Consider the following 144,179-nt stretch of genomic DNA (forward strand, 5'->3'; position numbering starts at 1 on the left):
GATCTGACAGCAACAAATTCAGCTACACAAAAACTTGCTTCTTCATGGTTCAACTATTTTCTGCTTTTCCTTATTGTCACAAGTTGTATTTACATAGTTAAGATATATTAAAATAGATCTATGCTTCTGTCTCTTAAGCCTTAGAGAAGAATAAAAGGACTATTGCACTAAAATTACAGTAATGCGGGCTTCAGTATTTGCTGTTGTCAACTCCACATTTCTGGAAAATGTCTTCCTGTTGTTTCCCAGTTACTATCTAGTGTCCTTTGATTTCAACCAGAAGAGCTCCTAGGAGACCCAGTGGTGATGGGTCCCTTTACCATTTGTCTCTTGTTTAAGATGACAGGTAAACTTTATGCAAGGGGGAGAGGGAGGCATGGCAACAGCTATATAAACCACTGCAACAGTGACTTTCATTGGAATGTGAATTGGATTCAAGCCCTTCCCCATTTTAAGCCCTTTAAATACATGGTCCCACTGCATTCTGCCTTTGGGCGTTACATTAGAAACCTGGCAAGGGTGTCAGTGAGTGTCGAAAGCTGTTTTTTTCTTTTCCTGCTTCAAATGTACTGGTTCACAATTTCAGTTAATTATTTATTGCTACTGTGTAGATATACGATTGATTTTTGTAAGCTTATCTTATATCCTGTCACCTGTTAAAACCAGGCAAGTTTGTATAGTCCTTGGAATTGTTTGATACAGTTATAATCATTGTGAGCAGAAACAGCTTAATTGATTCCTTGTCAACATCTTTTTCTTCTTTTTTTTTTTTACTCATCTCTCTAAGACTTCTAGTACAGGATTAGAGTGGAGAGAGCTGCCCGTTTGCTCTTGATCCCAAAGGAAAAACGTCAAGTCTTGTTAGCAAGTGCCGTGCCGGCTCTGGCTTTGTGTAGGCGCCCTTTACAGGTGGGCAGAGTTTCCTTCAGTAAAGGATTGCTGAGAGCTGCCTAGGCGGGGAGGGAAGATGCTCGCCTTTAACCCTGGCATTTGAGAGGCAGAGGCCATTGTGAACTGCCTGACGCTGGCATTGGGGATCAGGGCTGAGTCATTTCTCCAGATAAAAAGCTGTTTGACTATTTTTGGATAGAATATTCTGTACATGTCAGTAAGGTCATATAGATTGCATGCGTGGATCAGGTCTTCTGTATTGTTACTGAGTAATTACTATCAATATTTCTGTTGATTACTGAGAGCAATGACAGTTGTGGACATATCTGTTTCTTTTACTTCCTTTAGTTATTTCTATTGTTGTTTTGTGCAGTTTAACTCAGGACTTTGGTACATAATAAGCTTGACTGTTACTCCTGAGCTACATCTCCAGCTGATTTTGGTTTGCATATTTTTGAAGTGATACTCATAGTATTGATACATGGATAAAACATAGGATTGCTGTTTTCTCCTTGAAAAGACTCTTTTATTGTTAGGTTATATTCTTACATAACTTTTGTAGTATTCCTTGTTTTGAGACTAATATCGCCATTTTAGTTTTACTTGGATTGGTATTTGCAAGGTACACGTTGTCCTTCCTTACTTAAATGCTTTCATATTTAAATTATTTGGTGTCTGTGTGTGATGTCGGTATGTGTCACAGCACACATATGGGGTCAGAGGACAACTTGCAGGAGTAGGTTCTCTCCTTCTACCATGTAGGTCCCAGGGATCAGTTTGTCAGGCTTGGCAGCAGGCCCCTTTACCGACTGAACCATCTCACCAGCCCTCACCTTACTCTTAGCCAATCTGTGCTACATACAAAGTGGTTTCTTATACAGGATCTCACTGGGTATTGCTAGCTTGGTCCAGCCTTGTGGCTTTGTAACTTGTGTGTCTAGACCATCTTTGCCTGGAGTAATTATTAAACTGCTTGTTGGTTGTTTCTGTGCTCTTTCTTCTCTTTTGTCTGTATTGATTGTACTGATGACTCCTTCAGATGGGATTTTTACTCCAATGCTTTATTTTTAGAGTTTCCACAAGACTCACATTTTCTGCATGTCCAAGGAAATTTCCATGCTAGGGTCATGTTTAATCATGTTGCCCACGTTTCCCACTGGATTGCCTAACATCGATCGTGGTCTGATTCTTTCTCTTGATTGGCTTTCATGCCTACAGTTGTCCTGCCTTGCTGTTTTGGTTTCTTGTTATTGATTTTGGTTGATGGCCAAGCATCTTGTATAGAAAAGGAGAGACCTGGGTACATAGTGTCTACACTTGGAGAGGCCATCGTGTTTTTCACAGAGAGATGTATTTATATGTTCCACACAACCAAGCTTTGTGTCTGTACAGTGTCCAGTGCCCAAGACAGATTTTAAAAAATGAAATCAAGCAAAGCTGTGATGTGATAGCTTGTTTGACTTCTGCTCTTTGATAGTGGGGCAGTGGTAATCTTTTTAGCATTTTTATCATAAGTGACAGTGGCCATGTTTTTGGTCCATGAATAAACATTATCTTGTTTCTATAATTTAGACTTATTTATATTTCAGTCACACCATAGTCATTCATTTCTGCATAAGTGATGTACCTTCATTCCATCTGTGAATGCAGTCTGTTTCCAATGTTGTAAAAGTTAATTGCGTGGAAACTAATTGCTTGTATGTTTATTAATGTTAAATCTTCTATGTAAGATTATTTTTAAAGAGTACTTTGTGGGGATTCATTGTAGAGAATATTTACAGGGATATGCATTCCAGAAACTTAACTATCCACTCAAAGGCAAATTGAGTATTTCCTATGTTAAAGTAGTATCTTAAAGTGATGCATTAACATGTATAATTGTGTTGCCTGTACCATCACAAACATAGGAGTACAAAGAAGGCATATTTGTTCAAACCACAACAAGGCTTCTTGGGCCTGCTGAGGAACCTTGTTAGCATCAGTGACCTTGAATATCCCACAGTTTCTCAGGCTCCTTGAGGTCTGATAGCCATGTTTTCGTGCCCTTGATCTGTACTTGTGCACCTAGCCCTGAGTGGCCCATGTCAGACACCGTGTGTCCACCTGTCCATCCGTCCTTCCATGAGCTTCTCAAACAGCCAGCATGTCCTTGTGCTACCTCACGGCATCTGGGGCTCATTTCCAAGTTTTCATTTTTGAGACAGTGGCCTTGAACTCATGTGATCCTCCTGCCTTAGCCTCCAGAGTGCTGGTAGTAGTGGCATGCAACACCAGATCTGGGCTTCCACAGTGTTTAAATTAATTTCATTTCTTTTTAGTCATTAAAATAAATGATTAAATCCACATAAGTCATTTTAATGAGAGAAAATGAATGTTTATGTTAATCATCTTCATGAAAGAGAGGAGTTTTGAAAAATCACTTAACCATGTACAACTCTGTTCATATCAAGCATAAATCTCTTAGAAACACGTTACATATTTAGAGAAAGACCTTGGCTGTGTGCATTAATCTGAAGTTTCATTTAATTTCCCCAATACTAATACAGGTTTTCCTATGCCTTTGAAACCATGCCCATAATATTCCCTTTTTATAACACACACACACACACACACACACACACACACACACACACACACACTCTGACTAGTTTTTTAAGGGACTGATTTTGTCAAAAAGGACAATAATTCTGCTGTAAATTCGGTGGCATTTATGATCACAGAAAGTACCTCTTTTGTAAAGCTTCGGGTGAGACGTAGCCCACCTGTGACAGACATGAAGCTTGGGGAGTTCCAGCCTATCCATGACAGATTTGAGGTTTTGGGGAACTTAGCCTACCCATGATAGACTTGAAGTTTGGGGGAGCTCTAGTCCACTGTGCATTGGAGGTGAGCCCTCTGAAATCAAGCGTGGGCTTTAATCCTGTCTCACTCTTTGCTGCCCTTGTGTTCTTGAAAACCATAGAGTCTCATCTTGATATGTTGCAATTAGATTTAAACTAGAAATGCATATAAAATATCTACCAGATGATTGTAAGCTGCATTTGAGAGAGAAAATGATAGAAGTAATAGCTATCATAGCCAGGGTTTAATGTTTAATTTACTTCCACTATCAACTATCCATTTCCAGAAGGTTTTATTTATCTCAAAGAGAAACATTAATGTTACCTGTGGTGGTTTCAATGAAAATGACCCCCATAGTGGCACTATTAGGAGCTGTGGCCTCATTGGAATAGGTGTGGCTTTGTTGGAGGAAGTGTGTCACCCAGGGTGGGCTTTGAGGTCTCAGATGCTCAGGCCAAGCCCAGTGACTGACTCTCTTCCTGCTGCCTGCTGGTTAGGATAGAGAACTCTCAAGCTACTTCTCCAGCCCATGCCTGCCACGATGATGATAACGAGTAAACCTCCGAACTGTGAGCCAGCCCCAATGCAATGTTTCCTTATGGTGGTCATGGTGTCTCTTCACAGCAGTGGAAACCTTAACTAAGACGGTCCCCCACTGCTCTTTTCCTCCCTCACCTTGGTAGTCTTTGTTTCTCTTCTGTCTCCACAGACATTTCTACAGCAAGCATCTCAGGTTAAATAAAATAGCTGTTCTGTATTGACTACTTTGAGCTATATAGTCTTTGGAACTTGCATTTACTTCTCGAGCCACTGTCCTTTCTACGTCATTCAGTTGCCATTTTAATCAAGTTAAAATTCAGTGAGTACATGTTATCTAAGGGGATATGTACAAAAGCTGGCACATATGTGAAAACAGTGAGCTCATTTGGTGCCAGCGTATACTAATGTGTTTACTGAACAATTGTTCTTGGTAGAAATGCCAAAGCTATCCCAGAATTCCAAGCTTAGAGACTGATCTTAGAAGGCAGAGATATGTTTAAACGGTCCCTTGTGCAGGATTTGCCACTCATTTTACTTAGCATTTGGATTCAGTATTTCAATGCCCCCCCCCCGACCTGAAGAACTCAACAGTGCCTCCTCCTCCTGCAGAGTTCTGCTTCCGAGAGGGACCTGAATATTCAGGTAGCTGACCATGACATTAACGAAATAATCCAGATAGATGGAACTGGCGACAACTCATCTACGGAAGAAGGGGGAAGCATAAGAGATGTGGACGAGAATGAATTCCCAGGGATCGCAGATGCCAGTGACCTCAAGGTGCTGGAGGAAGAGGCTGACAGTGTATCAAATGAAGACTCGACTGCTAACAGCAGTGACAATGAGGACCACCAGATAGACACCATGGAAGAGGTGAGGCGCTCACCTGAGCTGGGACTTGCTTTATTCACTAACGGGATTTGTGCTTTCTCGGACTTCACAACCAAATGCAATTCTAGTTAAGATTAACCTCGTCTTCAGTCTTTTAAACTCAGTTATTTATATGCAAGGCCTTAAGTATTTCCACCTTAAACTGTAATTTAACCTGCTGTTTCGAGATTAGGAATTGGTTTTATATTTGCTGCTTTTAAGTTTGGAGGCTTAGGAGATACAGGTTTTGTTCTTTCTCTAATAAATGTGATGCAGTTTGAGTGGAATGGGGTAGTTAAGTTGGTGAGGGCTGTTGGCTCTCACTTGTGGCTGCCTTCATCTATCTGCCTATGATAATTGCCTATCTGAGTTACTGTCCTTAACAGTCCTGGTATCCTCTGGGTCTCGAAGCACTTGCCGTTTCATAGATGAGAAAACTAAGATACAGGGAGTTTTGGTAATTTGTCCAAGGTCGATCATGTAATTATTAAGTGGTCAAGCTGGAATTCAAACCTAAGTTATTTGACTTTAAAGCAAAAAGTACTATTCTGTCTCTTCAGGTCCCTTTACTCCTATGTCTTTCTGTCTTTAAATAATTTGAGGCATCATGAAGTCCCTTAATGTGATCATCTTTCATCTTTAGGACCCTCTAAATTCCGGAGATGATGTCAGTGAGCAGGATGTGCCAGACCTGTTTGACACAGATAATGTAATTGTCTGTCAGTATGATAAGGTACCGTGCTCACCTTTTGGACTTGGGTTTCATTAATTGAACTTATACTGGAAGGTATATAAAATGGTATGAAATATGATGGTAAGTTCCAGTTTGCAGTCAAGTGACTCACAGAACAACGGTTTAATTCTCTCTCTCTCTCTCTCTCTCTCTCTCTCTCTCTCTCTCTCTCTCTCTCTCTCTCTCTGTATGTCTGTGTATACATTGCATGCACATTTGTGTGGGTGCCCCTGTGTGTATGGCTGTGTATGTGCATGGAGGCCAGAGGGTAGCCTCTGCTATTGTTCTTAGATGCTGCTTTCTACCTTGGTTTTTCATTAGCCTGGGGCTCGCCACATAGGCTAGGCTGACTGGCCAGCACTGGGATTACAGGTGTGCACCACTGCGCCCAGCTCCTTCTCGTGTGGACCTGGGTCTCAAACTCAGGCCTTTATATTTGTGCGACAAGCATGTTGCCTACTGAGTGATCTCTGCCACCCAGTTCTGTAGAGTTGTGGGTGTGTCTTGGGTCTGCCACTGTGCTATGTGTGATAGTGACACCTGACAGCGATAATCCTTGTTTTCCCCTGGTGGATGGAACCTATGATATCACATGCCAGGGAAGTGCGCTGCACTAAGCCATTAGGCTACACCCCAGCCCCTAAATGATAATCTCTATCTTAAGAAGGTGACAATCTTATTCAAACTCACTATTTCTTATAGGATTAAAAAAAATCGCACACAATAAGATGACAGCAAGTCAGATGTTAGAAGAGTGTGACAAGTAAAGCGAATGCTGGTGACATATGAATCAAACCTTAAGCTATGTGGTAGACAGCAAGACCCAAAAGTAGCAAGGAAATACAGGAAATTATTTGTTGTTGGAATTCTCCATGAGTGCCTCATGGGCGATGTAGGCCTTTGAAATGGGGCTTGAATGGTTAGTGGCTCAGAGAGAGGGATGGAAGGCAGACATGCAGGGTGCAGTCTGACACAAAGCAGACAAATAAAGGGATGAAGCGTGTGCCTGGTACAGACCTACAGCATGGTTTGCGATGCCCACATCCTTGCTACCTCTTGTCACATGACATTCAGATCCTCAACATCCTACTGTGTATGAAGTGGATATTAGCATCTTTATCTTTGATGTTTTTAAGTCATAATTTGATATACTTGAAGGAGACAATAGGATAATGCTTTTTATAAAAATAAACACTTTTTCTCTACAAAATCTCCTTCTAACGTGTGTGTGTGTGCATATATATGTATATATATATATATATATATATAATGATAACTTACTAGGTTTGATCTTCCTCTCCATGAAAATGTAAACTCTTCAAAGGCAGGATTTTTTTTACAAAAATAATATGTTAAAGTCTATAGTCAGCCGTTTCCTCTGCAGAGTCAACCAAAGCTATCAAAAACGTTTGAAAAAATTATGCATTTACTAAACACATGAAGACTCATTTTTGGTCAATATTTCCTGAACAATTCAGTATTACTATTATTTAAAGGCATTTGCATTGCATTAGGTGTTAACAAATAACCTAGAGGGTTGTAAATCTTCCAGGAGGACGTGTGTTTGTTGTATGAAATACATAAGGGATTCGAGCAATCCACAGACTTGTGTCTATGTAGCTGTGAAGCCCATCATTGATCCTTTGATACGGAGTGATGGTTCTCGTTGTGTGTGGATGACTTGACACATCTCCAATACTTGAGCTACTATTTGACATATAGGAACTCAAAGGTTTGCTAAAGAATGAATAAAGTATCTTAAGGTCTTACACTTCGGGTCAGAATAATCCCACTTGCTATTTGAAAGAATGTACGTGATCCCTTAGCTTCCAAACGTAGTCTAAATTATTTTTTCTCTCTCCAGATTCACCGAAGCAAGAACAGATGGAAATTCTACTTAAAAGATGGTGTCATGTGCTTTGGAGGGAGAGACTATGTATTTGCAAAAGCAATTGGTGAGGCCGAGTGGTAAATGCCAAAATCTCGGTACATCAGCTCTGTATACCTGGGACTAGTATATTGTATGTTGTGAACCACATTTTCATTTTATATGTAGTCCCCATCAAAGAGTTGGTTAACTTTTTTGTTCACTATATGGAATTAAATAAAATTGTAATTCAAATGCAGCTGTAAATATACAACTTTATGTTTCTTTTGCTTTTCATTTTGACTGGTGCCCTGCCCCCCAATCTCTATCATTGTAAAGCATAACTGCACTGGTTATGACAGCACCATGAGGTGTCACATTTAGTGATTAGGAAAGTCATTATAGCCCCGCCTACATTCCCTCATACCCCCTTTAAAAATGCAAACAAAATCCATTCCAAAACAAGCTACAAGATGAAGAGTAATATGCATTCTCCTTGAATTCTGCTCAAACTATTGGCAGGTTTGGGGTAACCACAGAGAGAAGTAAGAGTTCACCAAGTTATTTTGGATCTGGTACTCACTCACCAACCTCAGATGGTGCTGTTTAAAAACACAGGTCTTGTGGAGTTATCTGAGTCAGTGATTTTCAAGGTTTTGGCCAGGATCCACACTATAGAACACACTTAGACTGTGAAGTTTCTATTCGAATGTACATGGACACACATAACAGAATGACATAAAAGATGTCAGAAATTATATCTGCCTTTGGCATGGTGACCTTTTGCATTATCTGTGTGACTCTGTGCTTTTTAAATAAGTAATAATAATAAAAAACAGATAGTTTTGGCTTGCAAAGTTGATTTCACTTTGTGACAGCTTATACATTTTTAAAAATAAGATTTATTTATTTATTTTCAATTTTATATGTATGGATATTTTGCCTGAATGTATGTCTGTGTATCACATGCAGGCAGAACCCATAGAGGCTGGAAGACAGCATCAGATTCCTGAATCTGGAGCTATGGACAGTTGTTAGCTGTCATGGGCCCTCTAGAAGAACAGACAGCATGTTTAACTGCTGAGCTAGCCCTCCAATTTGGGTTAACATTATTTTTAACATGGAAACTGTCTTAGTTAGGGTTTCTGTTGCTGTGTTAAAAGAACCATGATGAAAAGCAGCTTGGGGAGAAAAGGGTTTATTTTGCATACACTTCCAAAATACAGTTCACCAAGGGAGGCAGGACAGGAAATTGGAGACAGGAGCTGATGCAGAGGTCACATTGGAGTGCTGCTTACTGGCTTGTTCCTCCTTACTGACTCAACCTGTATTCTTATAGAACCTGGAACCATCATCCCAGGGGTTTTCCCACCTATAACGGACAGGACTCGTCCCCCATCAATTACTTAGAAAAGATCCTATATGCTTGCATGCCTACAGCCCAATCCTAGGGAGGCATTTTCTCAATCGAGGTTGCCTCCTCTCAGATGACTCTTATCATGTATCAAGTTGACACAGAAACTAGCACACTGATGTCCATAATTTTATTGTTTATTTTAATATGGATGTGATATCCTCTTATTAGGACCTAGTTCTCAGCAAGTTTATTCATGATTTTTCTTTTCCATTGTATTTTTGATTGACATTCCATTCATTAATAATGTCAACAGGGTTTGGTAGGCTATTTTTATATAAATTTAATAGCATGCATCAATTAAATACAACTTCCCTTTTCCACCCTCTCTTGCTACCCTTCCCAATCTTCAGTTATCACTATTCTAGATTCAAGTCAACTTTCTTTTTTTTTTTTTTTTTTTTTTTTTTTTTGGTTTTTCGAGACAGGGTTTCTCTGTGGCTTTGGAGGCTGTCCTGGAACTAGCTCTTGTAGACTAGGCTGGCCTCGAACTCACAGAGATCCGCCTGCCTCTGCCTCCCAAATGCTGGGATTAAAGGCGTGTGCCACCAATGCCCGGCAAGTCAACTTTCTTTTTAATAAATTATTAAAACTTCATTGTAAGGATGAAATTATGAAATATGCAGGTAAATGGGTAGAATGGAAACAGTTGTCCTGAGTGAGGTAACTGAGATCCAGAAAGACAAATATTGCATGTTTTCCCTTATATGTGAACATTAAATCTAAAAGTTTTTATACAATGTATATAATTTCATTTTCACTAACAGCTGAGTAATATTCCACTGAGTAAATGTACTGTATTTTTCATTATCCATTCATCAGTTGATGGACATCTTAGCTATTTCAAGTTTCTGGCTATTATGAATAGAGCAATAATGAACATAGATGAGCAAGTGTCTTTTATTATAAGATGTGGGGCCCTTTGGATATTTTCCCAAGAGTGGCATAGTTAGATCTTGTTGGAAAAGTAATTATCAATATCACCCTGCTATAATAATGGCTTGCCTATAGGATATTATTGCAGCTTCAGGCAAGAGGCTTACAGCAGGCAGGTTGGGGTTTGCTGAAAAGCTATGATCTGGGGGCCAAAAGGAAATAAACTGGCTCACATACGCATTCCTCTCGTGGGTCTTTATTGTTGAAGAAATGTCCTTAAACGTTTTCTCTCAAAAGCTCTCTAAGATTTCTCCTTAGAGGTTCTGTCCAAATAAGTTTCCCTCTATAAGCTCCCTCCCTCTATAAGCTGTCTTAAAAGTTCTCGTTCAAAAGTTCTGCTTAAAAATTCTAGAGTTCTTTCTAAAACGTCTCTAAAAGTTCCTTCTTCTAAAAGTTCTCTTGAGGTCCTTCTACAAATTCTCTAAAAGATCCTTCTTCTAAAAGTTCTCTGGATCCCACAAGGCTTCTAGTTTTTATACCCACAGCACATTTAACAACTCTCTCACAATAGAGCATGCATATCTCTCAGAGCCAGGAAGGCTGATAAAATCTTGAGAAAAGCAGGCATCTCAAGGGGGGAAACATGACTTGCTAAACATGCTGTTAACTGATTAAAGGGGACTTCTTAGTACTATATCAAAGGGAAAAACTAAGGCTATGTAGTGTGAGATTCCAGGCTGCAGCTCTTACTGCTAATATCCTGCCCTTTCTCTGGGACCTATTGAGAATACAAAACACCCAGTGAGTATATATTCTACATGCTGCCAAATTCATAGTAACAAATATTCTGGAGTTGATACCTAGACTATTAATTGCTACTTCTGTAATAAGTGATAAAATCTCTCAGCAAGATATGGCCACCCAATTGTTATGATACTAACCAACAACCTTTAGAATTAGATTTAAGGCCCATTCTATAAGATTGAACCTATACCTGATATTGTTAACGAGGCCAAGAACCTCAGACTAGATTGGGCATGGGCCAAGGGGAAAACTAATACTATTATTCTGCTAAATAGATTTTTTTATCATACCTTTCCTCTCAAGGCTCAGGAGTCCAAGGAGAGACAGATCTTAAGGGTTGGGTGTAGAAGCCTCCCAGCTTTCTGGAGGCAGAGACAGGCAGATCTCTGTGAGTCTGAGGCTAAACTGGTCTTCAAAGTGGGTTTCAGGACAGCCAGCCAGGACTGTTAACAGAGAAACCCTGACTTGGACAACAGCAGCAGCAGCAGCAGCAGCAGCAGCAAGGGTTGTAGATGACTCCAAGGAGACAGTGTCTTCCAGACACAGCAGGAGTGAGGCACATATGAACTCACAGAGACTGTGACAGCATGAACAAGACCTGCGCAAGCTCAAACCAGACAAAAACCACTGAGAAGAGGAAGTGGACACCAAGCCCCACCCCTAACCAAGAAGCCATTTGCAATGGATACCTTCTGGGAGAGGGAAAATCTGTTCTCTTCAACTGAGAGACACTGGGTGTATCAACCACGTTCCAGGATAGGCCCCATGCTTAGGAGTGGTTGCCTAACACAAAATGGATGCCCATGAGTTTTAGTGGCTATTTTTCCCCCTTTGGTTTTGTTAAGAGAGAGAAAGAACCTAAAGTTGGATGAGTAGGAGGGAGGAGGTCCTGGGAAGGGCTTGGAGACAGGAAAGAGTATGATAAAAACATATGTGTGTGTGGAACACACACACACACACACACACACACACACACACACACACACACCATTAGAAATTCTAAAAATAAAAACTTTATTGTAAGGAACTTACAAATAAAAATTATCACAAAGTGAAATTCATCTGCTTTAAAATTTTTTCTATCAGGGTGGTGGTGACACATGTCTTTAAATCCAGCACTCAGGAGGCAGAGGCAGGTGGGTCTCTGAGTTCAAGACCAACCTTGCCTACAAAGTGAATTCCAGGGCAACCAGGCTTATGCAGTGAAACCCTGTCTTGAAAAACCAAAGCAAACATCTCCCCTCCAAACCAACTTTTCTATGTATATGAAATATTTCTGATGCCTGTATTTAAGATATCATGAGTCAAATCCTTATCTATTTTCAAAGAGATAGTTATTCATTAAGCCTTATACATTAAAGGAATTTACTTCAGACTTGACTGTGATATCTTGTTGCTTGCTATTTACTTCTTATTTTTATTTTTTGAGTGTGTTTGATCATATTCATCCTCCTCCTCCAATCCTCCAAACCTCCCTCCCTTCCCAGCCTGCCCAACTTTGTGTCCTCTTGTTATTGGGGCCTACGGAGTCACTTTGTATGTTCTTGGATGTATGGTCTCCCACTGCAGCATGCTGATGTCACTAGGAATCAGACTCTGAGAAAACTGACTCTCCCCGCCTCAGAAGCTGTCAGTTGCCAATGGTTCCTTGACCATGTGGGACTCATGCTGGTCTCCCCTCTCCATGTTTTGTCTTGGTCAGGCTTGCACAGGTCTTGTGTGCACTGTCACATCGACTGCATGTTCACCCGTGTTCTGCTGTGCCATGCCAGGAAAAGACCATTTCTTTGCAGCCATCCATCACTCCTGGCTCTTCCAGGCTTTCTGCCTCCTCATCCACACGATCCCTGATTCTTGGGAGGATGGGGTATCATCTAGATATCCCATTTATGACTAAAAATTTTGCAGTCTATTATTCTCTGCACCTTGACCCACCGCAGGTCTCTGTGCTAGTTGCTGCCTAGTGCAAATGGAAACTTCTCTGGTGAGGGTTGAGTAGTGGCCAGTCTGTGAGCAGAATGTTAAGTTGGTTTATGTAGTACTATGTCCTTTTAGCAAAACAATAGTAGTAGGTTCTCTCCTGGCACTGTCTCCTGTCTACCTATAGGTTCTTGGCTCTGGTAATGGTACCAGGTATGGGTTGCAACTTGTGGCAATGCCCTAAATCCAAGCAGAAGGTAGTTTGATCCTCACATGAGCATGCTTTAGCCAGGTTGTGTTGCTGTAGTTCTCAGGCTTCACACCTGGGTAAGACCGATGGTTACTTTTCTCCTCTAGCAGTGAGTGAGAATAACGCCTTCCATCACTGAAAGCTAGCCAGAAGTTGAAGCTTCCAGGTGAGTATCAGCTTGATAGCAATGTTCTAAGTCTCAGGTGTCTTTAGTTAAAAAGACTAGCTACAATGTTACAGCTACTCCTCTTGAGACTTTTGTTGCTCTAATTTTTTTCCCCTACAGGATCCCAAGGAGTTATCATCTTCCCATTTCAGCAGGAAGTAATCCTAAGAAAACATTGTCCCTTTTCCTTACTGTTGGCTTTAAGGGATAGTATTCACCTGCATAGGTTTGGTTTTAGTTGTTTAGGGTTGGGTGTGGATGGGATAGGTATGGTTAAGATGGGATATATGTTGTTAAAATGACTAGGTTTACCCAGTAAGAAGACACAAACTGTGACTCAACTATCCCACATGGAGTTTTATTGGTGGACAGGGAAGGAAAGGGGGGGTGAGGGGTAACCAACCCGTGCAGAGCTGAGAGAGAGAGAGAGAGAGAGAGAGAGAGAGAGAGAGAGAGAGAGAAAGTTAGAGAGGAAGATGAGAGTAAGAGAGAGTGAGATGATGAGAGTAAGAGAGGAGTAAGAGAGAGCATAAAGGGGCAGGGGTCAGTCCTTTAAAGGGGTCCTTTGCACCTGTGTGGTTCTCACAGAACTCTGGGCTTGTCAGAGTGCTGCCTGAGTGCATTCTGCCAGGTAACAGGGCAGGCCAGTGTAATGCCTGAACCTTTCAATGTAGGTAGATTAATATATTTTCTAGTGAACTAACTTTAGCAACTGTTAGCTATAGATAACTTAAATTGTTAGATTATTGTATGTTGACTGTTTAGGTTCTTCTTTCTGTTTGCAATGTTTTGCACACAAATATAAAACTATCTTGATGTATATACATTTTGTATATTGATACAACTTAGGATATTTTATCATATTGTACTTTATAGTTCTACCTCTAGTCAAGACATTTCAGTTCTGTCTCTGTTATTGGGAATTATATATATATATATATGTATATATATATATATTGACATTTTTTGAAGTCATTGTCCTGGTTAAATTATTTTGGGAAACTTCAGTCATTGTACAAATATGTTTCTGAGAATTACAGACTATTACCACCCATGTTTCTCATCTATGAGATTAGTCAGACATAGATATCTGATCTTCAAACACTTCATAGACCTGCAGAATATTGCGGCGCCCATGCCACAAGCAACTCCGAGGTATCAGGAAAAGAAAGATCAGATGTCCAGCTGTTTGTACTAAGAAGTGTCTTTATTTTGCAAGTGCTAAGAGGTCTCTCTCTTGTAGGAGGGAGCAGTCTTATAGTCTTACAACACAGTAGAAAAACCCCAGGTGGAAGAGAGCATGTTTTCCTCCTGCTAGATGTTGATGTCAGTGGGGGCAATGCGGGGGCAGTAAGCCAGGACTAGAAAACAGGATGCACCTGTGGCTATCAGCTGACAAACAACTCAGAGACCCTGTGGGCTAGGTCTCAATATATCCCCCTTTTTATTTTTTGAAATTTTGTTTGAACTGTTTGCTACTCTATAGAATCTTTGGCTCTCAGGATATGTATAACGATACTGGAGGCTATATAGGGAAAAACAATATATTTATTTATCAGGGAGAGAGAGAGTCGCACATACCAGGAGTTAGAAGCGTGGCTGGCTTCCAGGAGAAAAGAGGGAGGCCCCTTTTCCTTTCACTACCTTTTATCTCTACCTTGACCCCGCCCTGTTGGGCGGGTAGCTTTGTGGGGTTCACTCCTACAGATATGTTGTAGGCTTTTGTTATTTTTCTCAGGGGCTACAGCCATACCCACTCCCTGTAAAAAGTTTTTAGAGATGACTCACAAAATTGACCTTGAATTTGTAGCAATAACCAACCCTGTATAAATGTAAACAAACATTTATAAACAATATTTGGGAATGTGGGCGTCATTCTTTCTAAACTACTTCCTGCTGGTAAGGGGCGTTGAAATACTATGGGGTTCATGACAAAACTCAGAAACCTGTGTAAGTCCTTATTTTCGGGGTCTGTAAGGATGTATCATCTTAGCTGTTTTAGATGTTGAATCATTTGGGCCATTCAGAGGTCTTGCTTCATCAAACCATACTAGTCTGGAAGGAACCCACAGCTTTTTGTTTTTTGTGGAAACAAAATCAGAAATTCTTTCCCAAGTAACCTGTCCTTATATTTAAATTTAGAAGTCAAAGCATTTTCAAAATATGTAAGCTGGATTATTTCAGCAGCATTGATAATCAAATATCTTTTAGTAGTTTTTGTTTCTTTCTTAGCAATTAAACAGTTTAAAGACAACACAACAGCACACAGTATCCAGACTCTCCATGTATTTTCCATTCTATATACTTTTACTTTTTTCTTTTCTTTCACTTAATTTTTGAGAAAAGAGCTCTCATTGAACCTGGAGCTCACTGGTTCTGCTAAGCTGGCTGACCAATGAGCTCTAGAAATCTGTGTCCGTCCACATCTCCTGATCAGATCCTGCCCCAACAGAATATGGCATTTAAATTTTTTAATATTAGTACTCTTTTAACATGACATACAATTGCTCCTGACAGCACCAAGCTTCCCGAGAAAATGTTGGGCACTGATGTCACTTCTTCTGGAATCTGTTCTCTCCTCAGCTAATGGCCTCTTGGGCAAAGATCTGCCCCCACCTTGACAGCTGATTTTGGACATGCTGTCCTACTGTGCTTGCAGGAGACAAACATAAAAGACTGCTGAACCTTGTCAAAACAGGGTAAGACAGCCTTTCTACCTCCCTGCTGCTGTGTTGGTCAGTCAGATACTCTAGGCCTTAGCCAGAGCTGGTTGCTCCTATGCTGCTGTGAGACTTTGGGTGACTGTCCAGGTGTCCTGCTGTTTCTGTTTGCACTGCACCTTTAGAAGTTGCTCGCCTGCTCTTCCTGCCTACCATAGTATTGTTATCCTCCTTCTCGGTTCTTTGATGAGGTTGAAGATTAGACTGTCACGATTATTGTTCTCTTTTCCTAGATATAAACATTAGGTTGTTATGTCTTTACCTTAGGACTGGATATATAGTTCTTGCCTTTGCTCTAGTTGCTTCACTGGTGATAGGTCGTAAGTGTGTGTGTTCTTACTTTTCCTTCCCCTAGAGCATACTTGATATTTGCTACCGTTGTTTTTGTTTGTTTGCTTTTTTTTTCTTGGTTTTTCGAGACAGGATTTCTCTATATTGCTATGGAGCCTGTCCTCTCTGTAGACCAGGCTGGCCTCGAACTCACAGAGATCCACCTGCTTCTGCTGGGATTAAAGGTGTGTGCCACCAATGCCCAGCCGATATTTGCTATCTTTGTATATAGTTTTGTATCAAGCCTAAATCTCTTTCTTTAGACTAAAAGGGAAATTGTAGTGAGAGATCCACCCTGCGTGCACCTGTAGCACTGACCCAAACGGGCATGGTCACAGGGGAGGACGTGACTGGGAGTGAGTTTAGATCTGGGGTCCAGGCAGGTGTCTCTCTCTTGCATTCAGTCGGGTCACAGGGCAGACTGTGGGAATCCTTGGAGCGGGAACCTGCGGTGGCCATCTGCTTCTTGTGTAAGTGGCTTCTCCCCGAAATAAATTATATTTAACCTATATTTGAACCTAGTCCCGTGGATCATTATCTGTGTCTCTGCATCCCCATTCCATTATTTCCCTTTAACTCTCTATACCAAGGTAAATATTTCTTACTGCACGTTGCATCAGAGTATCATAGTATAAGTTTTTAAGTCCATAGATAATCCCTTAGTAAATGTCATGTGCCATTTTATTGGTGGAGGAAATGTCTCTTGTGAGGCTGGAGTTCTCTGTGTTGGATACCTGTGAGAGCAGCATGTATCCTAATTCTGTGCCGGCATACTTTGAGGACTTCACAAACCTTCCTCCTACTCCTGTCTGACAGAGCTCTTTAAATGCTCTTCCTGTTTCCCTGCAAGCCAAGATCTTGTTGAAATCTCACAGAATTAGTCTCTTAGGGACCGAGCACCTGACCTTCCCTGGTCCTCCTCTTTTGCTTGCTTTATTCAATGTGCAGAACACCCCAGCAGGTGCTGACGATGTGCAAACATCCCTTGCACAGCAGACTTCACAGAGCACCGGGTTTCTCATCTCAACTGACATCCTGGTGTTATTTAAGTTCTATGGGGGAGCTAGTCAGTTCGGAGAAAATAGTAACAGCTAGTTAGAGTAAAAATCAGGGAATTTAGCTGGGGACTTTATTTTAATTCATACCCTAGTAGGTTAATGTTACACTGTTTTCCACATAAATATTCTCTATGTCAGCTGGGAACATTGTGATTTATAACTTGAAACCTAAATTTAAGCAGGAAGCCCATAGTGTAACTCATAGGGGAAAATATTAATTGAAAAGGCAGTAACCCCTCTTGATTCAGGGAGAGACCCCAGTGCATGCTTGAAATCTCAGACATTACCAAAGCCTGCATGTACCAGGCCTGAGTCTTGTGCTACGTATCACAAGGGTTAATTTATTCTGTGTCAGAGTCTTCTTTGCATCGCCACTGCTGCCCTTTCCCTGACATTAAATAAAACAAAGGTTATTTGAACGTGACATTGTGACAGGGACACCGATAACCAAGGTGGCTGCTAAATGACTCACAGCACAGTGTGACTCTGCTGGATAAAACCATGATCCAGCCTCCTGTGCCTGAGTGTGATGGCATGAGATTTTATAATACCATGCATGAAAGTGATCGGTCAGAAATGTGTCAGTTGCTTGTTTCTGGAGTTTTCCACCTAATATTTTTCAGGCTGGTTGAAAATAGCCCCCATTTTGAAGGGGACATCATTTTTGTGTATATAAATATGTTTGTGTATCCCGTACAGATGTGTGTGCATACAAGTGCCCGAAGTCAGAGGTCAGAACTGGGTACCTTCCTTGATCACTCTCATCTTAATTTTTGAGAAAAGAGCTCTCATTGAACCTGGAGCTCACTGGTTCTGCTAAGCTGGCTGACCAATGAGCTCTAGAAATCTGTGTCCGTCCACATCTCCTGATCAGTGCTGGATTACAGATACATATGACTGCTCCCTGTCTTAATGTGGGGCTGGGGATCTGAACTCAGGTCCTTATGCTTATGCGGCAAGTACTTTACCAACTGAGCCGTCCCCTCAGCCCTGGAAGGACTATTTCTTCTATGGGCCCATTTATTTGAAACACTTTGTAAGAAAGATTCTTCATTTATATTTAGACTTAATCTGTTAAGTAAAACCAAGCCCTTTATAACCAGTGTGGTATGCCAAGAACAAAATACCAGTCTTTTAAAGTTATTTTTATAAGTTTAGATGATTTATTCCAGGTTGATTAATCCTTTTAAGTCATTTTGCAGCCCACTCATAACAATATCTAACATAGTAAAAAAAAATAAGAGTTATAAAATCATTGAGTGTCTGACTGTTTATGATTTAGTCATGAGGGATTATACAGACAGTAATACACATTGTAGACATGTCATGCATAAATACTTAACAGAGGAAGTTTTATATTTTAGTTATGAAAACAAACCAGTTTGAAAACTGGGCATGCTAAAAGAAAGTAGTTTATCTGAACACTCCTCCACTGCTGGTGGGAGTGCCAACTCGTACAGCCACTTTGGAAATCAGTATGGAGATTCCTCGGGAAAATGGGAATCATTCTTCCACAAGATCCAGCAGTTCCACTCTTAGGCATGTACCCAAAAGATGCACATTCATACAACAAGGACGTCTCTTCCCCTATGTTCATAGCAGCATTATTTGTAATAGCCAAAACCTGGAAACAATCTAAATGCCCCTCAAATGAAGAGTGGATAGAGAAAATGTGGTATATTTACACAATGGAGTACTACTTAGTGGGGAAAAAAAACAACAGAATCTTGAAATTTTCAGGCAAATGTATGGCACTAGAAGAAACCATCCTGAGTGAAGTAACCCAGTCACAAAAGACAAACATGGTATGTACTCACTCATATATGGATTTTAGACATGGAGCAGGGGATTGCCAGCCCACAGTCCCATTGCCAGAGAGTCTGGGAAACAGGGAGAAACCTAAGAGAGATATGCATGGTACCACAGAGAAGGGGAATGGGGCAAGATCTTCTGAGTAGATTGGGAGCAAGGGGGAAGCGGAGAGGGAGCTGGGAAAAAGAGAGGGGGAGAAGAGGAGGGGAGAGGAGGACATGGTGGAGCAGGAAGGTTGAGTTGGGAGAAGAATAGAGGAGAGCAGGATGAGAGAGACCATAATAGAGGGAGCCATTATAAGTTTGAGAAGAGATCTGGCACTAGTGAGATTTCCAGAGATCTACAAGGATGACACCACTTGGCAATCTAAGCAATAGTGGAAAGGCTACCTAAAATGCCCTTCCCCAATAATGAGATTGACGACTACCTTATATGCCATCCTAGAACCTCCATCCAGTGGCTGTTACGGAAGCAGAGGCAGACACCCACAACTAAACACTGAACTGAACCCCTGGAACCCAGTGGCAGAGAGGGAGGAGTGATGAACAAAGGGGTCAAGATCAGGCTGGAGAAACCCACAGAGACAGCTGACCTGAACAAGGGGTAGCTCTTGGACCCCAGACTGATGGCTGAGAGGCCAGCACGGGATTGATCCAGATCCCCTGAATGTGGGTATCGGTGAGGAGGCCGAGGCAATCTATGGGGCCCTGGGTAGTAGATCAGTATTTATCTTTGGCGTACAAATAGACTTTGGGTGCCCATCCCACATTGAGGGATGCTCTCTCAGCCCTAGATGAAATGACAGAATCTGGAGATCTGGGCAGGTTTGAGGGTGGAGTCCGTACTCTCCAAGTGTTAGCCCAGGAGTGTGCACTTACATTCTCCAGGTGTTGATGAGTTGCCTGGGAATTCTGTGCAGGCACGCAATGAGATGGAATAAGGTTTTGGGAAGGTTCACTGCTGGTGTGTGTGAGGACTTGGGAAAGACTGGGTATGAATACAAGTTAGGTAGCTATGGCACAGTTCAGGAGTAGTAGGCGGATGTCCTGAGATAGACACATGGCTCTGCGGATATAAAGGACAGAACTGGGTTGGAAGATAACTCAAACATAGATCTACAGGTGGGAGGGTATGAGAATGAGGGAGACAGCAAACTGGGAATGAAACTGTAAGTCAGAGTGTAGAACATGAAGACCAACATCTGTGTGAGAGGCCATGAATGGCTTTCAGGGCACCTGTGAGTTCTTTAGGCTCAGACTGTTTGAGTGTGTGCTGGACTAAGAGCTTATTTACAAGGATGGGTTTGAGTCTTCTTATCTTACTTTTCTTACTGAGTTGTTTTGTTCCTGGGATTTATGAATCAGAGAGAATATCAAGTAGTCACATAGTAGCATGATGAGTTGATATTATGCTGTATTGCCGAGACAGACGAGAGAGAGAGAGAGAGAGAGAGAGAGAGAGAGAGAGAGAGAGAGAGAGGAGAGAGCGCTCCATCTGAACCAAATCGTTTGTTACAGAGTAGAAAAGTCATAAATGGGAAAACACACATTTTTTAAAAAGCTTACAATTGTCTCTGAATCATTTTGCATAATGACTTAAGAATTGAGATCAAGTGGAATGTGCAGAGTCTGGTGGTGGCTGGACATTTATTTAACAAAATGCTCACAGGGAGTTGAAAACTGGAAATAGCCGTGATAACCACAAGCAGGAGGACTCTGTGGTAGAATATTAGCTAGCAATGAAGAGGAATGAACAGCTTCAAGCAGTTAAAGGGATAAATAGCAAAAACATTATTCGGAGTCCCGAAGCCTTGTGAGAAAGCCCATGTCTTGCATAAGTGCACTTATACGGCGTCTAGGAGAGCAAACACTAAGCTGGAAAACAAAACTCTGGCCAACAGCACCTCTGCAGTAGGACTGAGCAACTCTCTGATGATAACAGTGCTGAACCTTGACAGAAGCTTGTGTTGCACAGGTACATGCAATTCTCAAAACTCAAGTGGCATGCTTAAGATGTGTCCATTCCTCCACATGTAAGTTATACCTAAGATGTAAATAAATATTAAATTGCATCTGATGTGTCAGAGTGCTAAGGTTCATTCATATACATGGGGTTGTATAGTATATACTTTTGTGTAAGGCTGATGTCTGCAGATTACTTGAAAAACTATCGAAATATGAGATGCATTAATGGACAGATAAATAACAGATAATTGCACAGTAATGTGTGGGAGTCATTATAGCAAATATTGCTGACTGTAAATAGTGGTTGTATATGGTGTTCACTGCATAGTTCCTTCAGCATTTCTATACATTTGAAAATGTTCATAATACAATATTGGGGAAAATTTAAGGAATGTATCTAAACTCTTATGTAACAAAACCTCTCTATCCAATTTTTATTTGTCTGTCCATCCATGAACGTATCTTATTTTCTGGTGTATTTCAAGCCCAAGTGACTCTTGGAAAACCATGATTACTGAAATGGGAATCATTAAGAGGCTAGGCTTTGGGAGAGCTTTGAGACTGAATCATCTTAGTGAATCTTTCACTAGATTCAGTACTTTCAAAAATGATAATCGGTTTTTCTCTCATAGAAGATTAATGGCATCTGCTCTGTAGGGTTTTATGAAGATTCAGTTGGTGAAATTACATAATAAAAAATAGAAAAAAAAACCCAAGGTGTTGAGTGTATAGTGAGCTTTTGATAAAAAAGTCGAAGCGACAAACAGAAGTGCTGCAATTAGACCCATAGTTTGGCTGTCCTTTAAGAGTTGATTATAATAAGTAAAGAGTTGATTGTAATAAGTAAAAGGTGCTTCTAACAAATATTAGATATATTTTTCAATAAACTGTAAAGGATGGAAATAATGTTAAGTTAATCGTTTTCAATATTTAAGTATTTATTTTGCATAAAAATGCAAAGGTTCTAGAAATACATTTCCTTGTAGATTTAGTCAGTTCAGCTGGGCTCATTTATTATGTGTCTTTCCCAAGATCCCAAGGTAGGAGATGAGGAAGCAAAATGGGCTGAGATGCATTCTTGCCTGCCAGGTGTCCAGTATCTGCAGGCCCGACAAGTGTGCAGAAATGTGCCTTCAGATGGGAAGTGAAGTAAATAGATTGTAAGTAGGAAACAGAAGTCTCTAGAACAGAGATGCCTAATAGAATTCCCTACACTGATGAAGACAGTTTGCATCTGTACCGCCTGCTACTAGTCAGATATGTGAAGCGCTTGGAGTGTGGCTAAGAAACTTTCATGTACCATGTAAGGCGAATGGCTACTACACTGTACACTGCATCTCTTGAATGTGTTTATCAGACATCTGAGGGCAAAGACCACTTAAAATTTCCAATCTGGTATGAACTAATGCTTTTTGGGGATTAAAGCAAAAATTACAAGATTGAAGTGAAAAAGACCTGAGACATACAAAAAAAAAAGACACCTTAGGTTCTCTTAATATTGGATTCAGCAAACAAAATTACCATTCAAATTATTACAAAAGTTTCTAAACACTCCTGAAATTTATGTCATCAAGTTCCAGAGGGCAGTTCTGGCTGCCCAGTTCCCATGACCACTGGTTAAGGGGCACCCTCTGAACCCAGTACAATTCTCCTAAAGTGTCTCAGAATAAATATTTTTCTAAAATGCATTACATTAAAGTGACCAATTCAGGTAGACTTTTCTTTTTACATATCTAAGTACAATTCAATAATGCAGTTAGTGAATTAGCATTCTTGTTGGCAAGTCTTACTTAGGACAGCAAGGTGCTGACAGTGCACTGTGGACAACTTCAGGGCAGGCTGGAAAGGCTTACTTGATCCTGAGAAACCATTTTTGCAGTTGGAGGTATAGGCAGAGAATTCCTTCCTTCTGTAAAGTTCAGCCCTGTGTTTACAGCAGCCAAATTTGCTCAGTAGCAGAAAGAAATCTCTTTGAAATGCCTTCGTGAAAATTGCATACAGAAATGGATTGGCACAAGAATTGACAGGATAAAAAAGGACCAGTAAAACTTTCGAGTTGGTGACAGTGATAAGGGGCACTTTGAAAGCAGCTGAGATGGCAAAAAATGAGATGGGTGCCATGCACATGAAGTCCGTGAAGATGAGAATGGCCATCTTCTTAGCAATCTTTGTATCCTTGTTAGTAGCCGTCAGCTCTGGATTTTGAACTGCAAAGTAAATCCTAACGTAGCAAGCACAGATGATGAGGAAGGCCACCACATTGAGGATCAAGATGGATAATATGTAGACTTGTGAGAGAGTGGATTCCACATCCATGGGGAGGCAGATGCTGACCTTCATGTAATTGCTGACACCTACAAGGGGCAATGTGGCGATCAGAGTAGAAAAGAGCCATCCTCCAAGCATAATTGGGACGGCATGTCTCAGCCGCAGCTTTTGGTCCAGCTGAACGGCATAGGTGATGGTGTGCCACCTCTCTAGAGTGATGACTGTGAGGGTGTAGACCGAGAGTTCACTAGCGAACACAGTGAAGAAGCCAGCTGCGCCACAGCCACTGCCGGTCTGCCATTCTATGGCATGGTTATAGTACTGGCCTTTCGTTTGGGAGTCCACGGAGGCAATGAGCAGCAGATAGAGCCCCATGCAAAAGTCTGCAAAGGAGAGGTTACACATGAGGAAACGGGGCACCGTCAGCTTGTAACGACTTGTCAGGAGAACCAAGAGGACTGTCAAGTTGCCAACAATGGCTAGGATGTTAATCAGCCAAATCAAGACCCTAAGGAAGGCGTAGCCCATAATATCTTCACAGGGATTAAAAGCATCTGGTTCCGGGACACATTGCAGTGTCTTGGGTGAGCAGAAGCCGTAATCGTAATCCCAGCCACTCAGTTCACTCTCCTCAAAAATAGCCGAATAACTGCAAGACAAATATTGGCTTGAGGGAAATGTAAGAGGTTTCCTACAATTCTGAGCATTAAAAGAAATTTTAAAAAATCATACTTGGTGGGCTTTTAGAGCCCAAGAAACAAAAGAAAACAAAGCTATCACAGCCTTAGCCTTATATTTACTTGTTAAATTATCTCATTTGATGGAATTCTTTCAAAAGAAAATGAAAAGCCATCTAGATGCTATAATACATATCTATTTAACACGCCGATATAAAGAGTTAATGAAGCTGTTTACAAGGGATGATTTTCTTTGGAAAAGAAGTTTGGAGACATAATATATATATGCTAAATTTAAAAGAATCCTTTCTTGGCATTTTCTTATCTATTTATCTCATTTAGTTGCTAACCAAATTGCTACCAAGCTGTTGGTAGTAGCACACAGTGGGATTGGAAGGCTTGCAGCATTAGGAGTCGTCAGCTAGTGGGGACCTGTTTGCACTGAAATCCCTGATTGATCCAATGTTCCAAGTGAGAACTAGAAAACAGCAGCAGTTTACTAGAAATGCAGGGGAAGAGGAAGGAGCTCATGGACAACAGCAAGGAAGATGAGACTCAGCGCTCCTCAGGGTGTGAGTCTGTTGCTGGCGAAGCACCCATCCCGTTGGGATCCCTGGGCTCACACGCTCTCTCAGGGTCACCTCTGTTGATTTTTTTCCTTGACAGCCTTTATCCAGTCTTAGTTTTGTCCATTCCAGTCCCCTGAAATGGCCTTTCCTAAACAGAAATCTGAATTCTTCTTATCCAGTTCAGCCCTTCTCCATGTTTCCATCCTCTGTGGGATAAAATCCACATTCCTTTTGATGAACCCAAGACTTTGCTTGGCCTGGCTTCTGCCCATTTCTGGAAATATTCTTTCTTTTCCTCATCTCTCTAAAACAATTCTCCCTAATCCCGAAAGAGAAATTCCTCAAGGAAGCCACTTTTGGTTGTATTTTCCAAAGAGTTTGTTATCCTTCCTTTCTGCTAGAGTTGCACTTAGTTATCAAAACATATCACCAATAAGTAATGGTGTGTGCTTATCTCATTTAATATTCTCTTAGTTTTTTGAGAAAGAATCCCATGTCACCGAGGCTGGCCTTAAACTTGTTACATAGCTAAGGCTGGCCTTAAACTCTTGATCTTACCTCCCAAGTTTTGCATTATAGGTATGCACCATCATTCTTGCTTGTCTCTAATTTTCACGTGTGTATGTTTGTGTGTAGGACAGAGGAAAGCCATGAATGCCATTCCTCTGGTAACAGTTCCACCTTTGTTTTCTGTGATGGAGTCTTTCATTGACCTGGATCTTACATTGTAGGCTAAGCTGGCTGTCCTGTCTTTGACTTTCCAGCCCCGGAACTACAATCTTACATGATCACATTTGACTGTTATTCTTCTTTCTCTGTTAAAATGTGGGTTCTGGGAATGAAGTCAGGCATTCATGCTTGCAAGACAAGAACTTTACCAAGATCAAGATCTTATTTCTAAAGTCATGGTGTCTAGCAGAGTTTTTCTTCCAGTCAATAAATTTTTGTGGAGTGAATAAATCTAGACTAGGAAACCCTGGTTCTGGAAGGAGTTAATAAGGCATGAAAACCTTGAGCATATATTTGATGTCGGATATGGGCTTAATGAGTTTTGACTTTATTCATAACCTGCTATTTTTGGGAGTTGGATAAATGGGTATCATTTCCTGTAAAGGCCATTGCAAGTATGTACTTGACCTTAGAATTTCTCTCATTAAAGGTATCTTGACCTTCCTAGGGAGGAGGAGACTAGCTTCCTCAGTATTGGCCAGCTTTCACAGTACTAGAAAGTGCTATGCAGGCTGATAGGGAAAAGCAAGTCATCAACAGTCTTACTCATCTGTGAATCCTGTGAAGTATAACACCACGTATGGAAAGATAAACCCATAGATTCAATAGTGATTCAAATGTTATAGGAGTAACAACCTCTGATTGATTTTAAGGTATACTTTACAAGAGGAAATGCACACCTGGTACTGTAAATCTGGCCAGGAACTTATGGTTGTGGAGCTTAGAGGCCACAGGGGTGAGCCTATTATTATTATTTTTCTAAGAGGACGAAGTACCAAGCTGCTCTTTAAGTTCAGTCTCTACGCCCAAAGATTAGTGTAGCTCTCAGCCTACATCAATGGAGTGGCTTTGTGCGGTGAATGGTGATTAATGCAGAAACCTACAATTGGCCAAAGGCAGGGAATCGGTGTCAGCTGAGTGCTTAGCCACAGAAGAGACATCAGTCTACCTCCCCCTCAAGACTCAGGAGCCACCATGGAAGAGGGTGTGGGAAGAATTTATGAGCCAGAGCTTGGAGAGGACCAGGATGAATTGTGTCTTCTGGGTATTGCAGGATGGCTGCCCTCATGAACTCACAACAGCTCTGGTTGCCTGCATAAGATCTGCACAAGATCAGGCTGGTTAACAATCCTGTATGCAGTGGATGAGACCCTCATGAGCCCGGACTCCTGAGGATCTATTGACAGTTGATGGCTTCTGGGAAAGGGAGAGTCAGTTTTCTTTGAGAGTGTGGCTCCTGGTAGGTCAATTATACCTCAAGCCTAACACCTATGAGTGTACAGGCTGCACTTACTGGACTCAGTAAGTTATTTAAAAAAAAGAAAAGAAAAGAACATGAAGGTAGAAGAGGTGGAGAGATGGGAAATATATGTAGGAAGAGTTTAGGGAAGGAGTGGGTATGAATATGACCAAAATGCATTACATGAAATTCCCAAAGAATTAATTAAAATGTGTTTAAAAAGTATCTTTCCCTACCCTCAAGATCTTTCATGTTCTATACTTGGAAGTTGTACCTAATTCACTGAGCTAATGAGAATATATCTGGGGCATTAAGTACTGAAGGGAATACACAGAGTTTTCTTTTAAAAGACGTGATAATAGTAGAGAAGGGGAAGGGCTGTGGCCACACAAAGGACAGCATAGAACCCTTACCTGTGTTGTTAGTAAGTTACTTTAAAGCAACACACTTAGTTCTCACGTCATAGACATCAACATAATTGCATACTGTTAGTTTTCCAGGAGAAGATGATTATAAAGAATTATTAAGGAAATGAATCCTTCTTAGCACTGGTGCTTGGAGATCATCTGATTGAATTCCTCATATTGTTAGAAAGGAAACCAAGATTAAAGGAGGTGGGGATACACCCAAGGTCCTTTGTGGGGACAGTGGCAGGATTTGGCCTTCACATCCAAGCTCAGAGATCTTTATCATCTGAGTGGGTGGTTTCCAAAGTGTGGTCGGATGGATCAGTGTCTATCTGAACCACCAGGGTGCTTGTTTAAAACGCAGATCAAAATCCAGAGGCAAGGAACCCAGGAATCTACACTTCAAGCAGGTTTCGAAGATGCCTTGTAATAAACAGTAGCGAAAAACTGGGTAAAAGCATTCCAACCATTGTTGTCTTGGCTTCTTTTACTCTTCTCCTTGCCGAATCATCACAGCTGTTTGAGGTGCTAATTTAGAACCTCTAAGCTGTCTGCCATGATTTCTGAACACGGTCCTTCTGTCTCACCCCTCCGTCTTTTTGCCCTGGCAGGTGTCCGTCTGGCAGATTTTCTCCTCCACCGACTCCCAAGGGCAGTGTCATGCCTGCTGACAAAGGCAGGTTCTGGTGGCTACGTTAGGGAGTGTGACTTAGGGATACTGGCTTAGGGAGTAGAAGGGGTGACTGTTCCAGTGACAGCTGAGAGACAAAGAGGACATGTTGGGCGGTTTTAGGAGAGCCCTGGGGTCAGCTACTGTGGTGAGAACACTGGGTTTTCTTGGGAAGCATGGCCGAGGCTCAGGGATGGCTTTAGAATGACTATCTGGTGGAGCTTTGCCTTTTTACAAAACAACAACACAAAGGTGCTTTGAGGACTAGGGACACGGCTTTCAGCGCAGGAGACACAGCTCAGTTGGTAAGTGCTCACCTAGCACGCTCAAGGCCCTGGATTTAGTCCTCAGCACTAAGTTGATGAGACACAAGAGTGCATACCTGGAGTCCCAGAATACAGGGGATCAGAGGGTCAAGGTAAGTTTTGACTACATAGTTTGAGGCCAGCCCAGGCTATGGGAATCCCTATGTTTAAAAAAAAATAACTTTCTGCTGGGTGGTGGCGGCGTATGCCTTTAGTCCCAGCACTCGGGAGGCAGAGGCAGGCAGATCTCTGTGAGTTCGAGACCAGCCTGGTCTATAAGAGCTACTTCCACGACAGCCTCCAAAGCCACAGAGAAACCCTCAAAAAACCAAAAAAAAATGTTCCATGGGAGCAATGCAACTTAAGTTGTGTATTAATTTCAGGTAGTTTGAAGGGCAGGAGCCTTGTCTCAAAACAGCATCACCATAGCAAACCCAAAGGCGATGCTCTCTTGGAATGGCTGTGGCGGGGTTGATGGAGGTGGTTGAGGGTGGATTAAAAGTCTCTCCCCATTAGCACCCTTGGTACCACTACCGAATGTAATTAGAAATGGTTTTCTGTTTCTAAGTATAAAGCCCCATGACTGCAGAGGAGCCCTACAGAAGGAGACTGAGACGCAACGAGGGACACCTGAGGAAAGGAATATTATAGAGAGGAGAGGCAGGGAGAGGAGACAGGCTGGCATCCATCCTGGGTGATGCTGTGACAGTGCCCTTCACTCTGGCTCTGAAAGCCAAGTCTCATTTCTGTAGCTCTCTATTGAGAAAGAAAGATGTGTGTAAGTGTGGTCCAGAACTATTGCTCCCCAAAAGGTACCTGTCAAGCTCTGTGATGCAAGAACATTACCGCCAAGGAGCACACCCAACTTTGAGGTCTCCCAGTCACAGCACACACTGCCTCCATCGTACTCTGATTGGTGAGGAGAGGACAAGAGGAAATTGAGATTTGCACTGCCTGAGAAGGACGTCTGGTTTTGTAATCCTCCGGGGCACATGGGAGGAATGATAATAAACGTGGCTTAGGGACATGGGGGCTTGTCTTCTGAGGCATACTCTTTCACAGTTGAAGGTAAGGGAAATGCCAGGGCAGTCAGCATTTAAAGCAGGAAAAATGTTAGAATCAGTCAGTAGAATAGGCATGTAGCTGCCATCTAGTGTATGGTAATGATGGCATTAAGATTAATGTTAGGGCCCGGGGAGATGGCGCCACCAGTAAAATGCTTGCTGTACAAGCATGAAGACTGAGTTGGATCCCTAGAATCCTTGTAAAAAAAATCCAATCTTGGGAAAGTGGAGACGAGAGGGTCCCTTACAGCTCTGGGCCAGTCAGCTTAGCCCAACTGGTGAGCTGGAGGTGGATGGCTCCTGAGAAATGACATCCAAGGTGCCCCCTGGTCTCCCGTGCAAGCACATGCATGTGCGTCTGCACATACAGAGACACACATGTGAAAGAGTAATACCACACTCAGGTGCACACTGGTCAAGTTGGTCCAAATGTCTTTAAAGGGAGCTACCTGCCTTTAGAAGCTATGTGTGCAGTCAGTTTGCCTTTGACAACTATGTGACTAGTGCCAGCTACTTCAGATGAAGTCCTCATTTACAGCATCTCTTAGTGACACCCAAATGTCTGAAAATAAAACTGCAGTTTTGTACACATTAATGCATACAGTAACAACTTCGTTATATTCTTGAAAGAGACCTTTTCATTTCCTCTTGCTTAAAAAAACAGCTAAGATAGCATGTACAACTAGCTGCCTCTTGCAAAGAAAAAACATTCCCATTTTTAAACTATAGAAAAACACCTTGCAAACATCCACTCACCAAGACGTTTTATCAAAAGAAAATCGTCGCAGCAAACAACAATAAGGTGCCCACCGAACAAGATGTGGCCTCCAGAGCGTCTGCATGTGAATACTTACAGCGTTTCATTATTTGGTTTTCTTACTGTGCCTTCACATTGTTTGGAAAAGTTTTCAAAAATGGAAAATGAAAAATTCTGTCTGAAAGAGAAGAGGCAGAAAAACAAGCCATTGAGCTTTTGATCCTTTGGCCTGATCTGGCTATTTATGCCTCACTCTTACCTCAGTGTGTTCTGCGCCATTGTCCTGACTGAAACGCTTCCTGACGAGAGGGTAAAGCCCCCTGCATTGTCCTTAGCCTGTCTCCAGCTTGGAGAAAATGCTTTGAATGCTGAGTGTTTTGTGTGGGTTCAGGGGGAGGGGACCCATGTAAAATTGGGGTATTGAATCATGGGTTTCTCGATGCTTATTAAAAGCTCCCTTTTGTGGTATGTTCAAGTTCGTTCCTCACCAACTCCTCTCCCTCACATTGGCCTTGATTAACCACTTGGCATCCTCATCTTTGAATCATAACTGGTAGTCTTTCTGTCAGGATTGATTCCATGGGGCTGGGTGTGTCCGTTGTGGATTTTAGGCCTTCAGCTTTTGCGTTGCGGGAATGTTCCCTTCTCTTCCCCTCTGGGGAGTCTGGGTTAGCAAAAGGGGGCTTGACACAGAGACGGACCAAACCTAAGGGGGGTTCAGGCATGAGGGGTGAGGGCATGGGAGTTACTGCCAGTGCCTCTGTCTTCCTTGAGGAGGAGGAGAGATGAGGAAGCCCAAAGTGGACATGCCTCTGTAATGTCATTACCCAGCAAACACGTCCTTGTAGCCATGGTTTTGTACAAAGGTAGAAATATGGGGCATGGTGCTGGGCCTTTCGAAGACTAACCGTCTTGTTATTTGAGGCAGTATTATAAGTTTATGCACTTGGACCGAGTCCCTCAAACCTGTGTAAGTATGGAGTGAGGGTACTTCTGGCTTGGCATTTGATGGAGATACTGGATGGAGGTTATGTAGGCAAGTCCACAGTTACCAGGAACTTGGCCTTCAAACGATAGCATGGCATGATAGCCATTCTGTCTTCACAGGAACGTCTTACATGGCTCTGCCCAGGCAGCCATGTACATTATCTCCAGGGAGCCCCAGTTTGCACCAAAATCTCACAAAGCCAACTTCAGGTCTCCATCTTCACTGACCTCTACGGCTTCGGGCTTTATAGTCACAGAAGTACCTGTGAATTAGTAGAGTTCCCAAGCCCAGTCAGGATAGCACCTTCACACCAAGCTCAGATAGTCATAATTCCATAACCCTCTTTCTACCTAGAGATCATCTTTTCCTGTCTTCTGGAACAAAAGGTCTTGAACTAAACATTCACATGTCAGTAATTTGAGGAGTGTGACCTCTTTGCCACAGACATGTAAGTAGGTGACCAGAACCAGCCTTATCCCAAGCAACATCCCTGTCTGGCCACCTCCAGGCCACTGGTCACTTGACCGCTGCCATCCTGAGATTTCCCAAAAGCAAATTCGCATATTCTCATTTTGGAGTCTTGAAGCTCCTCATCCTCTTGCTAACCTAGGGCTGGCACTCAAAGCCCACCACGCCCTGGGGCCTCTTCTCCTGACTCATCTCCCTCCGTGTGCCCACATCTTCCCATGCCTGATTTTGAGTAGCATTCATCTTCTAGTATCCCTTGCCCCACGCCTTCACACAAGTCTTTCCATCTTGACATGCTTCGTCCAAGCCTTCTCTGCAAGGCCCAGCACAAGTCATCTCCCCTAGGAAGTCTCCCACGAGCCGTAGACACTCCTCTACAGCCCTGGGACATTTTGCCCTATTCTCTGTTCTGTTACAACATCCACTGACACAGGTGTCTGCCTGTCTACTCTGTGAGGGCTGAGATAACATCTCATCTTCTTACAACATGGCTCGTACTCAATTTAAGTCCTCGGAAGCTCAGTTAATGGTGTAGAACTTGAGCTCGTCACGGTGGCATAGGCAAGTGGATCTCTGTGAGTCTGAGGCCAACCTGGTCTACATAATGAGATCCTCATCACCACCTATGCCTCCCTAAATGGTGTAAATCTTTAAACACGGCGAGTGTTTTGTAATCTCAGCTGTCTCAAATCTTTAGGTTGAACTGATTCTACTTATTCAAAACACACAGACACAGACACATACACATACACAGACACACACAGACATACACAAACACAGACAGACACAACTCTCTCTCTCTCTCTCTCTCTCTCTCTCTCTCTCTCTCTCTCTCTCTCTCTCTCTCTCTCTCTCTCTTCTCTCTCTCTCTCTCTCTCCAGGCTAGTTGACCAGCCATAAACAAGTTAATTCCAAACAAAGCCAGCAGCAGCCTGGTGTCCCTCTGCAGTGCCTTGTCTAATTAATTGATCGAGCAGTCTCTGCAGGCTGCAGCAATGACTCTGGAGAGCACTGCTTTTTCCCCACTGGGAGTTATGAAAACAATAGAGCACATAGAGGACAGCAGTGGCAACAAACAAGCCTGAGACAGAGGCGGAGAGCCAGGAAGTGTCACAAGCCTGCTTCACACACTTAAAAGTTAGCTGTCGCCTTTTCTTTCATTTATACATGTGACGCTTGCTGGGTCGCCATGCAGAGTGATGTAAGAAATTCTGCCCCTTGATCCTTCACCCCCCACCCCTAGCCTGGCGGTCAGGCGCCCTCTGCTGGACACAGAGCAGCCAGAGCTCATTAACCAATCTGTAGGAGCTAAATTTCTGTTCTGAAATGGACGTTGCTTTCCGTGGGGGACAAATAGTTAAGAAGCAAAACCAAACCCCAAACAGAACCATGTTTTAAGTTGACAATTTTAAATTAAGGATTAATTGGGTAAATGATGTTTCCTGCTAAGAATTAGAACAGGCTAGTTTTGTTTTGTTTTGTTTTGACACTGGCTTTTGCAAACGGCTGCAGAGGTGCCTCAACTCCTGGGCAGTTCCTCGGAACGAGGGCCTGCTGGTTTTCTTTTGGTCTACCTGAGAGCGGCCGGAAAAGGACAGGGCGCTATGGGCCACGGGACTAGGTCTAGATCCCGGTTTCCCCACAGCGGCCTGTGCTACCCACTTACTCTTTCTTGGGCAAATTCCTGAAAGCGCAGCAGTGGCTGGGGTAAGTCAGCGTGGCAACCAGGAGGCTGGTGAACTTTTCTCTGGAGGGCAGTGTTCTCAGGGAGTAGGACGACGCGGCGATGAGCGTCTGGATGGACTCCAGCCCGTGGCTCGGCAGGGCCTGCAATTTGGTGGAGGATATATCCCTAAACCGCAAAGGGGAGAAAGACCTTTTATTGGCTGGTTTTACACATTTTATTCAGCAGTCCTCCGCGAGGGGCTGAGAAATCTTCCCTCTGTTCTGTTTTCCCCTTTGAGCCTTCATTCCAGTTACTCTCATCATGATCTGGGTTCCAGAGAACTGTGCTGGGATTTCCGTCGCGTGGGCATCCCTCTGTTGTAGTCAAGGACGCATGGGTTTCCCGATTCCCCTCTATCTCTGACTGACTCCATCCACCTCTCCCTCCTTCTGTCCACCCTCTATCCCTCCCTCCCTCCTGCTCTCTCCCTATTTTACAAAAACCAACAGCTTGCTTTCTAAGATAGCAGGCACACAGGTAACATCAGCTTTTGTGTTTAGCCCTGGGGGCGGGCGGGGGGTGGGGCAGGGTGGGGGTGTCAGAGCTTTGATGCCCCAGTTTTGACTGATCAAACAAGGCCGCAGGGGAGGTTTTCATAAAGCGCAGGCGGACCACCCTGTGAAGAGCCGCGTGTGGCATTAGCCATCATCTACCCAGGAAACATTGCGCACACGCTCTAATAACCAATTGGATGTGTCCATTCACAGCAAGTAAGCGTGATACCAAGCCAGCACAATTGTGCACCAGGCCTGTCCATGCCTTTAAACAAAGCTCCTTGGCTTTCCTAGACTCAAGGCAGAAATCTAAGAAAACCCCCAGATGTACAAAACTTGGGGAGTAGGGAGTTGGTGGCAGTTTTTTTGTATTAGAATCCTGCTCCCTCGAATGCTAAGTGGCTAATGCCCTGACCTTTCCAGGCAGCTCTTCCTCTTCAACAGTCTGCCCCGTGTGAGGCTCGCTCAGGACTCAGCACATGGAGGGAAAGGTGTGAGTGAGTGGGACGGCACTGGGGACAAGGGTACAGGTTCCTGGGGACACAGTGGTCGCAGGAGGCTTCGCCCCAAGGGTCTCCCTCCTGCTTCTGTGTGCTTGCTGGTTTACTGTATTGTCCTATGGATAGTTAGTGATCAGGTTCCAGACTCTTCCTAGACGTGGAGGTTACTGTCGTTCAGTTTTTGAGTGGTGGCATTTGAAATCAGCACCTCACATAGCTGGGGAAGCCATCAGCCCCAAAATGGCACCTACTGTTGTGATTTTTACTAAACGGCCACGTTATTAAACTGCCTACCACGTGTTTGTGCTTCCACGCACAGTCCTGAGGGTCTCTCAGCTCTGCTTGGAGAAGCCTTTTCTCTGAACAAGCCCTTGCAGTGAGTGAACCCCCATTCACGGAGGGTTGAAGGCTCACTCCTTCCACTGATGTAGGAAGACCTAGGGCTAACCAAGGGCTGGGCTGGACCAGGTCAGAATGGGCACATGAAACCACACCCCAGTTTGTGTTACTGGTTGAATTATGGCCCCTGAAATTTACATGTTGTTATCTTTTTGGCTAGGACTTCAGAATACCTTATTTGGACACAGGCTCTTTACTGAAATCGAATGAGGCAGTGATGGTAAGGTAAGCCATAATCCACTATGCCTGTATCTTACTAAGATGGGGGAATTAAATTAATAAGAAGACAGACCCTAAAGCACAGACAACGATGGCAATAATACATAGAGACTGGGGTTATGCTGCACATCCAGAGCGGCCCTCAGTAGATGAGAGAGAGGTTGAACACCGTCTTCCCTCAGAGACACCAAACCTGCTGCAACCTACTACAAATACGGGGCTACCCCTAAAAATGTGGGGCTACCCCACACAAATGTGGGGCTACCCCTAAAATGTGGGGCTACCCCTAAAATGTGGGGCTACCCCTACAAACATGGGGCTACCCCCTACAAATGTGGGGCTATCCCTACAAACATGGGGCTACCCCCTACAAATGTGGGGCTACCCCTACAAACGTGGGGCTACCCCTACAAACGTGGGGCTACCCCCTACAAATACGGGGCTACCCCTACAAATACAGGGCTACCCCATACAAACGTGGGGCTACCCCCTACAAATACCGGGCTACCCCTACAAATACAGGGCTACCCCATACAAACGTGGGGCTACCCCCTACAAACATGGGACTACCCCCTACAAATGTGGGGCTACCCCTACAAATATGTGGCTTTGTCACAGGCAGTGTCTCATGTCAGCACAACAACACTAACACATTTGGTCTTTTTCAGCTATAGATGCTGGCAGCCTGCAAGCCAGGCTGCCAGTGATGTGTCTGGCCACCAGACAGGGCTGTTAGGGTGCACTGTGTCGGAGAGGAGGCTGCACCCCTGTACTCACAGGACGCTGGGCCCTGTGGCCCCCTGGAAGGCTCCACTGTGCATCTTCTTCAGGTGTATGTTTTCTTTTAGCTCCCTGTGTGGAAAGACAGTTGTGTTAGTCAGGTCTGCACCTCACATCAACCCCCATAGCCACATATACGCATGCTCAAACTAGGCTGTGTGCATGGTGTGGTGTGGCAGAGGGGGAACGGGAGGGGCAGGCAGACTGGAAGAAAGATGGGCGTCCTTGGTGAAATTGTGAAATTGTCCTATCCCATCACTTGGTGAAACCCTTTGTCCTGTGGCTTAATGGATTCGGTCCTTCCTGTTGGGTTTGCAAGAACTTGCTACCAGGCGGCTTGGGGGAGGATTAAAACACTCCTCCTTGGCAAGTCCAAGGCTACTGGGTTACAGTGCAGCCTGCGCCTTATCTGACTCTGAGTTGCTGTGACCTTGGAGGCCTCAGCCGTTGTCAAAAGCCACATACCAAACAAGAGCAAGGCTCCTTCCAAGCGGTTCTCTTCATAATCTCATCTGGTCCTCTGCGGTGTACAGTCTCAGCGGCTGTGCACCGGGACCGATCACAGCCCTCATCAGGGGGCTGAAGTCACAAAGGACTTCCGGCTCCGTCTCTCTTGGGAAGATCCCAGTATCTCTACCTCAGCCCTGTCCTGCTCCTCCAGTCTCGGTCCTTTCTGCTAATGGAAGAACATTCTTGTTTTGACCCTCACATTCCAGAAGTTCTGACATTTGCCAGTCTGAATGCATCCCATCTGCGCGCCATCCATCTCCCTGATCCCTGCCTGGGACACGTTTTCCTTCTACTTTTGCCTGTCCGCACTAGCCTGGCTCAAAGTCCACGCCCCCAATGTGCATACTCTGTAACACCTTCCCCTGCCTCTGAAATCCTGGAGGACTTGCTGGCACTCAGGGCAGGCGCACCGCCCTGCCTTCTGTTGGAGTCACGCATTAAGTAGAGTTCGCACACCATTTGGAGCTGCCGTTCCCCATGCTGTGAGCCCCCGTGGGTAAATCCTTCAGTTCATAGCTTATGCACTTTTCTCTCTTCTGGAATACAGTGCATGCCCTTCAGTAGAGTCTGATGAATAATGTTGAGTGGATAATGGAATGAGGCCTCTGGGAGTGGACCAGAGAGGCTGGGATGCTTCCGACCTAATCTTGGGCTTCTTATTAATGAACTCTTTATATATGCAACTGTCAAGTCAACAAGACAATGTGAAAATCCCCTCCATGAGGACAATGCTTTTACAACTCCCATTTCTTCAGTGCTTGGTAGGACCTAGACCCTGAGCTGAGTGCATAAAAATCTTCATTCATTCGTTCACATGAATCATGGGATAAACTTAATCAAGGAGCACTTAGTACCAGGCATTGAACCAAGTACTAAGGGTGCAAAGTAGACCCTTTCATTCTGTTGGGTCAATCCTCAACGTCAGTCTACTGGAAGCTTTGCCTTATGAACAAGGACACTGTGGCTTGGTCCTGACTCGTTCAAAAGGCGATGCAACTTGATAGTGAGTTGGAATCCAGACCCAGCTACAGCGATCCTTAGGCCTTGCCTAAAGTGTGCAACTGTACAGATGACATCAGCACAGCGGGCTCCTTGGTTTAAGAGTCATAGCTAAAAATTATTAGCATATTTTATCGACCTGAGCCTCTTAGCCTGAGACCTTGATGCATCAGGGTCTTCTGGGGGCTTGTCAAAAGTGCAAATTCTCAGTGCTTTTGAGGTTCCCCAAGGCAAAGCCAGCATAGGTGGGGCTCAGGAGACTGCCTTAACCATCCCCAGGTGATTCTTACATGTGTTAATGTTTGCAAATTATTGGTGCAAATCATGTGCCAAACAGTTTCATTAAGTGTTCTGTTACATTTAGTTATTCATTTATATATGTACCTATCATCTCACTGTCTCTCCATCCATCCATCCATCCATCCATCCATCCATCCATCCATCCACGTATCTGTGTGTGAGAGAAAACATGCCCGTGCCATGGCGCATGTGTGGAGATCAGAGGACAACTTCTGGGAGTCAATTCTCTCCCTCTATGAGGTAGTTAGGCTTGGGGGCAAAGCCTCTCCCCTCTCCATGCCACCTCACTGACTACTAACTCATTTATTTTAAAAGCCTTGTTGTTTGTCTTCATTAACTTTACCTGCGGTTTAGCTTTTCAGGTGCTTGCTGTTTGTGACTACTGAGTGGGCAGAGCCGCATCCTTTATTGTGAGTGATCACACATCCCCGCCCTGGACTGGAGTGCGGAAGAACCAGGAGGAGAGCAGGGGTGAGGTGGGTGAGTGAAGCTGAGGCGGCTGATCAGGCTGGTAAATGGTGTCACCTGATAAATGGTGTCACCCCATTTCCCTCCTCCCCCTCCCCCCGCAGTGGGGTCTGGGGAAGAGTCTCCCGAAATAGCCTTCCTCTAACACACCATCAGCCTCTCCGAGGGGGCTAGAGAAGGGAGCTGCAAGACGGAGGAGGCACAAAGTAGGGTGTTGAATATTTCAACAAACTGTCAACTTCAATGCATGGAGGCTGCTTCTGTCTTTGAAATCAGGGTGCTCTGGGGTTTCCAGCCAGCCGGTTGCCTAGTAACACTCGTGCAACTCGGAGGACTAGCCACTTGAAAGTTTATTTTTGCCCTGAGTTAGTTGCTGAAGATTGAATGTGATCTGGTAGCCAGAGCAATACTTCATCTTTATTCACAAGCAGGGGAAATAAGCATACACTTACAGCGAGATGAGCGTCGTCCCATTGAATGCGTGGCTTTGTACTTCTTCGAATCCGTTTCCGTACAGTTTGCTGGAGGAGGGGGGAGAGAGGGTTTAGGGATGGGAAGGAGCCGACAGAAGCACAGTTTGGAAGCAGACATTTGGCCTCCTGTGACATTTACTGCTAAGATAACCACTGGCATTCGGAACAGCTAGCTGTCTGTCTGGCATTCTGGACTCTGGAGGCGCATGGTGGGGGGAAGCTGTCCTTTTTGGCTTTCTTCTGCCTGCTCCATCACCGTCACCAACTTACGGAACGTTTACTTGACCGGCCCTGACATGCCTGTCTTCTGATTTGCTTCTCATGGTCATTGCTTCCATTATAGTGATAAGAAAGGCCGGCATCGGTGCAGTTGGGATTATGGTTACTGGATGCAGGAGCAGAGCTGGGATTCAAGGCTTAGCTGCCAGCCCAGCTCAGAATGCCCTGGGTGTTGTGGGCTTTCGTGGGCTGCTGAGCAAAGCTGCAGGGCTGAGTCACCTGCTCTGTATTTCTGTGTGTGTGCTCATGGTTTTTCTTTTCTTTTTTTAATGCCAAAACTGGCTCCATAGCCCCAAAGATCTAAATGTCTGCAAACAGTTCTTCAAGTCCCATTAGTGGACAGTGAAATCAACGTAGTTGAATACAACCAGCATTAAAAAGAGTGAATCGGAATAGAGCAAGGGAAAAGTGTTGGGAGAATATTGTCAGCTTTTAAGGTGTGACTGTTTACAAATTTTGTTCCACCATTATATAGGGTATCTATAAAACAACCCCCATACATAGAACACACAACACATACACAAACACACACATACACCCCTGCCTAGATTGAGAAATAAGAAACTGCAGTTTCCAGCCATGCTTGAGAAGTTCCAGCACCAAAAAGAAACCTAGCAAGGCTCACTTAGACCCCTTCGTCTTACGAGGAAGGAAACAGCCTCAGGCAGGGTGGGTGGCAAGGATAGTACCAGTGAACACTTTGTCTGAGGCTGCTTTCAGTACATCAGTGTTGCCCACTGTTTCTTTTCTACACTCCCCATACTTTAAGACATCCTCAGCCTTCTTCTAACAGGCTGGGTTCAATGCGGTCTTCCTGTTTAAAATTCTAACCCCTCATTCCCAATCCTTCATATTGGCCTTCCCCGACGTGTCTTTCTTTCCTAACTTTGTCACCATGTAACAAGAAACGCTTTACTCCTTGTCTCCCTCTTTCCGCAGAGCATAATGTCACAACAACTAGGATTTCAAACCATGGCATTCTTTGCAGACTCTCCTGAATCCTGATCAACTGCTGGAATTCAGAGCATTACAATAAATGTGTTACACAGAATGGGTCAGCGGAAGATGTCTTGCTATCAGTCATAACCAAGCACATTTGAGAGCCACCGTCCTACATGTCAATATCTGTGTCAGCTCTTGTGAGCCATGAAACAACGCCTGAGTGAGAAAAGGCCATGGTGTGATGTCGTTGAACTCAGCCTGTCTGCAAGACTACGATGTCCTTTCTAGTGTTGGCAGGTGTGGGAGCAGAGGACTTTAAGAATGGAACAGACACCTGCTCTGAGACACCCACTCCCACCACAGAGAACTGATACCCTCAGGGTTTCTCTAGTTTGATAATTCAGGCTAACACAGACGTCCCCCTCCCCCTGTATGTTCATGTATGTAGTGTGCGGATGTGTCATTTCTTTCCATCAACCACCCCAAGCTTTTGACCACAGAGAACTGATACCCTCAGGGTTTCTCTAGTTTGATAATTCAGGCTAACACAGACGTCCCCCTCCCCCTGTATGTTCATGTATGTAGTGTGTGGATGTGTCATTTCTTTCCATCAACCACCCCAAGCTTTTGACCACAGAGAACTGATACCCTCAGGGTTTCTCTAGTTTGATAATTCAGGCTAACACAGACGTCCCCTCCCCCTGTATGTTCATGTATGTAGTGTGCGGATGTGTCATTTCTTTCCATCAACCACCCCAAGCTTTTGACCACAGAGAACTGATACCCTCAGGGTTTCTCTAGTTTGATAATTCAGGCTAACACAGACGTCCCCCTCCCCCTGTATGTTCATGTATGTAGTGTGCGGATGTGTCATTTCTTTCCATCAACCACCCCAAGCTTTTGACAAAGAAGCAGAGGTGGCATTCATGCTGAAGTATGAAGCTTCAACTACAAAACTCAGGAAACCTAAATTACAGATTACAAAGTAGTCCCCAAGGCCTCCTCATTAGACTGAATTTAGAGAGAGAGAGAGAGAGAGAGAGAGAGAGAGAATCATTCTATCAAAATCAGAACTAGGAAGAAGGAACATAGAGGTTCTAAACACAGAGAAACAATGAAGAAATGACAATGCTAATTCCCCTGGCCTGATTGGTATATGTTGCTTATACTATTGAAATATCGCACAGTGTTCCGTAACCTGCACATTAAATATACAGTGGTTAGTCCCCACACCCCCACCAAACTTGGAGCCTTGAATGCTCAGGGCCCTATTAGGAGCCATCAGCTTTAGCATCCATGGTGAAGAGAGCCCTCTCTGACTTCTGGGTTTCTTTTCTGTATACAGATGTGATTTGTATAATTAGACTGTTGGATGCCATTTTCCAATTGTTTCCCCCACCTTTTTCTAGGGTAAAATATAAGGGGATAGGTCCTTTCAGACCTGTCATTTTGGGTGATCACATTCGGCTTTCTCGTCTTCTTGGCAGCTGAGTCCCACGGGACCTTTTGAAGACTGTAATACTTAGAATATTGTTCTCGTCCATCTCCTGTCATGGCAGGGGTTCTTTTATAGGTAACTGCTCAATGAAAGAGCCACACCCGTGCCTCCTCCGAGCAACTCTGCAATCTTAGTTTTCAGAGTCTAGGCCAGTATTTGTCGAAGCAGATGCCACTACCCACCTAAGCAGAATCACAGGACCTTGATTCTCAGAAATGGAGACTTGGTCCCCATGCATGTGCAACCCAACCCCACTGTACCGGGCTGGGAAACAGAGTCTATTGCAGTGTGATGGGTATTTTCTGTGGTGGCAATCACATCTAGTCTAGTCCACAGTCTAGTCTTTCTACCGCTTCCTCTACTCAAAGTGGTGGCGTTGCATCTCTGATGGGTCAAGACAAAGCATTCCTTCCTGGGCTTTTAGCTAAGCAAAGCTGTTTGTAGTTGCCTGGAAGCCCCTTCCCCTTTGCTGTGGTTTGCTATGTTTATTTTAGCTTAATTATTGTTTTTTACTATTATTTTGTATGTATGGTTGTTTCACCCATGTATGTCTGAGTACCTGTTGTCCACAGAGACCAGATGAAGGTATGAGATCCCCTGGAACTAGAGTTACAGACAGTTGTGAGCCACCATGTGTGTGCTGAGAAATGAACCCTGGTCTTCTGGAAGACCAGCCTTAACTGCTGAGCCATCTCTCCAACCTGTGATTTCAATCTTGATACGTGTTAGGATCTTGTCCCTCTTCACTGGACTCGTAGAGCCAGGGCTGGGAATGTGGCTTGTGATTAAGTCTGTAGGTATTGATCCCAACTGCCCAGGATTCAATCGCATTCTGCTTCTTACAAGCTGAATTACTTTGAGTAACTAATTTAAGCTCTTATGTCTCAATTTATTCATCCAAAACAAAATGAGATCATAATAATAGTGTCAACCCTCTAAAGCTGTTGTGGGCAAACATATGTCAATCATCTAGAAGTAGCCTCGAGCCCCCGATTGCAGCAGAGAGATCTCCCTTTACAAGATCCCAGTCTCCCCTCTCTGTCTGGGTTACTGTTACGTACTTCTTTCATGGCTTATTTATTTTTTAATCTTCTGGGTCATGCTTGTTGGAATTTTCTGGATTGTGGCTCCCTGCTTTCCTTGCAGTAGCAACTTGTCTCTGTCCTCACCAGCAGTGTACAATGGAAAATGCTGCCTTGGGTTGCAAAATTTGTGAATGTGAGTGGGAGGCCTCGTGCTGTCAGGCTCGCACAATGCCTTCAACGCCTTTGAAAACATCTGGAAAGTCACTGCAGACACTGTTTTCCCCAAATCTCCTGGTGTCAGAATGAAAGGAGCGGGGAGCTTCCTTGGCACAGAGATGAGACATAGGTCCCCCTTGCCTCTCTGTTGCAGTAGCATTGTCTGGGTTCTCTATTCAGATACCAGTAATTGCGAACCAAACAGAAAGAGCGGCGTCTTTTAATCCAAGAAAGATTCGGGAGTTAGAAATTAATCACAGGCGATACTGTACTTCTGAATGCTGCCTTCCCCTTTGAATAATCCCTGGGTGCCGCACAGACTTCTGGGCTTGTATTAACAGTGTTAGGCATTCTCTTGATCATGTGGCCACCTAGCTTTTGGCTGATTTCAAAGAAGAAAGATTATGTTTGCAGATCATCAGGATCTCAAAGAGTGGCCCTATTGTGGAAAGACAATGCATGGCAATTTAGGACTCTGCCTGCTGGTGGAATGCTTGTAAGCAACTTTTTTCTCTTTCTTCCCTCTCTCTCTCCCCTTCCCTCTCTGCTGTCTCTCTTTCTATTAGACCAAATGACCACAGGAAAGCACCCTGAAGAAGAGGAACCCGCACACTGACACGTTGTCTCCGGGGTGGCTGCAGGTTTGTTTGTTTGTTTTTATAATCTGGATAGGTCCTTGTGGACAAGCCCATTTTCCAGTGCATGTCCTGGCAGGGCTGTGTGGATAGCTGCTGTAAGCCTGCTTTGGGTCTGCAGGGACCTGCATTTCTGTGGCTCTCCCAGTCTCTGAGCTGCCTGAGCCTCCTGCCTTTCAGCAGAGCTGAGCTGTTTTCCCACCACCTCAGTCAAACAGATGTCAACTTAGGTTGACTTCACCGTATGCCGCACTCAAGAAGACGGAAGGCTTCAGAAAGGAAGATGACAGTAATGGATTCTAATGTGGCTGATATTTTAAGTATTCCAAGTAATACTTAAAAACACACAGACAGGGAGCCCAAGAGAGAGCATGCGGGAGAAATAATGGCAAAGGAACTCCCCTTTAAGGATAGAAACGTGGGGCGATCATTACAGAAGAGTGACGGAATGTACAAATAACCATTGTGGAATTCTCTTTGTAGTTCTAAAGGAACAACAGGTGCTGAAATGTGTGGCCAGTGGTGTGTCACAAGTCACAGAATCCCAATACAGGTGACTTGGAAGGCACAAGTGGAAAGTATCACACCTGAAGCGAGCGGCCAAGCCGCAAGACAGTATGACATGGAGTATTTGCTGGATTGGTGCAGCAAGAGAGACACAATATGGCCCTTGCCGCGCCACCCTGGCAATGTCTGGGCTGAATCCAGTCACAGCAATGCAATCAGATGGCCTGAGTTTCTAGAAAGATCCAGAGCCTAGCTGAACAGAAGAAAGCACTGAGACAGCTCTGTGAGTGCGTAAACTAGACTCGAAGCTTAAAGAAAATCTGTTCCTTCAAGGCTCCTGCCTCTGGGCCTGCTTGGCTTCCTTTCCCAACTTCCCTCATAGATTGACTGGGATGGGTAAGCCAAATAAACTCCTCCCTTCCCGAGTTACTTTTGGTTGCCGTGCTTGCAATAGAAAGCAAAGGGGAGGAGTACCTGGGAAGAGGAAGACTCCCCTGAGGAATTGCCTAGATCAGATAGGTCTGTGGGCATTAGGGGGCATGGTCTCAATTGATAGTTGAGTAGGAGGGCCAAGCCCCCTTGGGCAAGGCCATCTCTAGATAGGTGGGCCTGGGCTGTACACTGAGGCTATTGGAGCATAGGCCTGGGAATGAGCCAGAGAACAAGCTGACAAGCAGTATTGCTCCATGGCTTCTTTTCCAGGTTCCTGCTCTGACTTCCCTTAATAATGGATTGAGACCTGGAAGTGTAAGATAAAATAAACCCTTACTCCCCCAAATTGCTTTTGGTCAGAGTGTTTCATCACAGCAACAGAAAATCAAACTAGAACAACATCAACAAAATCCAAACATTTAAAACATGCCGAGCTATTGGAGACGGCCTCTTGACAACTGACTTTCTCTGGGTTGTTAGTTTTTAGCTGCTAACTGCGGTTAATTGTGGCACTCGTGGTGGCTGTGTAGTGGACACAGTGTGATTGGATCTGCACAAGGAGGCATTCATAATCCCGCTGAACGGAGATGGGGCCTGGCTTTCTAGGCCCAAACTGACTGAGGCTGCTTGCTTGGCTACACCTAGAGCTGGGGCTAACATTGAAACTCCACACTGAAAGGTTCAGGCATTATTCTGGCCTACCCTGTTACCTGGCAAGATGCACTCAGGCAGCACTCTGGCCAGCCCAGAATTCTGTGAGAACCATGCAGGTGCAAAGGACCCCTTTAAAGGACTGACCCCTGCCCTCTTATGCTCTCTCTTACTCTAGTCTTCCTCTCCGTCTCATCTTCTCTCTTCCTCTCATCTCTCTCTCTCTCTCTCTCTCTCTCTCTCTCTCTCTCTCTCTCTCTCTCTCTCTCATCTCTGCACGGGTTGGTTACCTCTCACCCCCTTTCCCTCCCTGTCTACCAATAAAACTCCACGTGGGATCATTGGGTCACGGTTTGTGTCTCGTTACAGGGTAAACCTAGACATTTTTACAACACACACCCAGTTGCCTTTGTATTGTGGCTTTGTCATAGGTGCAGCCAAGGATCCTGTCTCACTTTGCAAGGTCCTACTCCCAAGAGTCTTGGGAAAAGGAGTTGCCGTGGAGTTCAAGTGTAAATCAAGGTTGTTTGTTTTGTGAGTTTGGTTGGACCCATCCGTCATCCAGAATATTTTAAAGGCTATACAGCTAAGTGCAGGAGGGGTGGGCATATGTCAATGGCCCCTAGAGGGCATTTAATGAACAGTCACAGTGGCCCTGAAGGGACATATGAATACAAAGCACAGTTTTAGCCTTAGCCCCTCAGAGCTTTTCCTGCATGCCTTGAAGTGTTTTGTTTTTATTCAATGAGCTCACAGTTGGTGAAGATTTGGGGTAGCGGGAGGGCCAGACCAGTTCCACCAAGAGCAAACCTGCAAATCCTGCTAATAATGAAAAGAGAAGGCTTGCTTTCAGTGTTTTCTAATTAAGGAGTTGAACTTTATAGCTGGGGACAATAAGGCTTTCCTGGGCAAGTGTAACACCCTTTATTCAGCAGGGAGCTCCACACGGCCCTTCATCTACACAAGGGCCCATTCAACTGAGAGCAAGTGCCAAGCAAATGACTAGTCACAGCCCTGGGAGATGAAGGGCCAAGAACAGGGAGGGGGATAGAGCACAATGGTCCACAGGCGCTCTGGGAGGAATAGATCCCCAAGTCCCCATTAACTTCGGAGGTGCAAATCACTCCCGACTTGTGTGCTCTACCGCTCTCCGGATCACAAGCAAGGAAGTTAACAGCCCCGTGAAACCAATGCCAAGCAGCCCCTTTGCATTCATGCACTATCAAGCCTTATGGAATAGGGCTCGCTGGGAGCTCAGATCCCCAAGGATTGTCCCAACATGTCCTTTCCCTCCTGCTTGGCTCCATTCCCATCATACCCATATACCCGAAAGGAGTAACTCTCGGTTCCTGATTGAGTTTAGGTCAAAACTACCGGCAGTTTTATATTTTGATCTTTGAATAAAGGCCTGGCCTTAGAGACTTGCCCTTGTGCAGGGAAGACCTTCATCAATTGGAAGTCAACACCGCCAAACCCCAGGACCCATCTGTTCAAAGCTAAACCGAACTCTTGGTTTAGTAGTCATACGAGCACAAGACCCTGCGGCTATCCTATGCAACTTGTCCCACCGTTGGCAGTCTAGGTTAAGAAGAGCCTTGTCACCAGAGAGTAAAGAACGTGGTGAGGCCCCTCAAACAGGAAGTGAGAACTGCAGAGCAGACAGTGTGGCAGAGTAAGAAGCCAGGGTGTTACTTACAGTATGACGGACTCGTTAGTCATCCCTTGGAAAGCATTTCCTGGTATGGTGGTTATGTGTAAGTTATCGCAGATTTCCCTTGAGGAAAGAAATGAGAAATATTTACTTTCCAAATTTTAGCTGCAAATAGACAACGATTATGCGTAGCAATCAGCCTGATACTCACAGAATGAAATTAAATTCGGAGGAGGAGATCTTCGTAACATCTGGAAGGGTTCGGATGCCTGTGTTACAGATGCTCCTAGGATTCAGGGCAAGGTGGTGACGCGGGCAGAGAGGACAGGCGATTGTCATTAGGCCATGAATAGAAAGCACATTGCAGACACTACGTTCACATTAAATTTTAGAATACTGGGTTTGGCTTTATGAGGTACACTTTTAGCTGATGAAGACGGTCAGAATTTCAAAGGCTCCATTGCCAGCTGAAGTTTCTGTAATGGTTTCTGTTTTGAGCTTTAGGGGCTGAGACCCAGCAAGCTTGCAGGTGTTTTGTCTTTGTATTTCTAGCCCATCTTTCATTTAAAGGCATTGCATTTTCCTGTTGGGTTGCAGTCATTTCCTTCTGATGACTACTTTAGTCTATGCTGTTGATAACTCCAGAAAGGAACCTTCTCCTTTGAGGTGGGGTTTTAACTCAAACATTGCAGGAAAATCTTTTTTGTTAGTTTGTTTTGTTTTTCGAGACAGGGTTTTTCTGTGTAGCTCTGGTTGTCCTGGAATTCGCTCTGTAGACCAGGGTGGCCTCAAACTCACAGAGATCCGCCTGCCTCTGCCTCCCTGAATGCTGGGATGAAAGGTGTTTGTCACTACTGCCTGGCACAGGAAGACTTATTTTATGAGAAACCTATAACTTTCCTTATTAGAAACTCTATTTAGTTACTTTGTGGTTCAGGAAGTTCTTCCTTGTGTCTCATTGGAACCACTGAACGTTTGTTGTTTTTGTGTTTGGAGATAGTTAAGGCTCCTGCCTTCTATTTAACCTCTGAAAAAGAGATGGGCTTACATGACATTGACAAATATTTCATTGTAAGAATGAGACTCCAGGTGGTGGTGGCGCATGCCTTTAATCCTAGCACTCGGGAGGCAGAGGCAGGAGTATCTCTGTGAGTACGAGACCAACCTGGTCTACAAGAACTAGTTCCAGGATAGCCTCCAAAGCCACACAGAGAAACCCTGTCTCCAGAAACCAAAAGAAAAAAGAGAAAAAAAAGAATGAGTTTCCCTCAGAGGTGTGCAGGAGCCTGGACTAGCCCCAGTGAAGTTTAAGACACGGCAGACACAGGTTCTGGACAACTGAGAGGAGCTGTGTGGCACTCTGCTGACAATAAAACACAGCTGGGTTTCTCTCCACGTTACTGTTAAGTCATTTGAATGGATGTGCAAATGGGACAAAGGTGTTCACAGTGACTCCACACCTTGACTGCACAGAGGTTAGCAGGAGGCTCAGACTGCAGCGTGGACTTGGGTTGGGGACTTCCACTTTTTGTTATGAAAAACTGATAAAGACAACAGGCTAACAAGAGGCTCTGCTGGTCAAATTTTTGACTGGGTTATCCTTAATGCCTTCTAAAGTGGCGGACACTTATGCGCCCATGCTCCCCCGGAGGATGGGAAACACAGCGCTTGGGCTTACAATATTTATAATTATCCATGGAGGACAAACTACACCTCAGCCAGGTGCAGCTTCTGCATGGCATCTGGGATCAAGGCTGATGGTGTAGGGCATCACAGAGTACTCCCTTCCCTCATCCTCCGCCTTCTTTTTTCCTCCTCACTTAAGTGATGGTGGCAACTTTTCTGTGTGGTAGGGATGACTTGTTATGTGGGAAGATTCATTGTCATGTAGCTATAGACTTTGGGAAATTTTAGCAATTTCACATTACTGGTGGGGCTGGTTGCTGTTTGGGCTATGGTGGGACTCAGCTTGTCAGCCTAACCAGTAGACTTTGGTTGGATTTAGTGGGGTATGCAAAATGGTTGAGCTGATGTGGTACAGTGTCTGCCTCAGGCAATACTTAGAAAGTTTTCCCTTGATGAAAGAATGAACAAAGGGGAGCAAAGAGAGGAAATTCCCGTCATGCAATGGGAGAAATCAAACTGGAACCACTTCTCCCAGCTTTATTTGCAGTCACTCACCTTTGAAGCTCTGATTTGTCCTTTATGAAGTGTTGTGAATCACCCTCCACCCCATTCCCATTTCCAGCTTTGAAAACCACTGCACAGGGGTGATGTTCTCCTCAGGTGTGTGGGGCAGAGGGAATATTGGGAGTCACTTACATAGGTGTGAAAACTCCCAGCATGGCAACAAAGAAGAAACACCCATTATATTTAAATGAGAAGGCTAGTAAGGAGGGACATGCTAACAGTGTTGTCTGTAGGTTAAAAAAGTTCTTCAAGGGACTGGCTCAGGGGCTAAGTGGTTGAGAATGCTTGCTGCTCTTCCAGAAGACCAGAGTTCAATTCCCAGCACCCATGTCAGGCAGCTCACAACCTCCTGTAACTAAGCTCCAGGGGATTTGAAGTCCTCGTTGTGCCTCTGTGGACATTCCACTCATATGCAAACCCACACATATACACGTGATTTCAAAAACGAAACAAAATAAAAATCTTCAGCGTTTTGATCACTTCCAGTTTCACCAGCTACCCATCTTCCCCTCTACAAAGGCTTAAAAAGAAAGTTTCTCACAGGTATTTCAATCGAGGGAGGTTTGTAAAAGCACCGGGTTCGATGTTTACCAGGTTTTTGGTATTCTGTATCAGTCTGTAGGGAGAGAACGGAAAATGGGCAGTGGCTTAATAGATGTTGGAACCCATGGCACTGGTCACCAGGCATTCTTAACTAAAATCCTGCTGATGAAATCAACTACCATCATGTGCCTAAGACAAGCTCCTGGAACTAAAATCAACTACCACCATGTGTCCTGCAGGCCCGGCCAGCTATTTCCAAGAAGCTATGCCTACCCTTCCAAAGAGGGCAGGCATAGTCACCTTAGCTGGGCATTTATCTATTCATGGGTCTACTTCTGTGCCTTCTACCAGGTAACAGGGTCCAGGTTGTTAGAGGTCCTGGTCAAATAGAGCTTGGAGCATGCACACTGGGAATGATGGGAGGTGCTACTCTCAGGAGGATGAACGACTAATCATCGTCCCTTGGAGGCAAACTGGTTTCTCTTTGTACTGAGGTAAGCATGCTGAAAAGTTATCCACATGGGGATGCAGAACCGCACAGGGCAGAGGCCTTGGGGTTTAGATTTCTAGAATCTTATGCCCATTCTGTAGACACTTTGCTATGTAGGATTCCCACCCTCCTAGTTTGCCTGAGCTGGTGTGTTTTCTATAAACAATAATGCTAACACCCTCCCCTATTATTCTTAACCCCTCCCCCATCTGGTTCTTTCCCCACAGTTAGCACCCCCTTCTGCTTTTCTCTTACATGTGATCCATCATTAGCATGGGTTCTGAGAAGTAAATGTGGTTCATGCTAGAGTCTCTGCCAGTGTTGATGGTGGAAACTGATTTGTGTCTGAAGAGTAACAGGATGTGAATGGGATCTAGTTTTTCTGATTCCAACTCAGATGCTCCTTCTAGCACACCCTAGTGACTATTGAGGCTCGGAACATCGGTATAGGGTTTGGATGCTATAGACGGGAGTGGTATTCTAGGGTAGCTTTTCCAGTACCGAAGAAAGCAATCATCAGTCAGACGTGGGAGAGATAGGAACTGTTTCCTCCCTAAGGTCCTCTGAGGTCTAACCACACATCACTCACTCACGCAGTCATTCATTCTATCCGCATCCTTGAATGTCTAGTGATGGAGCACTACCCTAGCTACTCAAGGTACTACCGTAGACAGAGCACAAAGACTGCCTGAAGCTAGCATGTTGAGTCTCAGGGCCTCCTGTAGGAATCCACAGGCATCCCCTGCAGAATGCTTTGTTTTTCTTTCAGCTGATGTCTTGCTCTGTTTATCACTTGCTGTCCTGATGGTGCTATGGCATTCTCAGGGAAGCCTGTTAACGCCGCGGACTTTCAGGTCTGGCGTTGCACCATCGTCTACAAAGTAATGAACCCTGTGTACTATTTGCAGTAAATTCAGGCTGTTTCCTTAGAATTTACATGCCTATCGTTTGGCTTTTTCTGTAATTGTCTGGCGAGTTACTCTCACTTCTCTGGCTGTACTGTCATGTCCTGGTGGATAATTGTATTTCAGCGCCTGTGTCCCAGAAGCTCCAGGGCCCAGACAGGCATACAGCAGGTGCTCGTGCACTTATCAATTAATTAATCTGCTTAGATAGTTATTCACTGGACCATTGGTGGAAGCCTTCTGGTATAATGGAAACTATACAAGCTTTGGAGAAAGGCGGGTTGCAGTTCAGCCTCACACCGGCCAGTGTCTACAGCATCCACACACTCCCAGCTTCTACTTCTTTCTCTGAACAAGATGGTTGTTGTCTAGCTGCGAGAGCAAAGATACAACCTAGAGGAAATGCCACGCATAGGAGCTCAGAGATACTTGATGTAAACCTCTTCCCTTCCTTTCGACTTGCCTATGGGGGGGATTTGAGGGTGCTGCCAGAAACCCAGGATGGAGTCCCCAGAGGGGGCACAAAAAGCCTGGTTTGAAGGTCATGTGACCTGGTGCCTAGTTCAGCTCTGGTACTAACCTGCTGCTGTATGATGTTAAGCGAGTGATTAATGCTCTGGGGCCACAGGTTCATCACCTGGAAGCCGATGTGAGTCACTCTTACCCCATCCCTTTGAGGTGGGCATGTCTGTGTATGATCATTTGAAAAATTCACTTTAAAATTTTTTTAATTTATTTTAAATCCTGACCTCTCTGCTCTCCTCCTGTTCCCTCCCCTCACCTCCTCTTTGCCCTCCCCTTCAGTCTACTTCCCCTCTGTTTCTGTTTAGAAAAGGGCAGGCCTCCCATGAGTATCAACAAAGCTCGGCATATCAAGTTGCAGTAAGACTAATCACCTTCCCTTGTATTAACACTGGGTAAGGCAATCCAGCATGAGGAACAGGTTCCCAAGAGCCAGCAAAGCCCCAGGGACAGCCCTGCTTCCAATGTTAGGAGTCCGACAAGAAGACCAAGCTACATTGCTGTCACATATATGTAGAGGGCCTAGGACAGTCCCATGCAGGTTCCCTGGTAGTTGGTTCAGACTCTGAGTTCCAGTGAGCCAAGTTAATTGTTTCTGTGGGTTTTCGTGTGATGTCCTTGACCCCCTCTGGTTCCTACCATCCTTCCTCCCTCTCTTCAGCAGGATTCCATGATCTCAGCCTAATGTTTGGCTGTGGGTCTCTGCATCTGTTTCTATCAGTTATTGGATAAAGGCTCTCTGATGACAATTGTGGTAGTCACCAATCTGATCACAGGCGATGTTAAGTTCAGGCTAAGGCTATGCATCCACTATTGCTAGGAGTCTTAGCTGGGGCATCCTTGTAGATTCCTAGGAGTTTCCCTTGCATTAGATTTCTACCTGACCCCAAAATGCTCCCACCTCCCGGCCTTTTCCAGTTTCGCTTTTAGTACTCTCCCCTTCCATCCACCACCCAACTGGATCCTTCAAGCTCCTATCCCTACCCTCCACCCCTACCCAGTCCACCTAGGAGAGCTCTTCTATTTCCCCTTCCCAGGAAGATCCACGTGCCCCACCCCTTGGGCCCTCCTTGTTACCTAGCCTCTCTGGGGCTATGGACTGTAGCCTGGTTATCCTTTACAGAAACACCTACTTTAAAGAATAAATCCAGCAATAACAACACCAATACAGCCCAATGAGTTCAGCGTTCACAGGCTTAACACAAGGCTTGTCATGGTTGATATTAAGGAAGCACTTAAACTTGAAAGAATGAATATGTCTCAACAGTCCCTGCTGAACCAACTCTTGATCCCTGAGCCCTTATCCAACTTCCCACTTCCTCCAAGTGTTCCATACCCCCACCCCCAACCCCCATAAGGCAAGAGGAACTACTTGGCAGGACTTCACAATGTCAATTTTAATTTCCAGCATTGTGTTGTGATGTTTCAGAGCTTACACAGCTCCTAGGGAGAAGCAGTTGTCACCATGGCAACCTTCGGGCCACTGCAGTGAGAGACATTAGTGCCTCCCCAGAACTAGTAATTGTTACAGTCTTTTCCTCTCGGATTCCTAGCATTGGATGCTTGAGCACAAATACCAAGTGGGCTCCCACCAGCCAGGGTGATAGTGTACAGCAATAAACTATCTGTTAGCTGATGCTTACATTTCAGACAAATTGAGGAGGTTGTCAAAGGCATTAGCTTCTATCCTTTCCAGGGAGTCACTCTGAGAGATTTCACTGGGGAAGAGGAAAAATAAAAAAAAAAAAGAAGAAGAAAGAAACGTGAGAGAAATGATCAGAAATGATTATGTCCTTGTAATAATGATTTCCGTGTGGGACCCAGTCACTGATTGCTCCCGTGTCCTCTGAGAAGGAATGTGAGTGTCCAAGTTGTTCCTACATCACTAAGGGCTAACATTTCCCTTTGGGGCACCAATGAGAGTCTACAACTCTAGTGCATTTGAACTGTGAGTTGCAGTCATCCCTATTTAGATGAAAGTCTATTCTCTTGTTTGTCTGAGTCATACATTTTTGGAATTTGCGTAGGCCCTTAAAAAAATCTCTGATCTGGTTTCTGCTCTGGACAGCAATAACCTAATAGAATTTACATGAAGGTTCAAGCTGTGGTTGAGGTCTCTGAGGTACTGGTCCATCACTCCAGTAAGGCCTGAATTTGGGTTGAATTAGTTGTTTCTTGGCTTTTCCAAAGCCTTTTCTGAGGTTCCTTCAAGGTAGTTACATCCTACACATGATGCTGTCAGATCACTCATGGGTTCTAGTTATCCTTTTCCTCCAGTGGCTCACTCTTTGAGCAAATTCAAGATAAGAAACACTTTCTATTCTTTTTTGAGTCCCTGGTGGCTTCATCTTGCCTGGTACATGCCTAGAGATCGAAGGAATATGGGAGCAAATAGACTCCCGATTAAATGTATTTCTTAAGAAAGGCATGAATGTAAATGAATCAGTTTTGTCATACATCAAACCCAAGCGTGGTGGTGCTAATGTCACAACCCCCACAAAAGCTGCCCTTTGCTGCCAGCTGAGAAGAAAAGTCTCCACTTCACAAGTGTGGATTTATGTATTTCTTTTCTTTTTTAAGTTCACATTTCATTTATTTGTTCATCCATGTAATAATTATACTTTGAAGGCCCCTAAGGGCAAAGTATCAGTTTAGACCCAGTTAATTAGACGGTTTAGTCTGACTGGACCTATGTGTCTTAGTCTTAGTCTTAGTCTTAGGGAAGTTGCTTACACGTGGGTTTGTGTATTTCTGAGGTTAATGCTAACTGAAAGCATTAGACTCCAGGAGAGCTTAGCCCACAGGAAGGTAGAGCCTAAGGCAGCATCACTGGATGGCTCTTGGCCTCTTTCATCTCATCCCTATCAGATTCCTGCTTATTTAACTGTGCCTGCTTTTCTCAGGAGGAGGTACCCAAGCATTAAAAGTCATGGAAGCTCAGCATCTAAACTTCAGAGGAGAGCACCGGACAGCCTGGCAAACCCACACCCGCAACTTGCAGGGAGTCACTCTCCTGTAAGACACACTGTTATTGAGGACTTGGAGTTTAAAAGATTTATTTTGTGTTGTGCGTATGTCTCTCTGTGTGTACGTGAGTGTGTGTGAGGATACCTTCAGAGGCCAGGAGGCAGCGTTGGATGCTCCCAGGACTCGAGTTCCAGGCAGCTATGAGTCACACAACATGGATGCTGAGAACCGAACCCCAGTCCCTAGCAAGAGCAGGATGTCGTACTTTTGATGGTAGTATTTTTAATGTCCTCATTGCTTGCTAATGACAAGGAGTAGCAGAGGGGCCCTGTGGAGCTAAGATGGTGTGAGGTCTTGCTTAGGTATGCAAATCTACTTTGGCCATCACTTGGATTATTTGGGGGTAGCCTGTGGGGGAGGAGATGGCGGCTGAGCCAGTTTGGCTCAGGCTAATGTTGATGAGGGTCCTGCAAAGCTTCCCCCTTATCTGCTATGAGGTCTTTTGCTCTGGAAGCTGAAACCCAGGAACAAGAGGCAGAAGTTCCCCCCTGAAGAACACGAGATCATACGGCATCATCGGCTGCTTCACGCTTCTGTTCACGCTTTTCATCAGCACAGCTATAAACCCTGGGCTTTTGTCAGGCACTTATTATACTTTAGATACAATGATTACCTTATGATGCACAATAAACTTCTAACATATTTTCATCCATGTGGGAGTTACCAAAAAAAAGCGACATTGGGGAATGGCTGCTGTAGCAGAAGGGAAACTTTCATGATCAGAATCTATCTCTTTTCTACTTAAAAAGGATATCATCGCTTATCAAAATGCATTCAATTATTTGAAGTAAGGTTAATTATCCAGATTTTAATGACTCTCGAAAAATCATACCATTTCTTCAAAGGCTGCTAGGTACTGTTTGTATTATAAGAGATAAAAATAGTTGGGTTTCCTAAACACAGTTTCTCTCCTGGAAAAATTATCCCCTTTCAACTGTTTTTCTCTTAGGAAAAAAATTCATTATTTCAATTATAAATGTCTTTTGATGTGCGGAATCTTACTTACATTTTTACGACCTCATTAAGTCCCTTGAAAGCCTGAGATGGGATCACTTTGACAGGGAGATAGGTGAGTGATCTGGAAATGAAAGAAGAAAAGGTAAAAGCTTAAGGGTTGTGACTGGCTGTTTTTCAAGTTCATGAATAGTGTGTGTATGTATGTGTGTGTGCACGTGCGTGCGCGTGTGTACTCACACTTGCTACTGGACTCCAGTTTAATCATCTAACTTCTATCAGTAGGAGATTAAGCCAGGAGTCATTCTTGGCCCTTATCAAAATGGGTCCCTCTACCTTGTTATACAGCCCTGAGCATGCCACTTAAACACTCAGTTTCAGGCTCTTCCTCAATACAACTGGAATAACAATTCCCAACTTGTAGGTTGTTGAGAGATCTCATCTGGATTAGTCCCAAACAGGGCATGGCACCAAGTAAATAGTCACCAACAGTTCTGAAGCATTGTGCTTGGTTTGGTATTGAAGTGGACAAGAAGCTGTTTGGGGTGGCTAAGGAAACAATGGTGGAATGACAATCAGAAACCCCGTGAGTGGGAGAAGGAAAGATCCACTGGGAATAGTTTCTGTCTCAGCCTCCATCAGCCTCCAATCAGCAGGTGGCTGATTCTGGCCTCTGCATCTGGTCACTTCCCTCCTTTGGTTCACTCCCCTGGGCATCTCACGGCATCCGGGGGAGTATCTATGGGAGGGTTACCTTCAGACACTCAAAGCCATAGGGACTACCTGCATGTTCTTACAGTTGTCCCCGGAGCTGTGCAGGACTTGAGTATTGAGAAAAGAGTGACAGTCAACTACAGCAAAACCAGTGGATGGGTGACGTGTGACCATCAGAGGAACCTGATGTAAGGTAAGTCAGGTGATGCATCTTCAAGGTGAGGAAGGTTATCCAGCTATTGATTGAATATCTGCAATGTCTCACGATGCTTGTGCCCAAGGTTATGAAGGAAATAGATCAGGACATTTCTGGTAACAGGACACATGTGAGAACCATGGTTGCTTAACCACCCAGAAAGCTCACGTCCTCTCTGATAGCAGACTTCAGCCAGTGACAGAGGGAACTTGCTGCCTCCATAAGCTGCCTTGTGAGTGACGCCCATCTATAACTTTATTTAATCCACATGACAGTAGGATGGAGGAGTGAAATGCATACTTCCCTTTGACAACAGGAGAAATTCGGACACAAAGAGACTGAGTGCACGGACCAGGGCAACAACCATGCCGATGCTTCAAAACGCCTTTCCTCTGGGCACTGAAGGGGACATTTGAATCCTAACCTTTTCTTACGGAAGAGTGTTCTAGAGTGTTCTACCCTCCCTGTTCCTCTCACAAACCCATTCACCAGCAATTCCTTCCTCAGAGATAATTCAGAGGAATTTCTGCAACTTCATTTCTGGACACGGCTCTCACTCAACAGTTTCTTAGAGACCATGCAGTCCCACTAAGCACCCCCGCTCCCTACCCCTGTATTATTTAACCAGAGCTCCCAGAACAGCAGGGGCAGTGGAGTGAGAAACCTTGCCATGGCATGTTTGCTTCCTATATTTCTCCTGGAATCATGTCTGCTTGGCTTACTGATTAAAAACACAGTTTTATTGCTCTCCGCACTGCCATGCCAATAAATTTCCAAAAGAGAAAGCTGTATTCTACTGTGCCCCACGCAACATCAATAAAACTGACAGCCAAATGCCGATTCCAGGATCTTTATTGCTGGGGATAATGCAGCACAGAACATATTTTGGAGAGTGTTTACATAAAAGCTTCAGCGGAACTCTTCAGAGCTGTTTATTCATGCAAATGGAGCCCACAGCTGAAGCCCTTGGGCAGACAGCCTCCTCTTCCAAATGGGAGCATGCTGTGGTTCCCTCAGGAGCAGTTTGGTTTAGATTTGACCAGGGAGGTGGCCTGAGCTCTTGATTGATGCAGGGTTCAGGGACGAGGAGCAAGGGTTGGGCAGAACTGAGAGTAGCTGTAGATCATGCCCTGGCTGTCCCCAGTGCAAGATGAAATTTTGCAGTTGATGTCGACTCTACAGAGCCAGGGAGGCAGCTGAGACGAGAATGAAGAGTCTCCACCATCACAAGGACCACTGAGAACAGTGGGTGTGGCTAGGTGAGGAGAGACGCCTGGGGCCGGAGGATGAGGGGAGAAGCAGAGTGAGGAGGTGCCCGCTGCTTTCACGGATGTGTTCTCACAAAGCAGCGTGGAGAACATAGACCCCAAATGACTTCCACCAGCACATATTTTATTCCAAGTTGTCATGTTTTCATCTCTGACTTGTCTTCAATTGACAGCATCTTCTGGGCCATCACTTGTCTGTTTTTCATCTCTGTAAAGCAACCATTCATGATGTCGCCCATTTTTTTGATTAAATATTGACACATAGTTATGAGGGGCACTGTGACATTTTCACACAGGCATACAATGCATACTGGGCAGATGGAGTAATTGGTACACACCCACCACCTCAAACAAGCTGCATTTCTCTGTGTTGGAAATTGGGAGACACTGGAAACCCTCTCTCCTTACTGTGTTGAAACAGTCAATTAATTGTTACCATAGTTAACCTATTGTGCTGTAGGATGGCACCCAGAGTTCTTCCTCCTTCCTGGCTGTGATTTTTAAATACACATTCGGAAGTCCTTCCCTTGAGGGTGCTCCCTTCCTGGTGGATACCTCTGGTGGAATTATTCCTCCTCCCCAGCTGTGATGAGTTGATACCCATTTGGAAATCCTCCTTTTGAGGGTGCTCCCTTCCTGGTGGATGCCTCTGGTGGAATTATTCCTCCTCCCCAGCTGTGATGAGTTGATACCCATTTGGAAATCCTCCTTTTGAGGGTGCTCTCTTCCTGGTGGATGCCTCGATTATTCTTTCTGTGGTCCCAGGAGCTATTAGCAGTGGGAACAATTATCTAAATAAGCCCACAATCCTATTCCCAAGAACACTAAACACCTAAAGTAAAACAGATGCGCATAGTTTAGGATTGTTACCGATCCCGAGTGAGGAAGAACAGAAGTCAGAAAAGGGGATTCAGAAATTAAAGTCAGAGACTTGAGTGGCCAATGATCATGCTACCCCAATGAAGACATACATTCAATTAAGTCCCTGTACCCCAGAAGCAAAAGGAGAAGAAAATTTTGTATTTTGATTGATTGGCTCATTTCCTTTTCATTCATTCATTCATTCATTCATTTATTCATTCATTCATTTTCTGAAGTTAGACATACTTTCATTCCAAAAAAAAGTGACTACCAGGAACGCCCATGGAAAAGTTGATAAGGAGTAGAATCGAGGGAGAGGCAGGAAGAGGCCAGAGTGAGGCCTCTCCAGGCCTCCAGAAAAGAATGGGGGCTATGCACAGCAGAGAAGGCAAAGGAAGGCGGAGCTGTTCCATCTATAGCAAGTGGAGGGCACATCTCTCCCTAGGGACAGGGATGCAAGGGTGGGGACCTGCTGCACTTGGCTTCTTTTTAATCTTTAGGGTCCCACCACCCAGCTTCCAAATAAATGCACAGGGACTTACTCTTATTTATGAATGCCAAGCCTTAGTTTGGCTTGCTTGTAGTCTGAGTTTTTCTGACTTATATTATCCCATTTCTCTTTAACAGCATTTTGCCTCTGGACCTTTTACCTTCCTTTATTCTATATATCTTCTCCTTTTACTCCATGGCTGGCTGTGTGGTTGTGTGGCCGTGTGACTGTGTGGCTGTGTGACTGTATGGCTGTGTGGTTGTGTGGTTGTGTGACTGTGTGGCTGTGTGGCTCTGTGACTGTGTGACTGTGTGGTTGTGTGACTGTGTAACTGTGTGACTGACTGTGTGACTGTGTGACTGTGTGGCTGTGTGACTGTGTGGCTGTGTGACTGTGTGACTGTGTGACTGACTGTGTGACTGTGTGACTGTGTGACTGACTGCGTGACTGTGTGACTGTGTGACTGTGTGACTGTGTGACTGTGTGGCTGTGTGGCTGTGTGACTGTGTGACTGACTGCGTGACTGTGTGACTGTGTGGCTGTGTGACTGACTGTGTGACTGTGTAACTGTGTGACTGACTGTGTGACTGTGTGACTGTGTGACTGACTGTGACTGTGTAGCTGTGTGGCTGTGTGGCTGTGTGGCTGTGTAGCTGTGTGGCTGTGTGGCTGTGTGACTGTGTGGCTGTGTGGCTGTGTGGCTGTGTGACTGACTGTGTGACTGTGTGACTGTGTGACTGTGTGACTGTGTGGCTGTGTGACTGTGTGACTGTGTGACTGACTGTGACTGTGTGACTGTGTGACTGTGTGACTGTGTGACTGTGTGGCTGTGTGACTGTGTGGCTGTGTGACTGTGTGACTGACTGTGTGACTGTGTGACTGTGTGACTGACTGTGTGACTGACTGTGTGACTGACTGTGACTGTGTGGCTGTGTGGCTGTGTGACTGTGTGGCTGTGTGACTGTGTGACTGTGTGACTGTGTGACTGTGTGACTGTGTGACTGACTGTGACTGTGTGGCTGTGTGACTGTGTGACTGTGTGGCTGTGTGACTGTGTGACTGTGTGACTGTGTGGCTGTGTGACTGTGTGACTGTGTGACTGTGTGACTGTGTGACTGTGTGACTGACTGTGTGACTGTGTGACTGACTGTGTGACTGTGTGACTGACTGTGTGACTGTGTGGCTGTGTGACTGTGTGACTGACTGTGTGGCTGTGTGACTGTGTGACTGACTGTGTGACTGTGTGACTGTGTGACTGTGTGGCTGTGTGACTGTGTGACTGTGTGACTGACTGTGACTGTGTGACTGTGTGACTGTGTGACTGTGTGACTGTGTGGCTGTGTGACTGTGTGGCTGTGTGACTGTGTGACTGACTGTGTGACTGTGTGACTGTGTGACTGACTGTGTGACTGACTGTGTGACTGACTGTGACTGTGTGGCTGTGTGGCTGTGTGACTGTGTGGCTGTGTGACTGTGTGACTGTGTGACTGTGTGACTGTGTGACTGTGTGACTGACTGTGACTGTGTGGCTGTGTGACTGTGTGACTGTGTGGCTGTGTGACTGTGTGACTGTGTGACTGTGTGGCTGTGTGACTGTGTGACTGTGTGACTGTGTGACTGTGTGACTGTGTGACTGACTGTGTGACTGTGTGACTGACTGTGTGACTGTGTGACTGACTGTGTGACTGTGTGGCTGTGTGACTGTGTGACTGACTGTGTGACTGTGTGGCTGTGTGACTGTGTGACTGACTGTGTGACTGTGTGACTGTGTGACTGTGTGACTGTGTGGCTGTGTGACTGTGTGGCTGTGTGGCTGTGTGACTGTGTGACTGTGTGGCTGTGTGACTGTGTGACTGTGTGACTCTGTGACTGTGTGACTGTGTGGCTGTGTGGCTGTGTGACTGACTGTGTGACTGTGTGACTGTGTGACTGTGTGACTGTGTGGCTGTGTGACTGTGTGACTGTGTGGCTGTGTGGCTGTGTGACTGTGTGACTGACTGTGACTGTGTGGCTGTGTGGCTGTGTGACTGTGTGGCTGTGTGACTGTGTGACTGTGTGACTGTGTGGCTGTGTGGCTGTGTGGCTGTGTGACTGTGTGGCTGTGTGGTTGACCCCTGGCATCCTCCTCTACTTCTCTTTTTCTCGATCTTCCCCCTTCCCTAAAGATTTCTCCTCCTATTTATTCTCTCTGCCTGCCAATCCTCTCCTGTCTTGCTATTCGCTGTTCAGCTCTTTATTAGATCAGTTGTTTTAGGCAGGCAAAGTAACACAGTTTTGCAGAGTTAAAACAAATGCAACATAAAAGAATGCAACACATCTTTACACCACTAAACAAATATTCCAACAGCATAAATGAATGTAACACATCTTAAACTAATTTTCCACAGCAATCTGGTGATTCAGAACAAGGAAAAGCCGCAAGGGCCTCTAAAGCTTCTAGGCAGCTGCCAGGATAAAGAAGCAAGGAATCTAGGATGAGTGGGAGGAATCAGTGTCCACGAGAGTCCAACTTACAACATGTGCTGTTCTCTGAGTGGACAGCCGAGGAACCACAGATGTTGCATCAATTTCACCTTTCAATCTTAACATTTGAGACTTGGGTTTTTCCATCATGCACTACAGGTGACACCTGGATTATGACACACCCAACTTGCCTGTGGCATGAGGTTACAATAAGCACTTAGCTGGGATGACAAGGGCTACCCTAGCTTTACCAACTTTGGGATGGTCTCTACTCACTAATCCAGCCCAAGCCACCTACGGCTAAAGCTGCAGGAGTGGTCTCTGCTCCTTAGGGTTGGAATGAAGCCACTTATAGTCCAAGGATCCTGCAAATGGACACGTGTCCTGGTTAGTTTGTACTGTCAACTTGAGTCATCTGTGTGGCTGTGTGGTTGTGTGACTGTGTGGCTGTGTGGCTGTGTGAATGTGTGACTGTGTGCCTCTGTCAGATGGGCCTGTGGCCATGTCTGTGAGAGACTGTCTTGATGAGTGATCCACCGGCATGTTTTAAATGGGCACAGCCATCTTTGGAGAGCACGGATGCCCCCTAGTGCCACTTCCGTGCCATTTTGGTACTTGTTTCACCTAATTTCCTTATCCAGTAGTTAACCTCAGAAACCATCAAGTTCTTCCTTCCTGTTATCCCAAACACCAGATCTCCATTCCCCAGAGAGCATACCTCCTAGCTGTCTGCGTAGGATTAACTCAGTAGCTCATGCTCCTGAATTCTTGTTGTCAAGCTGGGCCTCCAGGCACAAACAGGGGGCCCTGTACTGGGCTGCATTGCAGTCAATGCTCTGGTGAACCGCCAAAATTATCCTTCAGGACATAGGTTCATTCTCTATCTGCCACCTCAGTGGAATGGTGCTCCCGGACGTATACCTTCCGTCTTGAGATTGTCACCTCATTCTCTCATGATCTGTGGAGGAAGGCACCACCCCTTTCTCCTGGTGGCCACCCCAGAAAGGACCATCCTATCTTTTTAAACTTTTTCAAAACCAGGCTTGCCAACTGCATCCCATTTCAACCCAGCCCCAACTTCCAAGCTCCGGGTGCACCTTGTGCAAGAATGAAGCAACTGAACATTCATGTCATTTTGATAAATCCGATTTCCAAGAAGAAAACAAGGTCAGTTTATTATGCCCCCCTTAGTCATTTCCAATGTCTCTTAGGTCCTCGGGGATGGGGCTTGGGTTCCAATTTCTTTTTGAGTTTAGTATTATAGACATCTCTGAAAGGAGCCAACCTGTCCGGTTCACTGGCTTGTTAACCACCTCTCAACGTGGGGTTAGTTTGGAGAGTGTCATTGCTCTGCAGGAGGGCTCCGGGCCTGCCTCTAAGGAAGCAGATGGATTTAGAAATCCTTGGTTAAGAAAAACCTATCAATTGAGATACATTTGAATTATCAAAAGGTCTTTGTTCTAAAGAAGGATTCACTGCAGGGTTCCTTGAAATAGCAAACTCTCTAGGTGAATGAAAAAAATAGACTTCAATTGACACTTTTTTTCTCTTTAAAGACAGCTTCTTGCTTCATAAAGCAAATGATAGCTGTAGGGTTTTCACCTCCCCGAGATTTCTCAGAGTGCAAGCTGCTTCCCGGGCAGTGCCACCTTTGAGATGCCTAGGCAGAGCTATGCCTGGGGTGGAGGTGGGGGTGCGGTGGGGCAGAGAGCCAGAAGAGAAATCCAGCGTTCGTCTGAAGTTCCCAGAGCCTGTGTAGAGTCTTTGGTCATCTTGTGGGAGCTCTCACCTTTCTTTCTGCCCAGCATGGGGCAGAAGTGAGATAATTCTATTAACCGCCTTCTAATTGCTTAAGAGTGGCATCCACATTATCCATTCAAGAAAGGTACAATCTCGCATACATTTTCCACAGACCATTAGGTTACAGCTAGAGCTACACCCTGAATTTTAAAATGGAGAAAAAGGGAGAACTCAGAGGTCAAAGATTTTCACTGCTTAAAAAAAAGCCAAAAAACCTTTTGTACATAAACCCATCAAAAAGTGGACATGTATATTTAAATTCAAAGAATGCTAATGCTTTTGTGTTTATTATGCACGGTTTTGTCCTACATTTAACCGACACAAGACTTTCCTTCATCTTTTTGAACTTTCTCAGCAATTACAATAAAGTTATCTTTCGTTTAGAAAGGGTTTTCCTTCCTCGCTGGGGGTAGCTTTGTTCTGGTCTCTAAGTTTCAGATTTTCTGTTGAGAAAACTGAGGCTTCCATGCTAAAGCAACATGAGGTAGGCTGACCAGATATCTGCTAGCTAAGCTTTACATCCGGGAATCTTGGAGAGGCCATGGAAAGGACTGTTGGTTGAATACCACAATGATTTGCCAGGCACACTTCCTGTATTAAGTCCATGAGCTGGAGCAGGGGGATCATTACAGGTTTTTTGTCCCAGTTTCTCACTTCACAGAGGTAGACTCAGGCTAGGACAAGGGCAGTGGCTTCCTGAAGCCTGTGATAATCCAGGGGTCGATCCTGACATTGCTCACCACATCTGTGGTCCACTGTTGTATTCATCAGGAATCAAGTCACCTTCTGAGGGGAGCCCTCGGTGTTTTGAGGGTGCACTCTCTGTCTTTAACTTGAAGATGTAGCTACATTCCGATTCTTTCCTGAAGCCTGAGAGCCCCCAAAGTGTATTTGTCTCTTCTTCCTCTGTCCAATTCTGGGCCTAATGACTTCATTGATTTTAACACTGCGTGTTGTTGGGAATTTCCAGGTGTTTATACAAGCATGTCCCCTCTTCTGTCATTGAGCACCTAGTTTCTGGTGGCTTCTGCATCCAGCTGGTCTCTTCTTTCAGTCCCTTTGTTCTTCACTAATCACCACTCCTGGTCATTCTTTACTCTACCTTGAGCATTTTGGGGTCTGCTAAAATATTTTTCTCCGTTCCATCTGGACTTCTTCATGCTCAGTTTATTACTGATCCTGACACCTGCCTTTATGCCACTGTAGTGCTCAATGCCTTCTGTGCTGCCCCTTGTCCTAGTTAACTGTCAGCAAGTGTCTTAGACTTAGAGTGTACTCACATCTTAATCTTTGCACTTTCTACCCCTTTCCTACACTAGACTTGTACCCTTCAACATGGCAGCCACTAGCATACATGCGGTTGGGTCCCCAATCAATTAAAAATGTGTCTGAATTGTGATGACTTGCAAGTCTCAAAAATATACCAAGCTTTGAAGACTCGCTAAGGAAAAAATATGTTTTGCATTGCTTGCTTATTGAGATGATCTCTTGCATCTGCTGGGATAAATAGTTCATTAAAATTCATTTCAAACTTAGAAAGCTTCTTAAATATGACTATTAAAAAATTTTGGATTGTGCTCATGGCTCACACCTTCCCTCTTGGTAGTCTCGTCCTAGACAAATCTAATTACTTGTGCTTCTTGAACTTGTCTCACATGTCCATAATGTCGTTCACATTGTTTCTACCACATGGTATATCTTCATCCTGCTCCACTGGCCAAATTCTGCTATTACTTACAAGCCCCTCTCAGACTAGGCCCTTGAGGGATTCTATCTTCCACATGTAAACTGCGTGTGCTTTCTCTCTTGGTCAGTGTGAGGTGCACAGAGCATGTACTCTAGAACCAAAGCCCCCAGTAGCAAATCACAGCTTCATTTCAGGTCTTTAGAATTCATGTCATCTGAAAAATCTACAGTTTTGATGCTAAATTTAAAAATACCATGATAGAGATAACCATCACTAGGGATGTTTGGAAATGCCTCCTAGAAATCTACTATTTTATAAGCTTGGGGAGCTCAGAGGCCCCCTGACATGAGTGTAGTACCATTACTTTCCTAAATGGATATAACCTCAAACTGCTCTCCAAATTTTTATCTCTATGCCCATGGGTTAGTGCAGCTTTCAGACCTTATCAGTGAAGTTTACTTGTCTAATAGACAACAGTTAATGCAGAAACTTGTCACTGACCAAAGGGACAAGCATAAGTATCATGGAGTACTCAGCCAGAAATGGAACATCTGTATATGTCCCCCCACCATCATCAAGGCTAAGGGACCATTGCAGAAGAGGGGGCAGAAAGACTGTGAGGTCTGGTCAGGGAGGACCAGAGTGAGACAGTATATTCTGGACAAGGCAAGATCGCTATACTCATGAACATACACCAGCTATGATGGTCTGCAAGGGAGGCTCATCACGCCACTTTCTGAAGAGCTGTTGTCAGCTGATGGATTTTGGAAGAGGGAGAGTCAGCTCTCTTCAAGGGTGTAGTCCCCAAGGTTTATCACTCCCCAGTGTATAAATGTGTGGGCAATGTTGGACTTAGTAGACTATTTTTTTTAAGTGAGGTTGTCAAGTTGCTCAGGGATACAGAGAGGCGGATCTGAGAGGAGTCAGGCCGGGGGGAGGAGTAGGAGTGAATATTATCCATACATTGTATGTAATTCTCAAATAATTAATAAAATACTATATTTAAAAATCTTACATAATACTAACCCAACACTTCAGCACAAGACATGACCTCTGCATGTGTTTTTAGTCACAACTTCTCACTGTGGACAGTTGAAGCTCTCTGGACTATGTCTCACAACTCTACTTCCTTGGTAGCGGCCAGCATGGATGGGTCCAACGATTTGGAGTTGAGTCTTCTGTTTGTCCTCGATCACTCTTGGGTCTGTAAAGTATGTGTTACTCGTTCTTCACTCTGTCTCTCCATTGCTTAGGGATAGGATGGCTATCAGGAAGGGTGGCCATACCCACTTTGCACTTTTCTCTTAGACTCAACTCTTAGAAGCCTTGCTTGATAGCCTTTTAAGGAGATGACAAAGAACAACTTTCCATGAAATGTTTTGACTCTAGGGAGCCACTTTGAGAGTTCGCATTTGCTCATTGATTTAAAAAATTTCAGCCAGTTGGAACTCCCCCAGTGGGAAATGCAGTTTGAGAGACTTGCCTCTAAACGGCCATTTCCAGAGCACCCAGGAAGCTCCTGCAAGGAGTTTATGAAATACCCCATGAACAAAGATGTTAAGAAGATTCCGTGGATAATGGCTTTTCCAAGTCATTTGTGCAACAACTAAATTAAAAACATAAAGCCTCTGAGGAAAATGGTAAACATGTCTAAGCCCTTACTCAAAATCCATTTAAAGTTTTCTAAAGACACACAGCAAAATAACTCAACGTGCCCACTAAACTAGAGTCCTTCCAGCAATAATATAACATGACAAGAATAACTCTGGTAAAAGACACTACATGGCCAGTTCTCCCCAGGGAACGTCTGTGTCATCCGTAATGATTTCTCAAAAATATTTCTCAGAGGTAGAGAATATTATGTTGTCAGGGCAGCGACCCTGTAGAGAAGCTTCAGGAAGCCCCTTCATTCATTACAAGCTTCCCATGCCCAGCACTTCTTTCCCCTGGTTTTCTGTGGAACTGAACATGTAAATACTGACTGCAGTTGATATACAAAATACTGTTAATTGATTTGAGAATGGAATTACAAAACACAACTTGGTGAACCAGCCTTTCACTAAGGCTTCTTTGCTACTTTGGCTAAAAAGGATGGTTCCTACCGCTGAACTCCACCATGTTTATGATCTCCATCTGGTTGGTAATAATGTGCACTTCCTTCCGTCACCTGAGTGTTGGTCCTTTCTCTCATATGGCTCCTGGAGGGCGGGGCATGGTGTTTTGGATCCCATATTTCAGTGTGTAGTCCCTGGGGGTGAGCAAGACTGATCTGAACATTTTCTGGGTCTAGCCTGAGCCCCGGGGATAGGAAATGAGGAAAGAACTGAGAAAGAGTGTGGCAGTCCTACGATGGGGCATCCGAGTCTGAAATCAGCCTGGTCCTGGAGAGGGATGTCTCAGAGATGGCTCAAGCCATGTTGTCAGTGTATTAGACTCCAGGCAATAATGGGCTCTGTTATTTTGAGATTTTTAACTTATTTCCTCCCAGGTCGAGAAGAACCAGTGGGTCATTTTCGCTAATGAACACCTCCCAGGCACAAGACTGTTCTGGTAGGCTTGGCCCTTGGATGATAGATACTTGCTGTGCGGCTGTATGTCTGGGCTGTGGATTTTTCAGTCTTCCTGCATTGCCGGTTTGTTACAATAATACTTTGTCATTCTGTGAGACCTCAATTTTCTAGTACTCTTGGCTTTGTTGTACTTATCCTCTTCTAACAGAGCCCCACTTAGAGGCAAGAGCCATCACACTAGACCAATCACACTAGACGAGGCATCACACCCTCATTATAAAAGGCACAGGATTTATTGTTAGACTTAACCTGCAGTGAAAATTAGGGAAGAGAGCCTGTGTTAGAGTCTAAACTGGCCAGGATTGTCCTCCTGATCAATTCAAACGATTTAAGGGCTGGGCTAGCTTCTGCTATGTCACACTAGAGCACCCCTACGCCAGGGATCAAAGCTACCACTGCTGATGGTCATGAGGAGTTGGGGACCCAGAAGTGAACTCCAGGCATCAGAGACAAGGGCGGCTGTAACAGCAGCAAATGACAAAGCCTTCCTTCTGCAAGTTGAGCTTTGCTTTCGACCTGGGCTTTTCTGAATTTGGCTCAGGTATTTATTATTAGAGGGTTATGGTTCAAGGCCATGAGCAGAGCAGCTATGAGCGGTTTGCTGTCTGGGAGAGGTGTCATCTTCCAACGGTGTGGAAGCTGGAAAAAAAAAAAAAAAGAAAGGAAGACACAGTGGAGAAGTTCCCAGAGCCTGCCCAAAAGCCAGAGCTCGGTGAGTAGTATTCTTTTAATTCCTTTCTCAAACAAACAAAGCAGAATAAAAGATCTGGTAGGAAATTTGCTAATCTTCATTAAAATCTGCAATTTCTCTCCAGCCAAGAGGAAGTGCAGGCCCAAAAAAGGTCTGTCCTAAGGTCCCAGCTCTCCTCAGCCTCACCTCAACAGCAAGGCTTCTCTCTCCATGGTTCTGACTCACCTGCCAAACTTTGTGAACCAGCAGCCTTACACAGGGCGAGGTCTCCTTCAGGGCTGCCACTGTGGGAGATGGTATTTTGGCAAGAGATTTTTGTTACCTTACTTCAAAAAATGAAGGCTGGGGCTGGAGACATGATCAGAGGTTGAGACCACTTGCTGCCAGGGGGCTGGAGAGACGGCTCAGTGGTTAAAAGCACATTGACTGCCCTTCTAGAGGATCTGGGTTCAATTCCCAGCACCCACATGACAGTGAACAACTGTCTGTAATTCCAACATCTGATGCCCTCACACAGACATACCTGCAGGCAAAACACCAGTGCACATAAAATAAATAAGTTATTTTTAAAAAGACCATTTATTGCTCTTGCAAAGGAGCCCAGTTTGATTCCTAGCACACCTCTCACGATGTTCTCAGTCAAACACCTAAAACTCCAATTCCAGGGATCTGATATCTTCTTCCGGCTTCACTGGGCACCACTCTCCCATGAGGTGTATATACATGCATGCAGGCAAACACGCATACATACAACATAAAAATGAAGTTTTCTTTTCGAAACATTGATACTCGTCTCTTTCCCTCCCTCTCACCCTGTGTGTGTGTGTGTGTGTGTGTGTGTGTGTGTGTGTGTGTGTGTGTGTGTGTGTGCATGCCCATGTGCTATAGGCAGCTGTGAGCTACCTAGTGCAGGGAACCAAACTTGGGTCTTCTGAAAGAGCAGTTTTTAACTGTCATGTCATCTGTCTCAAAAAATATACAAAAAAAAAAAAAAGAAGTGAAAGTCCACTCATGGGCTTGAGAGGCAGAGAGTGGTCAGTGAATAAACAGAAATGAGCCTCGAGTTTACAGATTTTGGAGTTAAACAACCAGAAACTTCGCTCCACCCCCTTCACAGCCCAAGGAACTATTGTTTTTCAAATGAGGGTCTACTCCCAAAGCCAAAGGGATTCTCATGTGGCCCAGTTGGTTTCCATGCTTTCTCACTGAGATTTTAGGAGCTGTTAGTGTTTTTGTGTCCTGTTTTGGGCATCATTCTCCAAAAGGATGATTTTCAAAAGCAAAATCTGGTCCTCCTGTACAAGGAGACTATTTATTAGCTCAACCAGATATAAGAATTGCCTTCCAAGCACTGCTGGGGTGGCTGAGTCTTGAACAGCGCAGGAAGTCCACATTCTCACAGGAGCTTGGGAGGCTCTCTCTTCTCTTTTGTGGACACTTTCATGTGACCTGGTAGCTGGTGTTCCCCGCTGGGAACCTGTATGTCCTAACACACTTGCCTTGGTTGTTATTGTTGTTGCTGTTTAAATGGCTCCCGGGATGTGGACCAATAATTGAAACAATCTAAATGGGTACAGCCACTTGAATAAGTTGCAGTCCTCACCTCTTGTTTTGTTGACTGGTTGATTGGCAGGTTGCAGATTGCAGCACTGGGGGTGGAACCCAGGTCCCACATCTGCCAGGCAAGGCCTGGTGTCTCTGGAGATGCAGCTGCCATTTGCCATTCAAAGGACTGACAGAATGGCAGCAGATTGCAGTATCTGGATGCTAACATAGCACGAAGATACAAAGAACTCCCTTGACTACCCACAGACCCCTCTCCACTATTGTTCTTGAGTAGATGGGGAGTTGCGATGTTTAGCTGTGGCATGCGTTAGCAGATGTACTCATTTCTTGCATTGGTTTATTGTTCTATTCACCCATGAACTCAGCTTTCCTAGGCTGGCTTGAAATCCTGGAGCTAGGACAATCCTCCTGTCTTACCTTCCAGGGTGCTTGGATTATAGACACGCAATGCCACACCCAACCTGTCTCCTTAATTCAATCATCGTGTAGCCCAATAAACAGTTTAATCATCAGAATGCCTATGGAATCCTGGGAATCCTGAGTTAAATCAGACTTCTTCAAATGCTTCTCAGTCCAGCATATTGATTTTTCAATCAATAACTGAGGGAAGATTTGACCCATAAGGTGTCTCTATTTTGGCTTGTCATAATTTGAGAGAACAACATTACTGACATCTAGAGGTCAGTGGTCAGGGATGCTGGCCCACCGTCCTCCACAACAAACCACCTCTGGCCTCAAATGTTAAGGTTCTGAGGGTCAGACATTAGCTCTACTGGAGAAGGCACACTAGAGCAAAGGGTAAAATATGGAGGAAAGATGTGTGTGAATACGCAGAGGTACGTGCGTGTGTGTGCGTGTGTGTGTGGGGGGGGGTGTAGCAAGCATGGTGAAGGCTTCAGGGAAAAGAGATTCCTAATCATGGTCTTTGAATACAAGCATCAAATAATGACTTGCATTAGTCACCAAGGATATTTTCTCTTTTTGCATAGTTCTCTGGGTAATTAATCAAGAATTTCTGGTGACCTTCCATCTTCCTTTAAAACGGCTTATTACTATTATTGTTCCAAAGGGTCTGGAAGATGTAAGAAGAGGAAGAAGTCATTCAGCTTTGCGCTCTTCTTTCCAGCCAGGCCCCTGTAGTGGAACCTGGGGTTCTTGAACATGCTTCCTCCTTCTTTCAGCTTTCTCGCCTTTGGTCCACAAAGCCTTCCTCCGCAGTACTCAGTCCCACACGATTCACTGGAACGCTGAGTTTCTTAGAGCCTTGTGTAGCCTTTCTCTCCTCTTACAGGAGTCTCCCCGGGAGAGACTCTCCCTCCTCGAAACAGAGCCACACTCTCCACCTGTGCCTGCTTCACTGCACTGAGAGCTGTCTGTGCCCCATCCCCCTGGAGTGGTGGAGAGAGACACCTTTCCACCAAGGTGTCGCAAGATGCTCATCTGCCAGGCACACTGGGCTGGTGGGCCCTCATGCTTTCTCCTTACAGAGTCTCTGGGTTGTGCCACAAATGAACATCTAGAAACCCGATCTCTGTTTAGAAGGCACGATGTGCAAACGACAAATTGCCACAATTATTATTAGCATTTACTCACGGGTTTTCAGAAGCTGTTTCCATATCAAGCAGATCAACCTTTCTGTTGTCATAGAGACAAAGATCTCTATATAACTATGTGCAAGGTGAGATTTTTCCCCCCATTCCTCCTACCAGTTGCTTAGAGCTAATAAGAAGAAAGGAAAGGGAAAATTTTAAATTATTTTTCCCATTTACCCCTCCTCCCATTAAAACAAATGAAAATGTAGGAGGCTGCTTCTTGTGTCATAGTTTAGTTTTTAGACACTTGCATCTTTGATGAGAAATGGAAGGGGAGGAAAATTTGAGTAATTTGAACAATGACGTTTTGAAAAATTGCCAGCAGGCATTGTCAGTGATAAGCAATTATCACTCATGCACTCTTTGTTCTTTTCAAACTACACAGTGAACTTCATACAAAGATCTGAGAAGGCAACATTTTCAGCATCTGGAGTGACTAAAGCACAGATGTGTTTACCAAGGGACACTGATGGATTCCGAGACACGGCGAGGTGGTTCCCCTGGCCTTTAAACCGCCACAGTCTGGGCGCCCCCTTCCCTTTTGCAAAGCCTAACTTGCCTTCATATCCATGCCAGCCCACCGCTCCCTTCTGGAAGCCTTGCTTCAAAACACACTAGTGATGGGGATGCCAGCCTGTGTCTCTCCCTCCACTCTGCGTCAATATTGAGTTACACCTTTGCCCATACACCATCTTTCTTCAGCACACAGGGGACCCTTATCCTAAGACTGACCCCTCCCTTAAGTTTTTAGACCTTCGTTTCTCTCCTACTCCAGGTGAGAGCTCACATTAACAAATCCGTGTCCCCCCATCCCTGGTGTCTGCCGCCTGTCCTTCCTTATGGAATTCTTCCTCTATTCCTCTTTGAAGAAAAAGGAAACAAAACAAAACCTTCCATTGCCCTGATTGGTTTCTATCTGTCTTGGAGCTTTAAAATTTATGCTTTCTTCTTCCAATAAGTGGGCATATGCACAGAGGGGGTGATGGGGAAGGAACAAATATAGCTGGAGGAAGTTCCTGCCACCACGAAGAGCATGCTTGGAGTGTTCTCTGGGGGATTTCCCAGAGTTTCTGATTCACTACAGTGGGCCTGAGACCCAAGCCTATCCTTTGCAGGCTCAAGTTCACCTTCCTATTTTTTTTAAAGTAAGCATCTGTTTTTACATGGATGTTGAATTCTCCTTGTTCCTACAAAGGCTCTGCCTTCACAGAGCTCTTGCCTGGAAGGACAAGGTCATCTCTCAGTCAACTGGCCTTCAGGAAACATGGCCTTGTAAGAGTTGCCATGCTCTGTGTGGGGCTTTCCAAATGTCCAGGAGAGGATGCTCTCAGTGGTGGATGCAAAGGGAGGGCCTGCGGAGGATGCTGAGGATTCTCTAGGATCCCTCCCAAGCCTTCAGAACCATCTCCTTCTAGAGGACCAGAACTGCTCACTGTAAGTTTACTTAGCCACAGTGTGCAGGGCAACTATTTTGAAGGCTTGTTTCAACCACGCTGCAGGGCAGAGAAATTAGCATCTTGTGCTTTTACTTCAGCTTTCTTCAGGGAAGGTGTCTATCTGGGGGGTCCCCTCCTGAGGCAACATGTGAACAGCTTAGTATCAAAGAGGTTAGGATTTGGCTTATCTATTTCTTCTCCATCCTTCACTATAGGCAGTTTCCACCCAGCACCAAAGTTGGAGAAGTTGGAAGTAGTTTTTTAATTAAAGGAAAAGTAATTTTCTTAGGAAGACAGGCAACTGCAGAAAGGTAATTAATAAAGGCCCTCTTCCCAATGTAATAGCTGAAGCAAAGGATTCCATCTAGTTAGATCTCAGCATGGTCGTCTAAATGTACAAGCTAGGCATGTATGAAGGGCTGTTAGCGACTCGGCCACTTGTAAGAGCAATACAGGAGGACAAGGCCAGAACTTGGGAGGCAGGTTCCATGGATTTGTTGACTGATCGAAACAAATTCTATCAGCATGCTCATCACCTTTGGGAATAGAGCTGACAAGATAGTGAGTGGAAACTAATTAAGAGAAACCACTCAAACAGTAACTATTTCTCACAACCACAACTATTCCTAGAAGGCCATTAATTTGCCCACAGGGAGCAGACCAAGTGCTCAGAAAGGTAAATTCCCCCTAAGAAGCTGGCACCGACCGGCTACTGGCCTCCCGAGGGGGCTGCCAGGGTTTCCTATCATGTCTCTGTTTCAAATGGAGCCCGGGGAAGACCTCCACCACACTGGTGCATTTGTGGTACCTCCAACTTCCTTTGGTGGTTTTATTGGGATGAAAGTCATGTAATGTAAAATTCACCCATTTCAAGTGATGGTTCCTATGTGAAGCCATTACCACAACCCAAGTTTAGAAAACTTTTATCATCCCTAACCTTACAGCCTTTAGCAGACACCCACTCCCAGCCCCTGGGAACTACTAACCTACAAGCCTTCAGTCCACCTGATCATTTCCGTATTAGCAGGACCATGCAAGAGATTGGTATCTTAGCACTAATGACTCCCCCTTGTCTTTATCCCCTGACTTCAGAAAGGTGGCCTTCCTCGGTTGGTTCACTGATGTTTGCAAAGTCCCTTACTCATATGTGTGGGTAGCACCCCAGAAGCCAGCCTTTTCTTTCTCTGCGGAGCTGACCAGGCTGAGCCGAAAACACACTGCCACAGGCACTCATTAGCTCACCTGGTGGCTGGAGGCCAGATGGCCAGCACCCCTGCTGACCAATCAGGTCACCCCTGGACCTAAGGCTCAGAACCGCTCAGACTGCTCTGGCAGAGAACACTGGTTCAGGAGGGCTAACTGATTCGCCAGACCTTCAGGCAGAGACAAAAAGAGGCTTCCTGTGGCTTTGGGGCAGTTTTAAGTTACCTTCCTTAGTTTCCCCCTTGCGGAAAATGCAGGTCTGGGCTGTCCAGGAGTAGCAAAGGCGGACTCAAACTCTGGGTCCTAGGGTGAAATGCTACGTCCTGTTTTTCAACAAAGGGACCCGGTACTGAACAGCAAAAGGCAAGTGTCCTGGGGCACCATGTACTCACAGTCGGGCGAGGCCATCCCGAGGGCCGTAGCAGCGCAGGGCGCCGTCAGGGGTGCAGTCGCAGGGCTCCGGGCAGCGCGACCCCGGCAGCGGCGATGGCTTCAGCACCAGAATCGCCAGCGCCTGCATCAGTCTCAGCACCCGGGCCCGCAGCCCCATGGCCCGCCAGCCTGAGTGTGAGCTCCCAGCTGGGCTACCATCCTGGACCAACGTGTGTGTGTGGGGGACGCCCGCCCCCTCTGCCCGCCCCTCGGCCTGCCTTCCCACCCGCCGGAGCCCCCCCTCCGCCCACCCGCTCCAGCCCTCCCCTCTCACCGAGCCTCTGGCGAGTCCCTGATCTCCTTGACCTGGGACGGTGGCCAGCTACCCCATCGCTGTTTCTCTGTGACCCGTCCTCTATTTCTAGGACTGCAAATGAGCTGAAGGTCGGAAAGTGGAGTGACAGGTGGTAAGTGCTTCGAGGGAGAAGTAGGGTTTCTAAACTCCACCCTGCCGCGGGTGTTAAGTGGGGTGACCTATGGCACTTCGGAAACCCGTCTTGGTTCTATGAGATGGTCAGATGGTCGCTGTCCACATCCACACCCCGAAGAGGAGAGGGGCTGCTGTCCTGTGTCTCGCTCAGCTGCCAGCTCTGCTCCTCCATACTTAATCTTAAGAGTCTGCTCCCTCTCCCCTTCCCCAGTGACTCTCTCTGCTTCTCGTGGTCGTAACTGTTCTCCTCATAGCCTTTTGGGTCTGTTCTCTATCTCTCCTCTGCACCGTGAGAGCGAAATCCAATTCGGATTCACTTTGTATTCTTTCTGCACTTAATAAAGATTTGCTGTGTGAATGGGTGAGAAGCGACTGCATTATGCCAAGCACCTGACCTCCGTGGGTGTCCAATATACTTTAGCTTTTGTGACAGATGCCTTGAATCATGTCTAAGTGTCACATCAAATTTGCAGGGCATTTACTGCAAGAATTTAGTGTCCCTCGAGGCACACTATTTCTCTGAGCATTCAACTTACAGATGGAGGAATCACATTTGGACTCGTGTCTACCATTCACTGGTCTCTTACCAACATAAAACCCTTGGTGCATATTCTGTGACTCTACACCCTTGGCAAGAAGAGCTGAACTTACAGCAACCCTGGGAACGAACCACTTCCCCTCTACTATGCTCCTATGACTGTAGAAATGCTAGCAGTTTTTCTGGACGGGGTAGACTCAGAGCTGAGAAGGCCCCTGAAGCATTCAGAGTAGGAATCAGAAGGGCAGATCTCTCCAGAAGGCAGCTCTCAAGGGCGGCGTCCCCAGTCACTGGTTTGTAGTCTTTAGTGCTAGAGACTTCGGGAGGTCCTTCTGCTCTGTGACTTAGTCTTTAGTTTCTTCCTCTGTAGGAAAAAGTGTTGTTTTTTCCCCAAAGGGTCTTCCTTTTCCAAAATGCATGGACGTTGTGAGGAGTTCCCATGTTGTTGCTGTGTATGTGACCTGATAGCTTGTTCTAGGAATCAAATCCTGCTTTTATGAGGCTGTTTACATGGAAGAAAGTTTCACTGAAAAATTGCTGTCCATGATAATTTCAGTTGGATCTCATCACAGTCGATTCTTGCTATGCATCCATGATAACCAAATCGCATTGAATTGTTTGTTATGATCAAAAAAATTTGCTACAGTGGAAGTTGCCTTTCCCATTCATTAATATGTGACCTCCTTGGAGTGGGTAGTTTTAGAGCTGAGGGACTTCTGCCTTCTATAACTAGCTGTGTAGACACTTTCATCATAAAATGTCAAAACAGTATGATGCATAGAATGCCTGTTTACATTTTACTGACAAAATACTGTGGCTTGAAAAAAAATCCCAGGAAAACTCCCCAAAGTTTCTGAACAGAACTCACATTTTTAGGTTGTGAAACTGTCATTTACAAAGCTTAAAAACCAAAGATTCCCAAGGCTTCCCCCAAGAGATTCCAACTCAATAGATGTAAAGCTAGGGCCAGAAACCTGCATTTTGACAAGCTGCCCCACATAACTTGATAATGCATTGAGGGTTCCCAGAACAAAATTTGGGAAACCCCAAACCAAAAATCTAGAACTGAATTTGTCATGGGAAGCTCAAGAATCATTATTAACATCTGGATATGATAGCTGACGTCTGTCTGTACCTGGGAAACTGAGGCAGGAGGGTTGCTGAGAGTTCTGAGTCAGTGCGGGACTCAGAACAAGGTGAACAAACAGTAAGTAGTTCTCATTAAGGACTTTGAAGGAAGCCGGAGGACTTTGATATGTTGTTAAACCCAGTATTATAATGAACACACACAGGCATTAATGTATGCACTTAAGTGTTGAAGTTTATGTAGCATGTTGCATTGGTGAGGTTGTTCCTTCAGGGTTTTTGCTTTTGGAATGTCATGGGATCACAGAACCTGGTTTCTTTATGCCCCACTCAATTGAAACGGTAGCACTTGGGGATGGACTTCAGGGTTAGGGGCATTTGCAAAGCAATACTAATGTAAAGAAACTGAAGTTAGCACAGGCTAAATGTCCTGATTCTTGAGAACACACTCCGTTAGCACTGGGACCGATGCTCCTTCTGTAGGAAAAGCAATGGCTTTACTTTTCCCTTGGAAGAAAAAAATGAAAGCGTGGAACAGAGGCAAAAAAGGGAAGGCAAGGAGTGACAACGACAGTTCCACCCTGAGCTGGAGCAAAAGCCAACCAAACCAGGCAGAACAGACAGGTGGACGCCAAAAGTTGGGAATTTCATCTTGAAGTCACTCTCTGAAACCAGAGACGTGACCAGTTGACGCCACCTTCAGAGCCCATCTGAAGCTCTGTGGGCAGGAGAAGCCGCAGCTGCAGTCCACAGGTGCCTGGTCCCTGGTCATTGGATGGGTTCAATGTTGGGATGTAAGGGTTGGTCTAGAACATGAGATGCCTTCTCTGAAATTGATGGCAAGGAGGCTGGGAAGGGAGCCTGGCTTTTGGTCATGCAGCAAGGATGCGAACGGATTGGGTGCTGTTATTGGCCTTGCTTCAGGAAAAAAAAATCCTGTTTGCACTGCAAATGACTAAATCTTGCAGAGAATGGCAGAGAGAAGAAGCAGATGGGGCAGGCACACTTCATGAATCCAGTCAGACCATACTCCGTCTGCATTCTTGGGCTTCCGGGTAGTAAGCCAATACATTCACTGTTTCGCTTAAGCTAGTTGGGGCTGAATCTCTGTCATTTGCAACCTCAAATCCTTACCTCCCCATGAGCCTTGGCGTGGGCTTAAAGATCTACTTTGCCTACCTTTTGCAAGATGGGAGGGAAACAGAGTTTCTCAGTTCTCGTCTCTGCTGTGGGACTCATCCCCAGTGAATTGTCCTCTATCATCAGTATTTCTCATTAGGCCTCTGGGAGAGTGGGAGAGTGAATGAACGGGTGAATGAGTAAGCCAACAGAAAAGTAGCCCCGAGGATTATGTTATCCCATTTTAGGGGAGCCACATGTCTTTAAAAGACAATCTACCAAACATTCATTTACTTTCCCATAAGGCTTTCTGGCAAAACTGTGACCTGGATTTAGAACATAGGCTTCGAGTCAAAATGTTAGATAAACTCAACAAGGAAAGAAGAAAACTCGAAATGTCAATGAAAGACAACAGGGAAACGATTCGATTTTCATAAAAGTTGATGTAGAGTCAAAGTGTGGACCCTAGCGTATGGTTTTCTGCTTGCTAATTGACAGTATTTAGGGAAAAGGTGCCCAAACTCAAGAAATTTGGGAAATTTTAGTTTAAAAAGTTAAATAAGGTTCTTTACTGTGAGATTTCTGGGTTCTGGATATCTAAAATCACTTGAGCATCTGTAGAGGGAATGATGGTACTTCGAGACCATGGAAGAATTGATTTGAGAATGAACTGAGACAAGGGATTAGTTCAGAACTTTTTAAAAACACCTTGATTTTAGGCCAAGAACTCTTCTACTGGCCTAGAAAGGTGTCTGCCTAAGCACCATGTGGTACCAGTGCGTGGACATAGTGCCGGCAGGAGGACTCTTGGGCCCCATCTTCCTTCCATTCCTCAAGGTTGACATATTCCTTCATTGTGTAATGCTTCAGCTTGCCCTTGCCAGGCTCCTTTTCGAAAAAGTAAAATGCACCTCAGAGCTGGTGCATTTGGAGCCAATAACATTTTCATGTGAATGATCTGCTTTTGGAGGATCTACCAATTCCGGGAGGCACTGGAGTTGGTCCCTGGAAGAAAGGAACCATCTTTACAAGCTTGATCTCATTACTGAGCCATTAGAAGGCTCTACTTATAGCATGCTCAGATGGATTGAGAACAAACTTTGGGGGAAGTGGAAAAACCTTTGTTTCTCCTGTCTGTTGGTCAGGATGCGGCAGCCCCCCTTTCTCTCGCCCTCTTCTTCTCATCCTCTTAGGGACTGCACACTTCATGTCAGCACTATCAGAGACGTCCTGTCTCTCTGCCTGCTGTTGCTAAAGTCCATCACTTTGAGTTATATTTTCTGGACATCTTGTGCAGTGTAGACAAAGGGGCCCCTGGTTTCCTGGGGGCTTGCAAGGCTCTTTATCAAAAGGGGGACCCATCAATGAGTTGAGAATAGCACATGGTACTGTGACCAGGGATGCTGTGTGGCGAGGCAGAGCTAAGGTGACCTGTGCCTGGGAAGAAAACTAGGTGGCAGCATATGAACTGCACTGATCAGAGCAGATGAAATGCTGAAATGAATGGGAGGTACTTTAGAATCCATCCATGGTCCCCATCAGTAAGGAACTTGAGACTTCACCCATGGTCCTCATCAGTAAGACTCTCGGGACTTTATCCATGGTCCTCATCACCCATGGTCCCCATCAGCAAGGAGCTTGAGACTTTATCCTTGGTCCTCATAAGTAAGGAACTTGAGACTTCATTCAAGGTCCTCATCAGTAAGGAACTTGAGACTTCATTCATGGTCCATATCAGTAAGGAACTTGAGACTTCATCTATGGTCCTCATCAGTAAGGAACTTGAGACTTCATCTATGGTCCTCATCAGTGAGACTTCACCCATGGTCTTCATCAGCCTTTTACAATCTCTGTGGGCAGTTCCTTGAGTTCTTGAGTTGGGGGTAACCACTGTGGAGAACCTATATCTGGACATTTGACATCTACTTAGGAAACGTACACCCTAAATGTCTCAGGTGACTTTTGTGGGGCATGGGAACATGTCATCTTCTACAAAATGTTTCATTAGAGTGTTATGAGGAACTCGTGGAGAAGGGAAGCAGACTGAAGACAGCATACACAGAGCTATAAGGAGAGTGAGACATGCTCTGGTCAGGGACATAGGCCATCTTCTACTTCAGTAACAAAAACAGTTGACAAAACCTAAGGGTGAATTCATTCCACTCTGAATGAAAGTTAAAGAAAACTTTATATATGACTTTACTCCTAAACCAGCCAGGAGAAAAGTCATGGGAAGGGAACCCAAGGGTTGAGAAATAACTGCAAAGCCAATTTGCTGGTGCATGTAAAATGACCGAAGTGTTTTGAAAAGCAGCTTGATAATTTCCACTGAGAGTTAGGAGTTACACATACATCCTTCAGCCCAGGGATTCCAGAGTTGGGGGTTTTCAAAAGAAAGTATTTGATCTATACACACTTTCAACTAATAAAGATGTCTTCAGCCCCACACTTTCCCCACCTTTGGTAAAGCTCTAAGACTTTTTGGACCCTCTAGTCAAGTTAGCTGAATGCTTGTTAGCGTTCCTTTGTGTTTTATTCCTTTCAGGTTGTATTCCTATGGCAGCAACCGCTACGTCTGCTTGCAAACATTTGTTAAGACTGTTTCACCATCAGTGTGCATTACTCTGGGTCCTTCAAGGAACATATGCCAAGATGACATCAAATATATACCGGTCTCCTTTAGGGAAAAATGGAAAGGGAGCCAGAAATGGTGGCTTCAGACTGAGAGGAGAATGAAGGGCAGAGAGAAGGAATGCTGGAGGAAGCCTCCTAGCCCACAATGAAGTCTGAAGAGAATTCGTCAGGCTGGCAGGAGTCCCTGAGGCAAACTAGTCCAGGAGGGATCCTGTGCACCGGGTGGGGGTGGGGACATGGGACAGGAACACAACACGGGGGTTGGGTGCAGTAAACAGGGCCTCTGCTCCCTCAGAGATCCAAGATGGTCCAGGGGTGTGGCAGCTAGGTGGCTTTTGGCTGCAAGAAGGACTTTGACTGTTGTGACTTATGTAGACAATATCCAGGAGGCGGGCAGTTCAAGGTCAGTGTGATAGCAATGGAGTTCTGCTCGAAGTGACCAGCCCCCCCCCCCAGTGACTTGCCGTTCCTGTCCTGGTCACTAGGAGGTCAGATGCCCTCCTCATGGCAAGGAACCAATCAGAAGTTATCAGGTGGGGCTGTGCTTTACAGCTCTGGGTGTGCTTTATGGACAAGTGCACCACAGAGACGTGCAGAGCATAGCAACCACCCTGGGAGGGCCTATGGGCCATAACAACCGGTTGACCAGTCAACACAAGACAGGTCGTCCAAACCTGAAAGTGCACCAATTCTGAGACTGTTGCATACCCCTAGACACTCCCCTTATGCTAGCTAAGCTTTAAGATCCCCTCCTCATGGTTTCTGCCATGGTGAATGGATGAAAGGCCTGAGCTAATGGGGTTAGCTCGTTAAACAACTACAATAAAAGATTCTTTGCTTTTGCATCAAAATGGGCCTCATGGTGATTTTGGGGTTCAGAATTAGGGCACAACATGCCAAGTCCTCAGGGTGCTGCCATCCTTCTGACCCACCTGGAATGAGGAAGTGAATAAATAAATGAATCAGAGCCTTGCATGGTGGTGCACACCTTTAATTCCAGCACTCCAGAGGTGGAGACAGAGCCAGAGGCAGGTTGATTACTGTGAGTTCAAGTGTCCCCTGGTTTGCATAATGGTTCCAGGCTAACCAGAATTACATGGTGGGTCCTTGTCTCAAAAGCAAGCAGGCAAACAGACAAGCCAAGAAGATGCTAGAAGGTAACTGATTTCTCTGGGAAAGGCAATATGAATGCCCAAACCCTGTGGCAGTTTTGTTGAATAATCTGCTGTTAACAATTTGAATATCCTATCACTTTAAAAAATGTAAATGAGCTAGGACATGAACCACATGTAGATTATGTAATGTTAAGTAAAATAAAACGTTAAGGTAATGTTGGGATATTAATAGCAGTTATGAAAAATTTATATCTGCATAATATAAAAGAAAGGAGAGGCCATGGTGTCCTGACACTAGTTGAGGTTTTATGGGAAGGGACTTTCTTTTCCTTTTTGATGATTCTGTTTATTGTTCACTATAAAGTTGTTAAAATACATAATTACAAAATTTAAAGGCCCATGTGGAACATTTCTCGAGATCTAAAGGAGAAAGTTACTTCAAAAATGCAAGCCTTGGTCATTAAAACATTATTGCCTTGTAAGCACATGCATACACACTGGAACATTCTCTCCCTTTGTCTCTCTGTCTCTGTCTCTGTCTGTCTCTCTCACACACACACACAAACACACAGACCCCCTATTTCTCACCGTAACTGAGGTTCCAATCAGAATGTTGTGATTAAAGTGAGTTTGCTTTTGGGTAATTAGCCTTCACCGAGGACTAATTTAGATTTCTTAGGGCTGGGGGGAGGGGACTAGAGCATGCATGTGCCATCATCTGTGTGGGCCATAAAGGTCCCTTTGCCAAGTCTCTCTCTTCCCGTTGTTCAAGGCTTTGTGACCTGCCACACTGGAACCTTTCTTTTACAGGCTGAGGTGCAAATGTCTCTCTGAAGTCTTTCTCTTTCTTGCTGAAAGGAGTCTCAGGGCTAGACTTCTGCCTCTCGTTTATCTCCCTGCCCAGTATCAGTGACAGCAACTCATTTCAGAGAGGCAAAGTCCTCTCATTTTTAGGTGTCAGAAAAGAACATTCCTCAATACCCCTCCTCACTCATGCATTCCTTGTCTGACGAGACCCGTCCTAGAACACGTCCTCAAGCTGAACACCAGAAATGAAGAACATTCCCTCCTGGTCCCTCCAGAGCTTTTCCATGGAAGTTCTAGCCAGGCAAGGAGACATCACTGAGGCTTCCATCCCTTGAGTCTCAGAGCTCAAGCCATGTGTGTAGAGGCTTAAGGCACAACACTCTCTTCTGCCTTGGCTTCCACATCTGAACAGTGAGGAGCCACCTCACCTCACATAGGCTCTGGGAAGTCCCACTGAGAATGTGAATTAATATCCTCTGGGGAAAAAGTAGATGAATGAATACTTCTCACCTTTCTCTATGAGTCTGGCTCGGCCATTGCTAAACTCTCCTCCTAAAGCACAGGCTGTGCTCCTCACTGTATAGACATGGGTTCTCAACTGGGGTTTCATGTAGTGTCTGGCATCATCTTTGGTTGTCACTGGTGATGCTATTGGTAGTAGTTGGTAGAGACCAGATACCTTACAGTGCCTGTCGCCAGCTTCCAGTGCCAAAATGTCAATACCACTGAGGTTGAGAACTTCTACTATCTATATATGGTGAAGTTCAATGAACAATGTACTCTTTTAACCATTTAAAAAGCTTTGTCAGGTATAAAGGCAGAGTGGCAATGGAATAATAAGCAGTACAGTATGATTAAATTTGACATTTGCATATGTGAATTCATTCCTACATCGAAAAATTCAATGTGTTCATTGTTCAGGGATAGGCAGATCTCTTATGAGTTCAAGGCCAGCCTGGTCTATAGAGTGAGTTCCAGGACAGCCAGGGCTACATGGAGAGACCTTGTCATAGAAAACCAACCAACCAACCAACCAACCAACCAAACAAAGAACCCCAATTTTTTCCCTTTTGTAGTCCTGCTCTTTCCACCTACCCATGGCCCCATCCACAGTAAACCAGTGACTTGTTTTCTGTCGCATTAGATTGGTTTGCATCATTGTGGACATGTGCTCTCTTTTGTTTGGTTTCTTAACACTCAGCAAGATCATTCTGAGGCTTATTCTTGTCATTGACAAACTGATTCTTGAAATATGCTTGAGATAAGCTACAGTGAAGAACAAAGTGTTATGACATCTGAGTTCTTGGATCATCACTAGGCATTTCTTGATCATGTTACTTCTTAGTTCTTCCATGTTTTGTTTTAATTTTGTTTTGTTTCCACAGTCACTTTCTTTATCGTGGTCCTGATTGTCTGTCTCAGTGGTTTCTCGCCAGGAGACTCCTACCCCTCTGCTTCTGTTCAGTCATATAGTATAGCTCTAGTCTGTCTCTCCACCCCCTCTCCCCACCCCTACCCCCACAATCCCCACTCCCCACCCCCAGGTTCATTTCTTGGTGTGTCAGTTTGGAAAATGGTGCTTAACAGAGTTGCTTTTGTTTTTCAGAGAGAGAGACAGAGAGAGAGAGAGAGAGAGAGAGAGAGAGAGAGAGAGAGAGAGAGAGAGAGAGAGAGAGAGAAATCTATATTTCTGTCTTTACCCAGGATCCACTATTCCACAGAGAAATGAAGTGAAGCGCCGTTCACCTACAGTACATTTTTCTGGAATGCCATCCAGCTAAGAATAAGTGTTTGATAGTTGGATGGTGCCTGTGACTGGGGACTTTGTGAAGACATAAAAAGTTAGTGAAGAACTGAAATCGCACATTATTAAGAGATTTATACATGTTTTACTACGTAGTTAGACATATTGTTTGAGGCTAAGATTCTTGAATAAATCTCAAATTGCTACTTTCAAGGAAACTGGTAAAATATTTATCCCTAAGAAAACAGTTCTGTATCTCATCTGTCCCATAATCTTACTCTGCCATCACCCTGATCCTATAGGGTCTGTTCTGTTCTTTTCTCTCACTGCACTCTTCTCTGGGGCTGCTTATTACTTATTTAATGCTTGTATCCCTTTTCTCCAGCTGTCTTGCAGCATTTGCACTGGTAAGTGCTTCATGTTCCTTTTAAGTCCTGGGTGTTAAGTCATGGACTGGAATATTCTCTTTCCCTCCCCGCCTGCCAGCCTGTTTCTCGGCAAGGCTCTCTGGTCTGTGATGGGCACTGGCCATTTTGCCTTCTTAGGATTCTTATTCTTTCATTTTGTCAGAGCCTCTGATTATTTTTTTTAGGCTTCTGTCCCTTCTTTAGTGTGTATAGTTATCATTCAAAATGCTCCTTGGCCTTCATCTCCCCTACTGAGTAGGCGGGGCGTTCAAACCCTGAGTTAGACCCCTCAGGCTTTCTCCTGAGAGTTGTGTCTGGTAAAAGACGTGCAAACTGAGGTGGCTGGAGAGGACAAATTCTCTTTCTTCTGTGAGATCCTAATTGAATTTGCACTCTTCTTGTCCTTGTTGAGGACGGATTGTTCAAATCTTGCTTTAATAAAAAGACATTGCCAAGAGTTCTGTCCTCCCAGCAAATTCTTTTGTCTATATATTTCTTCAGATATTTTCAGTCATTGTAGGCAAAAAAAAAAAAAAAAGACTCCAGTGGCTGTGACAGTCTCTAGCCCCACCCCTAACATGGCCGCTGTGTCCTTTACTCCATTGCCCCAAGGTGGCAATGGGAAAGGACAACTTCTCTCCTAAGCGAACAAACGGATTTCTCATCCATGGCCCCAGCAAGAGGCTGCCATAGTTCCCACTGCATCGGGGTATCCATTGGCTGTTGTGACTCAGTGAGAAAAATGAATGGAGAGCAAAAGCCATTTCCTTAGGAGTCTAATATGGCACCAGGGCTGGGAGGAGGCCGTGAGAAAGCCTGGCTGAGATTTGAACACAGCAACATGAACATCTCTTGCCTAGCACAGCAGCAAGGTTTTAGAGGGGCAAAGGAGGAATTTAGGTCCCCGCATTCCAATGACAAAGCCTCCTTTTCTCCTAGCAGAGGGATATTGGACATCAAGGGTTCACCGTGGGCTGGGACAATGGCGTTGTCAGCACTAGATAGAGGGGTCTACCCATTAGGTTTGAATATGTCGGGATTCTCTAGGATCCTTGGGGAGACTCTGAGTAAAAAAGAGACCCAAACAATGCCCAAATTAAAGATTCTTGTAAGCCTGGAACTCAAATGGAAATGAATTTAATTTAATGAAAATAACCATATCATCTTTTGCATGCCTCACAATGCATTTAAGATAATTCTCAGCCATAAAAGTAATGGATTTACTGAGTGTCAGCTCTACCCTTTGTGGGTAAAGTAAGGGCTCAGTGGCTCTGCTCTAGGCTTAAGAACTTGGCCTTGGTAGAGTGAGAAGACCCAAACAGCTAGGAGCCAGTTAGAGCCTTATATGACACAACCACCAGCCTGTCAACAGCTTATGAGCTAGCCACTGCTTGTACCCAACTGGTAAATGAATGGCCAGGTCCATAAGCAGGGAAGTGGGGGAAAAGAGATCCAATTTCATGCCTTTTGTTCCTCCGAAGGTGAGTCTGTGTGTCCCACAGTTTGGGAAAAGGAGGCTTGTTCCTGGAGTCATCACGTCCCCTGCAGCCCTGCTTTGCCAGTCTGAGGACTCTCAAGGTCCCTCCTGCAGAGGAGGGGGTCAGGCCAACTGGAGTGCCCCTCAGAGAAGAAGTCGACCAAGAACATGCCTCAAGGTGGCCTGTGCTTTTCCTTTCTGCGCAGTACTTACCTGGCCAGGTCAGTGTCAGAAGAGCTTATGTTGCTTTTGAGCAATAAGACCCAGCAGGCAGGGGATTGCTCAGGGATTAGGGGATGGAAGAGTGACTTTGTGTGTCAGTGACAGGGGCCTCTGCTGCTAAGCAGCATGAAGTTCTGGAAGTTTTGCTTTAAAAAAAAAAAAAGACCCTGAGGTTAGGCCCTGCTCAGCGTTTTTGGTCACTGTGAGAGGGGCTGGTTCTTCAGAGGACGGAAGATGAAGAGACAGAGAAGGAATCTGAGTTGTCAGAATCCAGAGCAAAGCCTTAGGAAAAGATCTTCTGCTCTGTAGAGCTGGTTTTACTGTCTTCCTTTTCACAGTGAATGACACAAAGATCTAAATATCCTGTGTCAACACACCAACAAGTGGTTATTCACTTGGCAAAAAAGGGGCTCTTTTTTCTTTATAAGAATTGGTGTGACAGCTATTTACAGGGCATTCAGGTTTTCATTTACAGGCAGAATTTGGTTTGTGGAGGACATACTTTCACCTTTTAAGGAGGTTGTCTGCTGCCAAAGGGAATTCTCATCTTCTGCACATCTCCTCCACCCATCCATTCTCTCCCTGTGAGACCTGCAAAGGTCACATTTCCCTGGTTGCTTAACAGACATTGAAGATCTGAGCTGAACATTTAAATTGCTGACAAGGTCCCTAATGTAGACAAACAGGGTTCAGCCTGAAGCGGACTCTGGTCTGGGTTGAGGAGACCCAAGTTCTGATCTAGTTTTTTGTTGTTGTTGCTGCTGTCTGGTACTGTGTTGGTTTGACCAAGTCTCAGAATGCCTCCTATCAGGTGGAATTAAGGATCGTCTGACCGTGTCTTCTTTTGATTTTGTATTTTGTCAACAATATCCCCAACTGACTAGTTGCTAGTCCCTCTGTTTGTGTGTCCATCTGGAAAACATGGGAGAGCTGATCTGCAGTGTGAATTAGGAACCTAGTTGGGCTCTGGGAGAATCCAGAGATTAATGTCTCTTGTCTCTTGAAAACTGAGTTCAGGGACATCTCAGTTGGGCAGGGTGGGCCTCAGTTACATTGTCTAACTCCAAGCATCTGGGGAATGAAACTCTAGCTACCTTCCTGCACTGGCTCCCTCTCCTGTGGTCAGTAGCTGGGGAAAGCTGACACCTAAGACACCTGTAATTTGTTTTGGAGCTGTCTTGTGGTCTATCCCAACCTTTTAAAACAAAGATAAAGCCAGATGTCAAGTGAGCTCTCCTTGTATTTGAGCTGTGTAATTCCAAGGTTATGTAGACGTCCCCTGGTTTCTTCTTTTGGTGTGCACCCTCCTCCTTTCTTCCCTCTCCCGTTTCTCCCCCCACAGCACACAAACCTCAAGGGCAAGCAGTTGGAGCTGGCTGGAGTCAGCTGCGTGTTTGCAGGCTTTATCTGGGGAAGAACCCTCAGGTCATTGTCATGGTAATTCTGATAATCCTGAAGTGTGCAGATGTGGCCAGCTATCCAGGGTTATCTGAGGGTGTTTCTCCTCCAGCCTCAGAAGTCAGGGTGAGGAACATTTACTTATGTCTCCCTCCCCTTTCTTCTCCTGTAATCTTTTTATATTATTATTAAGACAAAACCAAAAGAAACGATCTGCAACATTTATTACCAAAACCCTGTGTTAAAAAATGTTTATCAAAAACTTCATCTGTATTTTAAAAAAAAGTACTTCAAGCCACCATAAGATTGGGCTAATAGTTCATTTTACTGTCTTTTTACTCTGTGTGAGCATATCTATTTACCCCCTCATCTCCTCGCTGCACTGAGATCCAGAGCATGAGCTCTTCAGGACCACAGACTTCCAAGTATATCTGCATCTCCAGTGCTCAGCACTATGCCTAGGCGTGTCACAGGAATTAGCAATGTTTGTGGAGGCTTTGATGAGGGAGGCAGAAGATGACAGAAAGACACATGCCAAGTGATTTCTAATGGGTAGGGATTGAATAAAGGCAAGTGCGTGGGTTAAAAAAGGGGCTTTCAGTTCAGACAGCAGGAGAAAGCATGGAGTGGAGCTGGCGGTGGAGGGAGAGGGTACCAAGCTTGAGTGCTAGACGGGTATTGTGCACAAAATTGCTCCCATGAAGATCAGTCAGTTCCCGGAGAAATAAACCCTGATCCAGGATGTGTGATCAAGGCTTGTGAGAGCTTGGAGACAGGACGACCAGGGAGAGTAAACCCGTCTCCTTCAACAGATACAGCAAGAGAAGTCTCTAGAGAAGCCTCAGGAAGAGCGACTGTTTATCGCAGGTTCATTCACCTGGAGAAATCGGAATGCTTAAAGGACAACTTACACACACATGCTAATAACCGCAATGTTCCTAAGAGTTAAGAACCAGAAACAACCCGTGTGCCCATCAACAATGTGTGGTATATCTATGGAATGGTGTATCACTAGGCAACAAATCTTGAACACATTAAGTTTAGGGAGTCATGAAAGATCTATGTGGAATTATTCTGTTCATAGTAATGCTCAAGGTAGGCAAAGCTAGAGAGATAGAAGGTAGGATAGTGGATACCAGCGGCTGAGGAAGGGAGAAGTAGCCAGTGTGCCAGGGGATTTCTTTTGGGGGTGATAACAAAATGTTTTTAGCATTGCATAGTGGTGAATGTGTTAAAACGCATCCAATTATACACTCTAGAAATGTTATGGTAGGATCATGTCTCAGTAAAGCTGTTACTAAAAATAAAAGTCACCCTCTTGACATAAGGGTTTGTGCCTCATGGCTTTTGAAAGATCACAGGGAATACAAATGAACCAACAGACCCATCAAGCAGGTTGTCCATGTCAGCAAATAGTGTGTGTGTGTATGTGTGTGTGTGTGTGTGTGTGTGTGTGTAAGCTACAGGTCTGTGGGTAGCCATTTTGCAGTTTACTCTAAATGTAGGCTGTTGTGAATAGCCTGGACACCCACAAGCTGCTGTTCCCCCCTTATCCACCCTGCCTTAGTTTCCTTACCTGAAAGTGGAGAGACCATAAGTATCAACCCTGTAAGATTTTAAATGAGATGTGTGTGGAGCTTATAAACACTGCCTAGCGTGACTCTTCAACTGCAGCTGCTGTTATAGTTAACAGCAACTGAGGTACAAGTGCTCCTTCCCTGATTCTCTCTCTCTCTCTCTCTGTCTCTCTGTCTCTGTCTCTGTCTCTCTCTCTCTCTCTCTCTCTGTCTCTCTCTCTCTGTGTATGTATATTCATGTGTGTGTAGGCACATGTACACATGTCTCTGTGAACATATAAAAGCCAGAGGAGAGCCCCGAGTATCATTCCTTGAGTACTGTCCACCTCGTTTATGGAGACAGTCTGTCTCAGCGTCCTGGAACTCACCAGGTACACAAGCTTAGCTGACTAGTGGGACTCAGAGCTTGCTTGTGTCCACATCCCTATTGCTGGGATTGCATGTGTGTGCTATCATTTTCTTTTATGTTGTTCTGGGGATTGAACTGGTCCTCACACTTGCTTGCATGGCAACTACTTTACCAAATGAGATCATCACAGCCCTGGTTTTTATTTTATGAGACCTGGTCTCATGAATACCATCCTGGCCACAAACTTGCTATGTAGCTGAAGCTGGCCTTGAGCTACTAATTCCCCATTCTCTACCTCTCAAGAGCTGGTGTTGCAGGCATGGACTACACCTGGCTTCCTGGTGTTTGTCTGACTTTGGGTCCAGTTCATTTGGAGAGTACAGTAAGTGGCTTTCTAGCCTCGGGATTAAAGGAAGAAACCTAGAAGTGTAGGAGAATGTGTCGACAAGTTGGTGTGGGTGTACATAGAGCAGAAACTCTTTGTTTGCCTTTTATTTAGGCTCCCCAGTGAAGAAAATGCTAACAGGAATGATTAAATGGTGGTGCTTAATCTTGCAACTTAGAGGGAAAAGTAGTCATTAGCAAATTGATTATTATTATTAATACTCAAGGTAATCAGGCTCTTTATCGAGGTTGATTAAAAGTGAATGTCCAAATAAAAACACCAGGTTTGAGTTAATGAGAGCTGGAGTCCCACACATTTGAGTTGATCGTTTGTGGAACCACAATAAGATTAAAGCAATTAGGTTATTGGCAATATTGGAACAGGAGGGCCTGTGTGCTTTGTCTTTGTCTCTTTAAGGGAGAACAGGAAATAGAGATTTGCCTGCCAGATATCTCAGTAAAGACATTATTCATCTTTCCATTGAGAAACGTATAGTTTCATTCAAAAACTCTTCTCTGGTGGTCATGGGATTGTCACAATTATCACAAGACCTGATGGAAATGTCACAAATGAAGAGATGCCTTTGAGTCAGCTGGTTGCCTGTCCCTCTTGTTCTGCCTGCTTTTTCATGTGATTAAACAGTTAACACCCCAATGGCATAGGACAGACGCTAGCCAGTTACTACAGACACTAACCAGTTACTACAGACACTGACCAGTTACTACAGACACTATCCAGTTACAACAGACTCTAGCCAGTTATAACAGACTCTAACCAGTTACTACAGACGCTGACCAGTTACTACAGATACTAGCCAGTTACAACAGACTCTAGCCAGTTACTACAGACACTAGCCAGTTACTACAGACACTAGCCAGTTACTACAGACACTAGCCAGATACTACAGACTTTAGCTAGTTACTACAGATACTATCCAGTTACTATAGACACTAACCAGTTACTACAGACTCTAGTCAGTTACTACAGACACTAGCCAGTTACTACAGATGCTGACCAGTTACTACAGACTCTAGCTAGTTACAACAGACACTAACCAGTTACTACAGACACTAGCCAGTTACTATAGACTCTAGCCAGTTACTACAGACGCTGACCAGTTACTACAGACTCTAGCCAGTTAATACAGATGCTGGCAGGATAGAAGTGGTCTGCCTCATTTGGGACCTACTTCCCCCTCCACTCTCTCCCCTCATCTTGTCTATAGAGGTTGAGGTCGCTTATGTCATCTCACCATGCAGCTCTCCAGTCACTTGATACAATATTAAATGAATAAGAATAAGAAATAGAAACTGGCCAGTCGGAGCCAGGACCCCACAGAGCAGTTCTGAGGATGTCCTTGCTGGAGGCTGGGGAGCCAAAAGAGAGTTTCTGGTTCCTGTTCCTTTGTTGTTTCTTAGGTGAGTTCCTCTCCTAGAGGCTACAGGTAACCAGGTGACTGAACTGAAGAGGAGGCATCAGGATGCCTTGTGGTTGGCCCAGACCTCACCCCAGTTTCTCCCGTATGGTCTCTATAGAGCTTCTAGACCTGCAACTCAATGGTACCCTATTTCCCAGAACGCCCGCTCATTATATTTGTTTATGCTCTCCATCTCTCCCTCCCTCCCGTCCCCTCCCCCTGTCTCTTGATCTCTCACTTCTAAGTCTATAAACAACCTCACTCTAAAATTTTCTCTGCCTCCCATGAATTTCATTTTTCAAATTCTCAAGACAAGAAGCACTGAATGTAATGGCTTTGATGGTGGCTGAGCTTTTTAGGACCCTGGGTCCCCAAGCCAAGCTCACCAAGAGCTGGGAAAGATGCTGTTGCTCAAAAGGTCACCCCTGCATTGACGTATCAAAACCTGTCTGTGTTGGCATAGTTCTGTGTTAAGAAATATGTATTCCTCAGAAAATTAAGTATCTGTAAGTTGTCCAGTACTTGTGTTAGTCACTTTTCTCTTATGACAAAAATACCTGAGGTGGTCCACTTTTTTAAGGGAGAACAATGTATTTTGGCTCATAGCTTTGGAGGTTTCAGATGGCGGTTGTTTGCTTCTGCTACTTTGGAGCCTGTGGCTGACTGTGTGGCTGAATGGAACCTGTAGCAAGGCCAAGCACCGTGGTTGAGACTGTGTGGCTGAATGGAACTGTTCCCACCACGGCAGCCGGGAAGTGAAGGGAGAGATAGGGGGAGTCTGGGGCTCCAATATCCCTTTAAAGGATCTATCTCCAGTGACTTTTTCTCCCTACAGTCCCACCCCATCCCCTGTAGAATCCCAAGCTGGGGAAACTAAGCCTTTAAAGGATAGATCTGCAAGGGACATTGAAGAGCTAAGCCATAGTGCTAGCTTAACGCTACAGGATGTCTTTTCTGTTCAGTTCATCACGTGGTGGAGCTTCTCTGAAGGGCTGTCAGTGTCCCATTCCCCTAGACCTTCAATTGTCCCCTTCCTCTTGCCTCTCCCCTTCGTGTCTGGGAGGATGCTTGGGCATCTCTGGTGTCCTAGAATCCCTGCCTTGATAAAATGGCTCCTTTTCTCTCGTGTGTGGCAGACCAGCATCCCCCACAGCTCCTATTTGCTCTCTGTCACTCTTCCATCACTGGTGAATTTGCTCTTGAAGATACAGAGTCATCTTAGTCCAAGCCAGTCCTTCTCTCTGGTCACACATGGTTCCTCACTGCTCCTTCATTTAGATCCTGGAGCAGTCCCTCCCCTGGTTCTTCTAGCTTCTCGACCTTGCGTCTACATCCTTCATTCTTTCCTGAGTCCCGCATGCAGGGTTCCCCAATGACTGGTTCTCTGCCTGCTCCCCTTTCCACTCTCCCTGCACAGTTCTGTCTGTGCGCAGCCATGCAACAGAGATGACCTCTGAAATTCATGTGTAGTGTGGTGCCATATTGATTTTTCTAGGTATAGGCAAGATAATTGTTCCTAAAGTTCCCAGAACATTCTCAAATTTGGTATAAAGAACTCTGACATGTTTTTTTTTCATGTTTACCAACAGTACTGTCTTCTTTCCTGTTCTCATAGTTGTTTTTTCTCCTTTGTCCTATTTATTAATATATTGTTTTTAGTTTTTGAGAATCATATATAGACAGCATGTATTTCAATCATATTCATCCCCACTCTCTTCCTCCAACTCCTCCTGAATCTGCTACCCCATATCCCTTCCTTATTTCCCTTGTTTTCATTGCTTTTAATAACCCATGGAGTCCAATTGAGAGTGCCAGGCAAATATCATGACAGTCACTAACTCAGTTAAGAACTAGGCCTCAGTTCCTACAAGTACTAGGCCTTGGTCAAATCCCTTCCCCACGCAGGTGATAATCAAACAAGGACAAAGCCTGGGACTTGTCCAGACTTGCTCAAGAATGGAAAAACTATAATCTTAGCCTACCTCTGTTAGCCTTAACCAATTAGAAATGTACTAATGTGATTGACACTTGAGTAAGTCAATCCTAAGTAGAATAGTCACACTGCTTTTAAAATTCCTGTAACTGTCGTTAAAAGGAGCTTACACTTCTCTTTCAAGGTCATCGTCATTTTGAATAGGTGTGTAACCCCACCTGAATATGGTATAATAAACCCTCTTGCTGACTGCATCATGACTGGTGGTCTTTTGGGGACTTCTCAAAGACTCTAATACTAATTAGTGTAGATGTGCGTGGGTGTAATTAAACACTGGAGCATGGTCACCTAACCAAAGGACCATATCCCTAAAGAAAACCATCTCTCCCTTCCCCAGAAGCCGTGATTGGTTCCTCAGCTAGGGGTGGGGCCTTGTCAACCTCTCCCTGTCCATGCCGAGAGGTTGACTGGCTGGATCTTGTGTAGGCAGCCACAGTTACTGTGGTTTGTGAATGCAGTGGTCCTGTCACATCCAGAAGACACTGTAGCATAGTCTACCTCAGTCCTCCCGTCTTCTGTGATGTTTTCTGGGGCTTGTGGGAAAAGGGCTGTGACACAGCTGTATGTACCTTTTATGATTGAGAACTTCGTAGATGTTTGTAAGCATGAGTTTTCTGGCCCAGAAGGTCCCATGGTCCTTGAGCCCCAAATGAACACACATGTACTATATTAATTATGAAACTGTTGGCCATTGTTTAGGGTTTCTTATTGGCTAGCTCTGTCTTATTTATTAACCCATTTCTATTAATCTATGTATTTCCACATGGTCTTGACTTACTGGGGAATGTTAGACCTGCAACTCCTTTGCCTGCAACATGATGCTTGCTCAGCATCTCCACAGAGAAGAGAGCAATTGATTTCCTGTTTGTCCCTGCTTATATCCTGATTCTGCCCAGCTACATTACTTCCTGTCTTGCCAATCAGCCAACCAGTGTTTTATTCATTAACCAATAAGAAGAACATCTACACAGAAGGACTTCACCCATCAAATGTTTGTTCTCTGTGCTGTGTTAATTTCTATCCACTGCACAAAGACATTCCTTATAAGCTCCTTTAGTCAGGACTGAGAGTTGCACTAATCTATGTGCATAAAGGGATATACTCTGGATATACAGTTCAATACTACGTTCATTTAGAATAATAGTAGTTTGTTCATCCCCAGAGTCCATGAACCCTAATTATATATTTTATGAGATTTTATTTATTTTTATTCTGTGCAGCTGGGTGGTTGTCTGCATGTATGTCTGTGAATCACATATACCCAGTGCCTGAGGATGCCAGAAGAGGGCTGGAATTACTGATGTTTGGGAGATGCCATATGGGTGCTGGGAATTGACTCTGGGTCCTCTGGCAGAGCATCCAGTGCTCTTAACCATTGAGCCATTTCTCCAGCCCTCCAGGAGATATTTTTAACCCAGTGCCAACCCCATTCATTCAAATTTTTCTATTCCCTTTTTAAGCAAGTGCCCCTTTATCTGTCGTTTCTAGACCTTCCAATCTTATTGCCTTCTTCCCCAGCTGCCCTGGTTAAGCACTTCTGAAGCCCTTATCTTGCAGTTTGAACCTAAAACCATACACCTCATAAAAAAAAACTTAAGCATCCTAGTGGTATGCTGTGTCTTATGCATATATCGCCTGTCAGGAAAATTTACTACTGGGGGAATGCCTAAAAATGGCACCTGGATGGAGCATGCCGCCATCTCTGAAGGCAAGGGCCGGATGAGAGACCCAGGGAAGACAGCATGCTGAGCTCTTCCCAAAGGTAGCTGTTTTGTCTTAATAGGCCTCTGTTTTTGTAGCAAAACAATTGGATGGCAATGTCATTTATCATAATTCTAAGGATTGACTTCCATGAGAAAATGATTCTGGTGACCCCACACTTTGAGGCACCTGCGGTTTCTCTGGGACAACTTTAGCCATAACAGAGATAGGGCCTTGTGCAGGATGCGGGGGGTTCAGGACACTCATAGTATTGGAGCTGTAGATGGCTGGGAAGATTGGAACAGGGAGGCAGTCCTCATGATTTCTCAGTGCTTAACTTAAAAAAGTGTGTGTGTGTGTAGCTTGTGGGAGTCAGTTCTTGCCTTCAAAGATGTGGGTCCTGAGGTTCGAAATGGGGGTGTCAGGCTTGGTGGCAAGCACTTTGACCCTCATCTGCCTTTCTGACCCTTAGATTTCCTTAGTTTTTTTTTAATCCAAAGAACCAAACTCTTTATGAAGGATTGTGGCTCCTTGTGTATAATTTCTACCCCTTACCCTTTTTACAGGTGGGCAGGAGAAGGATCTGGGAGATTTAAAACATCTCTTACTTGGCTCTGGCTATGTGCCTGTCTCTAGCGTTGTATGTAGGGGCTCCTTGTACAGCACGCTCATCTGCCTTTTTATAACCAGTTAAATCATGTTCCCCTCCCAGGGCTGGTGTGGAAGAGGCAGGTATACTGCTCTCAGTGCTCAGGTATGAAAAGCACAGCCGAGGAACCTGAAGAACTCCCTGAACTCCGCTGGCAGTCAGATTAAGACTGGGATGTAATTTAGACTAAATTATTCCATTTCTCGGGCTCCTTGAAGAGTTAGGCAAGCAGGGCTCCTAGGAGAGCCCCCAGTGTGTGCTGTGTAACAGAAAGAGCAGGGAAAGCCCGTGGAAGAGGGAGGGATGTGCTACCTATCCACCAGGCTCTAGTCCTCTTGGCAGCATAGCCACTTTCCAGAGTCAGCATTTAGAGATGGTTGTAAAAAGATAATTTAGCACCCAGCGCTCTGAAGTGCAAGCTCCAATAAATAGGGTTGGGGAAGACTTGAATGGGAAGATAACTGCTATCGAGACTTTACAGGGGTTCATTTGGCTCCACGGACAAAGCAGATAAAAGATCCACAAACACAGGTGAGAAGCAAATGGAAAACCCTGACTTGTCACCTTGTAACAAGGTTCTGCCCCGTGCGTATTAACGAGCTCATTCTCTGGGCACTAGCTCCAACAATCCAAGAATCCAGAAGAGGCGGCTCCAGTGGCTATCATCTCTGGTGAGAATAGGCTGATGAAGAACCAGCCTGTCTCCATCTTAGGCTTAATAGCATCTCACAGTAAAGACAAACTAGGTTTATTCCTGTTTATGATTAAATCTCCATTTCTCAAGGACTGGGCTACACCCCACCTGTAACCTTAACTACAAATGATTCTGTACTGCTTGTCCCAGGAAATGACCGTCGTGTCTTTGTCTCAAAAAGTTAATAACCATCTTGCAACCTTACCTTTGTTTCAAATGTTACGGCTTCTACCTGTTGTTATGACTACCTGTGGTGATGATTCCTTTGCTATGACCACCTTGCAACCCTGTCTTTATTTCCGGAGGTCATTATGACTAACTTGTTACACTTGTGTTTCCTTTCCATAGCCTTGCCTATTTTGTCAAATCCCCCCATTTGGAAACCTCTGACCCCTGAGCTAAAAATCCTCACATCCTGGGGTGTCCCAGTGTAACTGTAAAATAAAGCTCTGGGTTTGGTTTTCTCCTCCAAGTTTTCAGGTTTAACACTGACATAGAGGCGGAAGAGCTCTCCTGCCATTGGACCAGTGCCAGATGTGCTCCTTGGACTCTCCTCTGTGTTTTAGCCACCCCCTTTTTTTTGGCCTGGCCACTCCCATTTATCCTCTACCTCCCCTCCCCTGCTTTCCTCCTCAGCCCCTTAAAGTGATCCCATCCTGCCCTCTTTCTCCTCTCCTCTCTTCTGTCTTCACCACCTCTCTCCTACTTCTCTTCCTTGTCTTTGTTTCCCAGCCTCTCCTAACTGGCTCTGACTACTTCCTCTCCCTCACCGAGGTCTCCCACTGCCTTCCACAGTTGCCCTGCACGATCTGGTACCCTCGTTCTTCTGACTGCAGCTCTGTGGGGCAGGTTCTCCAATTCTTCAGCATTTTTGTGTGACTGAGAAGAGAGGAGGGGCAGCCCATCGAGCAACCAGGAAATCTGTTCTTAAAGTTTTGCTTTTATCATTAAAGTACTCATCCTCAGATTTTTTTTCTCTAAAAACCAAAGATAAAGTATGCCGGGAAACAGCTCACTGTGTCGCTGGAGATTTAAAGAGACCTGTTGGAGAGAATATTAGTCGTCAGGGCGCACTGTTTTGGTCTCACCCCCATCAGTACAGAGTTTTCTGAAGAAAATGAAATGAAAATGCTTTCCACACCCCCACCTTCTAACCTTCCCTCAGGAGAGCTGTAGCAGACTGAGCAATGTTTGACTGTAATCTTTAAATGGCTTCTGAAGTAATTGCTTTTAGTAAAAACGAACTTTGAAGCAATGTAAATTAAGGGTGTAGGAAGTGGGCGTTGTAAAGCAATGGGAGACTACTCAGACAACAAGTGTGTGTGTGTGTGTGTGTGATGGTGTGTGTATGCACACACATATACTATTTATTTCTGCAGCACCTTGAAGATCATTGCAGTCTCATGAGTTTTGTAAAAGTTGGAAGCTTGTGGTACGGTGACTGTCTGTATTCCCCTTCATAGTGAGGTCCTGGATATACCTCACACTCTCTTGGCCATGGTAAAAATCAATTTTCCATACTCCCAGGGGTCTGCAATTTGAGTGTTGTAATTAATGATTAGTGACTTCACCACTGGAAGGTGACCCCCTGCTCACGTCTGCGTATCAAATGTTCAGAAGGAAAGGGAGAAAACTTCAGAGTGCTGGCTAATAGAAGTTCCAAGAGGAACGTTCATGCAGATAAAACATGTTGAGAAAAGCCAGGGTGGTGCTGGGAGTCTCGGGGTGGGAAAGGAGAGAGGGAAGAGGGAAGATGGGAGAGAGAGAGAGAGAGAGAGAGAGAGAGAGAGAGAGAGAGAGAATCACGATAGAAAGAGACCAGTGTCTTTCCGGCACTGAGCAGTGTAATAATGATTTATCCTCAGGCTGTAGCGTAGGCTGGATCCTGGATCAAGTGACTTTCCCCTCCCAACACCAACTTCCCTCCTCTCCTAATTCTAATTTTCTCACCTGCTGCTCTCCCCCCTTTCCCTCTCCCCAACCCCTCTTTCTCTGCTCCCTATTTCCTCCAGAAAGCATTTATAAAAATGCTGCCTGAAGAGGTAGATTGTACAATGGTGCATGGTTGTCATGGAAACACAGAGATTCCAAAACCCAAGTCCTGCCAACATGATCTAGGATCAGACCTTGGATGGGTCAGCGGCTAAGACGGCCCCTAGAATTTCGGAGTGAGGGAACCTTGGGGACAGAAAGTCTTTTGAGGTTTGGGTTGGTGTCCACAGAGAAAGGCTGAAGGAACTGAATAGCTGTGATTTCTAATGTAGACCGTCTATTATTGCTTGTGCTGTTGGGAACTAGACGGATGTAGCTGTCAGCGTGAAGGGTGGGTGAAATTAGAACGGGTGAAGTGTTCTACTGCTGTTCTTTACTTATAAATTGACAAAGTTCATGTCTTTGAAGAATGGTCATGGCTTGAAGAAAATTTTCCAAGCCTCCCATATCGAACACGGTGAGCTGCTATTTCAAAGGGACCATATCGAACACGGTGAGCTGCTATTTCAAAGGGACCATATCGAACACGGTGAGCTGCTATTTCAAAGGAGCCATATAAGCCGAGGCTAGGGACGGGAGGTGCCACGGAGCTGTTTTCCTGCCTCACGTGGTTACATGGATGTCAGTATCTTCTTTACATTTCTTCTTCTCCAGATTAGTAACGAAACATTTTTGTACAGAACATCAGATTTTAATGAGCTCATTTCAGATTATCCTGGCATTTCGACCTAGGCAGCTAGGTACCAGTTCTGTCTCGGAGCACACCTCTAGGATGCTGCTTTCCTCTCTGATATGCGGGCTTCGACTCCCTCTTGGAGATGCCAGCCTTCTTGGAGACTGTATGCCATCACGCATAGGATGGAAGTGTCACTGTACTCTCCTGAAGCATTAAGGAGGCTGCCCTACCTAAGGCTGTACTGTCCTGCATGGACAGGAGGCACGGACCTATTAAGTAAAGACTGAATATATGATGTAACAAGATCTCTGACCTCGTTTTTATTTGGGGAGAATCTTCTCACTTGTGGTTGCTCTGGGATACTCCTCTCTCCATCTCCTGGACAGATTCTCCTGTCACTCATTCCTAGTAGACTCAGATGACCCTGAATACCAGGAGCCGCAGCGTATGAGATTCCTTCTTCTGCAATGTCAAGAGACTTTGCCCTTTAGACAAGAAGAGTATCTATAGCTCACTCCTTAGGGAAACACCACTGACAGTCCGCAGGGATTTTGATTCCGATGTTCTGTATAAAATACCCTCTTCTTTGACTAGTTCCTCAGTCAGAGAGACTGGTGAATGGAGACATCTTGCTAAATGCTCCTGTCAGTTGACGCTTTGTACTTGTAGGGGTTTTTTTTTTTTTTTTTGAGGCATGTCTGACTTTACAAGGATTTTTATTTTTTCAGGAATGGAGGGAGACATGCAGACAGTCCTTAGAATTATCTCTCCCTGTAAGAGTCTGTGCTGGCTAGTTTTATGTCATCTCCACACAAGCTAAAGTTGTCTGAGAGGAGGGAGCCTCAATTAAGAAAATGCCTCCATTAAGACCATGCTGTAAGCAAGCTGTAGGTTTCTGCCATTGGCTGTTTTTTTGACTAATAATACTTTGTAAATGAAAGTTGGTGTGTCTGTCAGTTCAGGAACCAGCTTTTTATTGTGTGGAACACAGGCTGCACTTGGAATGGTTATTTCAGCTAACCTCTTGTTCACTGTTGGTTTTCATGGTAATCACATACCAAGTTTTAAGTGTCAGACTACTGTATGACGATGACAGCAGCCTCTCCCCTGCCTTGCCCTACTCCACCCTTTCCTCAGAGCCAGACCTTTAGACTCCTTAGCCATCTGTTCTGCTTTCCCCATCTTTAAATGATTATTTGTTGATTTTTCACATTACCCCCCCCCATCAAGAGTTGGAATTATTTCTCTTCCCTTTGACCTTGGGAGGGCCCTAAGACTTGCTTTGAACAATAGAATTTTCTTGCTATGACGCTTCTAAAACCTCTCTTGCCCTTGTGGGCACTTCCCTGAGGTGTTCTCACAGATAAGCTCAGGCTTATCCGTACAAGTGTGGTAGCCCACAGGCACCCCGTGTCCTCGCTGAGGCCTTTGGGCCAGCCAGCTGCCAGCCAGCGCCAGTCCTCGGTGTGAATGTGAGGTCATTCTGTATACTCTGTCTTTCCCGAGGCCCTCAGGTGACATGACTGAAGGCGTGCCCGTCTGAGTCCAGTACGAAGTGCTAATCTCTGTGCAGGTAAGATGGCAGCTGTTTTAAATCACTGTTTGGGAGTGGTGTGTTACACAGAAATAGATTTTTGATGACATTCCATCACTCATACATATTTCTATCCCTTGTATCTCTGTCATGCGTTTGATAGCATGCATATTCATTTTTTTCATAGTTAGTAGCTCTGCCAGTGCTGTCTGGTGCTAAGCCCAGAGCTAGGTTGTAAATGCTTATTTTCCCTTGTGCTCATTTGGTTTTACAGAAGTTTCTTTTGCCTCCTTACACATTTGACTTGGCTTTCTTCCAATCTCTTGCTAAGCTTTCTTCCTTCCATTATTGAAAGACCCCTACCCAGGGCCCCCCTAGGAAAAGAAAAGCAAGGCCAGGCTGTTGCCTAATGAAAGAAACCCAGACCAGGTGTCTCACCCTCAAAACAGGATGTCTGTGATCACTATAGCAGTCATGGGACCCGGATAATAATTGCTGAAGCGTGCTGGGAACTTTCATATGACAATACCAGGACACCTAGTCCTTGGCAACTACCCTTGCCCCCAGTTGTGTCTATGATCACCATAGTAGTCATGGGACCAGGATAATAATTGCTGAAGTATGCCTGGGTCTTTCATAAAGTAATATCAGGAAACTTAGTCCGTGGGAACTACCCCTGCCCCCAAGATGAGCCAATGAAATGCCTGTTACTTATGTAACCATTGAAACTCTATAAATATTGTACTCCCTGAAAGCCCGGTATGCTCTGCACCCGAGTTGCAGTAGCATCCGCAGGCGCCTGTGTACCCAATAAATTGCCTCTTGCATTTGCATCCAGTGGTCTGGCCTCGGTTCTTGGGCAGACGGTTCGGTTCAGTGCCCGGCGCTTTGATGCAGAGGTTTTTCATTATGACTGTAAAATGCCTCACGATCCATTCTTCCTTACCAGGAGCCCGTCATAAGATCTATCGTTTTTGTTTTCTCCTGGAACCCTCCATCTCGAGCCCTTTGCTGTCCTGTTTTAACCCGAAATGGCAGCTCTGTGAAATGGCGGCTCTGTGAAATGGCGGCTCTGTGAAATGGCCGCTCTGTGAAATGGCGGCTCTGTGAAATGGCGGCTCTGTGAAATGGCTGCTCCGTGAAATGGCGGCTCTGTGAAATGGCTGCTTGGAGATTTCCTTCCTTTTCTTGTGCTGAGTCCTTTTTACCTCTTCACCCCAGTCTCCTGTTAAATGCCTCCCTTGTTTTCCCTTTTCCTTTTTCAGCAACTCCTTTGTTTTTGTAGAAGCTTTATCTCCTGCAAGTTTCCCGAGAAAGCAAACATAGGAGATATATATTTATTTTTCGAGGCAGAGTTTCTCTGTGGCTTTGGAGGCTATCCTGGAACTAGCTCTTGTAGACCATGCTGGCCTCGAACTCACAGAGATCCGCCTGCCTCTGCCTCCCGAGTGCTGGGATTAAAGGTGTGCGCCATCACCACCACCCAGCAAGAAGTATGTTTTAAAAAAGATTTTTGCATATAGGGAACTGGCTCTTCCTTTATGTTTTAAGGTTTTTTTTTTGTTGTTGTTGTTAGCATGCAAGGAAATGGGTCTCACTGTGACAGTTTCATACATATATCGTTCTATGCTGTTCTTATTCTCTCCACTGCCCCCTTCCCTCCCCCATGCTGGCTCTCTTCTAGCGTGTGTATCCCATATCCTCTGCAGCAGCACCTAAACTCACAGGGAGTGGCACTCTTAGGGGGTGTGGCTTTGTTGGAGTAGGTGTGGCCTTATTGGAGGAAGGGTGTCACTGCTGGGGTGGGTTTTGAGGTTCCCTGGGCTCAAGATACTGCCCAGTGTCACGGTCCATTTCCTGTTGCCTCCTGATCAAGATGCAGCCAGCACCATGTGTTCCTGCATGATGCATGCTCCTCGCCATGATGATAGTGGACTGAGTCTCTAAACTGTGAGTGAGCCATCCCAAATAAAGGTTTTCTGTATGAGAGCTGCCGTGGACACGGTGATTTTCATTGCAACAGCAATCCTAACTAAGTCAGCCTCCCTTTAACTTTCCTTTTCCCCGTCTCAGAATGCCCTTTCTACATTCATGTTATAAGTATACAGCATGAAGCATGTAAACACACACATAATTTTCATCTACGTGTCATCTTGAAGGGAAAACATGGTTTCTGAGTTCAGCTTACTTTGTTGAGCAGAATGATCTCCAGTTCTATCCATTTTCCTGTAAATGTTATAGTTTGATTTGTCTTTACAGCTGAACAAAACCCCGTTGTATATACATTCCCCATTATTTTCTCACACTTGTGTGCTAATTAGTACGTTGGCTGGTTCTGTGCCTCAGCTGTTATGAAGTGTGCTGCGATAGATATGAGAGTATCTTTTTTGTGTGTTGACAGAGAACTTTTAGGCAAATACTCTGGAGTGGTATAACTGAATCATATGGTATTTCTATATTTAGGTTTTTGAGGATTCTTCAGAATGGCCCCACCAGGTTCCATTACCACCAGCAGTGTGTAAGAATTTCTTGGCTCTATACCCTCACCAGAATTCGTTGTCTTTTGATGTCTTGATGACAGCAATACTGACTGGGCTGATGGAATTTCAAAATAGATTTAATTTACTTTTTTTCTAATGGTTGAGGGTGTTGGATAACTTTTCCAAATATTTATTAGCCACTAACATTTTCCCCTTAATACCCATCTATCCAATTCATTAACCCATTTATTAACTGGATGGTTTTAAACATTTTTAAAAATGTAGTTTTAACCCCCCATTTTTCTCTGTCTGTGGGCATGTGTGCCATGACACCTGTGTGGGGGCCAGAAGACAACTGTTTGTAGGCATGTGTGCCATGACCCATGTCAGGAGGTCAGACGATAACTGTTTGAAGGCATGTATGCCATGGCCCATGTGTGGAGCCAGAATATAATGTGAAGTTTTCTTATCCCATCATTATATGAGTTACAGGCATGGAACACAGGTCCCAGCTTTGCCACACAAGCACTGTTATCCTTGGCGCCATCTCACAGGCCCTGGAGGATTTTGACTTCCTTTTGTGTGTAATGTCTATAACTCCTCTTGATTAACCTGTTCTGGACAAGGGTCTGATGTTTATCTTCAGCAGCTTCCTTTCCCCTACCCCATTTTCCCCCATAACGGGAACCATCACTGTCCACACTTAGTTTTCCCATCTGTAGAGTGAGCAGGGTTTCCCACTCTCCCTGGTTTGTAGAGCTTAAGGTGGCTGATGTCCTGGCTGGGCTTGGGGGTGGACAGGTTTTCTTCCAGTGCATTGGGAGTGTGGGAAGCAACCACAGTACTGAGAGCTGGACATGACTTTGAACTTTTCAGTTGGCTGAACATCAGTGGAGAGACAGAGCTCTGGAGGTTCTGGGTTCATGGACTCCACAGCAGTGAGCTTTATGGCAGGTAGTTGGGTTCAGAGGTTGACACATCTGCTGATTTCAGGCTCAAGGCTGTTGAACTGCTTCATTAGTCCCAGTTGACCTCTGTTCCCAGACACCAAAGATGGGCCTAACTTTCCCTCCACAGCATCACCTGGGCCACATTTCCTGCTTCCTGTTCTCTGGCTTGTCAGCATCTGGCCTTTCTTAGTTCCCAAGGCAGTTTCTCACCCCGGGGCTGTGGCAGGTTCAATTCAGGCTCTCTCATTACAGTGTTCCTGGTTTTCAGGCCCCTGGGGTAGCTCAGTGTAAAACAACAGGCTCTCTCTCGAGATGGTGCCTGGCAGGTACCCTCTGGGCTGAGGGCACAGCTCCCTACTGCTGGTGACTGCTGGATAGAGCAGTCCATGCCCAGTGAATCTGAAGCCAGTTCTGATACATACAAGGCTGTGGGCTTGTCCTGTGGGTGGTGACACCAAATTCTGTTCTCCAGGGCTTCCTTTCCAGTGAGGCTTTTGCCTCCAGGCCCCCTGGTGGAGTGTTGCTGGCTATGCATTTGCTCCTTTTGGTGCTTTGGACTTCTGCTTGTTTGCAATTTTCAACTGTCTCACTATCTGTTTCCTGGGCCCTGGAATCTCTTTCTCCGCCTTGTTGCTTTGTAATGGAGTCCTTTTTCTTTTTTTTTTTCTTGTTATGACATTCCACTTTGTCACACAGAGGCAGCATCCAGTCCCCCATCTTACCAGGAAGTCTACCTTTACCCTGGATTCATAGTTTGGCTGGACATAGAATTACAAATTGGGCCTAATTTCCTTAGAGAGATTGTAGTCTTCTGCCTACCCTGTAGTGATCAGGGTTGCTGTTGAAAAGTTTCTTACTGTGGTTTCCAATTCTTTGATAGCTGCCTTTGTAAAGAATCTTGTCTTTATTTTCAGGATGGTTAAGACTCAAAGGCATGTCATGATGTGAATGAAGTTTTTTTTTTGTCATTAAATTGGAACTTTGAATTTTTAAATTTGGAAGCTTATTTCCTCCACTGTTCTGACTTTTTTCCCCTTTAGAGTTTCTTCTTTTCTGTATATTTCCTTCCTTCCTTCCTTCCTTCCTTCCTTCTTTCCTTTATCTTTCCTTCAGAGGCCCTGGTTTTGGATTTGGGGCATCCTAGACTATGCAGTAGTCCATAATGTGCCTTCTTGATTTCCTTTTTATGAGAAAGCACATCTTCATCTTCTAGTTATTTTCCTGATTTGAACTGTGGACCCACACACCCAGCTGCCATCCTGACCTCTCTATGTAATTGTTCTTCATGCTCTTCAAATTCTTGTTTAGGACCAAATTCAGCTTTAACAGAAACGTGTTTTCTCTGAATGAATAGATCTACCATCAGTCAAGGAAATCCAACTATCACCAAGATCATTCTTGGTTATTCATCACCCTAAGTCTTATTTATTCCAACTTCTTAATGATGGTTAAATCCATCCAGTATTATTATTATTACTTTTTATCTGCCTTAGGTCACTGAAGTATCCTCCCTGCATATGTCAATGTTTTCACTACTTATATTTCTGATTCTAGGTGAATCTCGTTGTTTCTTCTGCAGGCAACACTCTCTCTATACCACCTCCTCTCTATACTCTGAGTTTAAACTTTGGTTAAACATTTTCCCTCTAGCTTTGGCTGTCATGCTGCTGTCTTGCTTGTCTTCTACTTCATGCTCTGAGTGACTTGATGGTGGAAAAGTGGTTATTATACATCAGACTCACAATAAATATTGCAAAAGTGTCCATTTAATATGGATAGGTAGAGCATGGACAGCCGGCATTTGTCCTACGACTAACTCTTTCTTTTGAAATATTTTTTCTTATATTGAGCGGGCATCTATCCCCAATTGCCTTTCATTTGTTATGATTACATTCTGTTACTACAGGATTTCCCAGTGCACATTGGATTTCAAACATTGTCTTACAAGCTGCACAGAGTTCTGAAACTTCCTGGCTCTCAGTATTCAAACCACATCCATGGGTTGCCTCTTGTTCTTGAAAATGACACGAAGGTTCTTTGTCACATCCCATGTCCTGGGATTTGGAAAGTTTGGGAGTTACAAAGTACAAAATCAATCTAATCCCTCTGCTTGGTGAGACTTTCAGATGCTGAAGTCTGCCATTGTGTCCCTAGGCAAATGTTTTTCAGGCTAAGCCCTATATTGTCCTTGTACCCACCCTTGGATCTCCACACCCTTACCTAGAGTGTGTAGTCACACCACATGATTCTGTGTGGGCACAATAGACCAGACTGTCCCTGCCCTGCCTGCGGACATGTATGTCTTTAAACACAGACCAAATTTAGTCCTGTCCTATGTGGAGGAAGCACATTACATTTGTGATTTCTGGTTCTTTGTATTACGTTATCAATGTACGTGTTGTGTTCTACACCTTGCCCTGAAGCACGGGGTTTATTTCTGTTTTAGTGCATCTGGTTAGCTTGTAACCATCATGTCATCTTATATTTCAGATTGTTCTGTCCTCTCAGATTTGTGACATTAAAATAATGTTAGTTTGAGTCATCAGCCTGTACCCGATGTGACTGGAATTTGGAGGACATTTGTTAGAGCTGAATTCTCTCCTCAGGCTGGTTTTCCTCTCATGTTGTTTCCCTGCTTATGAGTTGAATTTCACCCGGTGTTATGGATCACAGAAAAAAAACACAGGGTAAGAAAACCACCTTCTGAGCCATCATATAATTGAGTAATATCATTTCTCTAAGAAATAATATTTTTTCATCCTAGGATAGAGGCCACAATTCCATTCAGATACCTACTCCAATATTTGTTCTATGTTTCTCTATCATGTAAATGTTTGCAGTTTACATTAGAAACCAGACAACTAGTAACAGATTCTCTTTGTCTATCCAAACACTTTGAAAAGCTGTGGACGTCTTTGTAGGATCACAAAAAGGTCTTCACCTCCCACAAGCAGTTCTGAATGCTTGGGTTACAGGTATGTACTACTAAGCCTGGCTTGTGACCCCATTTTTAAAATTTTCCTGGAGTGGGCGACACAAACCACCTTCCTCTTAGTTTAATTTTTAGCTTTTTTCTGGTCATTTGTCACAGGGCATCTACTCCCAATTCCCATAATTTACTAGTGTCCATCATTTTAATGGGATCTGAGGAGAAGTTATTAGATGTGAATGCACTTGCTTAGTCTGTCATGTTTAAGCAGATGTCTCACCAGTTGTATTTTAATCGAAATAATCCTATCAGTTTCTGCTACTCATGTGAGTCTCTTGAACTGCCAAAGGGTTAGGGAACCCAGGGGTGATCAGAAGTAAAGGATGGATGTACTTCTGTTTCTCTACCTCTTGTATTTTGTGTGTGTGTGTGTGTGTGTGTGTGTGTGTGTGTGTGTGTGTGTGTGTGTGTGAGAGAGAGAGAGAGAGAGAGAGAGAGAGAGAGAGAGAGAGAGAGAGAGAGAGAGAGAGAGAGGCAGGATCTTACACTGTAGGCCAAGTTGATCTAGAACTCCCTATGTATTCATGTGTCAGCCAAAATGGCAGCAGCATGTTTGATGAAGAGCTGTAATTACATGTAAATGTTAGGTTTGAGGATTTGGAAGGGAAGACGGACGGGTAAGGAAGAGGGAGAAAGCCAAGTTCCAAGCATTAGGGTGATGGTACTCAGGACGGAGTAAGGGCCAAGTATGGCCCATCTGCACTTGAGGAAACCAGTGAGGCGGGAAGGCGTCTTTGACCTTCTCCAACCATCTTCTGAGGTAGGCCAAGGAGTTTTCAGACCTTCTTCCGCACCTCAGAACGGGAGAGGCATCTGCTCCGCACTAAAGGGATCCTTATTTCTGAAGACTCTGAACAAGCACGCCTTGCTAAGGTCTCTCTGTGTGCAACTGTTGTATCATGGCCCCCCTTGTCCAGGCATGACTCTCCACCACCGCCACCCCAGATGGTACAGAAACCGCAGGCTCCTTCTGTTGCAGTGGGTTTCCCATTCCGAATCTTGCACACCGTGTGCAACATATTTTACACGCACCAGTGTGCTTTTAAAAGCATTTATCTTTGGTTCAAAGGCCCAGCCACAGACACTGAAATGGATGGGGGTAATGTTCCCCCTTGGTGGAGACTTCCTGTTCTCAAGCTGAGCCCTTAGCTTATCTACTCAACAGAAACGTGGGGGAACAAATGTGGAAAGGTGGGAGACTCAATTTTGTCTTCCTCTACAGTGCTTTTTAAACACTATTTGTGACTGCCAAGGTCCACTGTGTCCTTACCCTTTCCACACAACACAGTGATATCTGTTGCTGTCTATTCCTTGCATGGATCCTGAAAACACAGACTGCCTTCTGTTTACAGCAAGTCAGTATATCACTTCTCTACTGCCTTCTAATGGAGGTTTGGGATTTTCCCTGTAAAGAAGAGGGTACCGCATTCCTATTATAACCAACACTGTGTTATCATGTACACCTAGAAAGTAATGTAATTATTATTGATCATCTTAAATGTAAGGGAAATGATGAGCAGTGACACTTAGAAGCTTGATGAAGGTCACATGATCAGAATCCAGTCTTTTAAATGTCATTCAGGTTTTCCCATCTCATTGATTTTTTTTTTCTGTCAGTACTGTACATTTTTCAAGTATGTCACAGCACCTTGTAAAGTAGGTAAGGTAAGTTATATAATTTCCATTTCACATATGTGGTAACTGATATGAAGAGTGTGGTGGTTTGAATAAGAGCAGCTGCCATGGCCCTGTTGGTGGAACTGTTTGGAAAGGATGGATGAGGAGGTGTGGCCTTATTGGAAGAGGCATGTCACATGAGGTTTCAAAAGACTCATGAAATACCGAGTCTCTCCCTCTCTCTGGGTGTTGCTTGCAAGTCAAGATGTGACCTCTCAGCGGTTGCTTCTCTTTGCCATCATAGACTCTAACCCCTGAAGGCTGTAACCCAGTTATGTGCTCTCTTTTATAAGTTGCCTTGGCCATGGTGCTTTATGACCAGCAATTAAAAAAAGTCAACTAAGACAAAGAGCTAATTCCAAAGATTCCACCATGAAGTTTTTTTTTTAAAGATAGCCATGAATGTCTGCTTCAGCATCTTGGCGGTTTTGTTCTATCAGAGAAAGAAAGAACGTCTCAACATAGAAAGAGAGAAAAAAAACATTTATTGAGGTTCTGCTGTATGTCAGACAGCCAGGCAGAATTCCAGGACATCATGTGATCTTCTCTATCCTCTCATCCCGAGTGTAGTGCTGAGAGGTTGTTGATTTATATTTCCATTGTACCTGAATCTCTGAGAAGCCATAGGACCTGTGTATTGTCACATAGATAAGCAGGTTATCAATAAACCTATCTGTGATGCCTATTTTTTTTTTTTTTTTGGTTTTACGAGATAGGGTTTCTCTGTATTGTTTTGGAGACTGTCGGTCCAGCCTGGCCTCGAACTCACAGAGATCCGCCTGCCTCTGCCTCCCGAGTGCTGGGATTAAAGGCATGCACCACCACTGCCTGGCCCGTGATGCCTAGTTTTAATTATTACCTTGACACAATGTAGAGTCACCTGTGAACAGAATCTCAGTGAGGGGCTGTCTAGATCAGGTTGGCCTGTGGTCATGTCTGCAGGGGATTGTCTCGATTGCTAACTGATGTGGGGAAATCCAGTCTACTACAGGCAACAGCACTCCCTAGACAGAGGTCCCTGGATGTGTGAGTATGGACACGGGACTGAGCTCGAACAGCATGTGTGGATTTCCCCTTTCCGATTTTGGCCGTGGGTACGTTGTGATCATGTGTTTTAAGTCCCTGCCACCTTGTTTTCCTGACAACGATGGGCTGTAACCTGAAAGTGTAAGCCAAGCCAACCCTGTCTCCTTACATTGCTGTGTGTCAGGGTATTGTATCACAGCAACAGAAATGAGCTAGAACAGGGTCCACCTCATGTAATGCATGACACATTTGATGTTCAGCTCCAAGAGTGGATTGTTTTAGATCTCACAGGAACGTGTGTGGAGGACATTTCCCTCAGTGCCTGTACCTTATCAGCAGCTTCTAAGAACTGAAACCAGAGATAAGTTTCTCAGCAGCCACTTCAAGGAGTCTTCTCATTACAGAGCATGGCTATGTGTTCCCCTCCTGTTCTGGGGGAAGGATGAATTGTATGTTTGAGGAAATGGTTCTTTTGTGCCTACTTAACTAAAGGATTTTCTTTTTTTCCCTCTTCCCTCCAAGTCTGTAGACAGTCTCTTTAATTGTTCTGCTTGTCTCCTTGGCATTAAAACAGTTGTGCCGTGAAAGTTACAAATGAAAAAAAAAAACAAAAAACTTCCTCCTTCTGCTAAAATCTCTACTTCAGAGTTAATATTCTGTTGGTCTGGATTTACTCAAAAGTACCATAAATAAAAGATTTAAATAGAAAATACATTTGGTATGGAAATCCAGTAGTTAAGAGGCTCACAAAACTTGCCAGATGTTTGTGAGAAAAACTAGCAGTTCAGGTGGGTAAGTATTTATTGCCTTCTAGAGGGCAATATGAGTTACTTGGGAGCCATGAAAAATAAATAATAAATGAAACTCTGTTGAGTCTGTGTTGGGGAAAGAAATTATAGGGGCGCTGAATTCATAGTCGGGACAAGAAGCAGAAACAAAAGCCTCCACTAAACAAAAAGAGGTTTCATCACGCTACTCTCCTGCCTTAACTTATCTTCTTCTAAGTGTAATCACACACACAAACATAGATGTATATAAACTTACTTATGATGGTAACCCCACCCTGCAAATATAATGATATATGTATATATCTGTACATATGTATGCATACACACACATGTACATGCCTGTGACGGCAATCCCCCACTCCATCCTGCAAAGGAGTCCACCTGAGGAGTTTCATTGCTGGATCTGAATTTAGAGTATATGACTTGCAGGACTGTTCCTGGAAACACAGATCAGCTGTTATCACAGGCGATATGAAGGAGCACAGCACACGGCCTTCCCACGACAGAACCTCTGATACACAAGCAGGAGTTTCTTCCATCTACTTCTGTCTCCACAAAACCCTCCAAACACATCCTCAGCTTCCCGTATTAGAGACCTCCTCCAAGTGGACTCATTGCCTTGTTTCTTTTCTTATTTATTTAATTAATTTATGACAAGGTCTTGCCACATACCTGAGTGGGGCTTCGAACTTCTGGAGTGCCGGGGCCGTGGACATGCACCATCACATACCAGGTCCATTTTTCTCCTTCTGCTAAAAGAACTAAACCCAAAGCAAACAACCATATAACTGCATAGTCGAAGTTTTCTTTCCAATGGGAGGTGACTCTGAATTTGCCTAAAAATGCTTTTTTCCCCTTTCTTTCCTTCAGAACACAGCGGGCACACTTTCAGACGAGACATCCACAGATGCCCTGCCTTTGAACTGGGGCCACAGTGAAAAGGAAAAGACTATGTCACCATCACCTGCGTTAGAGATGATCAGGCTGTCCGAGTGGGAGATGAGGAGCAAGCCCAGCTGATGTTCATGTCTGCGGTGGGGGTGGGGTGGAGGTGGTGTTGGGCAGCTGTTGTTGGCTGGGTGGTAGAGAGAAGATGTGATTCACAGAACCTTGAATGAACAGAAGGAAGTCCAGGTAACAGGAATGAGGTAAGTTGGCTCTGAGATCAGCTGTCCCTAGTTAGGGAGTAGATCCTGCCTAGCAGAGAACAGCATTGAATAAGTCTTCCAGGCTGAACACTGGTTGAATTATGAGATGGTAAGTCAGACAGTCATCTATCTAAATCTATTAGTCTTTGGGAGAAACTGGAACAAACTCTTTCCCTCCTTCCCTCCCTCCCTCCCTACCTCTCTCCCTCCCTCCTTCCCTCCCTCCCTCCCTCCCTCTCTCCCTTCCTCTCTTTCTCTCTCTAGGATCTTACTATATAGCTCTGGCTGTCCTGGAACTCACTATGTAGACCAGGCTGGCTTCAAACTAGCAGATCCACCTGCCTCTCGTCTAACAAGCGCTGGTATTAAAGACATGTGCCTCTTAGCCCAGCCGAGGACCAAGCTTCCAAGCCCCCACACTCATTCCTCCCTACTCCTAAGTCATCCCACCCTTTGTTAATCACTCCTGTTTGCCAGCTCCTTTCCCGCCATGCCCTGTGTGCGGCAGGGTCAGGGTCACACTTTCTCTGGGAAGTACCCACATATCAGTGGAAAGAGCACCTTTCAGAGTTACAGTGAATCTGTGTATCCATAAAGAGGAACGTGAGGCGTCCTTAGACCTCGGCATCAAACCTAGATAGCTGGGTCAGCATATCCTTGGCGCTGATTTCCTGTTTGCAGAATCTTAGACTGTATTTCAAAATGATGTAAAGAGCGTTCTAGCGACGTAACAGGAATGCTTAGTTATCTCTTTATTGGGGAGTAAATTAGATGGTTATAAAGTTAAATAAAACCCAGAAAGTTCTGAGTGCCTTTCCTTAAAATCTTTTGTCAAAACAAACAGCCTTGAAGTGAACATAAAAACGTAAATGGCGTTGGCTCTAATGAAGCAACCTCGGGACCTAATGAAGCTGAAGTGCTGTGAGCGCTGGGCAAGCCAGGCTGTCTTTTATCTATGTGGAATGTACATGTCCTTGCTTGACTCCTTATCACATTGTGGTAACGTCATTTAGAGAGCGATTGCTGATAACAAACAAAAATGATACAGCTTCCAGCTAGCTAACAGCTCCAAGTAGCTCAAGAAGCTAGATGGGTTAAGTCATCTAGGCTAGAAGATGCTGAGCAGGGAGAGCAAGACTGGAGACATCTTTGGTACTCTTCTTGGGCACAGCAAATGCTGGAGTATGGTGACAAAAAGGCTCTCCAGGCTTCCCCATTTCTACAAATGAGTCTTCATTCTGCCAGTCAGGAAGACTAGGGGCTCTCAGTTATTCTTGGTTCTTTCTTCCCCCAAGTATCCCAAATTACTCAACATTTAAAGTTATTTCGTTTAGCTGTTTTCCTTAAAGAACCTCCTGAATCCTGTTACATTTATTCCCTGGCTACAGCCACCGGCTCAGCTCCTTTTCTTGGTCTCATCCCTGAATGTCGGTTCTTTATGACCCCAGGCTCACTAATCTTTATCTCTAGCACAGAGTAGGTCTGCTTAACCATCTAAAGCCCCAGGTAGTGTCATTCCCTTGAACAGAGCCCACAGGATAACCCTGACTGTTCTGTCTTTCTCTTGTCCCCTTCTGTCTTCCCATTTCAATCTTTTGACATTACTTACGTGGATATGAGCCCACTACTTCTATTCAAACATGCTTTGTTCATTTCGCCAACATTTTCTTCAGAGAACACCGACCTTCAGCCAAGAATTGTTGCTTAAGGTCAAGCTCCAAATCCTTACATCTCCCTTCCCTAAACCAGTTTGTCTTCTCCTGAAAACTCTACTACACTTCCTCTGCCCCACAGACCGCTGTTGTTCATTTCACTTGGCACTTACCGAAGGCCAGTGCTTACTGTTTGCTTTCTGTGCATGTCCTGTATTCTTCCAAGTAACTAACCTCTCCTTGAAGGCCAGGGCTGCTCCTTACCTCTAGGGGGTTGCCTATAACTTAGTGTACGATGGTTCAGTTTAGTTGAAGGATAGCATCTGGCCTTGCAGGAATCCAGTGAATGTTTCTTTCTTCATTCACTCTAGAGCCCAGAGAACCCAGGACGAACAGCACAGAATCTTGACAAAAATATGAAGACTGTGGGCATGCCCACTTTCCTCTATCTCTTTCCAAGTCTCCTAACATTTTGTAGGTTGCCATTCCTGTCCCTGAATCTGTACTTAGGAGAAACTACAGTTTGTTTGACTTCTGATGAAAATGGTAACACCTCTATTCTTTCTTTGGGATTATCTGTAATTAATTCTTGCTTCTAAGTATAATAAGAAAGACCAAGTTTTCTAGTAAAAATCACCAAGGTACATGATAATATGCAATGGTGGCTCATTCTTAAGTTCACATTGTGCAGCTTAACAGCTGTGCCACCCTTGGCACTCTCAACGCAGTTAAGTACAGACACATGCAGAGTCACACAGGCAGACACAGACATTACACACACACACACACACACACAGAGAGAGAGAGAGAGACAGACAAATTTGCACCCAGACACACACAAAAACATATACACAGACACACACACACAAACACACATAGACACATTTACACACATACATACCCAGACACACACAAAGACATATACATATACACAGAAACACACACACACTCACACACACACACACACACTTGGAACTGGTTTCTGCATAATGGATCTGCAGTCTTAATATTAGTTAAAGAAACCTGATTTCCTTAAGTTCTCCGAATCTCCTAAGCCACAAAGACTCTTCTATATTCCCGTCGTGTTCTCTGGTGGAGAAGGAATATAAGGAGGAATGATAAGGGGTTAAGTACCTTTGTGAGCAATGCATGGTGGGTTCAAGATTAAGAGGTCAAATAGAAGTAACAGCTGCAAGACAATGCTTGAGCTATGAAGTCTACCATCAGAAGCAAAGGCTTTCCATACATTACAGGCAGCCAGCAGTGCTCCCCAAGCTAATCTGGGTGACAGAGCCCCTGGACAAACTTACATGGGATTTATGGAGAACCATCAAATGGTGATGTATTTCACCCCAGCCGGCAAACAAGGAGCAATGTTGCCAGAGGAAACCATGCTCATGTTATATGTGTGCAGTAAAGTCTTACTATCAAAACCACACGCACCATATACAAAATGATACAAGACGCATCAGTGGGAAGGAAGGGAAGACTTCTCCAGCCCGCTGTAGCCCTCTCCCAACACTGGCCCCAAGCAGAAGGGTTAAATGTAAAGTCAATGCCATGGCCAACTTGGGAGAATAAATGGTTCCTTCACAGTTTTTGAACTACCTCAGAAACCTTCTAGCTCTGATTCTACTATGAAAAAATGAAAACTAAGAAACTAAAGTATATATCACTATAGATTCTGATACTTTATTTTAAAAGAGAAAACTTTATTTGCATGTGTATATGATGTGCTTTCATATATGTTCACAAGCCTATAGACACACATGGGTGTATGTTATGGGATATTTTGTTTGTGTTCTTACAAATGAAGTTTGCCTGGTGACCAGAGGGCAGAGCTAGCCACTAGTTAACCATAGAAGTAGGGTGGTGGTGGCTCACACCTTTAATGCCAGCACTCCGGAGGTGGAGACAGGAATTGGTAAGATGGGGTGGAGGCAAGGATCCTGGCCCTTTTGGTTGAAGGATCCGGAGAGGTAAGAAGTCATTGGTGGCTGCTCCTCTGTTTCTTTGGTCTTTCTGGTTCTTAACCTTATATCTGACTCCAGATTTTTATTGTTAAGATTAATTAGATTAATGCTTCATGTATAGATGCCTGTAGAAGCCAAGGGGTGATGTTTGGTGCCTTCTTTGATTGCTTTCAACCTTAAATATTGAGGCAAGTTCTGTCACTTGAGCTTGCTGATTTGCTCTTCTCACTAGTTGGCTTGCTCTGGGGATCCCCTGTGTCCACCTCTCGTGAACCAGGGTTACAGGTGGGCCGCCATGCCTGTCTTGTATTTACCCGGATGCTGGAGATCCAAAAGCTGGTCCTCATATTTGCTTGACCCAGTGAACCACCTCCAAGCTCCCTGATGCCTAGATTTTGATTCTTATTTCACAGTTGGGTCAGGCCATTCTCAACGTCACCTTTATGCACTCCCGGTTTCAAGTGTTCCTCCCACTACTGCATTAGAATCTGGCACAGGGGACCCTGTTGTGAAGCTTCTGGTGACCAAATAAGTTCCCTTTGTTTGCTTGGCCTGATCACCAAGCAGCCTGTAGAAGCTAGAATACGAAAGCAATACTGGATGTGGGTAAAGAATCCTTCAAGCATGCCCACTGTATACAACTCAGTGTAACCACCAAATATTCAGCTATAGAGGCAAGCGTGAGGGATTTGGGCCTTGTGACACAAGGTGACAAGGTCATGTGGGAGAAATACCTAGGTTACCAACAACCCTTCAAATGGGTTACACCAATGTGGTCCTTTTGTTTTGACAATGGTTTCATGCAAGTAACTCCTGGCCATTACTGAGGACAGCCAACCATTGCTGTGAAGTTTCTGAGTATCTCCAAGCAGCTTGCATTTGTGTAGTCATTAAGAGTCATCATAAAAATTATTACAATAAAAAACCTAATAGATTTCTAGGATGTTCTCCTCTACTTCAGTTACCATTTAAGTTCAGAAAGTATATTTCTGTTGCTTGCAACCAAGATAAGCTTGCTCTAAGTGCCTGCTGGTATTTGGAAAGTTCAGGTTTAAGCAACTGATTAATGAGTGTTCTAAGAAAATGAAAAGGGAGCTGGGGAGATGGTTCAGTCAGAAGAGTGTCTGCTGAACAAGCTTGAGGACCCAAGTTCAAATCCCCAGAGCCTCTATAAAAAGCCAGGCGCAGTGCCATGTCTATGCAGTCCCAGTGCTGGAGAGCAGGCAGATGAGTTCCCAGAGCTCACTGGCTGCAGGTTCAGTTTCTGTGAGAGACTCAAACGATAAAGATGCAGGGTGATTGAAGAGATGCACAATGTCGGCTTCAGGTTTCTACCTGCACCCACATGTATATGTACATACACTCAAATCACCACACACACACACACACACACACACACACACACACACACACACACACACACACTCACACACACTGTGGTGGTTTGAAAGAAAATGGCCCCCACCAGGAGTGGCACTGTTAGGAGGTGTGGTCTTTTGGAGTAGGTGTGGTCCTGTGGGAGGAAGTGTGTCACCGTGGAGGTGGGCTTTGAGATCTTAAGTATGTTCAGGGCATGTCCATTGTTTCAGTTCACTCCCCTGTTGCCTGCACACCACCATTTTTCACCATGATGATAATGGACTAAAACGTAAGCCACCCCAGTGAAATGCTTTTCCTTTATAAGAGTTGCTATGGTCATGGAGTCTCTTCATAGCAATAGAAACCCTAACTACAACATCCACACATGAGTGAAAGGCACAAGATCAGTTGCTTTGACGTCTTGGGCTTGTGGTTGGGGCTAACATATTAGTTCTGGTGAGTATGGAGATTAAGTTTTTGGCAGATTGAGGACTGCAGTGGTGGAAGAAGGTTGTTCTTATTGAGAGTGCAGCCACTTACTCATTTGGAACCGAGATGCAATCCATGCTTTGGCTGTTAGCAGTTTGGCTCCTAATGAAGCCTTTTGGACCTTGTTATACTTGGAGATGACTTCAAGCATTTCTGTTTACTAGCATTGGCTCTTCCCTAGATCAAATGGGTTTTCTGATGTACTCTAAGATTTCCTGTCTGAAAATTAGGAAGAGTCACTGAAAGCAGGCAGAGAAGATTCCAGAGGGCAAGACCACTGCCAGGCACAGCGGAGCCCATGGCTTAGTCAACTTGAGTTGAAGTTTGAGGAGTGGAGACGCCAGCTCTTTATTCTCCTCAATCACGTTGTAACACATGTTCCTTCTTCCTAACCCCAGGGCAGCAGCCAGCAGCTCAGTTAGCTCAGAATGAGCTTCCTGTCTCCATACAACTCTAACGTTTTGAGGGGCCAGCTTGCAACCAATTAGATTTTTGGTTTTATTTATAAAATGGTATAAAAGGATTCGGCTTGCATTCCTGTCTAAGAAGCTTTCCTGAACTCCCTTTGGGGCTCAGTCTTAGGCCAGCTACAAGGAGTAGTGCAACTGCTTAGGAACTCCTCTCTAAGAGGAGATGGTGTGTAGCTTGCAACAATAGAGAAGATAATTCTTCATGGCCAGGCTGAATTAACAAGAGTGCTCTGTTCTCTGGTTTTCAGTGACAAACTGGAAGCCCCCCCACCCCACCCCACAACTTTTCACTATTAGATATCTTTCAGTATATACATTGTTTATTGGCTAGTGTTTCCTTTCGACTTCCATTAACCTCAGTTTTCCTTGTGTTCCTTCTTTATTTAGGCCTCCAAGGGCACAGAACAAATATTCACCCTGAATGTAATGCTCCTAGTATCCCTAGCTGCCATGAAACATGGCCAGTCTGGATGGTGAGGCTTTATTGGCCATTAATTTTGTGCCGAATCTGCAGACTCGCTTGCTGAGGCTGGAGCTTGGCTTAACTGCAGAAGGAGAAAGGTTCTCTCTTCTGGGCCAGGGTACTCAGTCTCTAGCTTTCAGAAGACGATGTTGGTGACAAGGAGGATGCTTGAAGAGAATGTTCTTTTTTAGGAGATTTACATACACACTCTTACACACATATACATGCATATACACATACAGATACATTTACATACATGCACACACAAATATACACATGTACACACATACACACACATGCACACATACATATACATACATATACACACATGCACACACATACACAAATGGACACACATACACACACATGCACACATACATATACATACATATACACACATGCACACACACATACACAAATGGACACACATAATACACACACATATATCCACATACACACATCACACACATATACACATGTATACATACATACACACATGTATACACATGCACATATTCACATACACACATGTACATACATACATACACACACTTATATCCACATACACACATGCATATGCACATATACACAAATATACACATGCACACACATAATACACACATACACACATGCACACATGTATATACACACATATATCCACATACACACACATATCCACATACACACATGCACACACACATATACACACACATATGCATGCACACACATACATAACACACACATACACACACATATATCCACATACACATACATACACACACATGTATATACACACATATATCCATACACACATGTACACACATACATACACACACATATATCCGCATACACACACATGCACACACAAGTATACACACACATATACACACACACACACAGTGTATTGCAGATCTGCCCGAGGATATTTGTACTCTACGTGTGGCCAGATGCCATGACCTTGAGCTTTGCTCTTTGGTCCTTATGGAAAGCTCAGTTGTGAGAAAATCAGTTCTGAGGAGATTGCTGAGAGCCTGTCCATGGCTCCAAAACCAGCCCCAGCTTAACATCATAGAATTGCGTATTCACACTGTTCTGTCTCTTTAACTGCGCCCGTTGAGTGGGACGCAGAGGTTCAGCATCAAGTATGCTGTATGAAGTCGCATGAAAGCTGGAAGTTGCCTATTGTACAGCAGTTAGCTGTTGTCAACGGCAGTCTAGCATGCCTTCGGGAAACATTCCATTTAGACTGAAATAACAAGTCATTCTACTTTTTTTCAGGAATGTTTGAACTGTGGTCATCCCCCACTTTTTTTTTTTTTTTTTTTTTTTTGCTATGAGAGGGCTGGGAATTGAAGCCAGGGCTTATACATGCTGGGTAAGCACGTGCTGTAACACTGGACTATGTCCCCAGCCAGAACGCTGAACATTCTTATTTCATTGGTACTCTTATAATCAGTAACATTTTCCTTTTCGCTCTGGCTGCCACACCTCCTTGAAGTGAATTCTCTTCACAAAGTACATACAGGACAACCTAATGCCTGTGCTAGGCACACTTATTTTTGCTTACAATTTCAAAACCTGTCTTACCTTGTTCTCTTCTTTGTGCTTCCCTATCTATTTTGGGCCATCCAAATTATCTTGTGATTTGTAAAATCTTTGAAACCTTCTTTGTAAGAATGAGATAGAATATAAGGAAATTAATGAAAATGGCAAATACGAAACCACAGTGCTTTTTCCTTACCAAGTCGAGGCTCTTTTTGCTTGTTCTCATAGTAACTTCTGTCCTAGTTATCTGGGGTTTATATCTTCCTATGTTCTCCAGGCTTATTAGATGCACTCTCTTCTGGGGCCACCTCATCTCTGTCCTAAGTTATCAACAGATACCTCATGATACCTCATCCTGCAGACGATCCCAAATCCATATCTTAGTGCCTGGTTTGTTCCCTGTGCCAAACCTGAAGGTTCCGTTGCCTAAGAAGACTAACCATAAGTCTAGGCTTTGCTCCACTTCTCTACTTCCTCAGGGGTCTTCAGTGTAGAGCATGGACCAGCACTCCTCACGCAACTCTCATTGAAGAGCTAAGAAGCCTTTATTTCCCTCTTCTCCATATCCCATTCTGACTGATCTTCCACCTTAGCTAGCTTTGAAATTCCCCCATGTCTCTCTATGTCCATCACTTGTTCCCCTACTATTTCTAGTTCAGATGATACCCTGCATAGTGCCACGCCTGGCATATTCACTGCGTAGTCCTCAAGGTGCCATTTCTAGAGCACAAATGGTTTAGAAACAGATGAAGTTCTCTTAGGAGAGAAGAGTCGACACTTTCTGTGCACCCCATAAGAGTTCTCTCATAAGTGAGTGATGGTTTGTCTTCATTGTCAACTTGGCTGGATTTAGCATCACCATGGAAACATACTTCTGGGTGTTTCTATGAGAATGGCTTAACTGAGAGGAGAAAGACCCCTTTCTAAATGTGTTCAGCACGGACCCCTGGGCTGGGGCCCTGAACTGAAGAAGTAGGAGAAGGTGAGGTGAGGACCAGTATTTATCTCTCTGCTTCCCGACTGTGGATACAATATGGATGGCTGTCCCAGGCCTCAGCCTCTGTGATTTTTCTGCCACGGTGGATTCTCAAATAATGAGCCAATTTCTTTAAATGGCTTTCATCAGATATTTTGTCGCAGCAAAGAGAAAAGAAACACAGGTTACAAAGAGCATGATCCCTATTTCCCATTTCCTACCAGCCTTCTGTTCTGCATCTAAGCATGGGACTATCTTTCGTACATGCTCATGACTTTTCAGCATCAACTTGGTAGTCACATAGGTCTCCTGTGGTGTGATTGAGGGGACAAGGAGTCCCTGCCCCACCGTGCTAGCAGAGCATATAAGGGCTCAGAAGTAAGCTATCATTACTCATAACTGTTGATGCTTCTACCTAAAGGAGTAGAGCCAAAACAAACATAATAACCAAACCAAACCAAACACAACAACCAGAACAAAATAAAAACAAACAATACATAAACAAAACCAAAAGAAAAAAAACCCAACCAAAAACAAAGAAGTAAAACAAAACCAATCAAACAAATACAACAAACAAAACAATAAAACACTTGGATGAGAGAAAAGGAAGGCTAGTGAAAACCTTGACTATAGGTGTGGGGTCTGTCTCTAAGTTCGGGTATCTTCGAGGCAATCTGAGGACAAAAGAAGAATAGGAGTCACTCCGGGAAGGGAGATGAACATGGGTTGTGCAGTAACTTTGATTCTGGCCTGGATTCTGACTACACTCCAGCAGAAGGTCAGCTATCTGATGAAGTGTTTCCAGTCTGCTTGTGAACTTGGAGGAACAGGTGGTGTGGGTTGGGCTTGGCGGGCATGTGATGATGTCTATTAAGAGAGTTATTAGTAAGCCTTGTGTCAGGGGTAGTGGGGTGACAGGAAACCTCACTTTGAAGCAGAATATTCTTTTTATTTCAGTATGGTTTACCAAGCATTTGTGGATCAAGCATCTTAATAGATAATGGAGGGCTATCCATGTTCAAGACTGTAAAACAGCATCTCCAATATATATTAAGGTGTATTAGCATAATGCATGCAGTGATTTTATTATCGGGGAAAGGTATTACTTGAAAGGAATTAGGAGGTGTGGCCTTTGGGGTTTCAGAAGCCCAAGCCATTCTCTCTCTCTCTCTCTCTCTCTCTCTCTCTCTCTCTCTCTCTCTCTCTCTCTCTCTCTCTCTCTCTCTCTCTCTCTCTCTCTCTCTCTCTTCTCTCTCTCTCTCTCCTCTCTCATTTACCTCTCCAGCAGCATATCTGCTTACATACTGCCATGCTGATAATGGACTCACCCACTGAAATTGTAAGCAAGCCCGAATTAAATGTTTTCTTTTGTTAGAGTTGCCTTGGTCATGGTGTCTCTTCACAGAAACACAACACTGACTAAGACAATGTGTTTAATTAGAAAAAAAATATTTTGAAGTCGTAACCTTGAGAAGGAATTATTTTTTTTTCAGGTCTGTCAGTCTCTAAGGTGGTCCTGAGCACAGTTCTTCTGGAAACTTCTGACTCAGAAGCACCAACCCCAGATTCCTGGTGTTGGTCCTCTGTTGGAGCCAAAGATTCCTGGAGGTGATGGGTAGTTGATGTCCCGTCACCTGCAAACAGAGTTCTCTGGCTGCTGGGAAAAGTGCATTTCTAAGGCATCTAGTGACACTGTCAGGAACAAGGGTACAGCACAAAAGACAAAGAAGTAACCATTTAAACCTCAAAATTGCATTTATTTAAAGAAAGGCACACCGGAAAGCTCGCAAGTTCAGAACTACACTCCAAAGTGTGTTCTCCAAGCCTAGTTATGAGAATAAAGGGAGCCTACTAGGGAATGCATGAATTTAAATGCATTTTACTCACCAGGAGAGTAGTAATAGACACTGGTATTTCACTGATTTTATTAAGATTATATTTGCTCTTACATTGTAGAGACATGATGGTAATTCAACATATCTCCCCAAATAGCACTGGGTAAAATAGCAAAAAATGATAAAAATCAGAATAGCTGGTCAGTGTCCCCTGTCTCACATAAAGTGACATAGAAAGGATGATAAGGTTTAATTGGCACAATGATGGCTGTAACTGAGTAGAGGGAGAGGTTAGCAGGGTGTAGGTAAGGTTTTTAATTGCCCAGTGTCCTATGGAGAAGAGGTAATTTTAACAACACAATCTCTCATCTCCTAGGAAACCGAACCCCTGGATGGCTTTGCTCAACATAGTGTAGTAATTAGGAATATGAGATTTCCTAATAACGGTGACAAGCTGGGCCACTGAGGTGTTATGATAAGACGGTGGCTCCTGCAGGCAAAGTGAAACGTATCAAACTTTACTTCTAAGGGGACAGTATGACTTTGCACTCTCACTGACATGGTAAAGGAACTTTGGCTGCGTGGCATAGCCAGATGAACCAATCAACCAAATGGCAAACCCTGAAGGCCAATGGCTATTTCCTCAGACTATGCAAACTCAATATACCTGGCTAAGATTTGAGGGGGCATGGTAGGCCTTATGGATATAGCACTACAAGTCTAGAAAGAAAAGGGTTTAAACTGGTGTCACTGCACAAAAGTATTTAAGCTTGGCAAGTTCTTTACTCCTGGGGATCATTTTAAAGGGTTTCATCTACATCTTGAAGTGTTCAATGAATTCGTAAGACTCTGACAATTAGATCTGTAATTGGCAATTATGTGGTTAAGGGAATTTAAATTAAAAAGTATGTATTCAATGTCAGGGTGTTTGGGAAAGTCTAATTTGTTAAACCTGGCATTGATTTATTATTTGTGAAATAGTACTTGCTAAATTGTGAATTTTGAAGACTTGATTCTTTAATATTTAAAGAATGCTAGTGATTTTTGTGGATTTATACATGCTATTGGATGCAAGACAGTCATCATAGGGGAAGTTCTGAGAGTAAAAATCATGAACAAAACTGGTCCTGTCGGGTATTGTTACTGGTCTCTGATCTATCTCAGGTTTTTCTAGGGGCCAGAAACATAGTCAGCAAGTAACTGGGCCTATGTCTGGAGGCGGGTGTGGTGTGTGATGGTGTGAGGAAGGTTGTGTTGAATGCTGCTTTCTTTACACAGAGAGTCTGTTTGCCTGTGAATTCTTGGATGACTGAGAAGGAGCAATTTGGGAGCTCAGACAAGGACTGGAGGACTAAGGGAAGGAAACTGGGGGTCCTTGCTGGGTATCAGCTCTCTGAAGTCTTGTTCTGGTTCTGACAGATGGAGGATGCCTTCAAAGTAGGTCTGATGTTCACTACTCAGGTTTAGTTATAACAATGCTTCCAAGTGTCTGTAAAATATTGTAATTGTTATATTTATATTGCTGTTAACAATCACATATGATCTCACCACAGATGTGTTTCTTGTCATCGTCTTTCTATATTTGTATGGGTCCTAGAAACCCCAGGAAAATCAGATTTGCTTTGAGAGAGATGAGATCTGCATCAATTTAGAAAAGTAACTTCGTGGTTTGATTAAGCTTAAGGCTTTGTTGGAATGGAAGCCTAGATTCACCTAAGGCAGTTACCTTCCTTGGGTGATGAGGGATTTATTGTTAACTGGTAGCCATGACTATAAAGAGAAGCCTTTTCCTTGCCAGCAGCTTTGGTTTATCCCCACCAGTCGCCTGGGCTCTGCTGTGTTGTAGTCCCCAAATAACACACAAGACACTGTATTAATTATGAAGCTGTTGGCCTTGCTTGTTTCTTACTGGCTAGCTCTGACTTAAGTATTTACCCCATAATTGTTAATCTAAGTATTTCTCTTACCGGAGAAGTTTCCGAGCTTCTTATCCCTATGGCGGTTACATCTTGACTTCCTGTGTTTCTCCTTCCCAGAGTCCTCCTGGACTCCTACTCCCACCTATCTTGCTTCCCTATTGGCCAACAGTGCTTTATTGACATATACACAGCACTTCCCCCATCACATGACCTTGTGAGTGGGCTCTGTAGAGTGGCAAGATTTGTACTGTCATGGTAAGTCTTAACACAGTTCTTCAGGTGCCTTCGGTTGTGTAGCAAGCAGAGGCTGCAGCCAGGACTTAACCGCATGTGTGCAGTTTCTTTCCTCTGAAGTGAGGTGCTTGGATTCCACCTCCTTCCCAGTACTGGGGATTGGACTCGCCTCGCACATGCCCAGAAAGTGCCTCATCAGTGAGCGATACTGAGCTATATCCCAGCTGTATTCCAGGCCTTGTTATGTGATCACAAAGCTGCTCTCTTTTACGACTTACACAGTAAACTGCACTAAACAGAAAACTGCCCCACTCCAGGCCACAGAACAACTGGCAGTATGAAAATTCAGGCAATTGACATTATGGAATTTTCTGTTACATGACCTTGATAATTCTGATAGGATTAGTTGGGAGAGAATCCTCACCATCAGACCTTGTAAGTACCATCCAGTAAGAACTCCTGATAGAATGCCTGACCAAGCAGAAGCTTATATTATGTAAAGGTGATGTCTCAAGATACCTCTGCAAACTGGTTGAGACATCACTAGACATCACTAAACGAGGACACTGCACACAGCGATAGGTTGGACTAAATCTTGTGTGCACTTTCGTGTGTGTGTGTGTGTGTGTGTAGACAGGGTGTGTTCAGGGATGAGATTTGAACACGGATTTTTGACGAGAATCTAGGGCCCTCCTCATTCTGCTTTCACTGTCTGCATTTGCACAGGGAGCTGAGCAGTGACATATTCCATATGTGTAGCAGGCAGCCAATAAACAATATCAGCAAATAGAAAAATAACACTGGCATAGCTGCCATAATGCATCCACTTGAGAAAGATTGTAATGAGTTTGGACAGATGAAACATACATTAACTGCAGCAGCAAACAAAAAAATAATTATTAAAACAAAGGCCTGGTTTATGTGTGAGGAGTTAGGTCAAAACTCTTTCAAGGAAGGAGGAGGAGACAGTGTAAGCAAAGGTAGGCCAAGAACAGCAGCCTGTTAATTCACAGAGTAAAGTAGCCAAAGAGGCACACCTATAAAAAGATGCACTGGTAATCACAGGGCTGCAAATAAAACACACCCCCGCTTCTCATTCATCACGCCGGCACATACGCAAGAGATGGACCATACTCATTCTGGCGCAAGGGCCTATTGATCAGGAAAAAAGGTCAAAATTTTCTAGGAGGTGGATTTCTTACCGTATTTAAATTTTGTTTGTTTTATTTTAGTGAATTAATTAACTCTTAAATTTAGCACTTGGCCTCAAAGGGAAAAAATCTATATTATCCCCTCCTCCCGCCCCCAAGGCCCAGGGAGCAACTCAGAAGGGGAAAAGTGGGGAGCAGCGTGTAAGAACCAGACGATGGGGAGGAGGGCGTTAGCGACGCTGCCCCCGGATGTAGAATTCCGCTCACCGCTCACAGTGGAAGTGGCTGTTTACCTGCACAAGATCAAGCCAGCTAAACTGACGTAGGTGAGTAGATGACCTCCAGGCCCTTCACCTTACTGAGCAGCTATTGGCAGAGGGTAGCTGCTGGGCGTGGCCATGATCTGATGGTGGACGACCCTACCACCTATGGGCGCACTGGCCTCACTAACTGGACTTAGTAGGCTATTAAAAAAAAAAGTTCGGAGAAAACGGAGGTTGTAAATGGGAGATAGAAATGATCACATTTCATTGTATAGGTGTATGAAATTTTCAAAATTAAAGAGAAAATAAAAATATTTAATAGTTTTAATTATTTTTAAAATTTATTCTTTGACAGTTTCATACATGTACACAATGAAATGTGGTCAAATCACCAACCCCTTTCCTCTCATGTTTAAAAACTTAAATCATGCTCATGACTGATCTAGAATTCCAGTCTTAGCAATTCTAAAGACATCCTTGTGAATCTTTACGAAGACCTGAAACTGGGGTGTTTACTTTTCTTAGCTGTGAAAAGAAAAATAATGTTTCCTATAGGTGCCTCAAAAGGAGATTAAATACAGCCTAGTGTGTCCTCACTAGAATGCCATATGGCAATTAAATATTAAAAGGACAGGCACGGAAAGATCACTGAGGCATTCTGTTAAGTGACAAAGGCCACAAAATTATAATTAATAAGTTTTTACTCATTAATGCAAAACAGTGTGCATAGCCCATATGTGGTTACAGCACACAGATAACTGAACTGAAGACAAGCTAACGGTCAGGGTTACCTACAAAAAGAGCAATGCGTTTTCGGGGCGGAGAGAAGAATGGATCTCGGGCAGGTCCACATTATCTTTACAACTACACCCAGTCCTCTGCCTGCATCCGCGCTCACCTGCGTGTCCACATAGTTTAGTTTGGCTTCATGTAGTATTCAGTACAGATTATAATTCTTTGTTCCCAGCAAATAACGAAGGAAGCGTTTTATAAGGCAGACACTTCGGCAGTCCTGGCTGCCTCTGGGAGGCCTGCACCCTTGTAGAATGGAGACAATACAAAAAGGCTCGGAAGGAACCGACGGCTGTTTCTTGGCCTTGGCTCACCCTCTTGCATCTCTCCAATGTCTACCACACGAGGTAGACATCTAGCTGTGCTCCCTGCGCTCACCCAGCCTTTTCCTGGTTTCTGGAATCAAAATACCCCCGGGGCTACTGTGGTGGAGGTGCCAAGTCACACCCTTTCCCCAAAGCCCAGCTGTCTTCTGCATCACAGGCCCCCAGTGCAGCCCAGCGTGCTGCTTGTGTCTCCAGGTAGAATCGTGCTCTTGCTTTAAATTCTGCTTTGTAGACTCGCAGTGGAGAACATCTCGTGCTGGAGCCAGAATTTCAGCCAGGGCGCTGAAGGCGATGATTGCCTCAATGAGGTGGAACAGTTCGGCCAAAAGGCTCCTCCGCTGGGGGAACTGGTCTTATTTCCCAGGAAAAGGAGAGGAAAGGGCTGCCGCGAGCACTCCGCTCTGCCTTGAGTGAGAGCTCAGAGCTGACGTGACACCTGCCCCTGTGAGTACCGGAATCACAGCTTCCAGACAGGCAGGTTGTTCTTTAAAGAGGTCAGAAAGTCATGGGGCCCTAGAAGTACAGGCCTGTTCCTTCAGTTTCCTGGTTGCTCAACCATTGATTCTGCATTGTTAACTTTCTCCGCACTGCTCGGCCCTTGGAATTTGCCACCAGACACATACCAAGGCCCAGCATTTCTCCGGCGTCCTCATGCCGCATCCTCTCTTGAGTGATTCACGCATTGTCCTGGTTTGTGTTCATTGTTCCTGCCTTTGTTCCGGTGTCCTGCACGCTTGCTCTCCATAGCGAGTGTTTCGGTGCCCACACTTGTCAGAAGACTGTCTGTACACAAAGCGCCTGTCCTGGCCCACAGCCCGGATGCTGCATCATGCTTCCTGTGCCTTTGCCTTTGAGTGTTCTCCTTTTACAGAAACGAGCCAGCTTGGCCAGCCCTGTGGAGTTTTCCAGGCAACTGACGGGTCCAGATAACCGTGCAGGCATTTGCACCGAGAATCTGGTTAAGAGTGGGAGTGAAGGCAGACTTTAAAGGAGTCCATTAGACCCCAAGATAAATGATAAATAGGTATTTATTAGGGAAGCACTTACACAGATAAGAATAAATAACCACTGCGGTCTTCGTGCTCCAGAAGGTGCAGTCTCTGCCCTTCTGATGCTCTGTGCGACCCAAGAGAGCCTGAGCCAGCCACTCCTCTGCCTTATAATGGGTCGGGTCTGCACCTGAAGCCACGCCCATAGGGTGTGGCCACCACTACAAGTTCACTGGCGTGGCAAGATGCCACCACTCGGAATTAGGGACGCTAAGATCCATTTACTCTAATTTGAAGAGAAAAAGAATTAATAAAACACACTTAGATATACAGTCTTTTAGATGTTGAGACGTATCTTGAAGAAAGGCAAGTAAGTATTCTAGGAGAATTAGGGTCCCAGAGTAGGAAGAGAGAAATTTAACAGGGCAACAAGAGAAGGTCTCAGTCAAAAGGCATCGGTGAGTGCGTCAGTTTTGGGGACTGCAGGGGAAGAAGAGGAAAGATCCAGAACAGAGAGCTCTGGGGTGAGAGCACACCTGTGAGGTTGGAGGTCAGTATGCTAGCGAGCGGCGACCAGGGCTGGTAAACCGGGGGATGTACATGTAATGGGTGAGTCCAGTGTGCTGCCTTTAGTCTTTGTGAGGACCTTGGCTTTCCTGCAATGAGTTGAGGAAGACAGTCACCAAAGAGAAAGGTCTCATGATCAGAGGTGACACTGACTCCCTGTGCTGCATGCTGCTCTTGTCACTCACTGGTGAGGAAGCCACGGCAAGACTGACAGATTGACAGGGAGCAACCCACTGTACCTGGGGCAAGCTGAGAAAAGCTGACTCTCCAAGTATGGATTCCCTCTTGCGCAGGCAGAGGGACTAGCAGAGTAAGGGCTCAGATACGTGACACTGTGACATCTTCAGAGAATACACACATCTGCCTTGGTTCAAGATGGTAGTGCTGAGGGAGCTGAAAGGTCCCGGCAGGCACCAGATTATGAGGGTCTTGAGGTGGTGAAATACCGCGTTTAAATTTAATATCATAGTCACAGGAAGCCATGGGGGATTGGGATTCAAGCAGGAAGTATGAGTTAGTCAGGGTTAAAGTGAGAACAACTTGCACTCTTAGCCTAAATTCCTACACCGGCTGTTGCTGGGTGGGCTTCAGACCTGGAGAAAGGAGAACTGAGGTGAAATTCCTATTTGTCACAGCCTGAACCCCCCCATCTGTACAGAAGTTTCAGTGGTATTGTCAACTTTATCAGGCTGTTATAGGGCACACATGAGATATGTATATGACATGGTATTATACCCCAAAGGAGCCACTCAGCATCCTGATTTTTATAACCCCATGACCCAAAATTGGCATGTGTGGTGTCTGTCAAAGAAATAGAAGTAGGCCAAAAGTAGACAGTGGGAGGTCAAAGAGTTGAGCATGACTTTGAATCTTGGCCCTGCCATATACTGGCTGTGTGACCTTGGGCGACGAGAGAGCTCAGTCCTCTTACATTTAAAGCAGATTACACCTTTTAGATTGGTGTGAAATTCGAGACCATTTGTAGGGTGCAGAGGATAAGGTCAGCAGCGGGCATTTGTTATTTTCTGAGAGTGATGTGCATGAACACAAGATCACATGGACACAAAGCCTTCCTGTGTTGCACAAAAAAATAAAAGACCCGGAGACAGATACTGGGGTTCAACCTGAAGACCAGGGAAGCAAAGCAGAGGCCGCTAACTCTTACCACTACCTCAGGCTGAATGGGCTGCTGCTGCTGCCTCTCCTCAGCGTGGCTGGAAAATGAATGCCTCCTATTGGCCTTGCCCCTGTCTTATATACCTCCCTAATTCTTGGCTCAAAGGCATGTAATCCCAGGTGCTGAGATCAAAGGCTTGAGCGGTTTCTCTTTAGGACTGGATCAATCTGGGTGCCTTGGACTCGAAGAGATCTGTCTACCTCTCAGTCCTGAGTCCTAGGATTAAAGGTGTGTACCACCACCTCCTAGTTTCTGGCTAGGATTAAAGGTGTGTGCTTGGCTTCTATGGCTTGTGGCTGACTTTGCTTTCTGAATCCTCAAACAATATAGCACCACATCCCTGTGTACTGGCATTGCTGGGTAGGGCTGATGGTGTTGGTGAGCTGTACCATCTGAACTGCTCTAACACCAGGGAAAGGTTTGTCTGAATTTTTTTTTACTTGTTTTGGTCCTATTTGGACACATGGAGGAAGGGAAGCTGATGGACCTTCAGGGTACCTGGGTTGAGGCTGGTGGGGTGCGAACTTAGTCTCTGTCCTTGTAAGCTACTTGAACACAACCTGCTGTGGCCATTGACTCAGACAGACCAATGGGAAATGGATGCTGAAGGATGAGTTCATATAAGTAGCTCATAATTCCCCTGCCACCGAGGAGGGAAGGCTTATTTTGTCTGAATTTAATAGAACAATCATCGACACTGATTGAATTCTCGGAAAAACCTCCTCATCTCCTTCCTCCCCCATTTCGTTCAGAGCACACGGCTTCACATTTAAACAAGGGGAAAGAGAGAGGAATTGGCCGTCCAGCAGCAATTTCTCATTTGGCAGGCGACCAGCCATTTTCTCAGGATTTGACAGAATATGATCTCTCATTTAACTGGCTCTCTAATACCGCCCCTGAGCCAGCCCGAATTCAATCAGACCCCCGAGCAGTCATTGTCTTGGCTGAAGACTGGCACCTACAGTTCTTCCCGCAGGTTGTTTACTGTGGCCTCAGTGGATGCCGAGAAAAACAAGCAGAAAACAATAGGCTTGCCAAGCTGAGATGGGATGCCGCTGTTTCCCACGGGGCCGCCTCACTTCTGCTTTTTAATGGTCCTCTCCAGTCGTAAGTCTTCCACTCAGTCTATACATAATTAAACACTTTGAATGGCACATAATATAAATATAGTATCGTCTGTGGTCTCTTCCCCCAGCAACCTTACAATTTAGTCACAAAGATAAGGTGTGTCCAAATAAGCAGACTATGGGGCCAGGGCACACAAGTCAGTGGCAAATGTGGCAGGAAAGAAAAACAAGGTGAGAGTGTCCTGCTTCAAATATCCCTTGGAGAAGTTTTAGCATCTCCAGTGGGAAGCAGGAGGCGTGGGGTGTGCAGACTCTCGTCTTGATAAGTGGGGTGGGTGGGCATTCTGAGTTCCAGTGATGGGTGCCTAAGAATGCTGTGGTCTGTAGCTGCTTTTGAAAGTTGAGTTGAAACAACTCATTTGTGGTGAGGCCATTAGCAACCCATCACCGCTTGAATGTTTCTACCGGGGCAACATGGCCGACAGTTGACTGGGAAACCACTGTGATAACCCACCCAGGCAAGAAAGAGTGATGTCAGTGAAGTAGGGGGTGAAAAGAATTGGGCTTCCAAAAGTCTGAGAGTCTCCTCCTCAACTTCCGTAGTGTTGCCTTCCGAGATCCTTTGTCCCTTAGGTTGAAAGGGATATCATTGAGGACAGTTTCTCTTTGTGTGTACCAGACGTCTCCTTCCACCTTAGCCGTGGCACTAATGCCACTTGAGTACAGGCATGCCCATTTGCAGATGTGTTCTTTAGTGTCACATCACCCCAGAATGAGAGGGCGGGAGTTTGGGGAGGCTGTGGTCTAACCCCTGTTTTTATAGATGGGGACATTGAGATTCACAGAGAGGTGAATGGGCTTGCTGAAGGCCTAATAAATACTTAGACATAGGATGGATCTATAATTATGTGTTCTGATTCTGAAGCTGGTGGTCTTCCCAGATTGCAACCTTACTCCTAATTTTAAAAAAGCCAAAATACGGTCCTAGCTCTTGCATTAAAAACTAGCCACCGGCTCACTACATTGTCTCTTATGCAAACTAATCTTCTTTTCTCGCCTTTCCACATCTGAATACCAATAATGGAATACAGGAGTATGAATGCTCACTCTCAGGCTGAGCTACAAAGACTCCTTTGCCCAAGCTTTCTCCCCCCATCTGATAACTAGACATTGGTGGCCACATAAACTTTAGATGCATGTGCTGAGGGTGACAGTTCATCTGATATCCCAAAGTCCTGAATGATTTCCTAGAGAAAGCATTCCTGATTCACCCTCTCCTCTCTCCTGTTATAAATTATATTGTCTTAAGCCACCGAGACCTGTGAGTTCATTTGATCGAGAAGATAGTAGAGTCTTAATTGCTTCTTATCACTTTAAATACAGAGAGCTAGATCTTAGAGAATCAGCTGAAGGACTTAAGATATGGTCCCCATAGTTGGTGGCATTGTGGACTTGACTTAGACTCTTGCCCTAGAAATCTGGAAGAAAAGACTCAGAAAAAGGAACCAGGTTGAAGTTGACTTTCATTTTCAGAAACTGTCGGGGGCAAATGTGTATATATGATGGACAGAAAACCTTCCTGGTTTTCAATCATTTTGACTCTTCCAAGGGGCCTATAAGGTAAGAAAACATTGATATTGGATAGAAACTCTGCAGAAGTGGTTCTCAACCTCCCTAATGCTGTGACCCTCTAATACAGTTCCTCATGTTGTGGTGATCTCCAACCATAAAATTATTTTTGCTGCTACTTCATAACTGTGGTTTTGCTACTGTTCCGATCATAATGTAAATATCAGATACGCATGATATATGATATGAGACCCTTGTGAAAGTGGAGTGGAGACCTACAGGTTGAGAACTACTGCTTTAGGCGGTGGGGATAACCTGAAAACCTGAGGTGTAGTTTTGTGGAATATTATTGTAACTAGGCAAAGGTGTTACATTTGTTTATGCTGCAGGATATTACTTTAACTATGTGAAGGTGTGCTACATTTGTTTAATGATGTGAAGGTGTGCTACATTTGTTTAACGAGGTAAAGGTGTGCTACATTTGTTTCACCTTGCCTGCCTAAGGCAACTCATTGATTGGTCTAATTGAAGAGTTGAACGGCCAATAGCTAGGCAGAGGAGGGATAGGCAGAGCTGGTGGGCAGAGAGAATAAGTAGGAGAAGATGAGAAGAAGAAGAAGAGAACGAGGGAGAAAAAGAGGGACGTGCCTGGGGCCAGAAGCCAGGCAGCTGCCAGCCAGCCAGACATGGGAAGCAGGAAAGTAAGACACACAAAAAGAAGGAAAGGTAAAAGGCTCTGAGGCAAAATGTAGATAAAAGAGAAACTGATTAAAATAATAGGTAAGCTAAGGCCGAGCATCCATACCTAATTACAAATTTCCATATCGTGATTTGGGAGCTGGTTGGCGGCCTAAAAGAAAGCTGGTGACAGAGTAGGGAGAAGGAACAAGAGAGAGGAACAAATGACAGTGCCCTGCTATTGGATGCATAAGTAATGACATCCCACCTGGGGAGCCTCCGAGGACCTCTAAAGTCACTCAGGAAGAAACAATTTTGACTTTATTTAGAACAAGAGTGAGATGCAGACTCAAGACCCCAATCAGTCACATAAGAGCTCCCGAGTCCTCTTCATGTTTCTCTCCAGTGTTCTGACTCGAGAGGTAAATGGAGGTGAAGCCAATCAGATCCCTTCCTTGAGGCAACAGGCCAAACGTTTCTGATTGGCAAAGAAGCAGAAGTCTAAATCATAAAGACAGAAGGGGGATTCATACATTAGAGTAGAAATTCTATTTTCTCCACTGGGTCCGTGTTTTATTACTTTAAATGACCCAGTCACAGATAATTTTCATCCAACAGCAGACTTAAAGCCATGCCAGAAGACAAAGTTTTCAAAGGCAGTGGGAAAATATAAAAATAATTCATTCATCCCGTAGCACTTCCACACAGCCTGATAATCCCAGGATGGGAATAAGGGATATGCCCCCAAGAAAATGCAGGGGACCAGCCTGGAGCAAGCACTTTGAAGGAAATGACATCAGCAGTGGAACCCAAGGGAGGAAGCCCACAGCAAGGTGAGGCGTGTGGTGGAAGCTGAGAGACATGCCATCAGCCAGGGGGAAAAGTGGCGATGAAGCTGGCTCTGGTGGCCTGGTGGCTCTCTCTGTTTACCAAGGAGAAGACAGGTGGTCTCTATTTAAAAGCGGGTGAGTTTGAGGAAGTCACGCTCGTGGGCACCGTTAATGTGGAATTGCTGCTTAAGGATACGTGAAAAGCCACTGAGAACTGCAACCCTGTAGGTATCAACGGTCCTGTCAGAAGTTCCAGTCAGGTCTTGGGAACTTGTGAGAGATATTAGACTTGATGTCGCCGAGACACAAATATCAGCTACAAACCTCCAGATAGAGATCTGAAGGTGAAGCCCCTACGGTCATCATTCTGCGTATAGTATGACACGCTGATATTTTCTTTCATTTTCTATCTTCTCTTGGGGTTGATTGGAGTTGTCTCTCATTTTATTCATCAATGTATATCATACAGATAAGGCCAAGATGGAATTTTACAGGGGAGTGGGGGAAGGAGAGAGAGAGAGAGAGAGAGAGAGAGAGAGAGAGAGAGAGAGAGAGAGGAGACAGGAGACAGGAGAGAGGTCTCCATGGTAATCATTGTTTAGCTTCCTATTGTTCTTCCACAGTTCGAACCCCCTTCCCATCCTTTCTCCTGATACTCTACACTGCATCCATTCCAGACTGGCTTCTGAACGATATCACATACTTCGGCTCTAGGGATGACTTGGTCCAGCTGCATTGTTTTTTCTGGAGCTTCCAAAATCCAGCCAAGGCTTGGGAGGAGATGAGGCTGAATTTCATGACAACACATCAGAGCATAGGCCCAGAGTTTCCTGTTGTGGAATTTCCAGCACCTCTTTCTTTGTGTCCTCTCTAGACTTGATAGTCTGTTTCTTTCTGCAATTTTATAGAGGCAAGACTCCATTTTAAAGTCTACACCAGCTAGAATAATTCTCTCTTGCTTGCAAATAATAATATTAGCATAGGACCCATAAATCCCCACGTAGCCCATGAAGTTCAGATACATACCCACTTTATAGGTAAGAGAAGGCAGGCTACTGTTTAAAACCACCCAAGAAATGGGTGAAGCCTACATTGGCAGTAGATTATTTGACCGTGTATTCGGGACGCTTTAAACTAGTTTACATGATGCTCAAGGTGCTTTCTTTGTAAAAACACAAGTGGTCTTTGTCTCTTCCCTTGAAGTGGAGTGACTATAAACACGATGGTACAGAGTGTGAAACAAGGGAGTATTTGTTTGTAAAGGCCTTGGACACACAAGGGGGGGGGATGAAAACAAAAACATTTAAAGGGAAAAACCTGCAAAGGCTGATTAAAGACAGAACAAGTTGTCCCCAAAGCTCACAATGTAAAACAGGGAAAACTTGAGAACTAAGTTCACAAGCACATACAGCAGTGTAATTTTCTTAAATTAAGTGATGAAGATCCTTAGCTCCGCATAAATCCAAGACCAAGCAACACGTCTACAGTGCTAGGGGAAAGGGCCGGAGGCGCGCCGGAAGGAAAATACAAGGGAAATTATTATAACGATTTTTTTTTGACTTGATATCCTTGGGCTAGGTGGAGTAAGGACCTTTGACTTGATATCTTTGGTGGGGTAAGAACCAGAAACTGCAGGGTTCTGGGAGTCAATCTCCAGCCATAGCAGGGGGTATGTGGAGCCGAGGCAGTGGCTACTTCCTTCAGTGTTTGAGTAACAGAAACATGAAGTGTGAATATGAGTTAGAATAAGTATCATAAGAACGGACCCAACAGAACTTCTGGCTCTGGGGTGAGAGATGGCCCTGAGGTAACTGAGTACTGTTTCTATCCACATTCCATCCCAGCCTGTGCACATTGCTTCCTCCTCTTACACCCCTGCCTCCCTCAGCAACTCCACCCTCCGGAGCTCTTAATCATGGACTCTTCCTACGCCTCTGGTGATGCATTGCATGAACTCAAACCACTTTTATTTTACAATTCATTTGTATAAGATGAAAGGTTCAGGCATTACTCTGGCCTGCCCTGTTACCTGGCAGGATACACTCAGGCAGCACTCTGGCCAGCCCAGAGTTCCATGAGAACCACTCAGGTGCAAAGGACCCCTTTAAAGGACTGGCCCCTGCCTGCTTACGCTCTCTCTTACTCTTTTACTCTCGTCGTACTCTCCATCTCATCTCCTCTCTTACTCTCATCTCTCTCTATCTGTCTCTCTCTCATATCATAGCTTAGCTCTGCACAGGTCGGTTACCTGTCACCCCCCTTTCCCTCCCTGTCTACCAATAAACTCCACGTGGGACCATTGGGTCACGGTTTGTGTCTCGTTACTGTGTGGAGAGCTGCGCCACACCGCGCCTCAAAGATGGCGCTGGCTTCCGCATTCCACCATCCCGACGGTGAGTGCGCTCGGAAATAAACAACTCCTTATTTGGCCTGCTCCCATCCCGCCGGGGTCACGCCGTCATCATCAGATTGCTTATGCATTCTGATGAGCCTATGGCTTGCACACACGTGGCTGCTCAGGGTTGGCTGGCCTCGGCTATTTAGGGAGCAGGAGGGGTTTTTCCCGTGGCTGCCTCTACGTTGTTTCAAGGTTCCTGAATAAACCGCTGATGAGAAGGATTCCTGAGTCACGTCTTCCTTGCAGGTCGAGGTGGTCGTGACATTACTGGATAAACCTAAACATTTTAACAACACAAGACAAGCCTTAAGTTTCAGTAAGTAGATCCAAAGTACAAATGCCAAGTGCATAGGCTCCTCACAGGAAGTCCTTGCCAGTCAACAGCTTCCCATTGAGTTCTTCCGGAACCAGAATCTTCAATGCACTTCTTACACAGCGACACCAGCTACTCAGAGCATGGGCAGCCTCATGACGCAGTCAGGGCTGGTGCACATAGCAAAATCTGCTTGCCGTTTCTAAACGAATCAGTTAAGAGGGCAGGCATTGGAGGTAGCCAGGAGTGGGTTTATCACGCACACTCTTGCTTCTGTGGAGACCCAAACGGCTCTCAACCTCACTGGTGAAACTGGATCCTGTGTTGTAGTAAACTGAAGCCAGGGTTTGGCCTCCTCACAAGGAGCGCGACACCCAGGCGTGGAAACAATTGTCCTGAAGGAAAACTTTATACTCAACCACTCCCTAGAAACAAGAGGCACAGTATACCAGTGAGGACTGGGTTGGGGGAGGGGCGCGCAGGGGTAACCAGACTGGGTGAGGAGGCACAAGCAGGGTAAAGGGAAAGTGTGACCTGAGCCTTTGTGGTTCTGCAAGAAGGAAGCAGGCTAGCTATGCATCCCAGCTGGAATATGGGTTCCCAGAGCAGAGGGAGCAGAGGTTGCCTGCTTTTGTCTGATGCAACTTCCACGTCCGGATCAGCATGGAGGCTCATCCTTCCTGGCGATTTCCAGATAGGGGAGGTGGTTGAGAGACAGGTTCCAGACTGTTTGGTTTGCAAATCAAATGAAACCCCACAAGCAGGTCCCTCACCACCTAATTAGCCAACCCCAAGAGGGGAGGTCACTCCAGTATCACCAAGGTTCTAAGATGCCGTGTCATCACAAAATACAGAACAATTAATGGAAAGTTAATACGGTGCAGCTGAAACCTACGGCGAGCCGAGCTCTCTGACGGCTTGTCTTGCCCGGATTTCTTCGTCTACCTTTGCGCCTCCTAGCCAGTGAAGCGCAAGGCAGTGCCGAAGAGAAGCCTTTGGTGCAGACCAACATGGCTGCTATTCCCCTCCCCGCCGCTTCTGAGATAACATGGAAGTTTTTCAGAAGAGGTATAAAGAGACTTGTGGAAGACAATGTCTCTAGACCAGTAGAGGGAAAGAAAGGGTTTTCCTCACACTGAAGAGAGGTTTCTGAATTTCTTGAGAGGTTCTGCTTGCTCATGGGCAGCTGGACCTAGACCATGAGCCCTTGTAGAGAGTCCGCAGAATGTGCAGCTCCAGGTGGGTGCCCTGCCCTGTGAAGGAGCCCAAGCCTGCCCAACGCCCCTTAAGATGATAGAGTCACTGTGACATGATATGCAGCGCGAGGGGAACCTTGGCAGATCTCATGGCAGGGGAGAGACAAATACTCCCTGTTGGCAGAACCTACATGGGAAGTTTATTGGGGGAAGGGAGTAGGAGAAGAGAAAGAGGAGAGAGGAGGTAGGGAAGAGGTTGGGAGGGGAGAGAGGAGGGAAAGGGAGAGACAGAGATAGGGACCTGCCTGCCTCCTCAGAGAAACAGTAGAAAGAGAGAGAGGAAGCTGGCAGAATTTGTTTATTAAAGGGACCTTTGCGCCTGTGTACAGAGACAGGGTACTGCCTGCCATGCTCCAAGGAGGTGACCACTCTGCCAGGTCCCCAAGGGGCGGGGTCAAGGTGTGCCTGGATGCTAACACGCTGTATATGAAGGGCCATAACAGTAGGACAGTGGCTATACCTGTCAAAGCCTGTGTCTGTGATGACTCCTCTTGGATTGCAAAAGCACAAAATGTGACTGACTGGTGTCAAGAGTCCTGCCAGCTGAGAAGGACAGGAATTTTCCAGAGTGAAAATTACTATACAGTCAAGAAAATGTGCTTGATGTCTTGATCCCTTCACATGACTGAGACTCCTACCTGGGCTGCCTGTGAAGCTTCTGGAACAGTGTCAACCACACAGGAGACACCTGAAGCCACAAAGATTGCCATGGCACAATCCACTGGAAACCCCTTTTTATTTTATTTTAGTTGTTTTTCAAGACAGGGCTTCTCCATAGCTTTGGGGCCTCGCCTGGCACTCGATCTGTAGATCAGGCTGGCCTCAAACTCACAGAGATCTACCTGCCTCTGCTTCCTGAGTGCTGGTGTTAAAAGCGTGCACCACCAATGCCCTGACCTGGAGAAACCTTTTTATAAAACAACTCTTTGCAATGCTCTCAGCTGTGCCCGTAAAACCATCTTTTCTTTCACATTATTCATCACTCGCTCTGTTTTCCCTTCCTCCAGCCTATTCAACCCTCTCCGTGCTGCCTTAGTGTCTGAGTGGGCTGACCCTCATGGACTACTTGACCCATGCATCTCGGATGGCCGGCTTCCGGTTGGGACCGATAGGAGGGTGCCAAGAGAAGACAGAGCGTGGGACAGACCATTGAAGGTACCTTAACACTGTATCCCTGCCAGACACCCAACATAGCCCGGTGACCATAGCTCTTGGGGCTTCCCTGTCACCAGGATGTAGTGATGTCACCTTCTCCCTTGCTCTTCAGGCCTCACAGTAGGTGTGACCTCCTCCTGTGGCTAGTGCTGGGAGCCAAATGCTCATGGTGGTTCCCTAACTATAAGGTAGTCTTTCAATAAATGCATCCTCTTCTTCAGAACAGGATTGTTTCTCTCCAGGACCTTGACTGATGATGTAAGCAAGACTGTTCTTTTGCTTGTTTTCCCAGCAGCAGAAATGATTTTGTTGATCCCATCACTTTGTCTAACATGCATTTGGTCAGCTCCACTATGTCTATCAGTAGGCATGGAGGCTGGCTGGGCCATGGGTCAGTCTGTGGCTGCCTGTCACTGGGGGTTAGTGCTTGGTTAAAGACAGAGGTGTGTAGTGAGGACCCAGTGAGTTACTGACATTGGTCTGACCTGGGTTCAAGCCGCATTTCTAGCGGTGATATCTCTTGTGCACTTGAGTGACTTAAATCATTTCACTGATGTCTGTGTCTTCATCCGTGGCTTGTGCTCATGCCAGCATTCACTGCCTGGGCTGTGGCAGGACAAATGGGGTTGTGAGGACAGCTGAGCACATTCAGCTCAGCTTTGAGGGTTTGAATGTGGCCAGAGCTGTCATGCTTGGGCACCAGCCTTTGGTTTCCTCAGAGTTGAAATCAGTTGTTTCTATATCTTGTTCCAAGATGAAAAGATGCAGGCATCTTGGGGATGCCTGCTGTAGGGTGGGACCGACTCTTATTTGACAGGACAACACGGGGAGGGGCAAAAAGTTTCCAGAAACTGAGATTGTATTGGACCCTCAGTAGTCACCTCCTCAGAGTGACTTTGGGGTATGTGTGTGTAAAATGATGACTCTATTGAATCTCTCACGCCTCAAGAGCCCTTCATAGATTCCAAGATGACTCATGGTTGAAGAAAGCTCCCAGCTTCTAATTTCCACTACATCTTAAGTGATCCATAATGGAGACTGTGGAGCTCTGGAGGGGAGATCTGGGCAGGTTTGTTCTGAGAGAGGTGGAGGACCACACAAGCAATAGGCAGCTTCATGAGGATTTCCTAGGAGCCCAGTCCTCAAGGAAAGCTAACTTGCTGCTCTTTCTTGTGAGGAGCTGCCCTCGCTATCGCTATCGCCATTAGAAGATGGCGCCGACATCCCTTGTCAGTTGGAGTCCACCGTTTAAGCTCTGCCTCTCCCGTGGCGTCATCTGGGGTGATGAGCAAACCACCAATCCCGGCTCTACACGTCTCACTCGGAGCTCCTAGGCTTATATAAGGGGCTGGGTTTCTTAGCTTGGGGTCTCCCTCTCAGAAGCTGATCATCTATCTCTCAAGATGCATTAAAGCTTTACTGCAGAAGGATCCGAGTGTCCTGTGTCATTCTTGCTGGCGAGACTGTGGCGCAGGACATCTGGTGCCGAAACCCGGGAACTCTTCAACATTGCTGGCGCCGCGGGAGACCCCTCGGAAGATGGGGCGGATTCAGAACTGCAGGGAGGTAAGTTCGGAGAGGTATGCTTGATCCTGAACACCCCCCTTTCTCGACTTTGGCCTTAATTTGTCACCACCGTAGGACGGGTCAGTGGAGGCTTTGGTGCTAGTCCTGTTTGTCCTTCTTCTTCATCGTGGCTGGTGCTAACAGAACGGTGCTGTCAGTCTGATAAAGGAGTCGAGCGCCGTTTTTTTACTTTTGTTTTGCCTCCAGCCGCGCAATTAGACGGATAAGCCGCCAGCGCGATGGGGTCGTCACAGTCAGTGGTTACTGCCCTACAGACTGTGCTAAAACAAAGAGATCTTAAAATTGCACCACGAACACTTCAAAATTTTGTGAAGGAGGTAGATAGAGTGGCACCATGGTATGCTTGTTCCAGGTCCCTCACTGTGGCCTTGTGGAACAAGCTAGGTAAAGACCTAGACAGGAAGCATGCAGAAGGAGATCTCCTCTTAGGTACCAAAGCCATTTGGAAGCTAGTTAAAAACTGCTTGGAGGATGAGGCCTGTCACCCTGCTATAGTAGAAAGTCAGGGAACCTTAGAGGAAGTTCAGGATAGCATGTCAGAAACTGAACGGAGTGAGAGAATGGGAGCTTGCAAAAGGAAAGACATGTCTAAGAAAAAAGGCCCTCCCCAAGAAGTTAAGAAAGGGGGAGAGAAAGAAGGGAGTGATCATTCACCCCCTAACAAATCTAAGAAAAAGAAAAAGCCAGAATCTAGCCTATACCCTACGGTAGAGCTAGAAGCCTTGGAGCTAGATAATTCCGATTCTGACACTCTGGATTCTAGCGAAGAAGCTGGTCTAGAGGAGGAGGTGGCACAGTATGAGGAAGAAAGATATCACCCTGATAGACACCGGCCGCTGAAAACAAAAATGAATGTGAGGCCACTGCCTATAAATCCGGCGGGCTCACGCCCCTCGGCGCCTCCGCCATATGAGCTTCGGCTGAATACTGGTACTGACTCCTTTTTTCCTTTAGAGGAATGGAGAAAAATACAAGTGGCTTTTCCAGTATTCGAGAATGCGGAAGGCGGAAGAATACATACCCCCGTAGATTACAATCAAATCAAAGAATTGGCCGAATCTATTCGTAATTATGGGGTCAATGCTAACTTTACCACAATACAGGTGGAAAGGCTTGCTAATTTTGCCATGACTCCCACTGGCTGGCAGACGACAGTGAAAGCAGTGCTTCCCAACATGGGACAATACATGGAATGGAAGGCTCTCTGGTATGATGCAGCCCAGGCACAAGCTAGGGTTAATGCCACGGCTGGAGATGAGAATCAGAGGCAGTGGACATTTGAAATGCTGACAGGTCAGGGTCAACATGCCCTTAATCAAACCAACTACATCTGGGGCGTCTATGCTCAGGTGTCGGCCGCCACTATTAAAGCATGGAAGGCCCTCACAAAAAGGGGAGAATCCGGCGGACACCTTACAAAGATTGTCCAAGGACCCCAAGAGCCATTTTCAGACTTTGTGGCCAGAATGACCGAGGCCGCCGGTCACATCTTTGGTGATTCAGAACAAGCTATGCCCCTGATTGAGCAACTTGTCTATGAACAAGCAACCCAGGAATGTTGAGCAGCTATCGCCCCTCACAAAAGCAAAGGTTTACAAGATTGGCTCAGAGTGTGCAGGGAGCTGGGGGGACCCCTAACCAATGCAGGACTAGCTGCCACCATTTTACAAACGCACAGGCGTAGAGATTTATCAAATCAAAAAGCTTGTTTTAATTGTGGGAAAATGGGGCACCTTAAGAAAGATTGTCAAGCCTCTGAAAGAACAAGAGAACTGGAGCTTTGCCGTCGTTGTGGTAAAGGTTATCATAAGGCTAGAGAATGCAGGTCAGTCCGGGATATAAAAGGGAGGCTTCTGCCCCCTATTGAAGAACCCAAAGTACCCCAATCAAAAAATGGGTCACGGGGGCCCATGGTCCCAGGGCCCTCAGAAATATGGGAACCGATTTCAGAAAAGCAATCAAGAGAAGGTAGAGGCTTCCTAGGGATCCCTGGAATGGACTTGTGTGCCACCTCCGACTTCTTACTCATGCCCCAAATGAATGTTCAACCGGGCCCAGTCCATTCCCCTGGACCTTTGCCCCCTGCCACCATTGGGCTTATTCTGGGCCGCGGCTCCTTAACTTTACAGGGACTCATTATATATCCTGGGATTTTTGACCCGTATCATAAAGAGGAGATGCAAGTTCTCTGTTCTAGCCCTTGGGGCGTATTTTCTATAAAGCAGGGAGATAGAATTGCACAACTGGTGTTGCTGCCCACCCTCGGGGATGGAGAAACCTACACTTTACAAAAAAGGGCTATGGGATCTTCTGGAAGTGATTCAGCCTATCTGGCTATACCCCTAAATGAGAGACCTACAATAAAATTGTTAATTAATGGAAAAGAATTTGAAGGGATAATGGATATGGGAGCAGACAAAAGCATTATTTCACTCCATTGGTGGCCGGAGTCTTGGCCCACTGTTGTTTCATCTCATTCTCTATAAGGTCTTGGATACCAGTCCTCTCCTGCCATCAGTGCCTCAGCCTTAACCTGGCAGAACGCTGAGGGCAAACGGGGATGTTTTACCCCCTATGTGTTGCCACTCCCTGTAAATTTATGGGGACAGGATGAGTTACAAGCCATGGGCATGACCCTAACTAATGAATCCTCCCCCCAGGCATCAGCCATTATGGCAAAGATGGGGTATACAAAGGGCAGAGGCTTGGGTAGGCAAGAACAAGGCAGAATAAAACCCATTATGCAACACGGAAATCGGGGTAGAAAAGGACTGGGTTTTATTTAGGGGCCGTTGAGGCTTCATGACCCATACCATGGAAAACAGAGGAGCCGGTATGGGTCTCTCAATGGCCTCTATCCTCTGAAAAATTAGAGGCTGTCACAAGATTAGTGCAAGAACAGGAACGGCTGGGACATCTAGAGCCTTCTACCTCCCCATGGAATACACCCATTTTTGTTATTAAGAAGAAATCTGGGAAGTGGAGATTACTCCACGACCTGCGGGCCATTAACAATCAGATGCATCTTTTGGGCCCTGTTCAAAGAGGCCTTCCTTTGCTTTCTGCGCTTCCTCAAGATTGGAAGCTTATTATTATAGATATTAAGGATTGTTTCTTCTCTATTCCACTTTACCCACGGGATAGACCAAGGTTTGCCTTCACTATCCCTTCTCTTAATCATATGGAACCAGACAAGAGATTTCAGCGGAAGGTACTGCTGCAAGGCATGGCCAATAGCCCAACGATATGTCAGCTGTATGTGCAAGAGGCTTTGGAGCCAATTAGGAAGCAATTTACATCTTTAATCATGATCCATTATATGGACGATATTCTTATTTGTCACAAAGAGTTAGATGTTTTACAAAAGGCTTTTCCCATGCTGGTGGCTGAATTAAAACAGTGGGGATTAGAGATTGCCTCAGAAAAGGTTCAAATTGCAGATATAGGCCTCTTTTTGGGCTCAATGATTACTCCCAAAAATATAGTTCCTCAGAAAATAGAAATTCGCAAAGACCACTTACAAACATTAAATGATTTTCAGAAACTTCTGGGAGATATAAATTGGTTGAGGCCCTTTTTAAAAATTCCATCTGCTGATCTAAAACCCCTCTTCGATCTCCTGGAGGGTGAGCCTCATATCTCTTCACCCAGAAAATTTACCCCTGCCACCCACCGAGCCTTACAGATGGTGGAAGAGGCCTTACAGGAAGCACAATTACAACGTATTGAGGAGTCACTACCTTTTAATCTGTGTGTTTTTAAGACAGCTCAATTGCCAACTGCAGTCCTGTGGCAACACGGACCATTACTTTGGATTCATCCAAATGCTTCCCCCGCTAAGATTATTGACTGGTACCCTGATGCTGTTGCACAGCTCGCGCTTCGCAGAATAAAAGGTGCTGTTACGCATTTTGGCAGGGATCCTGATTCCTTGATTGTGCCTTATACTGCTGCACAAGTTCAGACCTTGGCAGCCACATCTAGTGATTGGGCAGTTTTAGTTACTTCCTTTTCAGGACAAATTGATAATCATTTTCCAAAGCATCCAATTTTACAGTTTGCCCTAAATCAGGCTGTAGTGTTTCCACAAGTGACAGCTAAAGACCCACTCCCAGATGGGACTGTGGTGTACACTGATGGATCGAAAACTGGTATGGGAGCTTATGTGGTCAAGGATAGGGTTATATCTAAACAATATAATGAAACTTCACCTCAAGTTGTCTGATAGTACTGGAGGTTCTTGAGGCTTTTCCAGGACCCCTCAATATTGTATCAGATTCCTCTTATGTGGTTAATGCAGTTAATCTCCTTGAGATAGCTGGAATAATAAGATCCTCCAGCAGAGTTGCTAACATCTTTCAGAAGATACAAGCTGCCTTGTTAAATAGGAGATTTCCTGTTTTCATTACCCATGTCCTAGCACATTCTGGACTCCCAGGTCCCATGTCCTCAGGGAATGACTTAGCGGACAAGGCTACAAAGCTGGTGGCTGCTGCCTTGTCTACCCACGCACAAGCAGCAAAAGAATTCCATCAGCGCTTTCATGTGACGGCTGAGACCTTGTGCCATCGTTTTGCTCTATCCAGGAAAGAGGCTAGGGAAATTGTTACTCAATGCCAGAATTGCTGCGAATTCTTACCTGCTC

The 144,179-nt window shown here is 44.9% G+C and overlaps 2 protein-coding genes and 1 long non-coding RNA gene across 9 annotated transcripts in view; 1 reads left to right on the top strand and 2 right to left on the bottom strand.

Moving 5' to 3' along the window:
* Window positions 1–7,998, top strand: part of Gtf2a1l (general transcription factor IIA subunit 1 like) — a 38,863-nt gene extending 30,865 nt beyond the window's left edge. For all 6 annotated transcript variants that reach the window (XM_005077285.3, XM_021231327.2, XM_040737880.1 and 3 more), the window contains 3 exons: window positions 4,882–5,142; window positions 5,783–5,872; window positions 7,737–7,998. In XM_005077285.3, coding sequence (XP_005077342.2) covers window positions 4,882–5,142; window positions 5,783–5,872; window positions 7,737–7,844 — 459 coding nt within the window. In that variant the 3' untranslated portion in view covers window positions 7,845–7,998. The remainder of the gene's footprint in view (window positions 1–4,881; window positions 5,143–5,782; window positions 5,873–7,736) is intronic.
* Window positions 7,999–19,829: 11,831 nt separating this feature from the next.
* Window positions 19,830–73,638, bottom strand: Lhcgr (luteinizing hormone/choriogonadotropin receptor). Of its 2 annotated transcripts, none has more exons than XM_005077287.3 (11): window positions 73,460–73,638; window positions 54,583–54,654; window positions 52,193–52,267; window positions 48,631–48,705; window positions 46,111–46,185; window positions 45,945–46,022; window positions 38,043–38,111; window positions 35,311–35,385; window positions 32,862–33,047; window positions 29,837–29,917; window positions 19,830–23,970 (listed from the first exon to the last, which is right to left on the bottom strand). In XM_005077287.3, exons 1-11 carry the CDS (start codon window positions 73,615–73,617, stop codon window positions 22,818–22,820), a joined length of 2,097 nt encoding a protein of 698 aa, XP_005077344.2. In that variant the 5' UTR covers window positions 73,618–73,638; the 3' UTR covers window positions 19,830–22,817. The 2 variants fall into 2 exon arrangements, with proteins under 2 accessions (XP_005077344.2, XP_040594862.1); XM_040738928.1 differs by having other exon boundaries at window positions 23,138–23,542.
* A 34,368-nt stretch (window positions 73,639–108,006) lies between these two features.
* LOC121137280 lies at window positions 108,007–110,644 on the bottom strand. The gene is made up of 3 exons (XR_005874536.1): window positions 110,318–110,644; window positions 110,026–110,114; window positions 108,007–108,169 (listed from the first exon to the last, which is right to left on the bottom strand). It is a non-coding gene; the product is annotated as an uncharacterized LOC121137280 (long non-coding RNA).
* Between the last annotated feature and the right edge of the window lie 33,535 nt (window positions 110,645–144,179).

Source organism: Mesocricetus auratus, unplaced genomic scaffold, assembly GCF_017639785.1.
Source record: "Mesocricetus auratus isolate SY011 unplaced genomic scaffold, BCM_Maur_2.0 Super-Scaffold_100676, whole genome shotgun sequence".
Taxonomy (NCBI): Eukaryota; Metazoa; Chordata; class Mammalia; order Rodentia; family Cricetidae; genus Mesocricetus; species Mesocricetus auratus.

Excerpts from the sequence above, each read along its gene's own strand:
- Lhcgr (XM_005077287.3), bottom strand. The coding sequence starts at position 73,617 with ATGGGGCTGCGGGCCCGGGTGCTGAGACTGATGCAGGCGCTGGCGATT. Across the intron at positions 48,706-52,192 it reads CTCCTCAATTTGTCTGAAAT|ACTGATACAGAATACCAAAA; the intron begins GTAAGCATCAGC and ends CTCTCCCTACAG. Across the intron at positions 29,918-32,861 it reads AGGAATTTGCCCAAGAAAGA|ACAGAATTTTTCATTTTCCA; the intron begins GTAAGTGGGTAG and ends CTTCTCTTTCAG.